The sequence below is a fragment of the Gobius niger genome (genome assembly GCF_951799975.1).
Source record: "Gobius niger genome assembly, chromosome: 2".
In the NCBI taxonomy this organism is placed as follows: domain Eukaryota; kingdom Metazoa; phylum Chordata; class Actinopteri; order Gobiiformes; family Gobiidae; genus Gobius; species Gobius niger.
The window spans coordinates 30948826-31080785 of NC_136853.1; the positions used below are offsets into that span (position 1 = coordinate 30948826).

Here is a 131960-nt window from a genome sequence, read left to right on the forward strand (position 1 = left end):
CTATACTACGTGTCAGGCTGCTTGATGCTGTTGGGAGAAAAAAAATAGGCCTATGTATCCCAGATGTTTCACACTTTCAAAATAGAGGCAAGTAAATATCCAAGCACATCATAGTTATCAAATATTACTGACCCTTTATTTATCCCTGTCCAGGTGAAAGCTACCCTACTCAACCTTTTACTCCCCCCTCTTCAGCAAGAATATTTTGGAGTAACAATAGAAATGTCAGAGTTTTATCACAATATGTGTAAAAAAAATTAAAAAAAACTTCTCAGAGGAAGACCCTTGCTGCCATGGTAACAACATAGAGTGACCTTCAGAGGCTGAGGACACATCCCCAGAGCCACCTCCTATTCCATTCAACGCCTTTTGTGAGTCATCAACAACATTCAGATTCACATGACCCCCTACCCACACACACACGTACGCACGCACAATGGGAAATGCGACAGAGCGCTAGGAATACCAATGAGTCAACTTAAGGCATCTGTACAGTCTGATTATTACTACTCTAGACTATTGATAAGATGAGGAAAATGACTAATGACTCAAAACGCAACCATCCACAATGTGTCCTTTATGTACATTATGGATATATTTAACACAGGATTTCTTTAAAAAAAAAAGAAAAAGAAAAAGTCTATCTTTCTTCCCCTAAATCATCTTTTTTGTGTCATAATAAACTTTACACAACTAGATACAGACACAGATAACCCTTAACACTTCCACCAGGGCTCATATACTGTAGGTACACTGGTCCTAACACTGCCCCCAACAGGTGGAGAATAGGAAGTGATTTACAGGGAAACCCACACATTCTGTCGATGCTTTTAGTCATGTTCCATTGCAAAGATTATTAGCAGCAATGTTTCCACATGCCATTAGGAGACAGCGGGTGGATAAATACAACAGCAGCAGTCAATACAAAGGCATTCTGCGCTCAGTGTGACATCAGTACTCTCATTCAGATGGCTCGTTGAGTTGGGTGTGATTGCTTTTTCGTGAAGATATCAGCATATATCTGTTTCTATGTTCAGTAGGAGAGGGGCGGGAGTGTCTTTGGGAAACAGATCATTCCCAGCAGAGACAAGCAAGCCACTCGTGTTCGTCACTGTGCCTCTTGTCTGCACAGGGGTTCCTCTCTGTCTGCATCTCTGTGCAGAAACGAGGGCGTAAAACATAACAAATTTGAGGAGACACCCGGGTGAAAGGAAAACTGTGCTCATGCGGATTTATGATAATGTACACAGGGAAAAGTGCAGTTAGCTCAGTGGGAGGCACAAGAGCAGAGTATATGCGCATCTGTGGAGTGTAAACAAAAGGCCACATGTTCTAATATTTCATTGGATTGCCTTTAGCTCAGAAAGCTATGTCAAAAGATCCAGTGTTGCATTAATTGTTCACCAAGATCAGGGGTGTCCAAAGTGCGGCCCGGGGACCAAATGCGGCCCTCAGACCAATTTATGGTGGCCCTCGGCCTCTTGCTGTATCGGTACACATCACCAGAGATGGATCTTTTTATTTGAAATGTAATAATTCTATACAATTCTAACCGAACAACTAACATTTTATTGTGAGACAGAGCTGGCATGAAGGTTTTAAGCTTAAATAGAGGTATGGGGCACAATTTAAACCTCTGCTAGTCGAAGCTTTTGCGGCACTAACTACCGATCTACGGTCCTTCACCCCGTGTACGCTTCAATATGCGGCCTCCCATGAAAAAAGTTTGGACACCCCTGACCAAGATCTTCTATTGATTATGAGAGAGTGTGACCACCGTGCAAAGCCTGATATTTAACCTCTTAACCCGAGCACATCTTCTCCAGTTCAACTGTACCCAAATCTAAAAGCTTCTTACAGCCTATATAGGCCAGTGCCTCATTTGAAAGCTAGGACCTACAAAACTGATCTAAGTGTATCTCTTTCCTCACTCTTTTGTCACTTTTTTTGCGTTTTCATGGCTTTTTTCTTGCGTTATATTTTAACTTTTTTATCCCTTTATTTGTCCCTTTATTTATAGAGTTCGGGAATGTGACGTCATATCGCTAAGCATTATGGGATTAGCAGCAATTGTAGACTAATGGAGATTTTAAAAGTAAAAATACTGGAGTTATTGTTCCCATTAAAACACTTGGACACCACAGTGAGTTAGATGTATTTACCAGCAGTAACTCAGCAGCTAATGGAGTTGTTCCGCCGCTATTTTCTCCACTTTTTATGCTGTTTTTAGCTAATGTTAGTCAATGGAAATGTATGCTAACAGCTCCAAAATGGCAGACCTCCATGGTAACTGTGGAATTTCCCGAACTCTATTGAATTCTTTGTTTTTGTTCTTATTTTGTTTTGCTTTACTTTTTGCTTGCGTTTTCATCGCTATTTTGACTCTTTTTTCAAAAAGCTTTATGTGGGTAATGCCAAACTGGAGAAAGTCTGAGATATGTTCTTACCTGAGCCTAGACGAGTTGATGCGTACCTGTCTGGTCTCCGTGCGTGCGCTCAGTCACGCAATGAGACCAAAGATGTTGTTAGCATTTAGCCGCTCCTCCTCTCCTCTGTGGGGCTAAATGGGGATGAAGTTAGAAGCGACCAAGCTCTTCCACGTTTCCCCTATGAGTAGTTACACGATCCGAATATAGTTACACAAAATTTTCTAAGCGGCTAAAAAGGGGTACTATATTGTTACGCGTAATAACCCCCTTAAGGAGCACTTCGATGTCTGCGCAGTAAAGTGGAGATATTACTGCGCGGATGTCGAAGTTTGGTCATTCAGAAGCTCATTCTTTGGGCACATAGACACGTGAGACCAACTGCAGCAACCCCAGATCACAACAGTTCGTTAAATCCAGGTTGTGACTTTATTTATTTCTTTTTGGGCAGTGTACTTCTAAGCTCTAATTGAGTCCTGTTTATTTTTTTTATATTGTGATGTAAAATTATTAACTGGTTTGGACTATTTGAACTTTAAGGTCACCAAAATTAAGGCTATACAATTTACTCTCATTTAGCAATTTGGGAAATGTCAAGCCTTTTAACGGTCATTAGCTGACCGCCCTCTGTCAGTAAAGTGTGGTAGTATTTTGGTGACATTTACGTGGCGTTTTAGCAAAAGCCAGAGCAGTATTTGGTTCAAGAGCTTAAGAAAAGTGCTCATGAAGTGCCTGGACTCTTGTTATTGCTGCTGTGGGCTGTATTCAGTGGTTGTCAGGGCCAAAGCAGAAAAAAATAGCATTCATTGATTAAGGCCAGGTTGTGGTATAATATGTAATCCTGAGCCGCAATACATCAATCACATATAATCAGAACATTTCAATACATTAAAAATAATATATGCAGTTCTGGTGTTCCTGCTTGGTAAATTCTGACCGTCTTGCTATAAGAGGCCAGTAAAACAACACCATTCCCTGTATTAGTTTCCATCTGCGGTTGTAGAGAGCCTGACATGTGCATTCCTGTTTGGATGAGTGCTTCCTTGCGCCGTAGACCCAGGAGGCTGAACAGATAGGACAAAAACCAAGAGTATGAAACCAACTGATAATGAAATATTGCCAGGCTTCCTCAAGAACAAGATAAGGCATGTTTCTTACCTCTGACCGCAGGATCAACCTCACAGAATTGTGCGCTCTCTCCTATACTCTATCTAAATGGACTTTCCTGAGAGTTTAGCCATGTCATAATGTCATTTCCTCAGGATTACTCAAGCATGCTGATGTCATAAGGTGGCGTTCCTTTGCGCTCCAGTCACCTTCACCGTACTCTTCTGATCATTGCAGTCCTCTGATTTCCTTCACTATAAAGCATGTTTTGAAAGTTTTAATCCAACATCAAGTTCTACCATTCCTAACAAAAGACGGGAACTTAAAGCAGTACCAAGTAGTTTGTTTACCCTAATAAATTCTTTTCGTAGTCTCTCTGGGGGTAATACTAGTGTTAATGGGATGATTGGGGGTCTTTCATCTCCCCCTGGTGTCTCTGGCCAGAAAACCACAATTGCAACATCACTGCCTACGGGTCGGAGGCCCCAATACACACTAATGGAATCACGACGATAAAGATAACAGGCTAACGGGCAAAGCTAACTGCGGGATAGCGCCATTTAAACAGTATTTACAGCCAAGTTTGAGTGAAAAAAAAAAATCTAAAATAATATATATTACTGGATGTACAATAGCCCTCTCTCCCTTTGTCTTTTCTGTCAATGTAGTATTTACTCTCACGGACGATTAATATGTAAAAAAACGCAACATGCTCTGACACCTGCAGTGGCGCTTATGGCTTCTAGGGGCATGAGTTACTAAGTACTGCTTTAAGTTACAACAAAAATGTTTTTAAGACACTAAACGGGTGTAAATTCATCAAGTAGGTTAATTCAATCTTTAAAGGTTGAAACAGCCTTACCAGACGAGAAACTACAATATTTTCAGGGGTGAAATATTCACTGAACTTGGATATCTGATGAGTGACCAAATAAAGCTGGAGATGAGGTTTCTCCCCTGCATGTCACTCTCTCTAACGACAAACCAACATTGTTACATGCAAATGTTAATCAAGATAATGAGAAACGCCTGCACTTCCTCTCTGTTGAAAGAGGCCATTATCAGAAAATTTAGTTGACATTTCTCCAGATATGGTCCACGTATAGAGCAGTCTCTCAGGGATGCCAATTGCTGAGAAGAATTAATGCATTTTGGTGGCGTAATGGAAGAGGATGGGGGGGCTTTATGTCCTAGAATGGTGGCCTCTAGTCTATGATTGGCATTTTGAATCATCATTACTGTGTGCGCGCATAGAGCTAAGCCTCAGTCATATCACATTACTGAGTCAGTAGCATGGTATCTTCACATCAAATTAGTCTTAATGAACACAGCGAGTCGGCAGAGGAGAGAGATAATCAAACTTTTATTAAATGACTTAATCTCCTGTACATGAATAATGTAATGGGGAAAGAGAAGGGGGATGTCTGTCAGCCAAAAGAAGAACCTTTACACCTTCAAAAGGTCAAATTTTACATGAAGTGTCCCTGCATCACATCCAAATCAGGGGTGCTATGAACAGTGCAGTATATCTCAAAGGAATAAAAAGAGAACATCTTTAAAGGCAAGATTCTTTCCCTTAAGTAAACATTTTAATTAGCAGTTCTTCAGTTCATTTGGTAATAAACCATAAAATAGGTAGCCCTCTTTTTCAAAGCATGTAAACTAACATCAGAGCAAATGCTTCCAACAATTTACATTCGCAATAAAACACATTTACACTGAAATGCAAAACATTTAGAAGCAACATATATACATTCAAAAAAAACGTTGTTTACTTTGCTAAAGGCTATGCCTCACTAAGTACTTCAAGTGTGCTTACAGATGTGCAGACTATGAATCAGAGTATTTTACAAATTGAACAAAACACTAGGATTTGTCACAGTCAAATAAAAATGTTTACGGAATCCCAAGACAAGGCACATTTGGTCATTTATCATTGTGCTGCACTATTAGAAACATGTAAATGTTATCCAATTTCAAAACTTGGTTGTGTGTCCATTATCTATTCAAGTCAATAAAATCTAGATGTTTCAGTGCGTGCAGTGAATGTTTTTGCTGATTTAAATATTCATAGTTTGTTCATTTTTAGCAGAAGGTTTACCATGATTATAGCAATTAAAATGGACTGTTCTTTTTACTCTGTGCAGTAAAAAATGTATATTGTATACTTCATTTTGAATTAAACCACTGAAAACTTAAATTATGTATTTATTCTATATTGGGTACAGTACATATATACATGTTTTTTTTTTAATAAAGGCCACATTAAAGTTAACAAACATACAAAAAGCGCACATTACTAATTAGTGATAGAAATCGCCAAGAAGCTGTGGGGGAGAACATTACTCAGCTCCTCTGAAAGCATTAAACTGAGTAAACAAGGTGAAAATCTATGCATTTAACCCTCTGAGTGGCTGACAGGAGCCAGTGGAGATGGTCTTTCAGGAATGTACATTAGGAGCGGTGCGTTTGTTTGTGCCTCTACCTGGTCAGCTGACCCACCACTTTGAGCAAAGTCTTGTTTTCTTGTTTGAGTTGGTCATTCTCATCTTCAATGTCGTCAAGATCCTACAAAAGAGCAGAAGATTTTATATAATTTGGAAAAGTGTTCTGAGAGCTTGAAAGCAGTGAGAATTGATTTTTTTGCAACCAGCTGTGATTTACAATAAGATTTCAAAACGTTCCCTTTTCATCAACAAGCTTTCTCTTCAATGTTTCTTAAATTTTGGAGCGTGGCAGAAAGTACTCCAGTTGCTAAGCACTATCCATTTGTTTCACTTCTAAATTAACTTACAGTCAGGCTTCAACCTTCTTGAGCAAAAATGCCAGACTGGATCAGGCCTTATCTCCCACTTTCCCATCAGGCCTTGCTGGAAATTCTCTGAGACATTTCTGATGTCTATCAACATGTTGACCGTCCTTACATAAAGGCTCCTCTTATGACTGGCTTCCTGTGTAGGCGATGTTATCAACAAAATGTCTCCTGCAATATTGCACTTCTTACATATCAGCACAGAGACCAGTGGCGGTAACAGAGAGAGAGAACATGGCTGAGAAAAGAGCTTGATTAAATCCATCAAAGCCAAGCCCCAACCCTTTATACACCCTCAAATGTACATTCAGGTAGTAGGAATCAACACTTGTTCAGACTATACATCTGGTTGGGCGGTCTGATGTAACCCACATAAAATCGTGCCTTTTTAGAATAAAATTAAATATGAAATTTCTAGTCTGCCATGGCCGCAACACGTGACCACACCCGCGCGCACCTTTTTCCCTCGCGAGATGTCCATAGCCAATCACGTCACAGTAGGGCTCCTATACAAGCTTCCTGTTGCTTCTCTCCCACCTTCTGCCGGAGAGAAGAAACAGGACGGCTGCAACAGGTTCGTAAGCTCACTCTACTTTGCTGTAGTTCTCCGTTGATTTAAACTAAACCTCCGTTGTACATTCCACGCTTGTAGAAGTCCGCTAACCGCCGCCGCAGACGCTGGGGTTCTCGCTGTGGGACAGATTATTGAGTGGAAATCGGTGAGTTGATGCATCAATGTATTGTTTTGATGTAGCGCATTGCCTTGTTTTGAAACTGTCATGTTTGATACTATGAATGTTTATGTGTGTGCGCAACACACTTTATAGTCGAGGGTGTTTTGAGACCCATGTTGTATGTTGTGTGTACACTTGAAGGAAAAGAGTCTAGCTAGTGTGCGTTTGCGATGTTTACGATGTTGTATTGATTTGGTCCTGTTTATCTGAACAGACCAGTTGCCCTGTCGAGTCCACTCGTGATGGCGAGCTGAGCCTAGAGCCCGGAGAAACAACAAAAAACCTCTTCTGCGGTCTGGTAGGAGCCGTTGTGGCGCAGTCCTCTCCCACCTTTTCCTTCTCCGCCTTTCGCGTCCACATGATGAACTGTTAACGCGTATGGACTAACTCACACCTGAAAAATAACCCCAATGGACACTAAGCCATTCTTAGTAATGGAGTAAGAATTCAAACTTATTTGTGGACGGAAGTGTCGGCTAGGCGAGAGCGACGCGTTTTGTTGTTTTGGGGGTTTTTGGACTGAACTATATTTTTGTTTTGTTTGTGATGCTGGTTTGTTTGTTTGTTGAAAACAACCATGCTAATTCCGTGAGGAAACCACATTGTGCTTCTATACCATGTCTCATCCATGTATTCCTGCAGGATTGTAAATACTGTACAGTTTGTAAATACCCTTTTCCACTTAATAAGGCAAAGTCACGTAAACGCAATAAGGCTCTGTGTATTGTTTCTGCACCTACACCTCCATGAGCGGATCTAGCTTCTGGTCCAGCCCACTCGAACTAATATATTTAATCATACATGCTACATAATCAATTTGATGTTTTGTAACAAACATCAAATTACTATTTGCAAAATACCTTGTAATTAATCATGTTGTAGTTTACCTTGTGATTAAATCAATCTATATACAAAAAAATATATACATATATTTTTTTTTTCATGCATTTTTTTTTCCATATATATATTTTTTTTAATTCAGCGGCTACTAGCAAATCTATTGTTTTTCTTCTTTGTTCAACAAGCAAGCCCAGACGAACATGCAGAGATGTTTCAAAAGTGCTTCTCTAATGGCTCGGCAAGAAGCAGGCAGAAAATACTGTCAGTTATACCCATTTTTAAGGAGTTCAGTAAAACCTTTTTATGAAATATTTAAAGGTGAGGTTTGATTATAGCACACAAAAAATAAACGTAGAACTAAATATTCCACAATTCCCTTAGAGATGAAAGAAAGAATTGCTGGAAATATCAGTACACAAAATGTGCCTCACTCTGTTCAGTAGGTCAATGTCTTCTTTCAATTCTGCAATGAGGTCGTCCTTTTCTTGGTGAGCTTTTAGCAGCCGAGCATTCTCCTGGTGTTCTCTGAACAACTCCTAAAAACAAACAAGAAATCCAATTGTTAGCTGTTTTACTTGACTCCTGTTTTACTTTACTCCCAAGATGTGCTGCTCCAAAATACTATAATATAAAGTAAACCATAATGATACAGAGCATGAGTCTGACGCCCTTGTCCGTTGTCTCCCGCTTTTTGGAATTTGTCATGTTAATTTGAGGGAACAAAACTAAAACAAAAAACTGCCTGCGTTTAGAGCAGCTCCTCTCTCTCCCTCCTGCCTGAGTGTGTATGCCAGTTTGCTCTTGTGCAGTTGGTTAGTCTGTCTGTTCAGTAGCCAATACACGGCCCTCTGATTGGTTACTTGAGACCCTCTTTCACATGACTGGCTGTGTAGGCGGGACTAGACACTACAAGTTGAAGTTTCACATGTTTGATGACAGCAATACAAAAAACAAAACAAAAAGAAACGAGATACGTCAGGAATGCTAACAATATTGGCATCCCGCTAAAGCAGCTGAGACATCATTATCTGTGGATCGACCGAACCGTAGCCAGGAGACATGGGACGTGGACATTTCTACAGAAATACTAATTGTACCAACATGTACCAAACTGTGTGTCGTGTTTTCTACCAGGTTAGAAACTGAATGAAGTGCTCTGAAACTCAGCACAGATCGTGACCTAAAACCAAAGCAACAGGTAAACAACACCTAATGATCCAACCACTGTCAGTAATACCTGCAAAGGTAAGACTATTAGTTACCTAATAGACTAATAGCTACCTCTGTCCTTTGTGCTGAAGTGATGTACTCGTAGTTTGTTGTATATAGTTTATAAATATATAATTTATTAGTATAAGATGTATATAACAGAGTGTGGTCTGTTGTTGCCGACATTGGCTTCAGACTTGGGTCAGTAGATGCTGTACAATGGTAATATCCTGTTATAGTTATGTTACTGTTGTGTGCTATATATGATATCATATAGATGGGACAAGTCCAGCTTCAATCAAGTTATTTATTTGTGGTTAATTAGTTGGCTTTGGCATTGTTCCATTTGGCTTGTACTACGCCAAATGCAACAATGCCAACCAAATGGCCACAAATAAATTACAAACTAAAACAGAAATCGAGAATTAACAAAGCTGTATGAGCAAAGGCATGTTCCCTGTAGAGTCTGACTAAAAGTATTGTACAGAGTCCTGTGTGTGTTCTCATAATGCATATTGTATAATGCTGCTTTAGTTTATTTCTTTATATGGTGTGACTCTGATAGCTTTTAATTGAATAATCATATTTAAAGTTTAATCATCATACACACTCTAAAAAACAGGAAATAACATTTTCAGGATTTCATGATACTTGCTTTTTGCTGGGAATAAGAATTAGAATGACTGACGTGGATTTAGTTTGTGATTAGAAGCACTCAATAGGATCCACACAACACCCAACATAAATGTTTCAAAAGTGATATCAGGGTATTATAGTGATATCATCAATTTTAAATATATAATTTTGATGGACAAATGTAAAAAATAATTAAATAAATTGAATAAATTAATACATTATGAACTCAAGTCTCTGGCCTGCATGTGACTGACTGCCCTCAACTTTACACAATGCGTTGTTTCCTTGTAGGCAGGGCCGTAACAATGAACGGGACAAACTGGCATTTGCTTAGAGGTCCTAATTTGAAGGGGGGCCCAGAAAATGAATTCTAAAAGCATAAATGACTTTTTTTTTTTTTTACGCCGTGAAATGGACCAGCTAAAAATAAAATGCACCAGAATTCAAGAAATCACATCTGAATTCTGAATTATAAAAAAAAAAAGAGGTGGGCTGGTACCGAAACCCCTCTGACAAGTCCATTTGCCTTCTTTGAAGTAGCGCTGGCTTTTTCTTATGGTATTTTCCTCAGCCACCCAAAGTATAAACTTGTTTTTAGCCAATAATTTTGTGCGAACTCGAGACACAATAGCCAAGAAAAAGGCCTCCGAGCTCAGGACCGACCAATGCTCTGGAGGTATGTTGGGCAGGTCTTAATCATAAATGTGAAATGACAAAAGGTCCATAGGACCTATGGCTTCTGCAATATCAAAGTGACTAGACCTGCCCCGATAGAGTTGGCAATGCTCTTCTCTCTGCATGAAGATCTAGAAATACATTTTTAGTCTATTAATTCAATGTTTGATTCTCTTGTTCTTCTTGCTAAACATGATGAGGCTCGGGCGCATGTTTCCATAGAAACCAATGAAGCAGGTAGCAAAAGGCTCTAAATATATGCAATAAATGTACTTGCAAATGAAGTCTATTCTTACTGAGGGTCAATCTAGCATACAAATACTTTCCAAAACCATTTTTTTTTTTTTTTACTTTCGTATGTATATAATAAACCTATAACCATTTTCAGCTCACAAACTACTTTAAAGACAGTGAAGTCAGGAGATCAACATTTACAATTGTTTTCTGAGCGATGTTAAAGTGGTGTAAAAACATGTCCGTAACGTTTGCGTCATGGCCATCATTTCCTATGGCAGAGCTGTATCTGATGTGGTATCTTGCAGGACTGAGTGTGTGAGCTATTGCGTGGGAGGGACATGTATCTGCAGTCTAAAGGTCATCTCCAGTGACAACAATGAGGCTTGACAAATTGTGCCAGGGCTTTACAGAAAATCTACGGTTAGGCAGTTGAGCCTTAAAGTGGAAATACATCTTAGCAAAAGGGCTAAGATGTTTTGGAGAGGCGTGAATATTTTGCTGACTAATAAGTTACACATATTTATGTGTATTTTTAAAGAGGGGGTATTATGCTTTTTTCAATCACATAGCACCAGTCTATAGCACACTACAATGATGACGAAACCTTCTGTTGGTCTGTAAATGCAGTAATTTAGAATAACTGCCTTGTATAAAAGTGCTCTCTCAAAATGGCTGTAGGTCCTATGGGATGGATAGAACAGTGGTAGAATGGGTCGTCTCATGATCGGAAGGTCTGGGATTTGAATCCCGCCTCCTGCAGGTGCACAATGTCGTTGTGTCCTTGGGCAAGACACTTCCCCCACCTTGCTTCAAGTGTTTGCATACATTGGTGTGTGAATGAGTGTGTGAATGGGTGACTGGTTCCTTGCTGTAAAGCACTTTGAGTGCCTAATGTATATGGAAAAGCTCTATATAGATTGAGACCATTTACCATTGGTTTCATATCTGAAGCACAAATGATGTTGGTACAAAATGTCAAACGCAGAGGACATGCAGGATTCGCTCATGTCCATTGAAATGAATGGGATTCTTCTGGGGTCAATAATGGACCTCGCGTGCACCTTTTTGCTCTCAAAGATAATACATTTTTGCAAATACAGCACACGCTAACTTTTAATCTCTACAGTGCCTAATTCATCAAATACTCCGATATATCCAGTTCAGGAATTTCAATGTTACAGGGCCATTTTTGGGTCATTCTTGCTCCAACGGAAGACTGCTGCAGTGGCTTTTAATAATGTACAGTACCTTCTCCAGCTCTTCCAGCCTCTTCTCCAGACTTGCTACAGCGGAGGCTCCATCTCTGGTGCGGCGGTTTCTTCTATTGCTGCCGTTTGCCTCGTCCTCAGCACCTGGACCTGCAAGGCTGAACAAAGACAGTAGTACTTATTAAACGCAAATTTCCTTTCATGTTCCATAAGACAAAGACTGCAGTATTCAAACTGCACTTTAAGGTCTTTAAACTGCTTTGAAAACAGTGTTTGAAGGTGTGAGTCACCGGCAGATTATTAAACATCAATGGACTGACAAAGGCATCATCAAAGGAACAGGTGGGATTACAGTTCTTTCTATTAGTCATGCATAATAACCAACCACCCTTTGCCTTTTTTCATTAATCAGGAAGAAATGTTAAGGGAAAGCTCCTTAAGAGTAAAAGGATTTTGATTAAGAAACAATTCATATTTTTTTATTTTCAAAATTGCACAGAGTCTGGCAGAGAAAATGTGTCTGGCACTGGTTTAAGCTGATGGAAAAGTAAGAAAGGGCTTTTGTGCAGCTTAAGCACAAAACCTCCTATTTCACTTCCTTGTGGCTTTGAGACAGATTTGGGAAGTGCTGCAAGGGAATGTTTATGCAGTTTATTTTTCAGTAATTACTCGCTACAGTTGGGCTGAACTGATTTTGCCTAAGAAATAGGCAGAAAACTAATTTATTTTACTACTTCTACATTTTATAACAGCCTCTTACTTATCACTTTCACCACCCTAGATTTTTTACTCTCTCATAGTAGTTTGGGCATATACTTTTGATCAAATACCCTCTTGATTTATCCAGGCTTGGGACAGTTAACTGGTTTGCTCAGTAACTAAAGATATGACATTTTGATCTTGGGATTTCACCACTTTATTTTCCCTCAGTGGTGCGGTCATCACTGTTGATCAAGAGGGAGTCCTTGAAACGCTCCCCTCGCTGAGATAAAGGATGTTTCATTTGTCTTCCTCACTCTGGCACTTTTTTATATTTATCTAGGTACACAAAGCCAGCTTGACAATGCATTCACAGTAAGTACATGGACACAGAAATGTTTATCACTTATCACAATAGACCCACAAAAAAAAAAACAGGGTCAATTAGCATGTTTTATACGTGAAACATTTTCCAGCCCATACTTGGACAAAGACAAAGACCGGTTCGCAGCAGGTAGTGAAGCAGACTCTAAACATCCATGGCCTCCATACTAAATATCACACCGAGGCCCATTAGCATCCAGCAGCGAGCCGTCTGAGGGAGAGAGGGGCCGAGCCAATCAAGAACCCATGGGAGTCTCAGCGGGCGGCCGGCAGAAAGCATACACAGGAGAGCCAAAGCTACCACAACAAAATCAGGTGTCATTGCTGAAGAAGTCAATTTAATACCAAAAGTAGCACCCCAGCATGCTATCTGGTTAGCACTCAGACGTATATTTACAGCACAACGAGACATTCGGCATGAGAATGTCTCTGTGCGGTTACAAATAAACACGGCTCTTTGACTGTTCTTCTCTCATTAGGCGGTGCACTAAATTACAATTACACGCTTTATGAATTACCCGTCAAACACAGTACCATATTTTCCGGACTATAAGTCACACTTTTTTTCATAATTTGGCTGGGGGTGCGACTTATATATCAAAACACATAATGAAGGTTCTTGAGTCATCTTAATTAAATGTTAGTTGAAGTGTCGAATGTTTCGCATCTCATCCAAAAGGCCCAGTGCGAAACGTCCGACACTTCAAATACCAAGTACAGAAGATGATTCAACAACCTTTATTGAAGATTGACAACACCTGTACAACTGAGAGCCTACACAGACATCAAAATACGTAATTTCACGTTTGTTATTTTCACACTGACAGCCGCTAGAGGGCGCTCTAGGCTTATGTACCAGTATCTGCTTCTGCTGTACCACTGAAGATTTAAATAACGCTAATCGTGTTTACTCTCACTGTAATGAAGAAAACAAAAAAACTATAATCGCGGGCTGAAAGCTAGATGGTCACAGCTAGAGGAACGAGTTTGCAAATTATTAGAATAAAATAACATGATGCAGGGAAGGCTTGTAAACAGGCAGTTACGCCTCCAGTCCCAGGTAGTTGCCAAGGCTGGTGCGACTTAACACTCTGGAGCGACTTATAGATACAGACGGCATCTCGTCATAGAAGGGGGCGTGGCTTCGCCGAGGGGGAAAATAGAATCTTCAGAGAAACACAATTTTCCATTCTTTTAGCCATTTTCTGGTGGAATATTATCACACATAAATAAAGTCAAGTGTAAATCGGGTCCATAAGGATATTTTGCCCCAGCAGATTGTTCAGTAGAAGTGAAAAAACGGCAGTTGTAGCTAGCGCTAGATAACATTAGCATTAGCCCGATGCTAACATGTAGCATCATGGTAGCATTCTCCGTTATTTATGTATTTATGGGCTGTTGAACCACTTTGCTCCTCTCCATGTCTTTGTATCTTTATTTAGTAGAAAACTATATTCATAATTCAGCATTTGTTAAAGTAATTTTTGAATAATTAGAGAAAGTTTAGATTTTTCTCTAAATTGTTTTCAAACATGACCATATATGGGCGATCCCAGAGATGCCGTCTGTATCTATAGTCCGGATAATACGGTATCCAGTGAACTGCTCATGATTCTGGTCTAAATTGCATCTTGTGTGGCTGGGTCCACCTGGCAGGCTGACCATGGCAAATCCACGGTGCACAGAGTGTGTCCAGGCCAGCTGATGAGACCAGCCGCAGTGACATGGACAGACTATTGGAGCGGGACACAACTCCAGGACTTAGTCACAAAGTAAAACATACCACACGCATGCTAAACGGTCTCAACATATAAAGCGCTTTTACACCTACATCAGGCACAAAATCACTGACGTTGCAGAAGTTGCTTTACATACCTTTTGTGGCAGCCAGTTTCAGGTCTTGGAGTCTCCTGAAAAAGAAAATGAAATCAGACAAACAATATCAAACTCAATACCTGCAGAGAATAAGTTATTGGTCAATGGGCTTGTGTGTTGTTTCACAAAATACAAAAAGTCCATCGACAGGACCACAACAATTTATCAAAACCAGCATTTATAGAAAGCCTCCAGCAGCTGAACTGATATATAGGCGATCTTTGTTCCATTTAATAGTTTAGCAAGACACCCACCGCCCCAAGTTAAATGAGGCAACCTTGTTTTTCTACACAATAAAGCTGCATGTTTTTTGTCTTCCCCATTACACTATAATCTGAGGGTTGGCTAGATCTTTTCTGCCTCGGGAGAAATACTTGAAAATAGGCTGTTTGTTTGGCAGTTCTATAGAAAGATGAATGCACTGCCTGCCTGTCTTTCCTAAGGTCTAAAAAGTCCGGGACTTGACTGAGAGCTGCGGCTTTGTACAATCTGTCAGAGGTGCAAGCTAGAGCGGATGAAGGGAAATGTCCTGGACACTCTTGGCATGAATCAGCCTCTCTCTCCCACAGACACATCATCCATTAGCCCTGGATGAAAACGCAGCGAACATCCTTTACCTGCGCAGCCACAGAGAGATACTGAGAAAGAAGAAGAATGAATATCTATATATATATTATCTATATTACATATTTTTATTAGACTGCTTTCTTAACACTCAAGGTCAAATTCGATCAGTGAAAGACATTAAAAACCACACACATAAAAACCTAGTCCTCACATCATTAATTGAATGCAAATGTTATGAGTGTTACAGATAGTGGAGCACACCCCTCCAACTACTGTTAGGTCCTATTTGAACTGTGACATGCATTTATTCTCATCTCTATCAAAGTCCAGGCACGGTGACAGAGCAGTTGGCGCCCAGATAGGACGGGGTCTTCTGAGTGGCATTTATTTGTTCTTCCTGTGTCTGCCTAGGTTTCCTCCAGGTTTCTCCAGTTTCCCCTACCACTAAAAATATGCACAATAGGCTCCCTTTAACCAAAATATCAAAAAGAAAAGGGACTCCAGCTACCTACTAAATAGCTTAGTTTTATGGTATTCAAATCCAAATAGGAGGAAGGTTTCAAGTATTACATAAAAATGAAATGTCTCTTTCAGGGGCTCCAATGTAACAAGCGCAAGGTCTGAAACACAATCAGAATCATTGCTTCATTTGCCTCACCAGGGACACACTTAGCTCACAATTGTCATACTGCGCATGATGTACATGATCATACTTGTCCTGTCAGTCAGTGTCCTAATTCCAGATCTATGAGAATATTCATATTTGTGGGTGACTTCTCAACTTGCTGCGCAGGCATCTACATAGAAAAACAAAACAAAAGCATTGCTTTTCCCCAGGATAATAATGAATGTTTTGCCAGAATGGTGTTCACTGTCTGGCTGATGAGGGTCAGCAGACAGGCTTGATGTTTTTTCCCCACTGGTAAGGAAGAATGGAATATGACTCATGACAATATGAATGAAGATGAGGGTCAAAGCAGTCAAATTTATGCAGTTAATTTGCATAGAGCGATGTGCATACTTAATATTAGTACATTTGTTTATTTTCATTTTACTTACACCACCAGCAATAGTAGTGTTAGGCATTAGGATAGAACAGGAGCAAATGCCTGTGCAGCAGTATTTAAAACATATTGAAAGACAGTAAGTTTAAAACATGGTGAGACAAACTTTTCAACAAAGTTTTGGAGTCTATGCTTTTCACAAAACCATCTCAACAGTCTACTAATAATTATAGCTAAATTATAAGGTTCCTTAGTTTACAGTATGTGTTATGTGTGTCTAAAAAGCAACAGAATCACTTCTACTTAATTCAGTAAATATATTGCTGAAGGTTGAGATACTTAGCAAATATTGACAACAATTCAAAAGATTAACAAATGTTAAGAAATCAAACCAAGATGTCAGTACATTATGTTAAGGTATGACGTGAAATGGCCCTAAAAGAAAAACAAGTGCTGATAACAAAGAAAGAGAGCGGGACATGTATATGACTTGGGTTGTTACAAACATCTTGTAAAAAGCACATATAGAAATGCAGTTACTGACATGCTGATGTAAAATCTTAATTGATGTTCTTTGCTTTCTGGTTTTAACAAATGTGCAAGATTCTATTTTCATGTTTGATCTTTTGTGCCCAGTAAAGCAGGGAGAATTCCATTTGCAGCTCCCTGAAGCCTAAAAATGAACTCATATCTTGCTTACAGAGATCAGCCCGGACTTCATTTGCTGCTTTGCTTTGCTGGAGCTTCCCGGTGTGCACCACCTGTCTGGGATATGAATCTACGAGACAAGGTCAAACCAATTCAGCTAGCACTACTTCAATACACAGATACACACGCCTGTTTATCATGCTTGAGCTGTGCTGACAGCTCTCAGCAGTGCAGTGGCACACATGAGCCACTTTCAACATTCCCAAATATCAGTAGGACAAGTGCCACCACTGGTAAATTCGAGAATTTGGTTTGTGACTTTTCAAACAACTGGAAAATAAAGATTCGACTTGTTTTGCTCTGACATTTATGGGGTATGTTATCTCTGAAGTACCCTTTGACTGCTCACGAAATTTCAGAATCTACAGAAAGGCCACATTTGCAGACAATAAGTGATCTAAGAAACTCCCGAAAGTGTTTCAGCAAAAATGCAATAAAGATCACATTTTTCCTGGAGCCATTCAATTATTCTGAGTGAGGGGTGCGCGTCACATGAACATGCATATTGGCATTTACAAGAAGCACAGATTTTTTTTCCCCCACTCACCAGCTCGCCGAGCAAAGCAAAAAATAAATAAATAAAGCAAAGTACAAGCTGTAACACACAATCACGCTTTTATTAACTGAAACTCTCTGTCCTGCTTTAACCACTGGACAATTGTGATAAAAGCAAAATGTTATATTCTTTATGAAATTACTGTTCATTTGCATTATAATTAGATCTGACATTCCGTCCCAAACCAAACCCAAAAATGTACTGGTAACTTTTCTGATGAGAGGTTCTTTGCGTGTCGACAGCTTTTGCAGCCCTGTTTACCTGTTTTAATGCTAGAGCCAATCAGTATTATGTAACAGACACAATAAGCACTCCAGAGAGGAACTGTCAGACTTCTAGCCCTTCACAGATGGTGCAAACATTTCAGCAATTGTTTTATATTACCGTATCATGTATAAACATAATGATGCATCGCAGCTGTAGTCATTTGAATCTTAAACTAACAAATGTGCAATAACTACCTTGGCAGCAGAGGTCATTGCTGGTTTCATACCAATAGTACAATAGCAAGTTCCAAGAAATGTTTTTGAGACTTCAGCTGTGGCCTGTTGTGGACCTGGAGCTACTTAAAAAGCAGATGATCCAAGGAATGTGCGAGACCGCTGGATCACAACGGCAGGTCTCCTCAGAGGAGCTGCATATCTGAGGGAGGCAAGACGTAACAAGGACCACATGGTAGCTCTGTTCTCAGGGTCTCCAACTGGCCATTGCTAATCCAGCAAATACAGTACAGGGGAAAGGCTCATTCTGGAATGCTCACACAAACTGTACATCAAATCAGTGGAGTCGGGCTTTCTTCAGATGACAATGCAAAATCAATATTGCCATTATATCTCGGTCAGCACAGCCAACACTCATAAGCTACAGCCTGTTGTTGTTTGGGACACGCTTGGACCCAGAGAAATATTTGAAGATGAATTTGGAGTAAGCTAGTCTAAAACCTTTGGCACTGGCACCTGAAGGGCCTGGCTGTCCACTGTAGATCATCACAGATCTGACATGGCAATAGATCGTCCTCCTGTGATGATTGTGCCCTGAAGAAAAGCTGTGTTTTTACAAATGCTGCACTGGGAAACCAGGGTTGATGAAATGAACAAATCCTTTTTCTGTTTACCTGGGAAAAGCATTTGTGGAAAAAGTTGAGAATACATTTTACTGTCTGTCTGTGTAGGCTCTCAGTAATAGAGGAGTTGTCCAAATTCAATGAAGGTTCTTGAGTAGTCTTCTGTACTCTGAAGTGTAGGACGTTTCGCCTCTAAATCCACAAGTCTTCATCAGCGACGCTAAAGTTTCAGCTCAGCCCACAGACTAGATAAAGACCACAGGGAGGAGTTTAGCGTGGCTCAGTCCCTCCCCTCTATTAATGGCTACTCTCACCTGTGGGCAAACACCTTTGTAGTTCTAAGTCTTTGTAGTTCTAAGTCTTTGTAGTTCTAAGTCTTTGTAGTTCTAACGACCCAACTCTAACCCGAGTTTGAGTCTGAACGACCCAACTCTCAGCTGATCACTGCTAATAACCTGCCTATTGATCAGTTTCAGCTTCATTAGCACGACAGAGCGCTCCAGGCCTGGGGCGCAGAAAGCTGCTATATCTGCGCCCCAGGCCTAGCCTGCGGGCAGGGCTGAAACTGAAGTGTTGCTGACAAAGCCTTTCAGATGAGAGGCAGTGTGAAATCCTCGTTGGATCGGCCTGCCTGATCACACGAGGCCATGATCGGCAGACCATAACCCCAAAATAAGTGGACCAACACCTGTTTTGTGATGACCATCATGGGGCACATTTTCCTCTGTGTGTGTGTGTACGTGTGGCTGGGTTTGGGGGGGTGGGGGGGGCAGAGGGGGTTTGTTTGTGGGCAAACTTCACACACAAGTCATTGCTCTGCATAAATAGCTACAGACTGCTCCAAGTCCCAAACAAGAAGTCACTGATGCATAACAGCCCATCCATCTGGAGGAAAATAAGTGCCTTCACCAAGAGCTGTCACTAAGCTGCACAGCACTTTGGGTTTTATCTTTTCTTTCTGTTTTTCAAAAGACCATTTTGTATGTCAATCGTATGATTTTTCTCGGAACAGTGGAAGCCTTTTCACATGCTCTGTATTGATTTTCTTTGTTCAGTCTCAGAGAAATTACAGACACAACCCACTGAATATCAGCTCCTGTGCTTGTCAGAAATATGACTCACATTATGAGCGTGTCATCGCTGATTTGGTTTCAATTTGATAATTCATTTATATGCCCATTCCGCCGAAACAGACAACTTTGAGGGAAGAAAACCGACACTGGCTCTGCCTCTGCACGAGCTCCATCTTATCAAATAAACATAATATTACCTGCCAAGATTAAAAGAACAATTTCATCAGCATCATATTTACTCGTTTAGGAACACAGCACATTTCACTAAACACATCTTGACATTTGCTACACTGTGAATTTTGATGAACCCAGCAGTTTTCACTGAGGCACTGAGCCACAGACAGAAAGCACCCTGTTGTCATGAATAGTACTGCCTTATTTCAGCTTCTTACCGACTGCCTTCTCAGACCATTGTCTAAAATACAATAGATATGTAATTGATCTTATGAAGCTTGTGATTGAGCAAAACCTTTGACCTTTGGGGGGTATATTCTTCTGGAGACATCATGTTCTCATGCAGCACAAGGTATTCTACTCCAACATGCACATACCACTTTGTTCTTGATAATCCAGAGTTGCTTTGTCTCCATCTGTTTGCGTCTCAAAAGTCACCATAATAATGCAATGACACAGAAGTACAGCCATGCTTCTGTCAGTCAGCCCCAGGTGAAACTGTGGTTGCACACAAAGGTTACCACCACCGGCTACGAAGTGAATGAAAGTCCATTTCCCTTTGGGTGAAAAACAAATAAGATTCCTTCCCCATTCTGGTGCGACAGATTCAACTAGGACTCTGTTACATTGACTCTTTTTGACATCACAAAAAATGTATCAAATGTGTTATTAAATAAAATAAAATATAGATAAACGTATTTAGTTACCATTATGTGTCCCGTGTTTGGGTCCGCTGTCATAGCTTCGTTTTGGCAGGTGTTGGCTTGTACCAGCTCCTCTTCCTCCTTCCTGTCCTTTTCTCCAACATCTTCATCATCCAGTTCATCAAGGCTCTAAGAATATCACAACGTAATGATTATTATCACCTGATTATTACAAAGAATAAAGAATAACTGCAGTAGACACACAGGGCTTATCTAGGCTGCTGTGAAAAAACACACCATTAGATGCATTAGACATAAATTACATAAAATAACAGACCACTTTAGTAGAGATTCCACAAATTCAGCAAAGATTTCAATTTTACAAATGTAAGTACAAACACAAAGGTCCAACGAGAGAAAAGACTAGAAAACAATCTGGAGCTTGTCCCCCAAAATGTATTGAACATGCAAAGACAAACCAAAACATGGAAGCAAATGTCCACTCTTTAATACAAACAGACTCAGTAACACAAAACTAGTTGTTGGTGAGGTGGACTGAACAATAGGTACCCGCTCAACAGCCTTCAGTGGTAAAAATAGCCATAGCGAGGAATGCGGTCATTTCCAAAGCCTTTCCGGTCAAACTGTTATCAGCTTGTCCTCGGGGAAGCAGCCAGGACTGTTTGCTCTCGATGTTTAACTTACTGCACAGTGATGTTGTTGTAACACTAAATGTTACGCTAAAGCACTTTCATTTTACCATTATGCCATTTAGAGCTACAGTATAATAGACGGAGTGAAAAATCAAAGCGCAGTTAACCTGGCATGTGGATGTGGCCTGACTCATTGGTCGGCTTGGTACAAATCTACAGCGTGAAATTAGCGACCTCAGAGTTGACTTTGGACAAAGAAACACACGCCATTTTCCTCACATATTCCAATTACTGTGGATTTGTCCCATTCCAAGGGAAGGGGGAATCTCTTCATAACCATAAAAGGCTTGTTTAGCTCAGTGAGTAATTTTAATGTGTGTCTGTGTGAATGTTTCAGTGTATTTTTCTGGCTAGCGTTATTGCACAGTTGATTAAAGTAAGAGGAGAAGGTGTGGAGGGACTTTCAAGTCAGGTCTGGAATGGACAAGCGGTTCTGATGGAATAATCTTTAGGACCAGGAGGGTGCAGGAACATGTCGCAATGCAAGTTGTACTGTATATCTTGCAGTGTCTTGTCAATCAAACTAAGCAAGGCATGGTTCTTTTTAATGACTATGAATAAAAAAAACTTCAAATGACAGCCAAGTTTGTCTGCTACATGAAGTCACATCACACAAATTCATGCTTCTTATTTAGTTTATGCAGCAAAGACTGCTGGGATCCAGTCTCTTTCTTGTTTACATGACGACCTCTGAGAGCGTTTACGTAAGAACAAGCTTTAATTTCATGATACATAAGATCAACGTAAACCAAGAGCAGTTTGTGTTTGATGTGGATGAAAACGTTAGAGACAAAATAAGAAATGTCACAATCTTTTAAGAGAAAAGTAAAACATTGTTTTGGTTTTCTTTTCTCTCAAAAGTGACCAGCTCTGCAGTGGGTGATCAAAGAATGGATTTGGGTGAGGACCTAACCTGTTTAAAGCAGTACTAAGTAAGTAACTCATGCCCCTAGAGGCCATAAGCAGCACTGCAGGTGTCGTAGCATGTTTTTTTTTTTACTCATTAATTGTTCGTGAGAGTAAATGCTACGTTGACAGAAAAGACAGAGGGAGAGAGGGATATTGTACATCCAATTACACAATGGAGATCATTCTTTTCACTCAAACTTGGCTGTAAACACTGTTTAAGTGGCGTTAGTCTGCAGTTAGCTTTGCCTGTTAGCCTGATAGCTTCTTTTTCATTATTCCATTATTACTGCTTTAAATCTAAAATTCTACAGACTTAAGTCAACATCTCCATGGAAACGAGCAAAAGCACATGTTTGTTTAAGCATTTATTAAGTATTTTTAAATGATGAAATATGAGCATTTATTTTATGACAGATATTTTCATTTTTTTTATTGGGTGAGATTCTACATGGTGTGGCTTCAAAGGGATATTTCAGGAATTTTGACATAGGGCCTCAATTTCCTAGTTATCCAGAGTGTTGCTGATTTCAAGGGATATTATTTTTGTAATTCATGCAGTTCTTATATTTGAAGAGTTTCATGGCACTAGGCTAATGCAGCTAGCGCATTTCTACGGTATCAGCGAGCCTGCATTTAAAACAGTCTGACGCATTCCACAGAGCACTTGAGGCAAATCTCTGATAACACCAGACTAACCACATAAATGTCTGTGTCAATAGAATAATTTTAACCATTTTGCATTTAAAATACCTTATAATTGAGCAGCATCAGCTTCGTGGTTGTATAAGCTACGCAGAGGCGGAGGGATCTGCGAGAAAATAGTCCCTCAAACTACACTTTTTCAGCGATGCAGCATATAACCTGACAGGATTTGAAATATTTTACTCCAGTAATTCTTGTCCAAACACTGTCATAGTCAGACAAACAATGTCAGTTATATTCCAAGAATTAAGCTATCGACACAGACATTTATATGGTTAGTCTGGCATTATAAGTGATTTGCCTCAGGTGCACTGTGGAGCGGGTCAGACTGCTTTTAATGCAGGCTCGCTGATACCTTAGAAATGCGCTAGCCTTGCACAAGCCTAGCGCCACGAAACTCTTCAAATATAAGAACTGCATGAATTACAAAAAAAATATCTCCAGAAATCAGCAACACTCTGGATAAGTAGGAAATGAGGCCCTATGTCAATAATCCTGAAATATCGCTTTAAGCCCGTCTGAAACCTGCAGCTCCAAGTGTTCGACTGAAGGAACTTCTGAAGATGCCTTCACTGAGGAATCAGCGGAAGTGGATAGGAGGAGGAAAGAGCCATGGTATGACAATACAACCTTTCTATGTTCGATTTTTTTTTCTATGAACAAACTGCTGTTCTTACTTATGTTATGCACTCATGCTTGAAAGATAAAAGAAAAGAAAAATGCAAAGCAAAATGAAAGACAAATAACCAAGCAATCATTATGCAAGTCTATATTTAGTTCAAAAGATGAAATTTACAACAAGTTAAATAACTAATGCCAATAAAGCATATTGGCATTTCCAACACCTGTAATATTGAGATATCAGGATCAGCCCGGCCTGTAATGAGGGATCTTTATCAGACTGTTGGGTGACACAGGGTCTTGAACTGACGGGAGACTAAATCAAGTATAGCCATCGTGTTAATATCACTCCGTTACCTGTTCCTGTCACACAGCCAGCGCCCTGTCCACTTACAGCCTTGATTGATCTTCAAACAAGCCAAGGGCACTGCGGCCGTAATGACTGCTGTGTATTAATCCGCACTGGTTGCAGTACTGTGACTTGTTGGATAATTATGGCAATCTATTAAAGCAGTGCTGTGTCGCTACGTCAATGGCCATCGTCTTTTAATCAACTCTGCGGGTCAGCTGAGGCGGCGGTTGTGAGGAGCGCAGTGTGGTGCAAGTGCAGAAAGACAGAGGTGACTGACTCAATACAACCAAGGTCAGTGAGCAGTCCATTATGCTGAAGGTGAAGACACATTCATTTATGTTTAAAAGCGGATATGTCTATATGCAAGTCACTACACTTCAGGAAAATGTTGATTTTATAATCTTTTCTACAGAAAACATAGCGTGCAACAATCAAAGCTTGTATTGGTCTCAGTGCATCAATCGAACATCAAAAAGGCACTTGCTTGTACATTTGGGCTCATTCATTCTCCTTTCAAGTGAAGCAATCAGTAGAGAAACAGACCTGAAAATAAGTTATGCTTTCTATGAGGGCTGTAATGAAGCAAATCTTGAGCACACAGCAGGAGCGCGCCTGTGTTTGCTGACCCACAGATAGCCTCATCAGCATTCGGACCAGACCTCGGGGCAGCACTCGCACTGGACGCAGATCCCTCACTAAAACGGGCTAAAACATCTGGGAAACCGCCTTTGGCTCACAACAGCTTCGTCAAACAAGTTGGCTGCTCTCTTCCCAGCCACCACGAAAACACTGTTAACCTGCAAGTAGAAATGGACACTCAAAGCCTGACATGTAAAAATATAAATATATGAATGTCTCTGTTGTATGTGGCCATCTTCACACATCGTCAATCACCATCCTAAAAAGCTAGAATTATTGAAGGGGATATCTAAACATTCAATCACTTTAGATCAGGCTTTCTCAAACATGCGGACCGCGAGGTGATTGATCCAGACCCCGGTGGCGCCTCTGTGCTGTTCATTTTATTGATTTATTTATTGTATAAAGACACAGCCGCTAATAATCAGCTCCTGAGGTCCAGTCGAGATGAATGGCTTGTATGAAAATCATTATAACTGTTGTATCTCTTCCACATTTTAGGAGTTTACAGACAACAGGCAGTGCCATGTCATTAGAACTCTTGAGTGTCCCATCGTGTCTGCTCTTCCTCTTGATATACTGTATATATTTTTAATACATTCCCCAATTTTAGGCATTTTTTGTTGTTAATGTTACAATACACTGAATAAATTATTATATTTATGAATGCATTTTACATTTTTACTATCTAATGTTAACAGTTTTAGGGCAATGACAGACTAAGGGCGTTTTCAGGTCGACTTTAAGGGACTTTCGGCCCGACAGCGGCACTATAGGGTCAGTGTGAATGTAACCACAGTACTTTAAGCCGGTCCAAACAGCCGCTCTGACTGTGGCTGAAACAGGTGGTCTCGAAGCGGCCTGAGCCGTCCTCTGCGTCGGAGCGGGTGTGGTATGAATGTGCCCGACCTCTGGAGAACTATTCTCGCTTTGATGCCTCTTTTTTGCATGAAGAAAGAATGACTACGCGCTGCCTGAGGACGTTTGGATTACTGCTCTGATGAGGCAAAATGGATCAACTTTAAATCCTCAATGTCCGCCTCTCTTTTCGGTCTTTCCCTTCCTGCTGCAGTGAAACTTTCCTCTCCGTGTGCTGATTATTTCTCCATGCTTCGCGTATATATCACCCTCACTGTATTTAACCGTGAGGGGGAGGAGTGACCCCCGCGTAACATCGGAGAAGTGTGCACATGTGTCGGCACATTGACAGATGATGCCCGTTGTCATGGGAATAAGTTCGTTGAACAACAGATCGTTGTTACGTGGCTGACGTTGTGATGTTTTGTGCGAGCGCGTGTGAACACAGACTTAACTAACTTTGGAGTAAATGCAGGTGGAGCTAAGGCGGTCTCGAGGCGACCTACAAGGTGCCCCAACATGTGTGAAAACAGCCGACATCTTTTGGACCTTTGGCATTTGTGAATGTTATTTTTCGGACCTTTTGATATAAAGTTTGAGAACCCCTGCTTTAGTTCAGCTAACATTTGGCTGTCACCTAGACCAGTGGTTCCCAACGTTTATTGTCTTTCGTACCCCTTGGGCCTTTCATTGGTCAACTGTGTAGCCCTACCTCAAGGGTGTTGCAGTTTTTTTTAGAAAGTAATTACTTAAAAGTGGTATTTGTAAGAAGAAGGACAATGCTGCAATAAACCTAAAATTCTCCCAAAGCAACACATTTTACTGAAAAATATAACTTTTCCTATAAAAATGATTTTACATTTTACATTTTTTCAATCTGATATACACTGCGTTCCAAATTATTATGCAAATGACATTTTTCTAAGATTTTCTAAATTGTCAACTCAAATGAGAGTCAGCATAATTTTTAAGTCTTTAACTGGTTGAGGATCATTTAAATGTGGTGGAAAAAATTTCCTAGTGATAACAGTATTTTATTAAAAAAAATAAATATAGTAAAAACCTCAAAATCCACTGTTCCAAGTTATTATGCAACTCATCGTTTCAATACATTTTAAAGCTCGTAATTAACTGAAAATGGTCATTTGTTGAATTTGCAGCACTAGGAGGTCATACTTACTGAAATCAAAAGCTATTTCAATCAAAAAAATATTAACAGGTCAAGTTATATTTTAACATAGGAGCCCTTGTGTGATAGCAGCTTCAAAATTCTTAAATCCATTAAACTTGTGAGTTTTTGGACAGTTTCTGCTTGGATTTCTTTGCAGGATGTCAGAATAGCCTCCCAGAGCTGCCGTTTGGATGAAAACTGCCTCCCACCCTCATAGAAGTTTTTTTTGATGAGGCTCCAAAGGTTCTCAATAGGGTTGAGGTCAGGGGAGGAGGGGGTCCACATCATGAGTTTCTCTCCTTTTATGCCCATAGCAGCCAGTGATGCAGAGGTATTCTTTACAGTATGACATGGTGCGTTGTCATGCATGAAGAGGATTTCGTTAGGGAAAGCACGGCTCTTCTTTTTGTAGCATAGAAGACAGTGGTCAGTCAGAAACTCCACATATTTTTCAAAGGTCATTTTCACACCTTCAGAGAGCCTAAAAGGGCCTAATGGGGCCGACCAGCCTTCTCCTCATGATTCTGGCCCAAAACATGACTCCTCTACCTCTTTACTGACGCCACAGCCTTGTTGGGACATTGTGGCCATTCACCAACCATTCACTACTCCATTGAGTTGACCATCCAGGGTCACACGGCCTCATCAGTGAACAAGACTGTTTGAAAATGAGTCCTCATGTGTTCCTGAGCCATTGCAGCCGTTTCTGTTCATCAGCATTCAATTAACCATTTAGGGGAGGCCCGGATAGAAGGTTTATGCACAACTGCAGCCTCTGGAGGGTCCTACACCTTGATGTTTGGGGGACTCCAGAGGCACCAGCAGCTTCAAATACCTGCATGCTGCTTTGTAGCATCTGTTCTCATAATCTGATGTGTTTGTCTGGCAGAAACCGTCCATATTATGCCTTTATCGGCACAAAACGGAGTGTGCTCTGAATCATCCACAAATCTCTTATCTGTATGATGATTACGCCTAATATTTCATGAAATATCGAAGGTTTTCATACCTAGACCAAGGCATTCAACTATTTCACACTTTTCATCAGCAGAAAGACCCTTTTTCTTTCCCATATTGCTTGAAAATGATGATCTGCATAATAAAGTGGAACACCCTTTTTCAGTAGTTTTTCCCTTAACTGGGCTTAACCTGACAACTAATTATCCCAGGTCTCTGAGATTAATGTCAGTGATTCATAGAGCCCCAAGACACGATACCATCCATGAGTTTCATTAATATTGCTTTTTTTTAACCTTTTTGACACAAAAATCCAATTTGCATAATAATTTGGAACGCAGTGTAGTTCCCCCTGCTAGGTCCTCAAGAACCCCCGTACCCCTGGTTGGGAAACACTGACCTAGACTACTTAAAAACTGATTAGACAATACAGTACAAATACTTTCATTTCTTTTCATTCTTATCTTTCTCATGGTCATAAAAATGGGCTTAAAAACATTTTCACAACCCCCTCAAACAGCCAACTTTCCTCACATACTGTGACAGACATTCATCCTGTTAGCCCAGGACATTGAGTAATAGCCGTTTTATTTCAAGAAAGATATATTTCTCCCGACCACGAGCTGATCCGCTGTCACTCCTGTCCGAGAAGACACGGCCCACTATCCTCAAACTATGGAGTGTTCATATTGTGCCTTTAAGGGCTGTGCGTCTCTGTAATTAAGTCTTGTTCTTGCAGAGCTGTAGACAGTCATGCCAGGCTGCTACTGCTGGCAAACAACAAAGTAGAAACCCCACTTTGTTCATGAATTGAGATCCAAATTGCAGTGAAGAAAGCCGGAGTGAAAACCGGGCTGAATAGTTTGGACATGAAAGGGCGCTGGGCCAACAGCTCACATCCTGCGAACCTCACTGTTACGCTTTGTCCTGTGTTTCATTCTCCCTTTTGTTGTTCGATTGGTCAACTTAAGTGTTCCAGAGGCTATTTTCATGTCAGTCCTGAAGTCTTTTGAGTGCATTGGTCAGCCTTGTTCACTTTTGTAAGCCGTGCTGATCCATTTTTGACAGATGAGGAAAAAAAAAAAAAAAAAAGGAAAGGAAAGAAACATGGACTGATGCAAAAATCCTAAAAATCTGAAATAAAATGGGCAGTTTATCATATTTAGAGTTAAGGCAGATTTTATTATAAACATATGTACATTTCTAGTCTGGGGGAACCTGTCACTGTGCAGTAACCCGGGACTAGGGCTGGGTACCGTTAAATATTTTTTGATACCGGTACTTTAATGATACTTGGTTTTCAATACCGATACCTGAACGATACTTTTTCGATACTTATACTAAATTATTTGTCATATAGAACCATACAACTGCTCATTTGTTGGAGGGGAAACAATCAAGAAACTTCCTTTAACTACAAAAGGGCGGAAGAAAACACTTTCCATGTTTTTTCTAATTTAATTGCCCCATTTATTATTTATTTTCCCCCCATTTTTCCCAAAATATTCCCGCATTTTTTCTCCCCCAATTAACCCCAAATTTATCCCAATTTTCCACTTGTTTGTCCCAATTTTTTCAACTTGTCCGTCACTTTTATGTCTTTTAAATTTTGATGAACAGCAGCATCAAAAATTAAATATGGAGATTTTATATTTCTTTTCGGTACCTGCTTTCGATACTTTCATTTTTTTCGATACCAGTTGTACCTAAACCTTTTCTTTCGATACCAGACTGGTATCGTTTAACGGCACCCGGCCCTACCTGGGACCCATCTCCAGACCACGAGCGAGCTTTGGTCATGATCAGGAGATGATTTAGATAAAGTAACAGGGGATTTAGCCAATACCCATGTTGTAGGCCAAATGAGAATGGGGTTCATTGACGTGTCACTGTTTTTGTCACTGTGCTCTCGCGGCAGTGGTCTTTTTAGATGTCCAACAACTCTGTGACGATTCAGGTTTCATTGACTTCTCAAAAGAGCCACGGACACATTGACGAGGAGGGGAGTCAGCTCTACATTAGTAACCAAGCAGGAGCATCCGCATTGCAAGTGCTTTCACGCATAATTGATGATCACTCTGTCCAAAATCTCCCAAAACACTGTGTGGCATAACTATGAGGAAAATGAGCCCGCAAAGTGGCACTAATCTGCTAAAGAGGCCGATTTCAAACAGAGAAATGAGTATTACATGCTGTTCCCATGATTAAAACATTTGTGTAAAGCCGCTTAAATGGTCAGTGCACAAAAAAGGTCAAGAGACTGTCAGAAAATGACACATGTAATCATGTAAAACAAAGTAGTGAAACAGCATGTGTTCGAATGACCACAAATGCACTCACTCATACACACATTAAGGTCCATTTTCAGGTGCAATTTGTTGAAAGGTCCTGCATTACTGCTGCCTAGTGATTAATGACTCGTTTTTCCTGTAACCAGTGAGAACTCTCGCTCCGCCCACCATGACTTTGCAAAACTCTTCACAGGGCCGAGTCCAGGTGGCGCGATTCAGTGTGAGCTGGACATTCAAGCAAGAGACTGCAGTGAGTGTTTGTGCCTTTTGTTTGGTGTGCGAGTTTTGTTGAACATAAGTAGAAACTGTGTAATGTTTGCCGTTTGCCTTATTATAACTATGCCATCACTGCTACTCTGTCCCGTCTGGGCCGTGAGTGGGCCGACGGATAGCCGCGGCGGTGCAGACTATCAGTGCATGGCTTTTCAATGTTATATGAGCATCTGGAGGATTGTTTATAGTTGTACCAATGATGATGTTCACTGGGTGTTTATTGTAAGGGATGCTCTGGAAAAGCACCACTCTTAACCTCTTAACCCCCCACCTTTCTCCAGTTTGGCATTACCCAAATCTAAAAGCTTCTTGAAAAAAGCGTCAAAATATCAACAAAAATGTGACTAAAGAGTGACAAAAACATGCCGGAAAAGCAACAATAACATAATAGAAAAGGGACAAAAGCCACAAATAATTGATTAAAAACAACAAAGCAGCATTACGAAGTTAGAAGCGACCAAGCTCTTCCATGTTTCCCCTATTTAAACACGGTTACGTGAGTAGTTACACGATCCAAGTATAGTTACACAAAATAGTATCACTTTATTTTACACTACCTTGATACATTGTACCTCGCTAAATTTAGTACAATGTAACGTGCTCTGTAACAATCTGTAATAACTTATACCTATGTAGTACATACACAATGGAAAAACTTTTATTCTGTTAGTACTTTGTAAGTATATAATGTAATAGGACACAAGGATCTTAGGGTTAGGGTTAGAGTTAGAATTATGTCTTTTTACATTATGTACCTACAAACTACAAATGCATATTATTCCATTGTGTATCTAACCCATAGGTACAACTTATTACACACTGTTACAAAGCCCATTACATTGTACTAAATTTAGCTAGGTACAATGTATTAAGGGTAGTGTAAAATAAAGTGCTACCCACAAAATGAAACATGTCGATTTTCCAAGCGGATAAAAAGCGCCACTATATTGCGAGGAGTAATAACACCTTAGGAGCACTTCAATGTCCGCGCAGTAACATGTTCACATGTCACTGCGCGGACATCGAAGTGCTCCTAAGGTGTTATTACGCCTCACAATATTCACCTTATTCCGGATGTTCTTGTGGGCGCCATCATGAATTGTGCCCGCCCCTTTTCTCCTATCTGTTAACATGGGGCTGGAGACGTCCAGATAAAATCAGTCACTACACGAAAACAAAGCCGTTTTCAAGCCGCGCAGAGAAACAGTGCAGTGTTGACTTGTTGCTGCAAATGAACATTGGACATTTTACACAAATCAATCTACTAAACATCAGATTTAAGCGGTGAACCTTTTTCCTCGTTCTCCGCTTAATGAACGGGCTTCGCGCTTGACCAGAAGTGTCAGGACAACGGAAGTGCTGAGTCAAAGCAAAAAGAGTCAAAAGTGGGCGGGGCGGAATAAGGTGAATAGTACCCCTTTTAAGCCAGGAGGACACCAGACAGGAAAGAACATATCTCAGTATGGAAAAACGGTGGCCTGTTCCTAAGAGCGAGAACAACGTTCCAGACAAGCAACAATAACGCAACAAAAAAGTGACAAAAAAACAACAAAAAGCCGAGATAACAAGACAAAATCGCGTCAACAATGTGACAAAACGTTGCAACCAGTTTTGTTTCAAATGAGGCATTACACTGTTGCTGCCCTGTGGAGAAGTTTTTAGATTTGAGTGAAGTCGAACTGGAGAAAAGGGCGGCACAGTGACATAACGGTGGGTTACTATGGCAACGTGGGGGAATGCCAGTCGCTATCATTTATTAGTCTGTAGACTTATCGAGTGTGTTTTCTATTATTTGTAGTTATATTTTAGATATTTCTGCCATCTGCTAGTCTAGTTATTCAATTTTTTATATATTTGGTATTTTCTGTACAGCTAATTTAAGTTTTTTATTCTGTGTGCTTCTGTAGAACCGCACCACGCACATCGTGTTCAATAAAACTCTTCAAACGTGCAGTAAAAATGCTGATTTGTTTTGAACCTTTCTGTGAGCTGTAGCAGTAGCAACCTGAGGGCACCTGGTGGCAGTGCTTAACCAAACCAAGTCCTGGCCCACACCTGCAGTGCACAGCCTGCTGCCAAAGGTCACGCTGTGTCCTGATAAAGCGTTCACTTCATTTGACAGAATTGTTGCCGTCATGTCAGTAACAATAACACATTGTGAGAAGCTCTGCACAAAGTTTCTTTGATGCGATTCTGAGCAAATCTTTGGAAAACACATTTTCATCAGCCTTGTTAAGACTATATCTACAAAGAGGAAGAGCCAAAACAAAGAGCCAAAAGGGGATGGTGTCTGTCCAAGTAAAGAGGCTGGTGGCATTCTGCATTAATTCAGACACATCCCACAAATGGAGGGTCTGGTGCCAGAGAATGAGGGTATTGTATTGTGCTCAGAGCCCAGACCCAGTCATTAGAAAAGAATAGCTTGTGAAGCCAAGATTTCCTCCTGAGATTGTTCACCCTGTCGTTTCAAAAGTCTGGCGGTTCGGCTGTAAACCCAAATCACAGCCTAATTAAGGAGATAATGCCGAGGAGAAGTAAAACAAATGCCTCTGGTGGCAGGCAGCGCACAACACACAGCCTCAGAACAGATCAGAATTAAATGACTACAACGTGACTCTCTCTGTAGTTCAGCCTTGGGATTTCACCACATCATAAATAGTTGGTTCAGCTGCAGCATAAGGACGGGACTTCAATTATCCGTGTTTTAAGATGCAACTTCTCTGACTAAGTGGCTAACACAAGGATTTAAACGTTCCATTTGCCCAAGAAGAAACAAGCACTTTTCTTACTTTAAGCACATCCTTCGGTAATTAACGTGGAGAGAGGCTCAAAGTCTTAAGTTCTGCAGTAGACCTTTAATTCTGTTTTGGCCTGATTCGCGTTACAAAACAAGTTCTCCAGAGTTGTTTTTCAATGATGTCTCCTGTAGAGAATCCAACACCAATAAAAGAGGACACCCGCCACACCCTAAAAGTAAGTCAATATTACACTCACAGACTGTCAAAGTAAAGCCAATCCATTCCTGTATCTGAATACACACATCATGTTTGTAACGAGCTCTGAACGTCTGAATGCAGATGTTAAAGGTCAAACAAGCGCACGATGGCCTTGAACCAGAAAAATCCGCCTTGTGCCAGAATAAGCCTGATGTAATGAGACGTCAATGACTTTAGCTTCACGAGAACGCATCCTAATTACAGAAAATGAACGAGTGTGCAGGTTTGAACTGGGGCAATCAGTGAAAGATGTGCACATATGAGGAGAGCGTCTTGATTTGCTTTCAGAGAGACACATTTGTGGTAAGGCTGCGTGATTATGGAAAAATATGTAAATGCTGTTTTTCTGTGAGTGATAAATCGCATATCTATGAGCAGCTGCAATGTATCAAGATTCACTTCTTCCTATACATTTGAAACAAGATCCGATGCATTAGTACTTAAAGTATTATGCAGAATCGACTTTTTCAAGCTTTACATCATGTTATTATGTCATTCCCTCATTAAAAACATGCCTGAAGTGTTGCCTTGGCAAATTCACGTATTTTTGAGTAATCTGTAAAAACTCTGATGGCAGCCATTTTAGGGATCGGTTTGCCTGAGTCCTGCTAGGAACGCCCCCACCTCCTGGAGACGCCTCTGAGCTTTCGTCACCAGCCGAGTAACCAACCACTGCTCCTCAGCAGAACCGCCTCCCCACTGATGCCACAGACAGTGTGTGGAGGGGGCGTGTCGGAAAAGGTCAGAGGTTCTTAAAGAGACAGAGGCCTATTTCATACAAGGCAGTTATTTTAATTTACTGCATTTACAAACCAACAGAAGGTTTCGTCATCATTGTAGTGCTATAGACTGGTGCTATGTGATTGAAAAAGCATAAAACCCCCTCTTTAAGATAAAGACTATGTGAAAAAAACTTATCTTCGGGGTGAGTGAGTTTCATACATGATAAATCCAAATAGAGAGATTATTTTCCGGTTTTTAGAACTTTATATTATTACATAACTTCCACCATGCATTTCACGTCAGAAGAAATACTATTGTTGGGATCTCTGGAGCACAATACGCATGAATGATACTCATGAGGCCACTACATACTGCAGAAATCTTTCTTGAAATTAGAATAAGTCAGAGACATGAAAGAGCCATAAGGTCAGCATAGGAGAGCTAATGAGTCCTGGTCTGTGCTGAAGAGCCAGCGGTGAGAGTTGGCAGCACTTCCAGTATCGCAGGAATTTAAATAAAGTGTGAATTGATCCCTATAGTGGCGGCGGGACACTCATCAGGTTTCCGTGGGTTTTCTTTGGCAGGTAACGCCACATTCTGCTCTTCCCGCCAACAAAGAGGAGAAGCAGACACTTAGGAAAATAAGCCTTCTCCTTGCTGCAGCTGCTGAACATGAAAATGACATCTGCTGGACGGATTGCAGCTGTGTGGTCACTGTCCACTAGGGACAAAGCGCAATGCGTTCACTGCTACTGCGCTGACTGAAATCCAAGGAGGAGACATCCAAAGCTACTGTGTTTGCACAGAAGGGACCACACGGTGTGAGATTAATATGACAAGACAGGCAGCTGCTCTGTGAACACTGTTCAATAAATGAGGAGATATTATCACAGGCCTCACAATAAACAGCCTTGGACAGCAGACTCATTTCTCTGCAGGTACAGTCTTATCTTTGGACACAGACACGTATCAAAACATAAGACTGAGCCCACAATGAAGTGACTTCCTGGGGTCTGGTTGGTGCTGGGATGGCTCTTCTGTTATAGGTTCAACCAATTTTACAAAAACATACAAGTCTCCATGATATTTTCTCTGCATCGCGGTCATGTTTGTGTTCACCGTTTGGGAACATAGTGAAACATAGATACCCGTCGACTGCAAATGTTGGAAATTTGGCCTGACTGAAGACCATTTCCTTCTTCAAATAAATGCACTACTTTACTGTTTTTTGGATTGATTTTTATCTGCTTTCTTGCATTTTTTTTACGCAACTGTGACACACTTTGAATTACCTTGCGTATGAATTGTGCTCTACAAAACTTGCCTTGTGTAAATAAAAAATAAAGTATATACTGAATAATGTATCTGGAGGTTTCCCCAACTGCTGCTAGGGGTCGCTTGAAACAGTCGAACCTCCTATTGTGTGTTATGTCATCTCCAGTAAAGCAGCCCCTTTCTGCATACAATTACATCCTTCCTGGTGTTAATGCGATCCATCCAGCCCTTATCTATTTGGGACAGGAGGATTTAAGGAGGGCCGTCTTTCTCATCCGTCAAGGGCAAGAACAACAAGGAGCAATCACACACACTCCTCAGAGCAAACTCCATGAAGCAATCAAAGTTTAATTTCCAACCATAAAACAGTGGTTAAATGGGTTTCCCTCTGGATGTAATGGAATTTGGATGGAGAAGCTAAAACAAGCGACTGGATTTACGAGACATGACTAGAAATTACTAATAATTCACAGCATATGGTCACAGTGGCGTGTGAGGCGTGTGAAAATCTTTACTGCGTGGGCGTTGAAGTGCTCCTGGTGTTAGTTCGCCTTGGTCGCTTCTAACTTCACCCCCGTTTGGCCCCATAAAGGAGAGGAGGAGAGGCTAACTGCTAACAACATCTTTGGTCTTTTAGCGTGACTGAGCGCACGCACAAAGACCAGACAGGTACACATCAACTCGTCTAAGCTCAGGTAATGGAAAAACGGTGGCCTGTTCCTTTAATATTTAAACAATAAATTATTGTGAAATGTCAGTTTGTAAATCATGTCTCCAGAGCATGATGTTGCCTCCTCATACTCTGTTTACTTTCCATTGTCAATCATTCTCCTCCATATGAAAATAATCAGAAGAATGACTGGAGGCCAGTGACATAAGCCTTTTGTCCTCTTTGTAAAAGGTAAATGGTCTCAACTTATATAGCGCTTTTTCTACCTTTATCAGGCCCAAAGCGCTTTACAGAAAAGGCCCTGTGACCCATTCACACTCTCATTCATGCGCCACTGTACGTAGACACTGGAGGCAAGTAGGGTGAAGTGTCTTGCCCAAGGACAAAACGACAGTGTGCGTTTGTGGGAGCTGGGATTCTAACCCGCAACCTTACGATCATGAGACGACCCGCGCTACAATTCATACACAAGGTAATTCAAAGTGCACATACCACCATCCCATAAAAATCTAAGTTACCTATGTAACTATAGTTCTACGAAATGTGTGCGCCGCCCTTAGGCTGCGCTATTGCATATCTCTCGGAAGCGCCAGCTTCCCGCCCTGAGAGGATCAAAGAACTGACCGCTCCAATCATACCTGGGGTCCCACTCACCCCTGACCCCTATAAAAGGGGGACTCTCCCTTCAATCGTCTCCTTTGAACTCAGCCATCGAAGAGAGGTCGTGCCTGCTGGGCCCGTAGCTAAGGGCGGCGCACACATTTCGTAGAACTATAGTTACATAGGTAACTTAGATTTCTACTTCAATTGTGTGCTTGCCCTTAGGCTGCGCTATTGCATAAAGCAACGCGCAGCCGTGGCCGACCAATGTACTCCCAGCAGGCATGGTCTCGCATGATTGGAGCAGGCCCATGGCAACTCTATGCATCCCAGGGAGCGGCTCAACGCTCCCTAGGTAGCAGGGGCTCACGGGCAGGGTAAGGGGCAGCCGATAGCCGTTAACAACGCCAGAGCGCCTCACCCCGGAAAAAGACAATCAGGGGACGCCTGCACGAGCCGCCTCTCCCAAGAGCGCTAGTGCAGACTCACCCCTGACAACAAGGGTGTCCGAAGCCGCCTCTCCCAAGAGCGCTGGCACCCGAGGAAAAGATATGGTCCAGTTCGGCCAGGCCGCCTCTCCCAAGAGCGCCTGGCACTGAACCAACCATGCAGGAAAAACAGGAGCTCAGAAGCGTCTCTACCAAGAGCGCAAGAGCACCAAGAAGGCCAAACCAATCCAGGTCATTCCCTCCCAAACCACCATAGGGTTGAGGGGGGGGAATTCATGACCGTCCATCACCCAAAACTGCGTGGGCAACTGAACCAGTAGCAACGTCCTGCAGATATGACTGCACAAACGTTGAAGAGGACGACCAAGAGGCTGCCATGCAGACCTCCTCAATCGAAGCGCCATGGAGCAGTGCCGTAGAAGCTGCAACCCCACGTGTGGAGTGTGCTCTGACCACTGCTGGCGGAGGGAGTCCTTGTGCCTTATATGCAGCGCGGATGGCAAGGCATATCCAGTGGGCCAATCTTTGGGAGGACAGTGGAGCACCCTTGTTCCTGACCCCAAAGCCCACAAACAATTGATCTGAGCGTCTGAAGCTGGCAGTCCGCTCAAGATAGTGGCGTACCGCTCTGATCGGGCAAAGGCGGTTTCGCCGCTCATCCTCCGCCGACGCGTGTGGAGGGGGGAAGAAGGGCCTAATTCTGATCACCCTGGACCTGAAGGCGGACGTAATGACCTTCGGTTGAAAAGCCGGGTTGGGCCAGAGTTCCATCAACCCATCACCCTCAGGGAGTGACATGCAGGAAGAGTGCACAGAGAGTGCACAGAGATCACCCATCCTCTTAGCCGACGTTAGCGCTAAGAGGATCGCAGTCTTGTAGGACAGACAGTCCATCCCTGCCTGGCGAATGGGTTCAAACGGGGGCCCTGAGAGGCCCTCCAGTACTGTCTGAAGGTCCCAGGTCGGAACCGACCGGCGCACGGGCGGTCTAAGCCTACGAACGCCCTGAAGAAACCGCTTCACCAAGGGGTGACTGCGAGCTGTGTGGACTCCGAACCCCACATGCCCGGTAACGATGGCTGCCGCAAAAACCCCTAGGGTTGCGGCGGCCCTGCCTCTCTCCAGCAGACCCTGGAGAAAACTCAGTACATCCTGTATAGAACAGGATGTAGGGTCCAGGTCCCTCTCTGAGCACCAATCAGAGAAAAGACGCCAACGGACCCTGTAAGCCCTGGTCGTAGACGGGGCCCGAGCACCCTGAATTGTGGCAACAACTGAAGAGGGGAGGCCAAGGTTTAGCAACTTCCCCCGTTCAGCCTCCAGACCATCAGTCTGCGCCCCAGTACCGGACGGGACAGGAGGGCCCCCCCTGCCTGAGTCAGAGCGTCCGGTCTGTCTGGGAGGGGCCACGGATCCCCTTGTGCCATTGATACCACGTCGGGGTACCACCTGGCACTCGGACTGTCTGGGGCTATGAGCAGGATGAATGTGCCCTCTGTCCTCACTCTGTGAAGAAGAGGCGCAATGAGGCGCAGGGGCGGAAACGCGTAAAGCAGGCCGGACGGCCATGGTCGATGGGCCATGGCATCCACGCCGAGAGGAGGCCCGTCTGTTGACCTGAGCGAGAACCAGAGTGGGCACTGTGCGTTCTCTGCATTGGCGAAAAGGTCGGCCACTGGTCTGCCGAACCGGAGCCACACCTCCGCCGCAACCTCCGGTGCCAGGCCCCATTCGTCCCGTAGGGCGCCCCCTCTGGACATCCTGTCCGCGCCGACATTGCGAGATCCGGGAATGTGGCGCGCTTTCAGAGAGGCCAGGCGGATGCTCGCCCAGTTGAGCACCTCCGCTGCCAGCCTGTGGAGAGCGGGGGACCTGGTCCCCCCCTGCCTGTTCAGGTAGGCCACCACTGTGGTGTTGTCCGACCGAACTAACACGTGGCGACCCTGCAGATGGGTGGCAAAGTGTAGGAGGACTTTCTGCACTGCCTCCATCTCTAGGAGGTTGATGTGTCTCGGAGACGGGGGCCAAACACCGCTCGCCGTGAGATGGCCCAGTACTCCGCCCCAGCCGGTCAGGGAGGCGTCTGTGAACACCTCCGTGTAATGGAGCACGTAGCCCATTTGGACCCCTCGATGGAGGCGCTCGGGGTCCAACCAGAATTCTACGTCGGACCTTGCGGCGGGGGACAACCGCACCCGCGTCAAGTCCCTCACACGGCGGGACTCGAGGCGTGAAAACCAGCGTTGAAGGCCTCTCATATGCAGCAGACCCAGTTGAACCACCGGGTGGGCTGATGCCATCATGCCGAGCAGGGAGCGGATTCGCCGTGGTACAATCCGCGGACCATCCAACACCCGTAGACCCAGATCCAGAATCACCGACTGCCTTTCCAGGGAGAGGGAGGCCCTCATGCCCTTGGAATCCAAGCGCAAACCCAGATAGACCAATTCCTGGGTCGGAGCCAGTCGACTTTTCTCCCGATTGACAACCAGCCCCAGCCGAGAAATGTGCCTCAGCACAGCGGCCGTGTGGGCTTCGGCCTCCTGTGGGGAGGAGGCCAGAATAAGCCAATCGTCGATGTAAGTCAGGATTCTGAGACCCTGACGGCGAAGCGGCTCCAACGCTACCTCCACACACTTCGAGAAGGTGCGTGGGGCGAGGGAGTAGCCAAATGGGAGGCGGCAATACTCGTAGCATTTGTCCCCGACTGCGAACCGGAGAAACTTCCTGTGCGCTGGGACAATGGGGATGTGGAAGTATGCGTCCATTAGGTCCACTGAAGTCATCCAGTCTCCGGGCCTGACGCATTGCAGCAGCTGCTGCACCGTGAGCATGCGGAAAGGCCTCTTCACAATGTAGTGATTGAGAACCCGTAGGTCCAGAATGGGCCGCACACCGCCGCTCTTTTTGGGAACGAGGAAATACGGGGAGTAAAACCCCATCCTCGCACTGAGCGGCTCCACCTCTGCTATGGCGCCGCGCTGTAGCAGAGAAACCACTTCTCTTGTGAGCGCCGCTGTCTCGGCTGCGCTGCGTAACCTTGTCTTGAGGATACCGCGAAAGCCTGGAGGTCTCCGAGAGAATTGTAGAGCGTATCCCCTTCTGAGCGCTCTGTCCAGCCAGGGCGCTCTGAGGAGCCCTGTGTCTTTCCAGACCTGGTAAAACTCTGTCAGGGGCCGTACCACGACACTGAGTGAGAGCGGGTAAACGGGCCCGCCCACAGGCTCCGCTCTCGGCGGTGAGCCGCAGCGTGGGGGGCCCTGCCCGAAAGGGCTGACGCTCCCGGGAGAGAGCGGACTCATCGGCCGAGAAAAGAACGCGCTCAGATCTACGCTTCTTAGCGGGGATTAGAGAGCGCGTGGGGAGTGTAAGGGAAGAGGGTCTACACATAGACTTACACCGCTGCCCCGAGGCTTTTAGAGAAGCATGCTGACGAGCTGCAACATCATGGGGAGCTAACGTGCCTGACATAATGTCACACCGCCTTTTTCCTCTCCCGCTCCTCAGCGGCAGAGAGCGGGAGCGCGGAGACGAGCACTGAGCAGAAGTATGAGAGCCAATCACAGGCCTTATTGTGCTCGAGCCCCCTCTTTCTTCCACGTTCGCTGTCTTACGTACAGTCGACCAATCACTGTCGAGGAACAGCGCATCACAGCTGTGTCTCGCTGTCAGAGCAGCAGTTTGCCCACATTCACTCATGTGAGACAGTGCGCTCGCGGTAGCGACAGCCGCGGTGACACGAGGGATAGCTCCAGCCGCAGCCCGAGTGCAAGAGTCAGAGCGCGTTTCACACGCGTCCTTGACAGGCAGCGGAGCTGAGCGGCAAGGAGCGTTCAGCGGGGCCCCCTGAGCCCTGCTGACGGTAACCCTATTCCCACTCCGAGTGGCAATAGGCAGACTTGTGGCGCCTTCAGCAAGGAAGGAACACGAAGTAGGCTCTTTTATGAAGTAACGGGCCGAACGGCCTTTATTCACATTCTTATATCCCCCTCTTCCTCCCCTGAAGCCCGGAGCAGGACGGCGGTCACGTCTCGGGCTGGGATCATCGCTGCGCCGACGATCCGGAACCTGGGGGCGTCGAGGAGCTGCACGTGAGGAGGACGCGGGGCCTCGACGAGGGGGAGATCTGCCGCTTCTTCCTCCTCGTTCGGAGCGCCGGCGTGAAACAGAGCCCTGGTCACGCTGAGGACGGAAATGATGGGCCAGTTGAGCGGAGGCTTTGGCGGCGGTCTCCAGGCGGTCCACCATAGCCTGGATGCCAGGACCGAAGAGGGAGGACTGGTCGAGCGGCAAGCTCAGGAGACTGCGTTTGTCCGCCTCCTTCAGCGTGGACAAGCCCAGCCAAAGATGGCGGCAGCCGACCTGCGCTGCGCACATGGTCCGGCCACCGTCGAGGGCAAGAGCCTGTGACATGCGGGCGAAGGCCGCCATGGTGGTCTCCGCCTCCTCGAACTCTTCGCGGGACAGCTGGTCACGACCGCGGATGAGCTTGTCCAGAGAGGCGGTGAGCAGGGCCATATTGTTAGCTAACGCCACGACCTGTGCAGCGTTAGCGTAACAGCGGTTAAGGATGGAAGCTGTGAACCTATCCCGCTCTGAGGGAAGGTCCACTCTACCGCCGGGCCAGAGAGAAGAGGACGGGAGAAGGGACATTCTAATCCCGTCCTCGATGGCGGGGACGCTCTTCGGCTGGCCCCATCCTTCCACCGTGGCGTACACACCGTACGCTAGTGCCGGAGTGCGGGCAGAGTACGGACTGCCCCAGTCACGCATAGCGTAGTGGAGGAGGGAATCCACGCGAGGGGCCACGACCACCGGTCGCTGCCTGCCGCGGGTGTTGCCAAACAGGTCCCGGAACAGATCCGACGCTGGAGCTGGGGGCTGCGGAGGCATCGTCAGCTCCATACGAGCCGCAGCTGAAGTGATGAGGCCCGGGAGACGATCCATGGGGTAACGCTCCCGCGGCTGCATCTCCTCTGAGAACAGAGAGAGTGCGTCCTCATCAAACAAGCGCTGCTGATCATCTTCATCGTCCGCAGCCCAGTCCCTTCTCGGGACAGGCGGAGGCGGCGGGCTCCGCTCCCGCGCCGGGGAGACCGGCGGCGGGCTCCGCTCCCGCACCGGGGAGGCTGGAGCCGGGAAATCCCCGCTCGAAGTATCCGATTCCTGATCGGATAACTCTTGGGAGGCAGGGGCCAAAAAGGCACGGCGACGCTCGCGCTCCTCCCGAGGGAGCGCGATGCAAGCGGCACAGGAACCGTCATCTGCAGAGTGGCGCCGGCCCAGGCAGAGGAAGCAGCTAGCGTGCTGATCCCCCGCGAGGAGCGGCGCCGTGCAGGACCCGCAAACCCGCTGCTTGACGCCGGAGGGCGACGGGGTTTCAAGCGAAGGAGTGCGGTGAGTCATTCTTCGTCAAGTCTTAAAGTTGAATCCAGTTCAGAGCAAAGCTGAGAGAAAAAGGAGACGATTGAAGGGAGAGTCCCCCTTTTATAGGGGTCAGGGGTGAGTGGGACCCCAGGTATGATTGGAGCGGTCAGTTCTTTGATCCTCTCAGGGCGGGAAGCTGGCGCTTCCGAGAGATATGCAATAGCGCAGCCTAAGGGCAAGCACACAATTGAAGTAGAACATCAATATGAAAGCTAATTCATTATTTTTTGTGTTTGTTCTGAGATGATTATCAAACAGCTGTAGCTCATAGTCTGTCCAGAGGGATCAAACCTTTGTCAAACCAATGCATTATTTCTTAGCAGCGATGAGTGATGAATATACACCTTTTTTTTTTCTCTTTTAAAATGCACTTGAAAATGCCTGCAGACATCAGATACAGGGTTGGATATCAAGCATTTTGCCCGACAACAAAATTGTGTTCATTTTAAATTAAGCTAAATTATGTTAAAATGTTCATCACTGACTTTTTACTATAAACTACCAATAATTCAAAACTAGCATTATTAGCATTTTCTTCCACTTGTCCGTTTCCGGGTCGTGGAGGCAGCTGTTGGAGCTGCCCAAGTCACATTGCACCAGCCCCTTATGGTGGTGGGTCCACGGAACGACCAACGGGCCTGTTGGTCTCTCATAAGGGGCTTCTGAACCGCTCTTTGTCTGACCCGGCACCTAGGACCTGTTTGCCCTGGGAGACCCTACCAGGGGCACGAAGCCAGACCACAGAGCTCCCAGGATCATTCGGGTGCTCAAACCCCTCCACCACGTTAAGGTGGCATATCAAGGAGGAGCTATTTATATAAATCGTATATAAATCTTTCAATGGTTTGTCTCTTTCTTCCAATTCTGCAAAATCACTGTCACTCGAGTACATTCTTACAAACCTTTATTTTTACTACCAAGTCATACCTTATTAACCACAATTGCACACTGCTGGATTCATTATAACTTATAATTAATCATAAGATATAGCCATTAGTGTATAGCTTAATAGTTAAAACAGTCTGTAATGTTTCATGTGCATCTAATCAACACACATGAACATTTGTGATGACCCCAAGCACCACCCGAAGAAGCTCAAGTACCACAATATGAGAAGCTCTGCAGGCACAGCTTTTAACAGCTTGTATGAAGCTCTAATATACTATTAATGGTGCAAATAAGAGTGGTGCGCAACTGGTCCCTTTTCCGCTCGACGTGTTGTGCAGTTGTTGAATCAGATTTATCTCATAGTTCCCTGCAGTGAGGATCAGTCCAGAAATATGTAATAATGTCGGCGGCCCTCTGAGAAGCTGCCTCCAGGTCTAAGGTGAGAAAGCGGAGCCCGAGCACCTCCCCAGAGCGGAGCTGTTTGTTATTCATGAGAACGCTGGCTCCACTCACGGGACTTGGGGGGGATATTATACCGGCGCTCTGGACAAATCAACTGCTTCTCTCCCGGCGCCTGAACAAAAATGGCTGCTGTCAATCCTCCAGTCTTCCAAGACCCCTGTGCCCTCGCTCGAGCTTATCGGGCTCAGCAGAAGAAAACGAGAGAGTGGCGAAGATCTGGTGGGCGTGTGAGAGGATGAGCTTGAGTGGGAAATTAGTCAGGATTTGATAATAGACAGCTTTGGAGGAACGCCAACCAGCACGGCTCGTGACGGTGAGGGAGGGGTATTTGAATAGAGGAGAGAGAAGGTATGAAGACAAAGAATGTGCATTCAGCCATGGCCAACAGCTGAGTCTGGACTCATGACAAACTGCCAAATAAGTCTGTGCATATCGCCTTATTTAATAACTTAATTTCTAAATCAAGCATTCCCATAGCGTAGCATTATTATTGAGGGTGTTCAATACCCCATTTAGGTGAACTGCTGGTCATCTAACATAAAGCTGTGGACTGTGACACCCTTTTAATTTCTGTGGATTAAAGCCTTTTATCGGTTCTTTGAAGCGTGGCGTGGGACTAGAATGACTATCCTAAGCTTTAAGTGATGAAAGTGAAGAGCTATGCATGAAAATGAGGAAGTAGACCGAAATATGTGAGATTAATAAATGACAACTCACTGAATTTAAAGTTATAAAAGTCAAGCGCAGAGTTTTTCCATCATTTTTATCTGCTTAATAGAAACGTTCAGCAAAATTATTTGTGTGTTGCTGAAGTGTGCTACACACTTGAGCAACACGTTATGTAAGTTGTCTTGAGGTCAAATGAATCACTTTCTGAATTCTTCTCAGAAAGTAGTGATTTATCAGAGATTCATGGTAGATATTGGTGCCAGGAGAGTGCAGTGTGTTGAATGCAGAAAACCCATTTAAATCCCTGCGAGGAGGAAGAGACGATCACAGAGCGCGCACCACAGACCTCCCATTAACCCACAGAGACGGCCGGACTACTGATGAACACTGCCATGCGTCACCACTAAACTACAGTTACACGAAACCAAAGGTTTTATGACCAAAACAGTCAAATAGGGATGTCAAGATTAACCAGTTTTACAATTACTGCGGTTATAAAAACTCACGGTATGCTAATCGCACTCCTCTCAGCTGAGCAGAGCATGGCAGAGCAACAAGCTGGACAATCCCAAGTGAAAATAAAATATTCCACATGGACCTGGCATTATTACAACCTACATTCCCTGAATCAAAGTATGTGCTGAATTAAACCAGGGCTAAATGTTTTAAGTAGAGGCCGACCGATAAATTGGCCGACTAATATATTGGGCTGACATTTGGGAATTTTTCGATATCAGCTATCGGCTGATTTAACGCTGATTTAACGTTGATAAACTCTGATATCTCCGGAACCGAAAGTGATAGAGACTTTTAGCTCATATTAAAGCTCAGTCAGTGCTTTAATATGAGCTCAACAGCAGCCTCTAAAACACACACAAACACTAAACCTCAGTGAATATGGACTCATTTTGATGCTCAGAACCTGGAGAATTTGCCGAGTTAGTTTTAACCTCCGCAATTGTACTTTTAATTGCAGCGCAAGATGCTGCAGTTAGAATCAGTGTGCTAAAGCTAGCGGCATAATGCTAATGCTAAGGACGATGTAATTTGCATGTGCACTACAGCTGATGTCAGGACCAGAGGCAGACAGAGATAACAGCTCATGCTACGCTCAGCGTCACTCAAGGCTGGTGCCTAAAAAAGTCTAATATTAATGAAGTATGTTGCTTATATTTGAGAGGAAAGGGTTCATGATTTGCATCTTGGATGAACTCCGACAAGTTGTAGCATTGCCTATTTAGCAAGCTAGTTTTCCTGAGACACTAACAACAACACGGTGAAGAAAACCACGATGTAAACACGGTTAATGCCAAATAATAAATAAAATAATATCTTTCTCATCTGGAATCAACAAGTTGAGACCCAAGAAACATCACGCCATTAAGCTTTGGAAAACAATGATAATAGAAAAAATCAATACAATAAAAAAAAGACTTTGTGGGTTGGGTTGAAGCTGCACAGAGAGGCCAATGCCATTTTCAGTCCCCGTTTTTCTGAGTAACACAATACACAGATATTCAGTATTGGAACCCATTGATGCATGTTTTGCATTCCAGCGGGAGCGAGACTGAACTATTGTGTACGCCGACCATTGTGTTTGTGCGCTGACCGACACACATCCAGACCATGACTCATGCTACTGTCTGAAATCTCCAGCAGAAACTAACAGCAGAAGCAGAGCCAACTATTGCACCAGACAAGCCACACAAAAATCACACACTACATGCCCTGAAGAGGAAAACTGGGTCCAAACATAAGGAACAAAAGGAACACAAAAGATAAATAGACTTGACTTGCCAAGGATATGCTTCTGTAAAGAGAAAACTTAGAAATGATACATTCACTGACACTGACACTTTCAGGGGTCAAACTGTGAAATGGATACATTTTCATTTCGTGCCATATTGTTGCCATGTCATGCCATTTTCTGTGAACATTTGGCAATGTGTCATGCAACAAATCACGGGGAGCAGTGTGACTTTGTCCTCGAGATAATGGTGGGCACAAAAGGGTTTGCAGTTGATTGTGTGACCTTTTCGGCTGACATGACGAAGATAAATCCAGCCATGTGGACTTTCGAGTCGTCGACATGGGTCCCGTCCATCTTGGCTTGGACAGCTCCCATGTTTGTCTATAGAACCAATGATAAAATGCAGAGGAGAGAAGAAGAACGGCAGAAGACGAAAAGGCACAGGGCCCACACACTATAGCTCATGTTTACTTATGAGCTTCAGCCTGAAATATTCAGCAGTAAGCAAATGAGTATGGATGCATGCAGGACTGATTCACAGGACATCACAAGGGATAAAAGAAAATAAACCTTCATCTTTAGTCAGAAAGCATAAATGTAGAAAATGCATGGAAAGTGAGAGGCACCTTACATGTGTGACACAACTAATGTCTCAGCCAGAGCAGCTTGTGATGAAAATCCAATCTGTCACACAGAACTGAGGAGTTTCATTGGCTATGAATGTTTTAGCAGGACGTCAGAGCCACTGGCAAAGGTTAATACCCGTGAAAGGCAGGAGGCTACGCTCAGAATTACCACTCTGCATATAGGCATGACCGAAATGTCACTTTGTTCAGCTTTCCCTTGTACCTTTGGACACACTTTTGTGGTCAAACAGGAGAACAAGCAACTCAATCAATAATGCATTAGGAGGTGCAGGGAATCCGCTCGAAACCTAAGGGAAGGATTATGAAATCAAAAAGCACAATTGCCACTGTGACCTCTTTGAGACTTAAATTATGAAGTAAACCAATTAGCATAACTATCAGTGGGGCTGTAAATGACCAGCACATGAAGGTCAGAATCAAAAACAAATCCAGTAAAGGCTGCTTTTAGTTCAGCTTCAGATCAGATAAGAAATCTAAAATCTAGTTAGTGAAGTCACAATGAGGCAGGAAAGTTCAGCATAGACTTCTCTACTAAAAGAACAAACAAAATCATCTGGTTCTATCCCAGTAACACAGTCAACATGCATTTATCGCAAACAGGTAAATGTCATATTGGGCATCAAAGTGCAGAGCCTCAGACCCGGAGCAGCCTCAAGGTCCTTCAGACACAAAGGCCTCAGGGTCATATTGACAATAAAATCAGACATGGCTATTTTATAATATCAAAGATTATGACCGTAACAACTTGTAGAAACTATTGTTGAGCCCGGACACCAGCTGGTCTGAGAGCAGGAAGTCAAGTTCATCATCATTATGCCGTCATGGTCCATAGTCCACAGAGAATCCGGTTAGTGCCGTGAATAACAAATTAAAATGTCTGTGCGGCGTATGGCTGAATGAAGGTCATGAGATTCTGCCCTGTAGCAAAATGTAAGCGGCTCAGCTACATGAGTGAAATATAACAAATTTATATCATGTGTCTTGATAGGAAACTAGCAGATCAACTTTGAAATGCTCATTGTCCCAATTGCTGTTTAGTGCAGATTTCACCTTGTGCTTAGACCAAAGGCACAAACAGCAGAAGAAGCTCAAAGCTGGCCCCGCTCAGCTTAAGTCCTGTGCTCAATAACAGGTCTCCTCTGCTGAAGCTGCTTCTGAGCTGCTTTGATAGAAGAAAAGCTTTAAGATCAAGGCTCTTTGCTTCGAACCACTGAAGGACACACATTTATTCGATTTCATAGGTTCAAGAGCATTCCTTAGCTTCCACACTGAGCTGAGCTTCAAGACTGTGCCCTTTTGATGTGTGACGTTCCCTGGTCTGTGCACAAGTTTTTCCCAACAGCCATAGGGGAAATTCTCCAAGCTTATTCAACATTGAGTTTAAGGAAAATGTTGTTGAAACTATTTCTGTAACAACCACAACAGCCAAGATTGCAGCATAAACCCTCCTATGTCTTGTTTTAATAAATCCAATCTATTTTGACTCTGCTTTGGGCCAAGCACATAGTGAAGTTCGGAGCTCTTGTTTTGCTTTTGTCTAAATTAGGCTCTATTCCAAGAAATGTGTGGACAATCCACCAAACACAACAGGAGAAAAGTATAAAAATATAATCCGATGTAGCATTATTGAGCTCAACAGTCCTACCCACGTCCTTCCAGTCACGTGCCAGGGTCCAGACGGAAAAATCCCATTCTTGATTGATTTTTAAAAAATATATATATAATATTAAGAGTTTAAAAGCACAACCCAGGCTAATCAGCTGCGTGCTAACGACAGACCATTACACGTATAGTATCCGAACTGAACTTTTCAGTTTATTATGTTTTAGACATATCTTCAATTTAACCCTGTGTGTTTTATGTCCATAAGTTAGCTGGTGTTAGCATAACATTTGCAAGTTGCTTAAACCTTCATAGTCCGTTTCTTAGCAGTTTCTTTTCTGTTTTATTAGCATTGGCAACTCTGAATGATTCAATGACCGCACACTTTTTCCTCTTTTTGCCTTGTGTCGGCACTTCCGTTGTACAGACACTTCCGGTAGGGCACAAAGCCCATTCATTTAACCGGAGAATGCTGGAAAATTTTCGCACGTTAACTCTGATGTTTAGTAGATTGATTTGTGTAAAATGTCCAATGTTCACTTTCACCAACATGTCAACACTGCACCGTTTCTCTGTAATGCTGAAAATCGGCTTCGTTTTCATGTCGTAACTGATTTTATCTGGACTTCTCCAGTCCCATGTTAACTGATAGGATAAACGGGGCGGGAACAATTCATGGCGGTGCCCACGGGACCTTCCGGAATAAGGTGAATAGAGCAAAAACACCTATCAATGGTTACATTATAAACCTTCATTAGAACCTTTTAAAATTCTCCAAGATTTCATATACAACACACAGATCACAAACTAAAATGGGGTTGACTATCATACATGAATATAAATGTAGAACACACTGAGATTTATGAAACAGTGCACCAATCACAAATAGAGAAAGGATGGATTGAGGGACTGAGGTCTCAGAGTAATTGAGCTTTAATGAATACAAACAGTGGGGCTCCCAAATGCCTAATCATGCAGAGTGGCCTGATTAGGGCTGACTCACAAATTCCCCACAGCCATCAGCAAACAGCCAGGAATGTCCGACAAATACTGCCACACATATCACACTTCAGATCTGCACTTATCCCTGAAACGCATCGCCCCCAGCAGTGCGCAGAGTGCTGTCGGACGAAGCCACAGCAACGCACAATTCTTCCCACGCCAAGCCACGCAACCAACACTGCTCCAAAATAGCAACTGTTATTTAAAAGCATTACATCGCATCTCCCCGTGCCATCATTAGTTCCTTCAACAGAGGTGCCTTCCAGTGGCATTCCTGTCACAACAGTAGTTTGTGTTCAATGATGCCTTTGAGGGAAAATGGAGAGATGTCCTATTTAACTTTCATGAGACCAAATACTCGGAGAAAGCAAAGCCAAAGGGTCAGATGAGGACACAGTTATTCAGCCTGACATTATTTTGTGTCAAAGTGGATTTGCTAACATTTACATGAGTTTGATACACACAGAAAACAACCTACTCTTTAGTCACGACAGACTGACAGCTACTTTGTACACACACACAGAAATGGAATACAGTATTTCTATGCAGCAGTGTCTCTCAAAATTGATGCTGAGACTAAGCCACTGATCAGCCAATTGATTTCTTGACAATTATTTGCACGCTTCCAACTCACAAACTTTCAGTAAAAGTTTATCAGTGATCCAATTGTTTTGCTGCTTCAGGAACGGTAAAATAGTAACTCAGCGGAGGGTCGGACAGAGAGAGAGGAGGCTGATGTCAAACTGGCATTAAACAGTTCTCCTGAGGATGCCTCTTGCAACAGCCGAGCCCAGTGTTTATATTGCAGCTCACACATTAGCCACACTTGACCAGATTTTAAGGGTGCAGCGCGCTCCCCTCTGCTCTCTTGAGAGGTCAGAGATGTTACAACGCACAGGCCCAGAGGCACCGTCAAGATGCGCTCCGTCCCCATTTGCTCTCGAGGCCAGGCAGGTTCTTCGGGATCATGCTCTTTTGTGCTGACGACAAGCAGAGGCGTGCGTTTTGCTCTAGACTAATAATCTAAAGTCCAAGCACTTCCTTAACGGTCGGTGAACTACATGAGAAGACTTTGAACATGGTGCAAATAAAGTAACACAGAGGAGAGCAGGGGATTTCACAGTCCAGGGAATTTGAAAGTTGTGACGCAAAAATGGATGATGAATTTGCACCCTGTTAACCCGCATGGGCTGTCGCTCAGCGGGGTAACATAAAAGTCATTACTCCCCAGCATAGACATATTAAGCTGCGATGTCCCGTGTGCCATCAGCGCAGTAGCAATAACAGATCCACCTGTGGCTGAAATATCACGGCCCAATCAGAAAGTAAACGTGCCAGATATTACACCGGCACAAACAGCTTTTTTATGACAATGTCCAGCAAAGACAGATCATGAAACGCTTGGCAAACGGCCGATGCTAACATGTATTAGCTGGGGTCTAGATAGCGTGCGGTATTTATTCATTTAGCTTGTTTATCGACTTTGAACGGCAAGAAACGGGTCCATTCGTTTCACGGGGAGGATATCCGGGGAATGTCTGGTAGCAGCGGTTGCTATGAGGTATGAGTGGACAATGACCGCTTTGGGGCCGGGTTTTGCAAAAGGTCAATACGTTTGTTAAGTGATGTCATCATCGCTCCACTTCTGGGTCCAACGGAGCTTTAGCCCAATCTACTCAATATAATGGAGCTTTAGCTGGTATTAACCGTCGATAGAGGCTTGTAGTCGCCTCTTTTTAAACGTCTGATCGCTCAGAAATCTCACATTTTCATTAGCAATGCTTTTCTGGCATTCATGATCAAATTATTTCCATACACAACAAAGGCTAATTTATACGCATTTAAAAATATCTTACCTGGAGAAATGGTGAGCTATATTGTTCGAATTAAGTGTAAATCAGTTGTCTGTTTCAGATAAAGTTGCGTTTTTTGCTGTGTTTATCAGTGGAACAGTTTGGACCCGGCAGTAGCTTATTATTGTGCCTGATGTCACACTGAAATAACAAGAGGTAAAAGGCCAAAAACTGTTTTACACAAGAATCGAACAATATAGCTCACCCTTTCTCCAGGTAAAATGAATGTGTTTATGTGGGAAAGTGCAGATTTTGACGTAAAATATCACTGATTAGCACTTAACTAGGGAAATCATTTAAATGTGTCGTTAAGCATCTCAAAAGCTGAACAGTAGTTTGGGACGGTAGTTTTATTTTTTGCTAGCATTAAAGGAACAGGCCACCATTTTTCCAAACTGAGATATGTTCTTACCTGAGCTTAGACGAGTTGATGCGTACCTGTCTGGTCTTTGTGCACGTGCTCAGTCATGCAAAACGACCAAAGATGTTGTTAGCATTTGGCCTCTCCCAACATATTCCTATAGCTCTAAACAGGGGTGAAGTTGGAAGCTACCACGGTCTTCCACAGGCACACACAAAGACCAGACAGGTAGGCATCAACTCGTGCTCAGGCAAGAACATACCTCGGAATGGAAAAACAGTGGCCTGTTCCGTTAATGCCGGGCACACACTACACTAAAAGAGTAGCAGTGTTTAACTAAAAAGCTCGCATTACGATTAAAGAACAGGTCAGCTGGTTTCCGTGGTCGGGTGCGGAATCCGGGAAGCTCGTCTTGACCCAAGATCCCCGGTCGTTTTCCCCATTTGAATGAGCGTTCACACACATTTCCTACCAGAGGACCACATGAATACTCAATTTTCTCAGCCGCTTGTTGTTAGGCTGCAAACCAGGAAGTGGCAGCACTAGTGTTAAACAGAAAATTTATCTCAAAGCATGTTCCATTCTCGTTTCTAAACACAAGGTTATGTGAGGTGCTGAGAACTCCATGTGCAAGAGGGGCCAACATCATTTCCTCCTTTTCTCTCCTTTTAGTTCCACTACACAAAACTGGGGTTGGTTTACTTTGAAACATGTTCAGTGACAAAAACCAAACAAACCAATTCCAATACGTCAAACAAAACAAAATGTTATTGAAGGAATACTGCGAAAAGAGACAATAGGAAATAAAATCTGTGTAAAATTGCTTTGTCCATGAAACAATCTCATGTAATTTAATGATGGGATTGTTTGGATAAGCTTTTACAGTAAGTGAAACCCCAAAATAATCAACATTCCAGCATTCTTCAATCGAGGACATCTGTGAACACAAAGCTAATCTGCATCAACAACAAAATACATCTCTACAATATCTGGGTGTAGAAGCAGGCACCTCTAAGCCCTGTGTTGTGTTGCATCCTATCACCACAGTGTGAGGTGCCCGAGTGCTCTGAACGACATGGCACCATGAACCTGTTGACCTGTTCACTGCTCTGTGGAGACTGGTGGGCTGCACACATGCCATCCACATAGACCCAGCTTCACAGCCCTCGAGCATGTTGTCATCATCATTAAGTGGGCTCATAAAAGGCAGTGACAACAGCGTGGGTCGCCTGGGGGCCTGGCCGTAAACAAAACCAGCTTGAATCACAACACATTAACGGACACGCTGCCAGACCTCCATCCAATCCGTTCGGAGGATGCAGCATTCCTTCCCATAAGTACAGGTCAGAAGTCGCCATCAGCAGGACTATGGGGCCAGGGGTGGTGTTCAGGGTGAGAGAAACGGGACACCGTGCCCAAATATCAGGGGGTGGTAGTGATGGATAGAGTACAGAGGACGGAGAAGGGGGCTTTTATTGGCCTATTACAGCCTCAAAAGGCAGAAGATTGGGTTCCCCCAGATGCACAGCAGCCATTATCCTGCGCAGTGAGAGCAGACTATAATCCCAGGCATCTCTATTCACACCTGTCCACTCATATTCACATCACAAAGGCAGCTGCCCTAGGAAGCAGCAGTATTTGCATGCTTCAAGTCTCTATGAAGTGAGGAGGAAAGAAAAAAAAGGCTTTTCCCCTCTTTTGTCTTTTACAGTGAGCACAGAGGTTTCTGTCACTAGACCGGCTTCTACACTGACTGGACACGGATTGTTTTTGTCAATGCTTTCCTGTTGGCAACGTCTTTCGAAGTTGCCACAGACGGCAAAACATCACCCTCCTTGTTATTAGCATTGATTCTAACATAACCATAACCAATGAACAAGTCTAAAGCTATTATTACTATCATACTACAAATATCATAAATGTTCCTAATTTTGCATGCTTTCCCATCAACAGTATTATTTTTTTTCTTGTAAGCAACACAAGTCGAAATGCTGCAGACAATACTAGGGAAGAAAATAAACACCCGAGAGCAGCTGTAATGCAATATTTAAAGGGATATTTCAGGATTTTTGACATAGGGCCTCATGTCTTAGTTATCCAGAGTGTTGTTGATTTCTGGGGAGATTTATATTTTTTTAATTCATGCAGTTCTTACCTTTGATGAGTTTAGTGGTGCTAGGTTAGCGCATGTCTATAGTAACTAGTAGCCTGCATTAAAAACCTCTTCAAAATCATGGGGTCGTTCTCCAAACGTTGCCATATCTGATTTGCAGAAAGCTCCTTTGTGAATTCCACGTGTAGTAATGCTGGCCGCAGGTAAACAAACTACTGTAGATCTGGCAAACTATCAGATCACTCCGCTGCTGCGTAGCTTACAACCAGGAAGCTGATGCTGCTCAAATAAAAGTTATTTTAAATGAATTATCTTTTAAATAATTCAAAAATTATTCAGTCAACACAGACATTTATATCTGTAGTCGAGTGTTATAAGTGATTTGCCTCAGGTGCACTGTGCTTAGGTCAGACTGTTTTTAATGAAGGCTACTAGTTACCATAGACATGCACTAGCCTAGCACCATTAAACCCTGCAGATATAAGGACTGCATGAATTAAAAAAAATCTCCAGAAATCAACAATACTCTGAACTAGGAAATGAGGCCCTATGTCAAAAATCCTGAAATATCCCTTTAATATAGTATGTTAATGTCTCGACTGTGAGATTACTAAAGCCTCATCTAATCCCAAATAGCCTGATTCTCCATCAGATAACAAGCTCCTGGTCACACAGGAGCAGGACACTGGCCGACCCATAGGCTGCTTAGACTGCATGTGATACTAGTCCGAAACAGGCCACCTACTTACAACCACAAAAGGTTCATAAAATACAGACCACAGCTTTCGCCGACTACGTAATCATAGAAGTAACGGTCATGGAAGCCTGGGTGGAAGCGTTTAATATCAGCTCCAACATGCAACATCACAGAAATTAGGCAAGAGCTTCAATACAGTAACAACCCTGAGCAACTTCCCAGACCCGTCTCTTCTTTCTCATATCAGACAAGGGCAGCTCTAGCTCGCACACGAATGAAAGGAATTCAAAAACTTTAGCAAAACACTGTCTTTTTTTGGATACATATTTGTTGGATCTGGAACAGTCATTAAGCAGATATCGTAGGAATGTGAAAACAAACATATCACAGACATGCTGTTCGGGAAAACAAATGTATCACAATTTCTCTGACAAGCTTTTGATAATTTCCCTTTCCTTCTCTCTTTCCTTCTCTCTTTCCTTCTCTCTTTCCTTCTTCCTTTCTTGCTCAGGAAAACAGACATAATAACTAAAGTTTCAAAATGCTGAGGTCAGAGACTGGTCTACTGCCTTTGGCAGTGTGTGTAGCCTTGATATACATTATTTATTTGTCTATTAGAACCACAAACATTTATGAACAAGCATGTACAAATTGTACATAAATTGTAAATGTGCCAGATTAAAGCAAAACTGCAGCAGTAGCTCCGAGGTCGCTAAAGCAAACGCATATACAGATGCACAATATAAAAACTATACAAACTACATAATAATTCAACTAAGTACGGGAGGATTTGTTTAATTTTTTAACAAATATACTGCATGTTACAGTCCTCCTTTTAAAGATCTGTGTCTTTTGTACGTGTTCAATATTTTTGTTGCAATAGTAGTAGAAAATCATGAAGAAAAATGCTTCACAAACAAACTAAAAGCCCCAAAATCTTTATCATTGTGTAAACTGCCTTTAAGCAGATACAGAACCTTTGTTTGTACCTGTTCAGGAAGCAGCAGCAATCGACTCGACTGGTTGCATTCCCTGGCCTCATTAAACCCACAGCTCAGAGTGTTATTAGGGCGGACTCACCTCATTGGATGGTATGCTGACAACACCGGTTGATCTCCTTTTCTCCCGCAACTTCCTCTTCTCAATCTGCCCTTTCCCCTTCCTGGCACTGGGACCCGAGCTCTTCTTCTCCCGGCCTCTGCTGCTGGGGGAGGGACTGTCCTTACCGTCCCCATCAACACAAGTCATCGAGCTGGATCCTGGACAGTTGCTTTGCACTTTATCGGTCTGCGTGAGGCCCTTCTTAGGGGTGCCCCCTGGACAGGCTGTCGGTGCAGATGTAGGTGATGTAGGGGCAGATGTAGGTGATGTAGGGGCAGATGTAGGTGATGTAGATGTAGGTGATGTAGGGGCAGATGTAGGTGATGTAGGGGCAGATGTAGGTGCAAGGGTGGGCGCTATGGGTGCTACTGGGGGAGCAGGGTGGCTGGTTTCCTGGCAGTTCCCAGACGTAGAGCTCCTGTCCGGGCTGCCATTGCTGTTGTTATTCATGGCGCTGTTTGTGTTAGTCGTCAAGGGAGTACCAGTGGCAGCGGCAATGTCCCCAAGCATTTTGGCTCTCATTTTCTCCCGTTTGGCCTTCCATTCCTCCAAGAAGTCAGTGGATGCGGTGGACTTGAACCCCCCCGTGGCCATTATCCCCCTTTATTGAGTGCTTTCTTGCACGCCGTGAAATTTAACTTGGCTAATGCTTTCGGTGATGTGAACTCCCTCCTCGTCTCTTGTCCTAATCGCGCCACATTCCTCAAGTGATTAGCCTGGCTGCTGTTGACAGGTACAAGGAAAACAGAGTCATTCTCACAGCTTACTCAACTTTCAATGTCCACGCTAACTTAGAATTACTTTACAAGTTATTGTTTAACGACGTGGTGCGCACAGCAGCGTAAAACTAGCCAAGAAGCGCGTTTCCAAAGTTTATTGCCACCAACTTAACCTCAAGTTAAGGTTTCTTCGGAAGTTTATCTTTCATATAAACTAGGTCTACAGCGCATGATAAAGTTGTTAAATACAGACAAACACGTGTGGGAAACGTTAAAAACCGTACCTGTTCGAAGCCGCTGTGTGATCTCGGATCGACCAGGTGTGCCCACGGGTCTCTCGCATGAATGGCGCTGCCGCCGCGCTGGAGCTGGAGCTGCTGCTGCTGCTGCTGCTGCTCACCCACCGGGCTGCTCCGGAAACTCCCGAAGAGTTCCGGGAATAGCCGTAAACCGAGTGCAGGGCTGAGGCAGCCAAGTACTCTAAACTTTGTTAACTGTTCATTATAAGTTAACGAGGTTTTGTTTTCTTTCTTTAAGAAAAACAGGCTTTATTTCTGATTGTCTTTATTAATACTTTACCGTTGAACTTATTTTTTATTTATCCAATAATAATATTTGTTACTAGTTTTATTATTTATGGAGTATCAAAAAGTCAACATCATTAAGCGTTTTAATAAAGAAATAACAAAAATAACCTGAAAAAGAAAAGGAAAGAAAGAAAAAGAGGAGGAGGTCAGAGGAGAGTGCAATCAACTAGCTACTACTATAAAACACATTTTCAAAATATCTAATATTTTTCATAAATCTGAAAGGGGTTGCCATATACCATAATTTTTTTCACTTGAATTTTGGACTACGGTTCTTATCTTTTAAAGCTGGGGGAACAACTTGGTGTCACTGGAGGTGAGGGTGCCTTCCAGGTACTGAACACTAATATATTGATGCTTGGTCATTACGTTTTTAAATGCTGGCCACAGTAGAATTAAAGGTGTTCTGCAGTGTGCTTTTAAAGGAACAGGCCACCGTTTTTCCATACTGAGATATGTTCTTGCCTGAGCTCAGACGAGTTGATGCGTACCTGTCTGGTCTTTGTCTGTGCGCTCAGTCACGCAAAACAACCAAAGATGTTGTTATCATTTGGCCTCTCCCAGCATATTCCTATAGCTTCAAACGGGGTTGAAGTTAGAAGCGACCAAGCTCTTCCACAGGCACAAAGACCAGACAGGTGTGTATCAACTCGTCTAAGCTCAGGTATGAACATATCTCAGTATGGAAAAACGATGGCCTGTTCCTTTAAGGTAGAAAATAACCTACTGCAGTGTGCATTACAAGGCTGTCAAATAGGACAAAATTGACAGCTAACACTACCTTTTACTTTAGACCCTTTTAATGCAGCAGACAGTTATTACCCTTTATTTGTTGTGGAGTAAAAGTAATATGTCTTCAGCTAAAGAACATGTAGGTTAATGGACAGGTTAACGGCATTTGTTATTAAATGTGCATGGTCATCTGGAGATAGTGGTCCATGTTCGGAAATACAGTATATTAACACGGTATGCAGTGGAGCCTCTTCTGCCCATAATCATTTACACATGGTGGAGGTTCTTGCTGCTGTAAACCTATTCCATGCACGGTAACAGCTCCATAACTTATCTTAGCTGAAAGCTGCTGCTAGATTTGTGTGCACCCACCTCATTCCCAAAGGCGCGGTGGATTTGTGTTAAGTTTATCATCCGCACGTCCGTGAATTTTAATTAAGGTGCAGAAATGTGAACTGTTGGTTTGTTTACTCCATATTCCAGCATCAAATCTAAGACTTTAAGGCTGACCCAGACTTTCACTTTCTCTCTATATGCCAATAATGCAGGGAAATTAGGCAGAGTTAGAGGCAAATGGTGCCTCTTCTAAAAATAAACCCTGATCTACAGCCCGGTCACATTGCTGCATATTTAGCATACTTGTGTGTATAGTTATTATAAAAGGGGGAGAGAAAGAGGATGTGTGGGCTGTTTCTGAGTAACAATATGAGTTGCTCCAATATGATTTGATACTCTATTATAGCTAGTAATATCAACATAGTAAAATCAGGTATTTAAAAGGGTAAAAACTGTATCGAAACAAAGTCTAATATCAGAGGAAAAAAGTTCAAAGCATGACTAAACTAACCCAGTGCAAAAGGGTTAGAGAGGAAATATAATAACGGGAGCCACAAGCCTGAAGCAATACCCATGACTAATAAACAGGCACAGATTCATAACTCAACAGTGCCAAAACTACGCCTTTTACTGTTAAAAGGTGTAGGTTGAAGTTTAAAGGCACACTGCGTCAACATTTTGGACTATATTTGCCATCAGTGCAAAACATGTTCCGAATGACCAGCTTGACACAGAAGATGCTATTTCTGCAGTGGGTCAATCAAAGACTGGATCAGGATGAGGACCGGACCTACATCTCAAATCTACTGACTTCAGTCAACATCTCAATGGAGACGAGCTGGAGACGTACCACTCCCGGTAAAGTTACAGTCATGTCTTAGGAGCTGCTCACAGCAAAAGCACTTGTTTGTTTGTGGGGTATTTTTCAATGATGGAAATATCTGTCATAAAATAAATGCTCATATTTCAACTTTATTTATTGGGTAAAATTTTACACAGTGTGGCTTTAACCTATTATACCTCACTTTTAGATTAATTCCCTTATGCTTTGACTGGTGTAGCTTTTGGGGCATCCTTTCATCTTAAAATCTAAATTTGGTGATCAAGATATTATATGGAAGGTCAAAATGTGACCAATATCAAAAACAATCCAAAACAGTCCCATGACCCATTTTGGGTCCTCGTCCACCACTTCAGTATTACTGATTTAGACTTCAGTGTATGTCGAAATACAGGCTACTGACATTCATTTCATCACACTTTACTAAGGACAAGATCGCGGATACAAGCTCGGAGTAGAGTCGCTGCTCCTTCACGTCGAAAGGAGCCCGCTGAGGTGGCTAGGGCATCTGTTCCGGACTCCCTGGGATGTGTTCCAGGCATGTCCTAGTGGGACAAGGCCTCGTGGAAGGCCCAGGACACGCTGGTGGGACTATGTCTCTGAGCCGGCCTCGTGTCGCCCCGGGGTCCCCCCAGAACAGTTGGAGGAGGAGTGTGTGGAAAGTCTGGGCATCTCTGCTGAGGCTGCTGCCCCCGCGACCCAGCCCCGGATAAAGCGGAAGAAAATGGATGGATGGCACTTTACTAATAATCTTTACCTTTTTTTTTTGTTTTTAACAAATACATGCCCCTAAAGCCTTACAGTTTATAGTTTATAGCTTGTTTTTATCTAAATGTTCATTAATTTCATCGTAATGTTCTAGCGACTACGAAAGCACTTGCACAGCCCACAAAATCACTCCGTGAAAACAGTCAATTGATTTCGTATTTTCTTTGAGATTCCTGGGCTCACGTGCAGAACTGCAGAAAAGCTGTGCCGATATAAAAGTTACCAACTGAGACAGCACCTTACCTTTGATAGATTTGTATGGCATGCCCTTACCCCCTTTAGTCGTGTCCCATCTGCAGGTTGCCAGCTGTCCACCATGGTTATGTCCTTGGTCAGCGTGCCAGCCACCCCTCATAAGCAAACACTCTCAAAGTCACACAATGTCAGAATGAACCAGTCAAACAAGCTGCGTTTTGTGATGGAATACTAGTGCAGTGAATGTGGTGTCATTACAGCGCAGTCAAGGCTCACAAACGCATGTAAAGTAGTTCACTTAAGTGCACCTCTGGTAAATAGTAGAAGGAATTCTGCCCAAAAAAATGTGTTCAATATTTTCTCCTTTAACCTTCAACTCAAAACATTTACAAAAAAAAAAAAACTCTAAGTAGTTTCTAACACAAAGAGACGTCACCTTCACCACCCCCATTTAAGTGGAAAAGTCACAAACGGAAGTGTTTTGCTGGGGAGAATCATCACTATACAGAATCAGACATCGCGATTCGACTGAGTATCTTCCTTAATATGCAATTCTCCACTTCTTTAAAGCTGCCTTTTTCCGTTCAAGTGTGTTTGTCTTTGTTTCACTGACAGACCCGAGCTGTCACTTCATCACAATGCCTCCATTTGTCATTGTTTGTCATGGGAGAGATCCCCGCTATACTGCCTCAGCTCCTGGAGGGTTTTGCTCATCCACTGTGTCTAAGTCTGGAGGTTTAAAATTGCTGCCGGGGAAAAGGATGGTATGTTTGAGGTTGCTTGCATTTTATGTCAGAGGAGAGCAGGAGGGAATCAAATGAGCTGACAAGTTGAGAGTATGCGTGTGTGGCAGCACCGGTGTAGGCTACTTGTCAAGGTCTTATTGCTTTCTTCTGGACGATTTCCAAGCTCAAAGACCACAGTGCGTCATCAAAAAGTACAGCTGCTGTCAAGAATCAGAGGCCAACCATCCAGGAATGAAGTTTTTATGAAGAAATTCTCTGGAGAGTTGTCTTTTCTGACCAACCAGACCTATTTGAGCTGTACATGAGTTACAAGGAAGAGCAGAGGAGAATGGTAGCCTACTATAAAACAACTTTAGTGACAGGACACACCGATCTCTCTTATCATTATAAACATCAACAGACTCAACATGGCCGCCTTCCACATCGTCCCACTAAGACCTTTTCTCGTATCGTCAACCCCCAAATTCTTAGTATCTTACAAAATGTAGAAATTCACCCAATGTCCAAAAATATGGCCTCTACAAAAGCCATTGTTAATATTAATACAATCATCAAATATGGACAAGCAATTTCTATCCTGTGAAGAGACAACAAGCCCCATCTGGAAATATGACTAGAACTTTAAGCTTTAGCTCTCACCAGAGGTTACATTTACTTAAGTACATGTACTTGAGGAAGTAATTGCACTTTTCCAAGTATATTTTTCATACAGTGCTTTTTACTTCTACTTGAGCAATACTAATATTATCTGTACTCTTACTTAAGTAAAATAAAAAGGTAACGAGTGCCCCTGAGAGTAAATCTTTTAGAGAAAAATAGAGAAAAATATATAGTTGATAACATTTATTTTATTTACGTTTTTTATGGTATTCCCATTGAAAATATTATAATTTTATTTCATGTTTTGTTTCTCATAATTTATGCCACCACTGAAAATCAGACTTTTATGCTGAATCAGAATCAGAATCGTTTTTATTGCCATGGTTTGAGAATAGGTCCACAAACTAGAATTTTTTCTCAGTGCTGACGTGCAACATAAAACATAAAATGTATAACACAGAATCTAGATTAAAAAAATAAGCTATAAAACTTTAAACTGTAAGGCTATGGGGGCATGCTCGTCAGTCCGCACAGTAGTCAAGTACTTTTATACTCTTACATGAGTAAATATTTAGGCTACTACATTTCACTTCAAATAGAGTAATAATTTTACTCTACAAAATAGTAAATATATAAATAAATACTAAAATTATTTAAAAGTAACATTACTTTTACTTGAGTAAATATTTTGGCAACTCTACCCACCTCTGGCTCTACCACAAGATTTTATGTATATATATATATATATATATATATATATATATATATAAAGATTTTTCAGAGGTTGAAGACCTACAGGTATTTAAAACAATACCATACAGTTGAAATATTGGTAAACCCCCTAAAAACACAGATCAGATACAGATCATCTCCATAATTCTATATTAGCTATATTCTATAAATAAAAATATTATATTAATTAATATATAGTGAAAACACATTAACAGGTCTTCAGACTTGGAGGGCAAAACAATCTGAAGGAACAGACTTTTTATGGTAATTTGTAAAATGTGGCGCCATCTGCTGGAGTGTCAGTACAGCAGAATAATTCAATTTGGCCAATGACCATATTTTAGCTACCTAAATATATATTTATATATCTATTTTTTTTGCCGGTCTGACAAATGGCATTTATTGAAATGGTCAAAATGTCATTTAACCCAAAGCTTGAAAATGGCAACTTGCTAAATATAAGAAACAATGTGGGCGACATGGGATCTTTACAATGTACAACTTTATTTTAATGAACTCTTCAGTGGTTGTAATCACAGCACAGCTTGCATGTTATAAGCCACACATCTATTTTACAGGATGAAAAACAAAACAAAAACAAATCAAGTTTAAACCAAAGTAGATGGTCATCCATCGCCAGTGACATTTCTCTTCTTTTACCAAAATATCCTTAAAAAGGCCACAGAAATGCATAAAATGTTTTAGATGTGTGGAATATTGGTGGCATCTACTTCATCCTGACATCAGGACTCCTCACATGGCATTGACAGTGCATGAAGACTTGTAAAATAGGCCGAGTTGGCAACATGGCTATATTACTACAGCTTTAAAAATGTAAGAATGAACCACATTCTTCCAACATACTGATTGAACACAGAAGAGAAAGTGAAATGTAGAAGAGCCCTCATCTCACAACTATGTGAACAGTTACTTAATCCAGACGTCATTAACATTGCCAGCCATCCCTTCACGAGAGGCTCTTCTGTTCGTCTCTAAATAAAAATAATTAAAACACACATCTGTCCTCTGAATTCGTATACTTTAATAGTAACAGACAGGAAGCTAAATGCATGCCATGTGCTGATCTCAAACAAATACATACAGGTATATACAGCATCACTCAGTACCTGCTAAAACAAGTGAAAAGAGTATAACTGACTACACAACAAACTTAAAACAAAAACAAGGGAGGAGAGGACAATGGCTGAAGAGCGAAAATCTACTTGTGGTGGACTCATCATTAAAGCATAAAAAGAAATGCATATTGCACATACAGTGAAAGCTTAAATTCCACCAGTTCCACCTCAAACTGCTAAAGCAAGAAAATAGTTTTCCCTCTCAGAGGAAGTCATCTACAGGACAGCAAGTTTTAGCATGAGTGCAATGGTTGGGACCAGAGGGGAGACGGGGCTTCCTGTGGTGGGCACAGGAGCTGACGAAAGGGCAGAGGTGGCACTTAGATAGGGAGACAAAAGGGGAAACTGCACAGCAAAACAAAGCTTACAAAGAGGGAACAAAAACATTAGAAATAAAAAAGATTGTGGCACAAATAAAATCAGGTGTCGAATAATATCTGTTCTTCAGTGAGAGCCGAGAGAAGAGGATGATGCAAGAGTTTTAAATTTTTATGTACAACTAAGGCTTATTGGTTAAATTGTTTTTAAGTTTCCCCGCCCACAATGCTTTGATGCTCATCACACGACCCTTTTCCTTTGTAAACTCTTCTTCTTACGGACAGTGGATAAATGTAGTCAGATTTGAGGCAATGGATGAAAGGAGGCTGCAGCGCGGAGCAAAGGGAGCTAAAGTGTAATGAGTGTAGTGAGAAGTTTATGAGGGGAAAAAAAAGGAGTCTTGTCTCTGATGTCTGTTGCAATTAATATCTAAATATGCAATTCCATTAGTCACTGCCAAGGGGACAAGGGGTGCAGACAACGGGGTGGGAGGGTCCTGCTCTACTTGGAAAGCTTGCTAATGACTCGAATGAGCGCTCCATTCTCGTCCTTTAGTCTCTGGTTGTCTGCTTTCAAGTCTGGGAGCATCTGCAAAGGAAAAAAAAAATGGGGATCAGGGCAGGGAGACAGACAAACGCAGCTTAGACACGTCTGAACAGACAGTGGTGTTTAACCAGTCAGGCCGGTTGTGCAACTGTTAATTACAGTCTATTTGAGCAACACCATGTTTTAATTGGCCTCCTTTGTAAAAATCACATCCTTATGCCATTGTCAGGGGGGAGCAGAAAGGGCAGACAAGGCCATATGCCAAAGTTCCTATGAAAGCCATGCACAGTCAAATTGGCTGCTAAAAAAGGAAAAAAAAACAAGAGGATCTTTGACATTATGAAAGATTATTTCCGAATTATTAGAGAGCAGATTGATCCCCCCAAATAAGAGTTTTATTTAATGTGGTACTAAAGTCTGTAGAACATTTTTATGGCTGATAGATTCAGTGAATCCTATGGTATTAGTGAAAAAATAAAAAATAAAACGTACTGCATTCACCAATCATACAATACATTTATGTGGCTTTAATTTTGATGGAAACAAACTCCCAGAGGTTTCCAGGCCCAGGAGTGGATGTCTACCAGAGATCTATAAACACTACAATGATTAAATGTAATTTTATTCTTTTCAGAAGCAAACGGCAAACCAAGCAACTTGAAATAACACGTTTGTGCATGCACTCAGCACAATTATGCTGATGTGAAATTAAGTAAATCAAGTTCTAAGAATAATGGGCCAGGAGTTCATGAAGCAACTACATGCAAAGAAGGCAGACAAAGTCAAACTGAAAACTTCTCAAAACTACAGACGACACTTTCTTTTACAGTCCCTTCCCTGCATCATGCGAGTCTCCAGGAGGAAACGCTTATATTTGAAAAGAGTATTCACTATTATATAGTTGTTGTGAGGAACTTCCCTCACAGATGGGAACAGTAAAAGGAAAGTGTCAAAAAAGACCCCATTTGGAAAGCCCTGAAGAGGTCAAGCAGTCAAAAAGGGAAAACCTGTGACACCTGCCTGTGTGTGTGCGGGGCAGTGCGAGTATGGGGCATGAGAAGAAGAATGGGGGTTGGGAGGGGGGAGGAGAGAAGACCAAGAGGAGATGGTGGTGGACAGACGTGGTTTAGAGGTCGACGGTGGGTAGCTGGCTGCAGGCGGACTGCGAGAGCTTGGCCACCACACGGGACAGTGCCCGGTTCTCAGCCTGCAGCCGCTCCTTGACCTGCCGCAGAGCCTGAACCTGCTTTACCTGGGGGAGGTTCTACATGGAGAGGGGAATAACCACAAGACAGGGTGATGGAACGACAACAGAGGGCAACAGAGTGGAAATAGGACATATGGATGACGTACAGGACAGGAGAGAACCCCAGATAAGAAAGGAAAATAGGGACCAGAGGAGGAAAAGGAACAGAAAAGAGTGTTAGAAAGTGGGGACAGACTCTGCCAAATAAAGAACAACACAGTGTGTTTTGGCTGAAGACGTGCACATAGAGATTCTGATATGACCAACACACAGATCACCAATTAAACCAAAACCATTTAAATTCAATTTAAATCATATCTTGTAAGTCTAAAGTAAAACCATATTTCTTTTTAAAGTATCAAATAACCAGCATTACGCCTTGATATGCACCATAACATTATGTTTGAATGTGGTAGTACCTTAAGTTCCTCCTCCATTTCAGAAATTTTCCTTTCTAGAGCTCTTCTTTCCTGTTTGTTGGAGGGGGAGAAAAAATGATTAAGCAAGTGCCATTTAAAAACAAAACGACAAGAAGAAAACAACACTGGTTCATGGGAGGTGAGTGTGTAGGGAGAGCACACAGTTGAACACACACACACGCAGTCATGTGAGGTGTGAGCAGGCAACAACCAGTTCAGACCTATGGATGATGTGATACAGAAGATATTAAGTTAGAATGGCAAAGTAATGATAATGAGTATAGTTGTAAATAGGATTAGCAAGAATTAGACTCGGAGTGAGTAATAAAATGGGAATGTCAATTTAAAAGAATGAGTGGTTAAAAATGATCTTTTTTTTGGTGTTAAAATTACGTCAAAGAAGAGTTAAGTAACTTGTTTACCTTAAAAAATCCCTCTGGGGGTAATACAAGTGTTGATGGGATGATTGGGGGGTCTTTCATCTCCCCCTGGTGTCTCTGGCCAGAAAACCACCCTTGCAACTTTCCCTGCCATCGGAGGCGCAACACACACTAATAGAATCATGAAGAAGAAGCTACCAGGCAAACGGGCAAAGCTAACAGCGGGCTCGCGCCACTTTAGCAGTATTTACACTCAAGTTTAAGTGAAAAAAAATAATCTTTAGCCTGTTAGCCTGTTCTTCGTGATTAGTGTGTATCGGGTCTCCGGGTCGGAGCAGGGAAAGCTGCAAGCGTGGTTTTCTGACACCAGGGGGAGATGAAAGACCCCCCAATCACACCATTAACACTTGCATTACCCCCAGAGGGACTACGAAAAGGATTTATTAAGTAGTACTGCTTTAATAATTAGTAATATAGACCATTATTCGTTATTATGCTAAATTAATATGAATTATAAAGGAGTTGAGGAAGCGCAAAATTGCATGCCCATACATTCAACAGCTGACACACACAAACAATGGTATCAAGTGAACATACACACAGGAACAAAGAGTCCACTGTATTTTGGTGAACACACTGCCTCAGAGGCTTAAACCAGTGAGAGAAGACGGAAGTGTCCAGGGCAGAAGGGACGGAGCGCAGCACCCTACGCCCAGCGACAAGGGCATGTGTGACATGGCAGCCAACAGCAAAGATAGTCTCATTAAAAAAAAAAACTCAAACTGAAGTCATACCCAGATGATATTGGGATCTGCTTGTTACCTTCAGACATAAACCCAGTGGGAGTGTTACACTAACTTACTGATATCAAAGTCTCACTTTTTCTCAACAGATTAAAACATACAGTATGTACAGTCTAAAACGTATTTCTCTCATATGAGTAACGTAGCTGACTCATGTGGTCATTTACCCTTTTCTCAATCTCCAGCTGTGAGCGGTCCGCGTATCGTTCCTGCCTCTGCAATAACAAGAAAAAGTTGTCAACAGGGACATTATCAAAGCTGACGCAACATATCCTGGGCCTTGTAGTGTTACCTGTGTGGCTTTCTCTAGTTGTAGCTTCAAATCTGTCAACTCCAAGTCTGTGTCTCGTAACTGGGCCTTTAACTTCTCGTTCTCAGCTAAGATCTGCTCATACAGCTGTGAAATACAACAACAAACGGTCTCAATCAACTCATCCCTTTCATATCAACATAATATTCGATTAGGTTTGGCATTTGCCTTTTTATAGTCAGTGGCGTCGTCTTTTTCCTGCCTCGAGTATGGTCTTCGACTCTCGTAGCGGCTATAAAGAGCATCATTGCGGTCTATAGATGACGTGCTACTCTCATTCCTGAAACCGTATATTTATATTCATGTTATTTACAAACTGCTCACATCAAAAAATGTGTTCAAAGGGGATAAACTTACCTTGACAGTCTTTCACTCTGCAAGAAAGAAAATGCATAACAGGTGAGAAAATAAAGTTTGTTTTCTTTAAGTGACCTTCTATGTCATAAAATACAGCTGAAATGTCAATAGCATCTGCAATGCAAAGGAATTGCTTTAGGCATCAGACGGTCTGACTCACTTCCTGTGCAGCCACGAAGCTCGTTCCACTAAACTATCACAGGTCAAGGTATTTTTACTTAGATAAAGGTATAGTGTATTCTCTTAACCCCCACCTGAACCGAGCACATTTTCTCCAGTTTGGCATTACCCAAATCTTAAAGCTCCTTGAAAATAAAGAGTCAAAATGGCAACAAAAAAGAGTGACAAAACCGTGCCAGAAAAGCGAAAATGATACAACAAAAAAGTGACTTATGAGCAACAAAAACTTGACGAAACCACAAAAAAAAAGCAACAAAAATGTGACAGAATGAGGCGATAACGCAACAAAAAAGTTGAGATCAGTTTTGTAGGTCTGGGCTTTCAAATGAGGCGTTACTCTGACCTTTAGGCTATAAACTCCAGTCGAGAAGCCTTTAGATTTTGGTAAAGCTGAATCGGAGAAAATGCCCTCGATCAAGGCGGGGGGATAAGAGGTTAAAGGCACTATACCTGATTTTCTAGTGGTAAAAAGAAAATAGCTTTGTCCTCCTTTAGTAGATTGTAACTCAGACATTTGTGGGAAAAACACTGCACATCTAAATTACAAAGCATTTGTCTCGCATTTTATGATAACAGACTAGCTTTGTAGCATTTTTCTGAAAGTGACACTGAAAAGTGACCCTACAAGGTGTGAAATGTGCCTTTAATCTTGTCCCTGTGAAGAATTTGGATGCTGAATATGTTGAAAATCAACTACTAACATCTTAATTTAGTGGCTTCCTCTTGAGAGATTTGTCAGCTTAAAAAGAACACACTTCCCATTTAAAAAACGTAAATAAGCAAAATCATCAACATTGATAGCGCAGCGGTTAGCGAACGAATTTCCCTACGGGGATTATCTCTTAACTTTCCCCTGAACCAATCCCATTTTCTCCAGTTCAGCTTTACCCAAAACTAAAAGCTTCTCAACTGGAGCTTGCAGCCGTTAGGCCAGGGTTACGCCTCATTTGAAAGACCTACGAAACCGATTCAAGATTATTTCTTTTGAACGTTGTATTATTGATGCTTTTTGGCGCTATTTCTAACAGATTTGTTGCATTTTTGTCACTTTTTCGTCACATTTTGTTGCGTGTTCTTCCTTGTTTACGTCTCTTTTTTGTTGCTTTTTTGACACTACTTTTCAAGAAGCTTTCAGATTTGGGTAAAGCCGAACTGGAGAAAATGTGCTTGGTTCAGGCTGGGGGTTAAGAGGTTAATAAAGTACACATTAAACTTAACCAAATATCTATGAGTTATGGGAAGCGCTTTGTGACCCTGCTCTGTGAAAGTCGCTATATAAATAAATTTTACTTTACTTACTTACTAGGATATAACATCTAAATCAAAAGGTGCAAGATGCAGAAGATAAGGAAAAAAGAACCAACCGGCTCAGTACATGAGAGGAGATGCGTGAAGCCAGACCAAAGATGACAAGCTTGATCTAACCGTACAACTCGAGGGCAGCCATTTTGAAGTCAGTTTAATATCTGGTGTGTGAGGTTACCCGTGAGTCGCCTTTGGTGCTGCCCTCCTCTGAATCGGACTGCTGCTCCGGGTCATTTTCATCACCCTGCAATTAAAGACACAAGGGTCACAACAGGTGGACGGTGGGGCTGTGATCATTTGCAACAAAGAAAAAAACTCTTACATCTTGGGTCCAGAAGGAGACGCCAGTGGATCGTCGCTTCTCCCGGGGCCGCCTGCGATCCCGTATAGAGCGTGGTTGAGATTTGTCCTCCCCGTCTTTTTCCTCCTCCCTTCTCTCGGTTTCTATTGAGAAATTAGAGAAAATAATTGAAGTTATGTTTGTGCAAAATCTTTGTGCAGTCTTTAGTAAAATCAGCTTCAGTGTTTTTTGTCATCAAGTTATTCTTAAAATAGCAAAGGATATTATACATTGTTTAAATTCCTATTGTGCCATCCATGTAGGTTTATTTTCGTTTAGCCTTTTTTACTTCATAATTTTACAATGGTTTTAATTTCTCTTATAAGACTGAGACAGTGTAAGTTAACCTCTTAACCCCCACCTGAACCGAGCTTAAAAACCAACAAAAAAGTGCCAAAAAAGCAATGGAAAATCAACAAAAAAGCGACAAAAAAGGGATAAAAGAGTCACAAAAAGGCATAAAAAACGTGGCGACCAAAAAAAATATTGCCGATCACTTTTGAAGTTTTTAGCTTTCAAATAAGGCATTACACAGTTGCTCTTTTAGAAGCTTTTAGATTTGGGTAAAGCTGAACTGGAGGAATGCGCTTGTTTAAGACGGAGGCTAAGAGTTTTCCTCCTCAAAGCGTCGGTCTTAGTAAAGCAGTAGTAGTATCAGTACGTGCTCGGATGAGTATCTCCTTGGATACTGGTTGTAGTTTTGATAATTGTTGATATACTCGAGAGCTCTTGCCTTTCTCTGTATCTCTGTAGGAGCGGCTGTAGGAGGAGGTGATGCCCGTCAGACTGTTGGGCCTGTTGAGGGCGCTGGAGCTGGAGGACAGGGCTGTGCTAGAGTAGGATGAGGTGGAGGTGGCTGTAGAAAGGCTGGAGGATGAAGTCGAGGATGGGGTCCGGTAACGCTGTTGGGAGCACAGAGAGACCGTTCAGAACAAAACCTTTGCCTCTACTACTACCAGAATAACCATGCTGTACCTCGTCGAAGCTCCGGTACTTGGACCTGTAGTCGTCCTCCTTGGTTTCCAACTCTTTCTTTTCCTCCTGCTTTTCTTTGTCTTGTTTCTCCTTTTCTTCCTTCTCCTCTTCCCGGGTCTTTGTCGAGGGACGACTCCTGCCTATTGTTTTTTCAGCTTCTTGTAGATCAGTCAAAGTCACACCCTAAAACGTGAAAGTGACAATTGCATACTTTATGTCTGTTCCTTAATATATTATTATGCAAAGAAACTTCAACAAAATATACTTCAATTCATTCAATCACAGCGAGCACTCAGGAAACTAAGACATAAGCACAACACACTCGGGCCAGGGTAGTATCTCTTCCTGGTGGGAAACGCCGGCAGGCCTTTTTGAGCAGCTCTTCTCAAACTAGCCGTCTGGTATTGTGCATATTCATAAAATGAGGTCTGATAAAATATATTCTTTAGATGAAATTGGGATTCAAAAATCAGGTGTGATGTGATAAAAGTTAAATTTAACCAGTGCTGCCCATACTGTCCCGCATGTTAAAAAAAATAAGCGTGTAAGTTGTAGAATATCCAAGCTTATGAACCGTGGTAAAAATATAAATATCGTTGCCTGTAAAATCAGACTCACCGCTTTAGAGTCTGGTGACCGCAGCATCAACTCATTTCCAAGGCTGAACATACGCAAGCAGAGTAAACCAATCAGCTATGGGTTACGGGTTTTGGACATTTACCGCGGATTAGATAGAAGCTCTTTCTCTCTCCCGTGTGCCGCCCGTAGGTTGTTATTGAGGCGACTTCTGAGGTGAATCTGATTGCACGGGCTCGTTTGAGTTTTCTACTGCCGCCAACGATGGCGTGGTACCTCCGAATAAAAAAATACAGAGGGGCATCATTCTGGTCTCGCCAGGCTTGGTATATTGGGCATATGACTGATATAACAAAATACGATCATCAGCAATCAAGTTTTTTCCAAATATTTGTGATAGTTCTGGATTCCATATTGGCAAATAATTAAAAATATGGCAAATGGACTCAACTTACATAGCGCTTTTCTACCTTAATCAGGCCCAAAGCGTTTTACATCACGGAACCAGTCACCCATTCACTCTATCACTCATAGAGAGAATCAGTAGAAAATATGTTATTCAGTGGCTGACCTGTGTGGACCTTCTGGACTGTCGGGCTTGTCTGGATCGAGCTTTTCTCTGGGATTCCGATTCCTCATCTCGCACTGGTGTTAGATACGACCTAAAAGGTAAGATGTTTGGTACATTCAAATCAAGCACAGGATAAGACAAACAAGGTTGATTTGTTCTTCCAAATGTTTTAAATGTCAAAGCTTCACTCAGAGCATTGCCAGCATGTTCTACTTTAACAACATGCTCAAAAGGCTCAATTATACACCAGAGCATCATCAAAGCCGCAACACAGCTTGTTATGTTTCCCCCGCACTGTTAGCAAAGTGCCCACAGTTTAGAAATCGAGCCATGTGCACAGCATTAAGGTGCGTGTGCCTCAATATGCCTGTGAAGCCTAACAGTTAAATGACTGAAACTCCGCAAAGTACTTTTAAAAACTATTTCAAACACTTTGCAATTGTAGTGGCCAGTTCAACACATATTTAGTGTTGAATGTGTTTCATGTGGAGCCTGGCCTTGAGGAAAAGTACAGCTTCTGTCCATCTTCCTTAAAAGGAAAACGGAGCAGTCCAGACTGAGTTCTTCTTTGGCAGGTGGCTTATATCAGCACTACAACTGGGAGACATGTACTCAACCCCACTCCAACACACAAATACTTTCTGAAGCTAGCTTTTCTATCTCCACAAGACACACTTTTGCTATTAAGAAAAAATCCTGAGGTCTTTTTCCCCGATTCTAAAGATAGAATATTCCATGTTTTGAGTTTATAATAGTCATATAAAGGTCCTCATATTTTACCACAGGCTGAGAGGGATTCAAAGTAATGAAATGTACCTTAAGCCTTGGTATGAATTCTGTGTCTGCTCTGCGTACCTTCGACGTTCCGGCCCAGTGCCGGTGCCAGTGGTGTTGAAGTTGGTGGATATGTTGCTTGTGGTAGTGGTCGATGTGACTGTTGTAGTAGAGCCAGTGTTTATGGTAGGAATGACTGCAACAGACTCCTTCTCTTTGTCTTTTTCCCTGTCGGCACTCTCCTCTGACCAGTACCTTTAACACAATGAAACATTCGATTGTAAAAATGTGATTGTAAAGATACGTATACAGTTAGGTCCATTTTTCAAACTATGTTGAAAACATTTTGTGTGCAGTGACTGACGTCTGACGCACTTAAGTTCCATTTTGTTTAGATTTGAGCTTGTGTTTCATAATAATTGAGCCCCTATGAAAGAGAGAGTTTAATCTTTACGGTGGACTATGATGAGTTGTTTTTTTAATCGGGTTTAATGCTTAACCGTGGAGATGGTTCCATCAGAAAAGAAGACCTAGCAGGAACCCGATAAACAATTGATCCTAAAGTGTCATGGAGGCCACTGTGATGGACAGTAAAGGCAGTAAAGAGTGTGCACTTTAAGGCCATATCCATTACATTGCTGTAGTTGGAATAACTTTTGACAATCAGACAAAAGAACACAATCACTGTCTTTTATGGATCTACAATTAATGTTAATCCCCATTTTTGTTTATTACCTGCTGGTGAGACTGGTGGAGCCAGTGCGGGCTGAGGAGGACCCCAGACTAGAGAGCAGGCCTCGGTGGCCTGTGGGTGAGGTAACAGATGAGGTGGTGGTGGTTGTGGTGGTGGACGATGAAGTGGTGGAGCCAAAGTCCTCCTGTCTCCTTCCGAAGGAGCCACTGTACCAGAACATGTTCAGTTGAGTCAACATGGTTGTACAATCTTGGTAAACAAAGTTTGTTGTTTTATTAATGGCACTTCCAACAATGCCCAAATGCATGATGGGCCACTATTGCGCTGTAGCGAGTAGGTTGCGTTCATGTTCTAGAATCGATGGCATGCACATTTTAAACCTTCAACAAGGCAAAGTGAGTCACTTATCAATGACATTGCAGACTCCATTGCTGCTGTTGCTGTGATGGAATGCCAACTGCCATACTGTTGCTATGTTATGACATCACAGGCATAACCTTTATCTGATAATAATCTCTTTCCAAAAAGGAAATCTACAAATGTTTATTATTGTTGATTATTTTTTGTGAAGGATTACTTCTCAAACGTGCCACGTTTATCTTTTGGCTGAGACTGGCCAACATCACACATGTTTTTGAATCTTGTGACCACTGTTGGACATACTGTATGTGCTGGTAGAGAAGAGGTTTAATTCTATGCCAGTTTTGGTTTCATCTGAAAGGCTCAGTAAATAAAGCCACATCAACCATAATCATGGTCACAATTACATTTTACATTTTGACGGTTATCATAGTTAGCATCAATAATAGTGACGTCATGTGAACGCAACCTATTGCATATGGTGTAGAGGTTGCAAAAATATACTTCTGCAACAGGTTTTACCTTTAAAATATGTGACTTATGTTATATTCAACCACTAATTTGCACTACATACTAAGAGCTGAAACAATTTAAGAATTATGTTGAGTTTTTATTAGTTCAAACTTGTTTGTCACATTGGATTTAACATGACAAACAGTATGAAGTCAAACACAAAAAAATGCTAAGCAGAAATGAGAGTCAGAGGAGACAGTGTTGAGATGCCCGGTGAGGCATGTACCTGCGGTAAATGCTGTAAGACTGGTAGTAAGAGGAGGGTGGCTGCCAGGGTTTAGTGCTACAGGTGTTAGGGTCCAAGCTGGAGGTGGACGAAGACTTGGCTGGCACGTCCCGCGTGCTGCCGCTCCGCCCTAGCGCTAGCGTATGAGACGTGCTGTGGTGTTGGCAGGTGGGTGGCAAAACACGTGGTTAGCGTGGTGGTGTGCACACACAAATACTTCAAACACACATGTGCACAAAAGTACTCAAATTGCTTAGAATAGTATAAGTGCAACAAACTAGACAAAGAATGGACAGAAACACATTTGCAGCATTGAAATGCTTTTTGTACAACTTACAGTTGACTTGAACTGTGACAGATAATATTACGTCTAATGCAAGATATGATTGTTGTCAATAAGACAAACATGCATGAGGCCTTTGTTTCTAGAAAATAAGAAACAGGATACTAAATGATTTTCATAAAGGTTATACCTTACACTCTGTCTAATTGTCTGCACTTAACTCATGCCCGGTGTACATAGCACATTTTTTTGTCTAATCGGATTTTTAGATGTCACATTGCAAACGTGGTGTTTGTAAAATCAAAGAGAATAGTAGCTATGACCAAAGTTTATCACAGCAACTTTCAGGCTCCAGACAGTGTGTGTTTAGCAGAGGCAGGTGCTGCATGCTAGCGCTGTTTATTTCCACGGAAAAGAACAAGGAAAGTAAAATGCGGAGTCGGACCCGTTCAATCCTGGCTTGTGTTGCTTGTGAATAGCGGCTCTCTGATGTATTTGTTGATGAGACACTGTCAGAGATCCTAGTTGCAGTGAGAGGATGGCTCACTCTGCAGCTCGTGTTCCAAAGTATCAGACACAGCCTGATGACGGTCACAGCTCTTCTTTGGTCGTACGACGGTTCTATCTTAAATCTTTGTTCCTGTCTCACTGTGTGACCTACAAATTTGAGCTAAGATTTTCCCCACGGCGAGGCTTCGTCCATTGCAGACGGCCAAAATTGTGCAGTGTACACCCGGCTTTAACCAAAGTATGATGGTGAAAAGAGGACGTTGCCCCTGTAGCTAACCTGCGCTGGTAGCTGGAGGTTCTGTTGGTGGAGGTGCTTCCTTCATTGTTCCTCAGGTCGTCATCCCAGCGTCTCCGAGTGTAGGAGCCGCTGCGTATTAGATTTGTACTAGAGTCCCTAGGGAACCACAAGCTACAATAGTACCCCAGACTTTCATCAAAATACACTAAAGGTGACATATTTAGATTTGGCATTTCCATTTCCCCATGTCCCATTAGACCTGTCCCAGTCCAAAACAGTATAATAATACAACACCCCATGCAGAGCAGTGTGAACATTTCCTTACAACACAGCAGTGAGCTGGAGCTGCTCAGGCTAAAGCATGTTGTTGCAGAAGCACAATGGCTTTACCTGTTTTCCTTCTCATCAATATCCGAAGTACTGGCCAGTCTCCTGGGAATAGTGGGAGCCACATATGCAAGCCGGGTTCCTTTATCTTTATCCTGGAAATGAAAATGATAATTTTCAGAATGGTCAGAAACAAACCGGTTTCACTGATGATTCAAATAAGAGATCAGACCTTCTCTTTCTCTTTATTGTCCAGAGACGACGACAGACGTGGACTTGAAGCTGAGCGCATCACCCCTGACGTATCCTTTTCTCTTTGAGCTTCCTTGGTGGCTGTGATCTCTGCTAGTGCCCCGTAGCTGCCAGTTTTCCTCAAACCCAGACGCCATGACGCAGGAGATTCATCTTTTCTCTCCTCCTCTACTTTAGCAGTGACCTTTGCGGTAGGCTGAACAACCTGACAAAATGCCGGGCAAAGTTAGAGTGTGCTTTTAAACTAAAGCATAATAAAAAAAAAAGTAAAAACGCAAGGTAAATACAGTGGGTGAGGATCACGAACACATTCAAATCAACAAAGCTTAATTCCCGGAACAACATTCAGTTTAACAAACATTGTAAAAACATGCTTTGTAAGGTATTAAGATAAAAAGACACTCCTAATAAGACCGTTACATGCAGTTCTCCGAAATGTTTGCTGAATTTTTAAAGGAAGGGATTCTTGAATGCGGTGGTAAAATAATGTGCAAAAATCCGCCAATAGAATTAGCAAATGATACTTGTTAAAAGAATCAGTGGAACATAAAACAAAGCAACATTTGGATAGTCTTGTGAAAACAACACTAGGGGAGGGGAGCTGAGAACCGGAGGTTCACCGTTATTAGCTAAATCAGACCACAGCGGGACAGTAGTGTTAGGTCTTAGTGCTCAGTGCATGAACAGAGACAGAACAAGGCCAGTGCACACCAAAGCCTCACCATAGGTTTTTTGGGACCAAGAGAAATGCCAGTTTTGCGCAAGCCTTGACGCCACAATGCAGGACAGCCGGGCTCCGCCACAGGCATGAGGGGAGTATTATATTCAAACTACATCGAATTAAGGCAAGAGCCCGGGATGAAAGAGAAATGCAGTAAGAGTGAGGGACAGGACACAGAAAGGCCATAATGAAAAAAAGAAGAAGATGAAAAGCAAAAGAAGCAGACATGTGTAAAAGTCTGAAACACAATACTTGCTTTGACAGCAAGTATCGCATTTTTAAGCAATATTTTGTGGTACTGAAGCTAAAGAGCAAATGACATTTGACCGGATTTTCTGAGAGTTGTTAGAGAGAGGACAATGTGATGTGGGTTAACTTAAGTTGAGAAGAGCCCCTTCACAAATCCAAACCCTTTTATCAATTGCATTAAGCGCAACATTTAAGTTGTCAGTATATCATTTAGATTTTGTGATGGTAACTCAGACAATAAATGTTTCATCCCATTCATAAATAGGATAAGATATATCTTATTAGTGATATGTTATGACGTTACATGGACAGCAGATGGCAGCAGACTCAAATGAGAACTCTGGTGCAGCGTCATTCCACACATGCACTCATTATGAAACATTTATCCATGTCATGATAAACAACAAAAAGCACCAGAATCAGTTTGACTAACCACTCATGCACTTGAAGTCTGCATTACGCCTTTCAAACAAAGGAACAGGAACATACTGAACAACATGCATTAGTATCGTTTCTTACAAACATGAGACTTAAAAGATTGTTCTTCAATCAGAACAACATTTCAGTGTGTGTGCGCTGGGGAACAACAAGCGGAATCGTTGGAGTGCTCAACTACATAGATGATGTATTATGTCACTGTATGCTACAGCACATACCTTTTTCACCGGTGAAGTTGGCGTCGTCACCTGGTTGGTTGGACTCGAAGGAGATGAGACAGTGACGCTGGAAGGGGCAGTTGTTGTGCTGTTGCTGACCACCACAGACGGTTTGCTCTTTTCTGAAGCATTAAAAAAATAAAAAATAAAAATAAAAATGTGGGAATTCACATATATTAAAAGGTGCATTACATAACTTTTTATGTGAAGAAAATAAAAACTCTTGATATTTGTGCATTTTAGTGAATCGGTGGCGTTATGAGTGCAGCGTGGCACCGTTGCTTTCCCTTACAGTATTCTCTATGACGCTCCAGAATAACATTGCTTTGGGGTTTCTGGACAGTTTCTGGTATGAAACCCGTAAAACAATTGATCCTGTAGCGTCATAAAGGCCACTGTGAGGGAAAGCAAAGGTGCCACGCTGCACTCATAACGCCACCGAGTCACTAAAAGGTAAAATACTGTATGTACAAATATTTTCTTTTTTTTTTCTTTTCCCCTTCACATAAAAAGTTGCATAGTGCATCTTGAATCAACTTCTTTATAATGGGTGCATGAAATCCCACTGTACCTGCTTCTGTTTCGGACTCAGAATCTTCCTCGTCCTCATCCTCACTGGAGCAGCTTGATTCGTCCTTCTTTCCTTCATCCTCTTCATCCACTTTCTCCGCTTCTAAGGTCTCAATGCGTGGGGCAGTCTTCTCTGGTTCAAGAAGCACCGTTTCTTTGCTGGAAAGAAAGCACACAAAGGTTATAAGGTTTGTGGTGCTTGTTCAACTCACACATGGGAGGTGATGGGTCAAAGCAACAGAGTCCATGGCTTAACTTAACTACAAAGTTGATAAAGTAAATGGAGATTTTTACTGATGTGACTTACCTCTTCAGGGGTTTCAGCAACTGGTTGTTGTCTCCTGTGGTGCTCGTTTCAATCAAAGGTGACTTATCTTTCTTCTCACTCATCAGCTGCATTCAAAAAGACATCCATAAGACAAAAAAATCAAACACATTCAAGCTAGTGGTGCAACAGAGCTTACCAGATTTTGTTTCTTTTGTAGTTCTTCTAGGTATCCCAGAACATCCTCATCTGCTACATCAAAAGCCGTTTGACCCTAAGCAAAAATATCAGCGTGATCAGTTTTAAAGTGACCAGAAGAGACAGGCAAGTGACTCACCATTTTATTAATGAGGTCCATGTCACACATATGTTCCACCAGTATCCGGCAGGCTTCCTCTTTGCCCCAGTGTGCTGCTGCATGTAGAGGAGTCCAGCCATCAAAGTCCTTAATATTTACATCATACCCTGCTTGAATTAAAAGTCTGCAAAAAAAGCAGTGGAAGGAGAAGCACATTGAGTCATAAATCATGTAATGCAGACGTGAACGTGGTCACATTAGCACGTTCTTACTTTAAAACCTCAGCATATCCTTTAGCAGCTGCAACATGGAGTGCTGTGCCTCCAGACTTTGTGTGTCGGACATCTTGGATCTGGCCACTGTTGAGCCACTGCCGAGCATCCCTCAGCATGACCCGCTCCTCCTCTTTTCGAGCCGCTTCGATGTCCACCCCTGGTCGAACAGAACACATGAGTGAAATTGGACTTTGATGACCAAATAAACAAAGATTCCCTGTGGAAAATATTATTTGTAATATAAACAATTGATATATTTGAAAATTGTTAAAGAAACTGGCCACCATTTTTCCATGCTGAGATGTGTTCTTATCCGAGCTTAGACGAGTTGATGCGTACCCGTTTGGTCTTTACGTGTGCGCTCAGTCACGCAAAAAGACCAAAGATGTTGTTAGCATTTAGCCTCTCCTCCTCTCCTCTATGGGGCCAAACGGGGGGGATGTTAGAAGCGACCAAGCTCTTCCATGTTTCCCTTATTTCCCCTTAGGAGCACTTCGACACCCACGCCGTAAAGACCTTACTGTTTAATTTTGTGTAACTATACTTGGATCGTGTAACTACTCACGTAACCGTATTTTAATAAGGAAGACGGAAGAGCTTGGTCGCTTCTAACATCCCCCCGTTTGGCCCCATAGAGGAGAGGAGGAGAGGCTAAACGCTAACAACATCTTTGGTCTTTTTGCGTGACTGAGCGCACACATAAAGACCAGACAATTACGCATCAACTTGTCTAAGCTCAGGTAAGAACATATCTGTGCAAAAACGGTGGCCTGTTCCTTTAAAGTTTCTTCAGTCTTTGTTCTTAATGTTTGAAGCACATTTATCAAAATTGGCAAAAGTCAAACGTGCAATGTTTGTGTAAGCTCTCAGTGGAACAGGAGCTTTCCATCAAAGTCCGTGCTTGATAGTTTACAAAGTGAAGATAACTGCTGGTAATGATCCAATGTCAGTATCAAACATTGGTTTCAAGAAAGAAGATGCAATATTCAAGTGAAGAAAGAGATCAGTGGGTCGAATTGGCAGAGGTTTTTACAAGCGAACAGCACATCCCCTACCTGAGAATTAAATAAGAGATAAAGACAATTCAAAAGGCTAAAAAAGGTACTGCTTTACCCTCCATCACATCAACAATGGGTGGCTTGTTTTCATTTTTTAGCGATATGCAACAGCAGACAGATGATCTTCATTTACTACAATCAATAACATTAAATGCTAAATGGGAGATGATCCCAGAGCTGTTGCTGCTGCTGATGAGAAACCATGGGCTCTGTCTAACACGTTTAACCGTTGACATGACAGAGTCTCAGAGAGGGAATATTAACACATACACCAGTTACACAACAGCCCGTTGCATAATGCTGCCTTCTACCTCTGACACAGAAGAGGCTTATGTGCATGTCTTCAGGATAGTCACATATACTCTCTTTAGCACTATTTATTTAGTCTGTGGCTGTGAAGTGAAGCTCAGACCCCAAGTACAATTGAGTACAGAATCATAAGGTCTAGGGCAGGGGCAGGTTGGTCAGGGCACGATTTTTATTCGATGTATAAAATGGGGGAAGAGACAAAATCTTTTGGGGCCAGAAGGTATGTGCAGGAGGGCTCATGAGACCAGGGTCAGCAACAGTTTTAGAGGTTGAGATACACAGTATGTACAACCAAAGACAAAACAACTGAGTATTCCCATTTGTTACGATTAGTTGTTCTTGAGTGTGACAAAAGGAAAAAAGGAGCTACTAGAACAAACTTCACTAAAGAGGTTGAAATTCTAGCTCACATGCAGGACTTTCCTTCTCTGTACACCATGAAGTGAAAAGTGGAGGCGTCCTGTAGCTTATGCCTTATGAGCTGTGCGGCAACTCTTGGGCGTTGAGCCAGTGAACACATATATGAAGTCCCACAGCAAAGGGGAGGGGCTTTAATCATTTCAAGAATGCCCAAGCCAAAAATAGACAAACTTAGCTTTTCAGGTTTGGATCAGTCACATGAGAGGTCACAACACAATCACTCTTCTCTGTTATGTAAGAGCAGGGATGCCAAAAGTGCGGCCCGAGGGCCAAATGTGGCACTGAGACAAATGTCTTGCTGAATCGGCAAACATCATCAAAGGTGGTCCTTTTTATTTCAAGTTTAATCATTCTACACAATTCTAACCTCAACAACTAACACTTTATTGTGAGACAGAGCTGGCATTAATACAGGGTGGGGCACGGTTCAAACTAGGGCTGCCCGATTAGAGACAAAATAATCTGGATTATTTTCTGCCTAATGTAGGTGGAAAAACGCTATATATAAATTGAGACCATTACCATTTACTTAGAAGCATCTCACCAACACAGCTCACTGTTGAGTTTTGGATTAATCTACAGAAGGAGCAGCCAGGGCAAAGAATACAAGAGGATTCAAAACTTCTGCATTAGTCTGCTGTGAACTTGTAGTTATGCTGCATGAAAAACGATCTGCTATAGAGCCTAAGCGTGTGATGTCACCACATAACAAAAGACAATTGAGTGGCTATGTCTGCAATGTTAATCTTCAAAGGTTTAATTTCTATTTAGATTTAAACAGAGATACAGTAGAATCTGCATGCCCTCAATAGGGACATTACGCGCTCCGATGACGGCATCCTTAATAATTGTTTTGTTTTGATTACGCTATTTTTATAATTGCGTAGTGTAGAAAAACAAAATCGTAATCAAATTTCGATTAATTGCACAGCCCTAGTTTACACCCCTGCATAAGATAACTAGCAGCAGGCCAGTGTACAGAGAGTGCTGCTTACATTAACACACATTCTCTGCCAATCATGATGCGGCATCCTCCTAAAATGTATTACACAAAAAACAAATTCCCACCTTGTCGGTTGATCTCGTTCTGAAGGAGCTGCTCCATTGCCTCCTCTTCAGCAATGTCCAGAGGCGTCTCTCCCTCACTGTTCACAACTCCAACATGGGCACCTTGGCCGATTAAATATCTAAAACAAAAAGGAAATTAGTTCATTAGACAGCGGACATTATCAGATTTAAAAGCAATCTCAGTGACTGAAAACATTCCCACATTAACAATGTTGCATTCTGTTTTCTTTCATTATTAATGATGTCAAAACAGCAAGAAGGCAAAATACAAACAACTTACTGAACTTCATCTATTGCCAAAGATCTTTCCAAGATTTCATTAAGAGTAATTTTATTGTTCATCATTTTATTGTAAAATTTTAATCAGTAAGCTACAGTGAAGAGCGTCTCCCCTCCCCCTCTCTGTGTCTCGTGTCTTGGTAAAAGCCATTCATTATTCATTATGTTTTGGCAAATCTTATTCATAACTCACTTTGCATTGTCTTTTTTTATGGTGAAATGGAGGCGCTGGGAGGGCGTGACACGAGTTGGGTTCATGTCTACAGATTTCCAAAGCAGGTGAGATCTATAAAGCACAGGCTGCGTGGAGAGGAGCGCACAGAGGGTTTTATAAATCCGGATTTTCTGTGCCGTGTGCCAAATGTATCTATTAGGCATGTGCTTCTGCTGAGCAAAAACTCTACGCAGTGTTTTATAAATGAGACCCAGGCTCCGTACAGGCACCACGGTGGTGTAGCTGTTAGTGCTTGAGCTTCACAGCAAGAAGGTCCTGGGTTCGGTCCCTTTCTGTGTGGAGAATGCATGTTCTCCCCGTGTCTGTGTAGGTTTCCTCCAAGTACTCTGGTTTCCCCTACCACTAAAAACATTGGTGAATCCTCCAAGTGATGCTTTAGCCTGGCTCCACATCTGGCGATGGGTCACTGAGCGCTGCACTGGGGTCTACCCCTGCTCCTTACGGGTTGCCACAGCGGCATCAAAGGTAAAACGCAGAGGGCAATAAAGTATATCTTACCTTGCCTTACCTGAGCGGCGGTCCATAACTGATTCATCAGACCGCTTTCAAGTACTACAATCAATATCTAATTTCCGGATTATAAGCCACTACTTTTTGAACACGCTTTGAACCTTGTGGCTCATACAACGACACAGTAAATGTTTTAGATTTTTATGCTACTGAATATTGTGTCATGTTATCAATAACAATGCACCTGAGTCCCAAAATACTGGGCTATTTCTAATGAAAGAAGTCCAATTTGAGAAAGACATTATAACAGGTCCAGATCCAAACAAAGCTGTGAACGTGGAGATGGTGGAGAGCTCATGCAGTTCCTTTCAGACGTACCCCACTCATCTGCAATTTAACTCGGACAGGTGGCAAACCCTATCGCTGTTTTCCTCGAGCTTTGTCCACGTTGTTTACTGACCACCGGCACGAGGGCAGCAGGATGCCCTCCCACGCCTGTGGCTTCTAGTGTAAAATAAATGCTTTTCATTCTCTCACCGCTGAAATATTATGGAAGGACAAAGCACAGCGTGTGTTAAATTAATCAAAAGCCAGCCACGCGCGATTGTGCAGACTTCCCGAGGAGGACGGCTCTAAACACGGCCACACTCCCGGGGAGCAGTAGCTGTGCAGGTAGCGCTTTGGTTTGACAGAACCCACGCGAGTTTAAAAGAATAATATAATCACACTTTTAAAGTTTAAAGTACTTAACACACTCTTATAAAAGTAAAAATGTACCTGTGGGCCACTGTACTCTTGAAAAATGTGACTGGGCACAAAGAAAAATCCTATATTGCCAGTGTGCTGATGGCGCTTCAAATGCACTTGTAACAGCGTGAACAGCTGTGGCTTATATTCAGGTACGCTCAGTAGTCCGAAAATAACGGTAATTATGAATAATAAGAATATATTTTCCAGTATGTTATGGAAAATGTAAAATCCATTAAATGAAGCGCAGAGGGCAGTCAACACTACACCTGTCAGTCACGCAGCCCCAGGAAGTGTAAACACAGGTGCGTCGTATGATTTGTAATGGTTTGACATGATGAAGAAGTTCCATCAAATCACTAATCACCTTTTGTTACAAGAACCTTCAATACTTACTCTGCGATATCCATGTATCCACAGGAGGCGGCCGCGTGGAGGGGGATCCAGCCCTCGTTATCAGGCTGGTTGATGTTGGCCCCATGCTCCACGAGGAAGGTCACCATGTCTACATTGTCATCTATACAGGCCTGTGAACAGAGAACACAGCACGGGGTTAGCTTAGGTCTGGATTTACAGGTCGTAGTGCCCTGTTACAGGAAGCTTGAAGAAAGCATTACAAGCCTTGACCGTTTGCTGCATGCTCCCAGAACTGCAGAGGAATGTTGGCAGCTATGGAGCTCCCAAAATGCTTGCACATAGTAGAGGTGCTTGAAATACCACATAGCATAGTACTAGCAATGGACAGTGGGATGCACTGGCAGTTGTGTCTTGCATAGTTTTGTGTTTGTGATTGTATATATTATGAGCTGCACGTCGCCAACGCTAAAGACAAGTAGTCTAAATGTCAGGTCGAAGTTTGTGTACTTACTATATTGCCATTTGAACATCATTATCCTCATTTTTATGACATGATATGATGGTTGCTACAGTTATATAATTCAGAAACTCCTCAACGCAGTCCCCTGCACAGTGTCTTTTGGCGCTGGTTGCTATGACAACATCAGCATTGAGTGGGGAAACAGCTTCACACGCGGCAGCCTCACGTTCAGGGCACACGACTCTCTGGCTAGAATTCTTTTCCAAATTTGGTCCGTGTGCGGCCCCTACATGGCCAGGGAACCAGAGCTCCACAGAGAGCTTATCTGCAGCGTGGTGTTTGTATACGAGCCTGTGTTTCTCCAGGTGCGGGCCCACGCTCAGCCAAAACGGGTTTATCTTCATGTTCAGATGGCAGACGGCAACACACAAATGAGCACTATCATGATGTAATAATCACTAAACACGTCTGAGTGCAGTGATGCACAAAAGCACATTTATCAGGAAAATGTGGTAATTTGTGTGCAACATGACTTCCTGTTTGAGCATAATAAACTATCCTTCTTCACAGTGTGAGCGGAGCCTCTGCTCGATCGAGAGTTTAGCCAGTACATTTATTATTATCTCATCTACATTGTCTTCTTTTCTAAAAATGGAAACAAGCCCCTTAAGGCAAACTCTGTGCTGACCTGCCTCAGTGTGTCACAGCCTTCATCAGCATCAGCCCCTGAAGCCCAACAAAAGAAATCCCATAATGGCTGCAGTTGACAGGTGCCCTTCCACATGAATATGAGCAGTGAAGTGACTACAAGAACCAGCAAATGTAAGTTCATGATTTTGACATAAAGCTGTTAGTCCCAGTGTTGGCTTGGATGTTCACTGAGAACGTAATTCTACTAGCAAGCACAACAACCAGATCAAAATCAGTAAATCACAGTAATGTTCATTCGTGCATTATACATCACTCATGAATTGATTTTAATGGAAAATGGAAATGTGTGTTCTGTAAATGCAGTTGCACTGTACAGTTTTAATGCAAAGCATGGCTGAATCATGTCTCAAATCGAATCTGCTCTGGGAAGCTAATGTAGCCGGAAAACATAAGTACTACTAGCCTAATCAATGGGTACAGGATGATCCATTAGCTCTGACACTACAGCTTAATGGACATTACTGTGTGTAGGCAGCCATAGGAGTTACATGAGCTGGTGGAAAATAATGTGTTGCACACAGTATTTTTCTTTTACTAATTATCAAACCTTCTATCACAATTTTCAAATCGCATTATACTGGCCAAAGAATTTATATATATATATATATATATATATATATATATATATATATATATATATATATATATATATATATATATAATTTTATTATTAAAGCTCATACATACTTCACAAGACGCAATAACTTCTTGTTCTTGCACCCTGAGCTGCAGAAGGTCTTGTGAAGTATGATGTATGAGCCTTTATTCATACATCACAAGAATGAGTCAGTTTCTGCTTAAACTAAAACCACCCAAACTATCACATGTCATATTTTTGCTGGCCATAACATGTAAACATTCACAGAACAGCAAGGAATAAGTGAGTGGTTAGTTTAAACACTGTTAACTCATTCTTGTGACTTTAATAAAGATCAGACATTTTATGTGCCTGTTATTGACTTCTTCTTTTTTTTTCCTTTTTTTTTTTGTGCCACTGTCAAAAAAAAAAAAGGAACTAAAAGGAAGAGAGGTCATATAGATTTCTTTGACAGTAACGCAGAGGAAGCTTCTGTCAGGTAGAAGCATTTCTTTGCCAACACTCTTTGCGCTATTTTCATTTATTTTTTGCCATAAAAAAATGTATCTATAAAATAGATATCTATAAAATTCCGACAAAATGTTATTTAATATTGATCTCTGTATCGCGAGTATCATGATGATATCGCTGCATAAACGGTGGCTCTGTTGTTTGTGACCCCAGCACTTATGAGCAAAAAATTGAAACAACATGTCTCTCTCTTGCCATCTCTACCCCCTTCAAACATCAAAGCTTGGTCTACAGCACCTTTCAGCTGGGCCTGGACTGACATACCAGTGAAGAAATTCCCAGATAAGTAACACTCTTAGCCTTGGGGGCTTGAGGCATCAGCGCTCTGGCCACTCCTCACGGCTGCGTCATGAGCTTAGAGCGCAGCCATTTCCACAAAAGGAATTCCTTGTTACCGCTGCATGGAAATATGAGCGCATTATGTGTGCGAGGAGTGCGGCAGCAAAGTGAGAAAAGCAGGGAATGAAACTTAACAAAAGATCAGTTCAAAAGAAAGCTCATCTATTAAATGAGATGTATTTCTTCTCTGATAATCCACAGTATCCAGACTTATTTCAGAGCAACATCTGAGGTTTGATTCCCAGTGTCGACTGATGAGTTTACTGGTTCTCCCATAAACTAACTTTCTGAATGGATTTACTGTGGCCCACTCATCTGGCTCTGGAAGTTCCTGGCTCCTATGGACTTTCCATTGAAACTTTTTTGCCCCTCTTTAAGTCATTATTGAACAGTGGCTTGTCATTCATACTTTTGTCTTACCATGGGAAACATCGTCCTAATTTTATCCTTTGACTATTTTTATCTTTGCCCTATTTTTGAATACAGGTAGCTGATTCATGAACTTAGACATACCTTTTATACAAACCTCAAAACTACAAAACAACAACGGCTTTCCTCGAGTTTCATTTAATGGACAAAAAAATGTCTAATTCCAATGACGATTATTGAGATTGACCAAAGTAAAGATTGAGATTTAAAATATTTTTTTATCAACTGTCCAGCTCTGTGCACTGTAAGGTTGATAACACTTCATTATAAAGTTTCCTCATCTTAAAGCAAACATTCCCAGCACATAAAGAGCACCTCATTCTAGAGCTGTGGTTTCCAATTTATTTCCTTCAAATATTATTGATGACCTGGCCATCTGAGCAGACAAAGCTCCAGAAATCTCGACAAGCTTGACAGGGTCGGGGAGAAGTTGCTCAAATACTGCTCTAAATCATATTTTGTACCTCACCATTTGATCCCTGTATTGTGCTGGTTTTCATGCTCGTACAAAACCAAATGTGTGTCAATGCCCAAGTGACTTCAAGTAGTGTGCTCAATAGTGTGTTTATGTCTGGAACAAAGAGTTGTCCCTCCTGTGCATTTGGCAGGGTTCAGAAGGCCAGAGGGGAAAGGCAGGGGGAGGAGGAGCTGCAGAGACCAGCTGGGTCCCTCTTCTTTCACGCACACACACACACACACACATACATACACACACACACACTGTAGCTGCTGCTGCTACTGAGCACGGCCATATATGGCCCTGGGATTCCCAAGGAGTGCAGAGAGGAGAAAAATACTGCACTCATTCTGTACATTTGACATGGCATTCTGCATTACAGCCAATACAAGGTATAAAATGTAATGTGTGGGGAGTGAGACCAAAGGCAGAAAGATGGTAGAATAAATCCCATAAAGACATCTGCAAAACACATAATCAAATCTGGAATCTCTCCACCTGAGAACTGAGCTAAATGTGGCACCAACGTGGATTCAACACAAACGACATGGCGTGTAAATGAACTAAGCACTGGCTGAGGCTTGAAAGAGTTCACCGGCGCTGAATGCCAAAGATGCTATTTCCCCGTGGCTGCAGCTGCAGGAGCCTTTGAGCTCCAGGTTGTATGTGCTCTGCACATGCTCACTTCACCTGGGCCCAGTCTGCTATCACCAACCCCTCACACACTCTGATCACATCAGTTGATCTGACTCTGGAACTGTAGCGCGAGGGCCGGCACACCGCCACGTGCACACCACCGTGCGTGCCGCTTGTTTTCGGGCAGTTTTAAATCAGCGCTTTACCCACCTGTCACTGCTTTTGCCCAAAGCTGCTCTCCTGGCCCCAGCAGAGGGGGGGAGAAATACGCAAAGATCATGAAAAAATCATGGACTTTTGGGACTGGGGAAGAACAAAGAAGGGATACGTCTATGACAGGGTAGCGATGAGCTGACCATGAGACAAAAGGCCGTGGTCTTGCAACTCCTCCAGCGCTGCAAGGACTGTTAATATGCATGTCTATCATTATATGCTACTCTTAGGACGACTTTTATTTTGTGCACATTAATACAGATTTGTCCCTTGAGGCTCAAAATCTCATTAGCAAGAGAGACCCGTTTCAAACATATAAGTTATAAACAGTACAAATAAAAATTCACAGCTTCACGAATACATCATGACATGGCTAGAAAATGTCTAGTTAAAACAACAGCAATTTCCTATAAACACATTGTCCAGACCTTTTAATAAAACTCTTAATTTTCTAAGTTGTTCCAGCTGGAGGGACCTGAGATGGCCTTTTTTCCCAGCTCTGTGTGCACTGCTGGGACACTGAAGGAGACAGGAGTCCTGGGAGCGGATGCGGAGATGGCTCACTCTGCGTGTGAAGCAACATGACAAGTATGAAGGCACTAGTTGGAGAATAGACTTGCAAATAAACAGATGCCATGTTAAACGTCTTGCATGGTGTAATGATGACGGCTGAGGGATACACGTTTGGCGAACAGTGAAGAGGCGGCGTAATACATGTCCCACACATAAACAAAACAAAGGATATTAAATCCACACCTTTGGACTATTTCGCAAAGCGCAGTTGAACGTGCCATCAGCACACTGCAAATAGAATGGAAGCCCACATTTATCGCATACGACAAACGCGGTTACCAAGTGTTTTTATTGACATTTACGCTTCAATGTGCCAATAAAACTGAAAGTGATAGAGACTTTCTATTTTTTGCATTGGAAAGAGCGCGCATTTTATAAAGACTTCTTCTCTGCTCTACACTTATTGCCTTTAAGTCTAAACTGAAGGGAGAACAGACCTGAGTGACGCACTGGGAAAGACGCACGGTTAGCTTATAGGCTAGAGCACTTTTGGACTGGGAATCGCGCCGTAGCAGTGGCTCCTCCTGAAGTCAATGATTGCAACGGTTTCACGCGTCCAAATAGACACACAAGCACGATTTGTCCGGTAAGGCATGTGTGTACAAAATCTGTAGATAAAAAACTAGAACTAGAATATTTCACTTATTTCACTTATCTAATGGGTGAAAAACAGCCAATCAGAAGTGTGTTTCCCCCCTGCCGTTGTGTCCTGTGCTGGCTATAATCTGCTGCTAACATGAGAGAGAACAGAGAGCCGGTGACAGATTCACGTCTGCATTGCGCATGAAGTAGATAAGATGGCACCAAAGCAAAACACTCACTCCTGTATTGGGCTAATCTGTGCATTTTTTTCCAGCATCATGTGGTAGAATCCATGCTAAACTCTTTCGTGGGGCTATCCGTCTTCATTTATCTCAGAATTACAAAAATCATCGGCCTCGGACCCACTCTGTTCATGTGTTGAACTGACTTGAGTGTGGTCCTCGTTGTACACATTCCCTCGTCCTTTTCACAAAAGTTAAAAAGCTCTTCCTTCACAAAGAGCACCTGCACAGTGCTGTTTCGCAGGAATACGCTTCATATTTTTCAGGATGTCCATCCACAAGCGGTGATGGACATGCAATAACTTAACTCGTCTACTCTTCCATCATGATTTACAGCCAATGTAATGTAATTCCGATATTAATACATTTCATTGGCAACTTGAGGCGGAACAGGTCAACTACATCTTTTGGGCTTGTCCACTGTTTTGGAAGGATAGCTCTATAAAATGTTTTAGTCCTGGCTTCAATCTCTGCACTGCAAGTCTGAAGGGCACCTAAACTGTTCATATTGATAAAATGATAAATAATTTGTCCTAGGGCTGGGCAATTATTCGAAATGTTATCAAAATCGCAATCTCTTCTTTGGTCAGTCTCAATAATCGTCATGGGACTTCATAATCGGCAGGTTTACGACCATTTCTTTGGCACGAGCAGGACCTAGTTTGGGAGTTTGGACGAGACAATGGAAGATTTTTGTGCGTTAAATGAGACCTGATGAAAGCATTTGTTTTTGTGAATAAAAGATGCATCTAATTTTATGAATAAGCAAGATGTATTTAATTTATTATGGAAAAAAAAAAGTTAAAATAAATCAGGATCGATCAATATGGGGAAAATAATCGTGACAATATGTCCTACTTCTCATACCGTCTTGAGCATATTGCAGCTGTACTGGACGGCAACAAATTAAACCTACATCAGGGGCGGGTGTTTCATTTTCACAAGGGGCCACATCAGAAACCTGAATTGAGTCAGAGCTGCGCCAACAATAACTCAAACTTATTCCGCTCAACTTTATCTTGTTGTACAGTGCGCTAAGTACTGTGTATTTTGAAAAGCTGATAATGGTATTTGGTAGAACTATCACTTTCTGTAAATATTTAGCCATATCACAGCAAGGCCTAAACCACATGTAAACCAGGCCAAAAACAGGTCTATGACAAAACTAAACAAGACCAAGGCAACAATGACACTTAGGTGAACTACTGTGCTTCAAGTCCAGACTTAAAGAGAAAAAAAGCAACAAAAAAAAACTCAGCGGGATCAGTCGTCAAACATGCTGCTTTTCACCTCTTTATCTAATGATTCTCGCTCGCCTGGTCAATCAAGCGTCCATTTGGCAAAACTCAACTTCTTTTGCATAATCCACAACAATAGGCCTGTCTTCCACCTGCCCTGTGCCCATCGCTGCTTCCATTACATTTCTAAAGTGGTAAATAAGCCATTAATACTTCTACTGTGGTCAATGTTTTGGTCCAGAGAGAAGCACATTTGAGAGAGGCAGCATGGGAGATGCATTCAGGGACCGTAAGAAGTGCAGGAAAGGCGAGTTGTTTTTCACAAATGCGCGGAAAATTGGGACAAATGTATAACAGTCGGGTTCTCCAGTGGGGAGGTAATAGTGTGCAACAGAGTACACAGATGTTTGCAAATAGTCGTGTGTACAGGAACATGCTGTGGGGATAACAGCGGAACCAGAGCACACTCTCGAGCGGAGCCTCCAAAAGGAAATAAGAAAAATAAACAGTCACTTCCTGTATCACAAAGTTTCACAGACTGATCCCTCAGACCATCAGTGAACTTTGACACAAAATGATTCTTGTAACTTTAGAAAGGTTCGAAGCAGAATTTCAATATGCAATGAGAAGAAATGGGAGACAAAAAAAATATTTCAGTACATTGTTTTATTGAAAACCACCATTAAAAACTGAAATAGTCTGTGGATTCAGTGCCATTTTCTGTGAGGTATAGACACTCACTGTCATGACGTCCTGGTGGCAAAGGCACACAAAAAAAAATCTTGTTTAGACCGTGGTCGGGATGTTAAGCTGCATAAGCTGGACCTCTCACAGCACGCCATCGCTACTGAGGCGGGACGCAGTAAAACAGTGATTTTTAATTTCTTAGATGATCCTGAGGGTTATGGAACAAAAAGGTCAAGTGGAAGACTGAAAAAAATGTCCCCAGTAATGAGCCGGAGCATCTGATTGGCTGTCCGTCAAGACACTAGATGATCCTCTACTCAAATGAAGGCCGTTACTGGCCGTTTTGATCCATAAATAAACCTCAGGACCTTTTAAAAGATTCAAAATGACTGTTTTACTGTGTCCCGCCTCAGTCTACGAGAGGCCCTGCTTATAGAGGTCAACAACCCGAACAGGGTTTAAACAAGTGTTTTTTTGAATATTGAAGTTCTACTTGGAACCTTGTTAAGATTCAACCATGCAAAATTTGAATTTTTGCCATTTTTCACATGGTTTTAAACTTTTGATCAGAACTGTAATATACACTTCCGCTCAAAGGTTTGGGGTCACTTAAAATGTTCTTATTTTTAAATATATAAAAAAAAACACTGCTTTTTCAATGAGGATAACATTAAATTATTTAAGACGGAAATGGGAGCTTTTTAATGGAATACCTACATAGGTGAGCAGAGGTGCATTTCTAGCACCTTTCGCTCCAGTGCTAATACATTCAAATTTGTTTATGTAGTGGCATTTCAGTAAAACATGAGCATTGTGGCACAAAAATGTGCTCATAGACTTCCATCCGTCAGAGGTCAGAGGTGCACGATTTTATCTATGTCAGCTGACCATGATGTGCGCTACACCATGTGTTTTTGTTTATATCTCAGTCTACATTTTACCATCACATTGTTGTTTGTAGTCCAATGCAGCAAGAAGCTGTATGCTGTACGACTTGTAACAGTCTAGCGCTCAAAAGGGTCAGATCATTAGTAATTCAACCCCCAATTTCCACCTATGTACCATGAGAACCAGTGACCCAATGCCATGTTCTACAATTGCAGGGAACAATTATAAATGACGAAACTATTGCAACATTTATAACATTTCTATGAGGCCTCATTCATTTCGGTCAAAGTCACCATTTTCATGCAGCTTTCCTCTCCACACCTCAGAAGCTCAATCTTCTGCTTAATTCAACACAGTTTAACTGCAGGCTGAACACACTAATGAGTCCGTCCAAAACAAGCAAGCTTTTCAGACTAAATCCTCCTAAACTGCAGGCGCTACAAAGGATTTTTGTCAATCAATAAACAGCCAAGGACTTTCTACATTTCTATTTGCGCTTCATAAGTCCCATTTTAGAGACATTTTCTGTTTGTTTTTTCAACATGTTGAACAGAATCTGCAAACATTCGGGTACATAATGAACGCACACCAGAACATTTCATTTAACAGTTCTCACTTCACGGAAAAAATATCGGGATATATATCGCATATCGATATTCAACCTAAATATATCGGGATGTGACTTTTGGTCTATATCGGCCAGCGTCTCGGTGTGTGTTGGCCATAACGCTGTCCTTTACAGCTCCTAGCGTGTCTTTTTTTAAATTGGAATATTGATGATAATGCATGTGCCGTCTATGCGAACAATGCACCAAAACTCAAATATTTTGGAACCACGTGCAGAGCTGGATACAGCATCTCAATGAAGACCCGAGCCCCGTCTCCAGAGACAACGTAGCCTTTGGCAGCCCTTGGTATTAGAGACGTTGGCTGTAGTTGAAGAGAGACACTGAGCCACAGGAAAGGAAATAACAAGCTGAAGTCATCCCAGAAGCATCTCGTACACCTCCACACTCGCTGACACGCTGAGCCCATTACACTGGGGACACCTGCTGAGATTCTGTTTTTTATTAAGCAGTGAATAAACAATCAAAAGGCAAAGAAATTACGTAAAGCATTTAAATGACAGTATCCAATTTTAATAACCAGCCACATAAATCACATGATATGGAGACACAATCCACCTTTAAGAGACGGTCAAGTGTGTTGCTGTATAGTTAGTTTGACTGTACGTGGCAGCCAGCTCCAAACTGAGGAATTACACTTTTGACCCCGGGTGAACCAGTTCTAACCTGCACTAAAGATTATTTCAAGCTCGGTCTTAAAGCAGTGAACCAGAGTCATCTCCCAGTGACATTCATCGGCACCAAATTCACACTTTTGCTTGCTTGAATTTGTACTTGAGAAACGGATGCCATATGAAACAAAATCGTCTCCCTTCCAATTGAACGTGCTTCAATACATCCTGAAGCAAATGTAATCCAATTTTGTATGATCAGTCTTCTAAATAGCACTGAGACAAATTTGATAATCGGTTTCTGCTAGTTTTGATCTCCACTCAAGCATGCCCGGAACTTCCATGACCTCAGTTTCTCTCTTTAAAGCCCATTTGGATGCCATGTCAGCCATTTCATTTCCATACACACCCACGTGAGATGGAACTAACAGAAATGCCACACTCCCCCCACCTCTCTCAATTCTATACAGGAAAGACAACAATTCTGCTATAAGGTCAGGCCTGACATTCGCCCCATCACTCTCCAAAGATTCCAAGACAGGTGCTGAATCAGAACTCGGTCTTTTCTTGTTTAGTGTTCTCTGCCCATTGCAAATCAGTACAGCTATCAGTCCACAGAGACATCAGGAAGTCTTTCATAATGCAACATATCATACTTTGGAACATAAAAAGCAAATCCAGTCTTTCCGGTCTTGGGATCCATCAGTATATATTTGCACAAATCCCTCCCACCTGCAACCCAAAGCCTGATTCATCAACCCAAAGTAGCTGAAGCCAACCTTAGCAAGACTCATCACTGACATGTGACTCCCGGGATTCTGCACGTAACTCCGCCCACATCTGCAGTTCCAAAATAACTGCTGATGAGGGTCGAGCCGGTCGGACCATTGTGGGAAGCGAGGGGGGGAAGCAGGGACACTGAAAACCATCATGCCATGCGGTCGTGCAGCCGACTTCTCCACACTCGCCTGATGCTGTGAGGATGTAATACTGAAAGCCTACACTTTAAAAGCCTCGGGGGAGCCGAAAAACATCACACTGAAAATTGGTCACAAGTTTGTACACCTTCTATATATTTTACGTCGTAGACTTTTGCTTATTTCGGAAACATAAGAGATTAAGAGTTTTGTCTTTCAAACAAGCTCCCTCTGAAGTAGCACTAAACATGCATGTCCTGAATAAATCAACCCCATGTCCTTCATACAGCGCCCCCTTGCTGTCACAGTTAAAACACTGGCCCGTTTAGAAGCATCATAAACATGATTAAAGACAACACATTTGAAAAAATAATATGAGCGGGGCACGTCGGCATCGGCCAATCAAAAAAGAAGTGAAAGGCAGGACAAAAACAAACAACGACACAATAAAGATTAAGTGTGCAGCCCTAGTCGACAAAATGCACAAACTTGTATTGCTAAGATGGGCTTGTGGCAGTTCTATACTTTACTTTGGGCTAATATTTCATATTAAAAACAGATATATCTGAGATTTACAGATTGAGTTTGAATTTTTTACTGTGAAATGCTTTAGATAAATTAAACATTGAGGAGAGATGTGAGGACAGGAGTCTTCCTTCCTACTCAAGTGAGAAGGAACGCTCCGCTGCATCAACAGCAGCTGAAGTCTGCGGCTCTGTGTCTTGGTGAGGTGCTGACTTTGCCTTCTAGGTCAGACTTTTAAAGGCTTCAAGTTGTTTCATCCACAAATACCATGGTTCCACATTGAAACAGCCTATGCGTGAGTCTGACAGCCAGTCCACTGACAGAAACTCTGGTGAAAGAGACACACGCAGAAGATCCAAAGTGGAAGTGTTACGTAAGGCGCAGCAGCATATGGACCCGCAGTGTCTTCCTCCGCTTCATTGTGGCCTTTTCTGGGCAAATAAGACGAGGAGCTACATGTAACATGCAACCGATCCTTCACTACACTGTACAGTGCTAAAGTTGAAGAAATGAAACGGGCTACTAGGAAGAACCTGGCAGCCGCATTTCACAATAAAGCACATGTGCTTATGTTTATAATGACAGGGAACCAGAGACAAGTGGCCCACGGAGATGTCGGACAAGTTTTTGTCAGCACCATACCACGCCCCCCTTTTAGACTAATGGCTGCTTTTTGGTAGACCAAGGATTTCTTTGAGCAGGGGCAGCCCTCATAGAAACACAGTGACGCAGATCAGGCAAAGTTTACCTTTTTTACAGCAGAGGCAGCGACAAAGAAACCTGCCACTGTGGAAATCAGCAGTGGATGAGTGAGGCGAGTGCTTCACTCACATTGAGTATTCACAATTTATTTAAGCAATTTATTAGTATAGGACAGTGCATAACCAACAGAACAACTGTATAATATATCAGAATTAGTCAGAAGGCTTGTTTTCATCTATACTCCTTTGCCAGATGTACTATAATAACAAATGTGTAACTAGAGGCTATTTGATAAAAATAAAACTTTAATAAAATATCGGCCTATATGCACTATAGGTTATCCACCATGTGCTCCTTTCATTTCAGAACTGGACCCCATAAAATCAAGCCCTAGTTTATACAGGTATCCCTAATATTTATGATGGGAAGTAGTAGATTTTACAGAATAAATGGATGTTAAACTAAACACTTCTTCTGAACAGAATCATGAGACAAGAATTTAGCAACAAACAAAACTTTAGTGAAAGTCCCAAAGGATGACTACGTGTTCAGAGCCACTCTCTGCGTCGTCAATATTAAGGCTCATATGTCTCGGTTAGAAATGCAAATAGGAGCTTATCAGCATTTCCTCAATTTTAACTTCATGTTTAAGAAACACCACAGGCAAACAAGGCAATATTCAGATGTTCACATTGTACATTGTGTATATAAAAAGCGCGCTCTGTCCATGAACTCGCTCTTACCTCCTCCCTCTCTCTCTCCTTCATACATTTTCCAAGTAAATGCGCTCTCTCTGAACACAATGTGAACATGCATCATGTGGGAACCATCACGGCAGTTTAGTTGCCATGAAGAAGTGCACAGAGAAAGCGAAAGCTGTCATGATGGCAAATTTGAAGTTTAATATATTCAGGCAGGAAATTATCATTTCCTGAATTATTGACTAGATACTGCTCAAAAAGTGCACATTCATATCTTAAAATACCACACAAGCTGCAATAAACATGCAATATAACGCAACCCAATTTGCTTCAAATAAAAATCCAAGTTTTACAAAGACAAAATTTGGAGAAAATGCTAATAAATGTACAAATGATAAATATTGTCAGTTTATTGTTCACCTCAACAATAAACTTGACTGGCCCTGTACAAGAAAGGCCAAAGTCGCCTCCACCTTCTGAGGAGACTGAGGTCCTTCGGGGTGAGCAGGCCTCTGCTCAGGACTTTTTATGACTCTGTGGTCGCCTCTGCTCTTCACTGCGCTGCCGTGTGCTCACTGTGCTGGGCCCCGGGCAGCACAGAGCGGGACAAGACCAGACTGAACAAGCTGGTCAGGAGGGCCAGCTCCATCCTGGGCTGCCCCCTGGACTCTGTGGAGGAGGTGAGGGACAGGAGGGTATTAGCCAAGCTCACCTCCATCATGGACAACACCTCCCACCCACTGCACCGGACTGTAGAGGAGCTGAGCAGCTCCTTCCGAGCCACTGCTGTCAGACTGTACAACGCGACTGAGAAGTAACTCATGTGCAATAACTCCTATGCAAAACCACATGCAATAACCTCTGTATAAGAACCACTTCATCAACCACCTGCACCATGACTGTAAACTTTGCACAACCAATGTTGACTTTGATATTTTCATTTTGCTCTAATTTTTATATACTGTATATAATTTTCCCTTTGAAAGTTTTTATATCCATTGTAAATAAGATATCTCGGTTACGAGTTCTGTCTATTTTGCATCCCCTGAGTGTTTCTCGAGAGCTGAAGAAAGAAATGAATTTCTCCATTATGAGATCAATAAAGACCTTGAAAATGTACAGGTTTATCTGTTATGCATTGAATGATAAGTCGATATACTAGTGAAAGCATGTGTGGTAGTAGTGGAGCTTTGGGGGTCGCACCAGTCACAGACAGAACACAGAGCTGCATTTGTAGTTTAATGACAGCTTGACGGATAAATTGCAAAACAATAAAAGTAACAGTGATACTTGTCTGTCACCAAATTGCACAGTAATTTGTTTTGCAGGAAACAAAGCTTTTTCCAATAATCTTCTCTTATGTTACTCTTCTCTGTTCTTCCTTATAATGATCAATGAGTCATGCTTGAATTATGCTGCGTTAATGTTTTTTATTGAATCACAAAACAGAGCAGTACATTCTTTTACATGTTCAAGATGAAAACGAGGAACCCCCAAGAATAGTATCAATTTGGACACTATGGTCAAGATGACACCGCCATCTATGTATTTATAAAATGACATAGAAAAACCTGGACTCTCTTTACCGCTTCGTCACTAATGGCCCTTTTTACACTCACGATTGCGACCTCTAACAGGTGGGCTGGCCTTCTCGCCACACTGGTTTCTTTTCACCTATAAAGCAGGCCTTGGCAAGACACCCACTACCTGACATCACTCCTCCATCTGACTCAGAACAGCTGCAGCTCCAGATTAAGTCAGCTCATTATGTTCACTCCCCATTACCTTTGGCCATACCTTTGCAGCAGCAGACGACTGGGACACACTACAGAACAGCATCAGACTTCTCTGATGACAACGTCTATGTTCAAACTCAAACTCCAGCAAATTATGATTGACATATCCAAGGCTCTAAAAGCCACCAAAGCCCCTGACAATTTAGTTTTTACATATTAATATTGTTTTGCACCATTTCATTACACATTTCTTTAAGTTTACATTAGGGTTGAAAATTCAAACAATATTTGGTGGTTTTGATAAAGTCAAAGAAATATTAGTCACAAATGCAAAATGAGGATGACACAAGGGTTAACTCAAGACCAATTTTAAAAAATAAACATCGTCTAGACAATGACAAATGGAGATCCCAATAAACAAATCAGTAATCATTAATTTGTGCAGAAACTGGAAAGTAACTTTTTATACTCCGGAAGTTTGGACAGGCGTCCGTCTAACGTCATTGTTAATGAGCCAGAACTGTAGAAATACAGTATTTGCGTGACAGGGGAATCACAGTCTAAAAGCATCTCAGTTTATCATATTGGGTCATGCTGTAAGGCCATAGTAGAGTCATGAGCCGATCCTGTCAGATCTCTGAAGCTAAGCAGGGAAGGGCCTGATTGGTACATGGATGAGATTCTTTGGGAACACCTTGAAGCCTGGGTGAATGTAGCATGTGTGAGTGAGTGAGTGGTTGGTGGTGGTCGGAGGGGCGGATGGTGCAGACAGGTAGCCTCGCTTCCGTCAGTCTACCCCAGGGCAGCTGTAGCTACAAAAGTAGCTTATCATCACCAATGTAAAGCGTCTTTGAGTGTCCAGAAAAGTGCTATATAAAACCAATGCATTATAACTATTATTATAACTATTGTTATAACTATTATTATAACTATTACTATAACTATAACTATTACTGTAACTATTACTATGACTATTACTATAACTATTATTATTATTATTACATCATAAATAATAGGCTAATCGCAACACATTCACTTAAGCTAAAGTGGCTAGTGTTAGCGCTGCTAGTGCTAATACTTATACTTACTTATACTCTACCCGAGGAGGGTCTGGTCATTAAACATCATTACTGTTAGTAAAGACTTACTTTTGAAGTGTTTCCATGTCGCCTTTAGAGCAGAGTCAGACTCTGGAAGAATCGAGTCAAACAGCTACAATCGGGAGCCTGAACTACATCTTTTTATATATGCATATTAAGTAGCCATGTGAGCTTCCGATTACAGCTGTTTGACTCGATTCTACCAAAGTTTTGACAAAATCTTCTACTCTAAAAGAGATATGGAAGCACTGCAAAGGTAACTCTTTCCTAACAACAATGATGTTTTAGCAGGTGCAGACCCTCCTCAGTGAATATATAAGCCATTGTGAACGTTAGCACTAGCCGCCGCTTTAGCATTAGCAAATGTGTTGCGATAAGCCTATTTATTCATTATGGACTCATGACTGTACTACAGCGATTGTATGGCCTTACAGCCTGCCCCAATATGATAAATTGAGATGCTTTTAGACGGTCACTCCATTGTCAAGCAAATATTTGTACAGTTCTGACTCATTCACCCCTGTCCCAACAATAGAAATAAAAAGATCCCAACACACTTTTGATTCGGGCTTGCTGCGCATGCGCAAAGTGAACGCGTATTTTGTAAATGAGGAATTATTTAGCTTGATTTTATATACCATGAAAAAAACTGCAGTAGATAAAATTGAGGTGAAAAAAGGCACAAAGTGACACATCACACAACAAGAAACTGTTCCATTACAAAACTCAAGATGATTTCCTTTTCAGAGGCTAAGCAAGAGCAGCGCCAGTGACTGTTTCTGTGTTCAGTCTGTTATGCAACTCCCACTGAGTCTGCACATGCAAATCCACCAACACAAGAGCAACAACCTTCTCCGAGTAGTTGTCATGGAGATTATGTTCGAGTCCCGGCTATAATATGGAGTAATGTCAGCAGTCTAGAGGCTTTTGTAACAGACAATTTTGACAAGAGCAGAGAGCAGTTACCTATTGCCAACCTACCAATTGCCTTTGTGCAACGCAGTGTGCATCAGTCAGCTGGGCCCTGTGTGATGAGAGGCCGGCTACTGAGAGAATGTCTGAGGGGAGGGTTTTAGTGACAGCTGAGGAATGTGTGCTCGGTCTCTCTTTGCCATGGTTTCCGACAAATGTCATGTGGAGAATGCATAGGCTACGACAACAGGATTTGGAATGTTACCCTCTGAGACAAGTTTAGCCATCGGGATCTCCACTTGTCTAGAGACTGTTTGACTTTGTATACCCACACTTTTGTCTGCTACTATCCAGGCTTATTTTGTGGTGATTCAGGAAATACAAAGCTTGTTTTAGCCATAGTTACCATCACTCATCAACTTGACAAAATAACAGGGGCTTTATAGCATTTTCTGGAAATAAAATGATGTTATTTTTAATGCAATAGTGGAACATAAGCAAATAGCAAATATACAAGCAAAAAGTGCACATTTGATGCACTTTTACTTTACTTTGGTAGATTTTAAGAAGAATACTTTTTACTTTTACTACATTTAAAAACCTGTATCTGTACTATTGCACTACATTATTTAACTGCATTAAGTAAAAGTAGTAATGTGCGTGTGAGCCTTTTGACACTTCCCTCGCAAAAGTCTCGCTAAAGATTCAGAGCTTCAAAGCCGTTTCCTTCAGTGTGAACACTGACCTCTAGTGAACAAACGTACTTATTGCACTTCTCATAAACACGACTGAAGCAGCAACACAATTAAACCGATGTGTCCAATATTGATATACTAATGTTAATGATATTGATATTTGAATGATCAGACCAATGGCCATTTTCTTTGTAATGCGGTTCTGTCCTCCTCCACCTGCTGCTCTGCTGGTTCTAGGCAGGACATCAGTGCGCTATCTTTTTTATTTCATTCAGCCAGAGCTAATTTAGCTGTTTGCTATAGACTGCGCTCCTTACGTTTCTCTTGGCCCTGCGCAAAAAACTTGCACCATATGAACACGGTTAAATGGGAAAACGGGGGTAATGTAGCACATTTTTGCCACTTACACGGACCAGAAACATCAGTGGTTTAGCGCCTCGCCACTCAAAGCTGTCAAACCAAGGCAACAGAGTGAAACACTCTCAGGCAATGAGACTCGCACTGAACCATGACTTGCAGAGTGAAGCACTTTTCAAGACAGCAGGACTTTAGTCACGTGACCAGCTGTCGTGAAACAAGGCCTTTCCCAGTACTTTGAAGCAATCTGCACAAGAACAATCAGTTATTTTTGCCCATCACTAAGAAAAAGCCTTTTGAATCATGGGCTGCATGCACCCATTTTAGCTGTGCGAGACGAGCAGTGGATGAATGCTGCGATAAAGCAATTCTGATCAGAAACATTACAATAATACAGTCAGCAGTCAGACTCATCTATGAAAAAGAAAGAGTGCAGTTCTTCACAAAAAAATAAAAGTTAATTTAATTTACTTCCAAAAGTTTTCAAATCATGTGTTGACTACTTTCAATTTTTAACTTTTCATATCAAAGTGGACACTTTTACTTAGTATACTTTTACAAAGAATTGTAATACATTTTTTAAGCAACTACTTATGTAAACAATTTGAGTACTTCTTCCAGCACTGTTTTAATGAGACACAAAAAGACAACAAACCTGTAGTCTAAATGTGAGATTACGGCAGGCCAGCACAACAAAGTCCAGACTCTGAGTCATACCCAAACATAGCATCATCTGCTTGAACCCAGTGAGGGGGGACTTATGCCAGTGGCATCAATAGGCGTTTTCCCACCGCAGGAACGTATTGCTGTTCTTGGTGCGTTTAAAGTACCAGCCCCCTTTTAATCGCTTTCCGACAGGGCAGAGCTGGGGTACTGGGCTGCTTTAGGAGGAACGTTTTCAGCTCCTACCCTGGGGGTAGTACTTGTGATGTGGTTACGTTACAAGATACGCACAAGGAAAGTAGCCTACATGAAAATTGCTGCATTTGGCAGTTATTTTTAATTTATTTAAACCACACAACCCAGCCTCTAATTTCAAGCCTGTTAGACTCACCCGCTTTAATCTTGGATGTGTGGAGCTCTTTGTATTGTTTGTATCATGAAATGAAGCAATATAACTCAAATTCTTGCTCCATTATGAATTTTCCATAATATATAGCGCAATCTAGATACTTTCGGATACATGCTACAAAGCTTGTTTTGGTAAAAGTAGCTGCAGGTTAGTGTGTACAGAGGTACGCATGGCACTGATATCATTGAGCCCCTGTCCTGACTCCTGCGGCTGCTGTGCAGTGCGAACACGAACAGAGGGGACGGGGAGGGTTCAGAGATGGTGAATAATGGTGCACAGGACACTTGTGAGATCCCAAGAGATGGCCAAAATGCACACATGTGACAAATATGACAACAATGCCAATGATCTGCCAAATGCCTTATAATGAATGCAAATACTACGCTGCGATCAACACTACACTGCAAATTGTAGTTCACATATTTCGATTTAACTAAATGTTTTTGTCATTTGCGTTAAGACTTTTGTGTGTAGCTGTGGATATTAGTGGTTAAACCTCACGGTTATCAATAAATTAAGATATGCAATCTTAAGCACACAGGTACCATGAGTACCAAAACCGATGTGCCATGAGCCTTACAAGATCAGACATGTTGAACATGAGTGTAGTGGCTATTTGTCCTTAAACTTAAATCAAAAAACAAAAGGTCCAATTTCTCAAATGGCCACTGAGGCTGCGTCGTGACTTTGGGTTTACGCAGGGTAAGAGGTACCAAAATCAAAATGTCCATGCGGAAAAATGCGTTTGAGGAGGTTTATTCACAACAGTAAGCAAGCTCACAGACATATTTCTGCTGCCTCTCTGTAGCTGGTAAAAAACCATATGCCCTCGCAGCCTGAGGTCCCTCCCACCTTGACCCACTTATGTAATCAACGAAAGCAACAGTGACCAATAAACAACGACGTAAATAATTATCTAAATTAGCGGAAATAACAAAGAAGAAATAATATGCATAAATGCAAAATAAGCAAATTAACTTTAGCAAGAAAGAAAATAAATTAGGCTATAACTTAACTTAAGCCTAAAATAAACAAAAGTACAAAATAGCTCCAACAACCCAGCCCCTAATTGTGACGGAACCTTTCCCACAATTAACTTTAGCATTACAACAAGAGCTATTTTCTAAATGTAGCCTAAGCTAGAGTCTTTGCATCTTCACTTTCTCCATGCCTGAAAGAAACAAATAGCTGGAAGACAGAGATAGGAGAGAGAATGAGCTACATAGTCATTTGTTGGCCTCCAAGAGGAGACAGAGCTTGGTTATCGGTCTGTCCAGAACACTGGTCTTCGTCTGGACCTTCACAGAGCGGACCAGTCCTCTTGAGTCAGCTGTGGTGCTCAGAACTCTTCCCATCATCCATGAGCCTCTTGGAGCTGCGGCATCAGCGATTAGGACAATATCTCCTGAGTAGAAGTTCCTTTTTTCCTTTGTCCATTTTTGCCTTTCTTGCATTACAAGCAAATACTCTGATGTACTGCACTTGCCTCCATCTCCTCTTGATGTACAGGTCAGATTTTTCAAACAGGCCTGGTGGCAGAATGGGTTTGCCTTTTAACAGGAGAATGTGGTTCGGAGTGAGTGCTTCCAAGTCATTGGGATCTTCTGAGACCTTCGTGATTGGCCGGTCATTGAGTATTGCCTCTACCTCACAAAAAAGTGTCTGCAGGCCTTCCTCGTCCAGCATTTGTTGTCCGACAACAGAGGTAAGTACATTGCGCACAGAGCGAATCAAACGCTCCCAAACTCCACCTTGGTGAGAGGCCGCTGGGGTGTTGAAACTCCACTTCACTCCTTCCTGCACAAAAATCCTTTCAATTTTAGAGTGGTTTAAAGCAGCTAGAGCCTGCCTCAGCTCCTTCTTTGCACCAACAAAATTTGTGCCGTTATCTGACCTTATACTTGTCACAGGTCCCCTTCTGCAGATAAATCTTCGCACAGCATTGATGCAGGAGTCGAGGGAGTGCGCCACCTCCAGGTGTATTGCGCGGCTGCTCAGACAGGTGAATATCACTCCATATCGCTTCAGCACAGTTCTCCCTTTCTTCAGTTCCAGTGGTCCGAAATAGTCCACTCCCACATCTGTAAACGGTGCTTTATCAGGCACAACTCTTTCCTCAGGTAAGTCTGACATTTTCTGTTCTCCAAGTTTTCCTCTGTACCTTCTGCACACTGTACATTGTGAGAGAATCTTCCTGGTCGCAGAATTGGCATTTATGATCCAATACTTCTGCCTCAATCTGTACAGCATGTGGTTGCGTCCAGCATGTCCAAGTTGGTGATGAATGTGACGTAATATAAGCTGGGAAACATGCAGATCCTTTGACAAAATCACAGGATGTTTTACCTCCAACGGCAGGGCAGATTTAGACAGGCGCCCACCAACTCTGAGGATGCCATCTTTAATGAAAGGATCGAGACGATACAGAGGGCTGTCTTTGGATACAGTCTTTGAATCACGTTTTAGTGAGGAAATTTCACTGCTGAATCTTTGATTTTGTACAAACTGAATTATTGCCCTTTCAGCTTCCTCCAAACGTTCTGGTGTCAAGCTGGATTTTCCAAGTGTGGCTTTGAATTTTTTAAGCTCATTTTGGACATTTTCATTCTGCTTGACCACATATTCCTTTCTCTTTCGGCTCAAAAGTAAAAGTTTTTCTTTCAGCTCCAACATCCAGGCCACCGATGTTTTAAGCTTTCTCCAGGATGAGAAATAGTGAATGAGTCGACAAATAGGATTGTCACTGTGTGTTGTAATAACATTCACTTTAAGTTCCTTTTTCACCTCTGGATCATCAGATTGGATGGATGAGGAGTCCAAGTCAAGTTTTGGCCATTCGGTGGAAGGCAAGTGCAAAAAGTCTGGTCCCTTTAGCCATTTCCCTTTTCCAAACTCCTGAGCTCTTAGTCCTCGAGATGCTTCATCTTCAGGATTGTCTTTGGTAATTCTCTCCCGGCTTTGGAGTCTTTGTAATGCAATGCAGTGATTACTTAGTAAAACAGGATCTTCAACTCTGAAAGGTAAGTCAATGCAATAATGTCCATTGTTAAGCACTGTTGTATCCTTTACAATTTTCATGAATTTAATGTCCTCTCTTGACATCTCAAGTTGTTCATCAAATGTTCTTTCATTAAAGTCATGATTGTACTGCTGCATCAACATATTTTCCAAGTGCTCCACAGATATGTGATTAGCAGTTACAACAGTGCATCCTGATTTGACACCAGCACCTCCAGAGTCTCCAGCACGAAGAGGCCCGTTTATGACCCAGCCAACTCTGGTCCTCACTGCATACGGTCCACCACCTTGACTGTTTATTAGTTCCCATGGCTCCAAAACTTTGGGAGAGTCAGTTCCAATGAGCAAGTCCACATCTGCATCCACTTCACGTAGCCTAATGCTGCTCAGATACGGCCATTTGGCAACATCATCTTGACATGGCACATTGACTTTAGACACAGGCATTGTTGTTTGTGTCAAAACAGATGGCAGCTCAATAAAGTCCTCATTGTCAAGACCAGACACCTCCAAACCGGTTATTACAGTGGTATTAATGGTTTTAGTTTGTCCCATTGTCCTCAATAGTACATTACAGTTTTTGCCTGATACTCCCAACCTTTCAGCCAGACTTGCAGTGCAGAAGGTACCAGAGCTTCCAGGGTCCAGGAAAGCATAAGTGTGTACAGCTTTGTTGCTTTTCTGACTTTTCACCTGCACAGCCACGATGGAGAAAACAGCAGTGTCCTCTTCACCAGCCCCAATATGACCACACGTCTGCTGCTGCTCTGGTACAGTGCTCACAGTTCCTTTAGAGGTTATCCTGGTAGAATCCTCTTTCTCCACATGCAGGACAGATGGGTGTTTCCTGTGACACACTTCACAATCCAAGCGACTCCTACAGTCTTTGCTTGTGTGTCCATACTTCAAGCACCCAAAACAAACACCTTTCTCCTTTAGAAAGTTAATTTTGTCCTGTTGCGTCTTCCTTTTAAACTGAAAGCACTTTTCCAGAGTGTGGTTGGTGAGATGGCAAAACAGACATTTGAGCTGGTTACTGTGAGCAGAGTTTTCCTTTTCTTTATGTTCATCATTTATTGCATTAATGCTGGTGGCAAAGGTATCACTTTTCCTCTTCTGCTTAACTTGAGTAAACACCTTTGTGTGGCTGGCTGAAGAAACATCATTAATATTTCCAAACAGCGGGTCTGACACAATTTTGACTTGTTTTTCAATAAAATTGACAAGATCAACAAACACAGCTCTGCTTCCTGTTTGCTCCAGTATGTCACATGCCACATTTCTCCACTTATCCCTCAGCTTGTATGGGAGTTTCATTAGGATTGTCCTGAGGTTAGCTGGCATGTCCAACTCCTTCATATACTTTATATGATGTACTATGTTGGAGCAACCTCTGAGGAACAAAGCAAATGACTGCAAAGCAGCTACATCCTCAGGTTTTATTGAGGGCCAGTTGACGATTTTGTCCATATAAGCAGAGGAGATTTTGTGTTCACTGCCAAAATGTTCCATCAAAAGTGTCTTTGCTCTTTGATAACCAGGTTCAGAGGGGAGATGCTGACAACTTCTTACAATGTCTCTTGGCGGACCCCTTGTGTATTGTTCTAGGAAGTACAAACAATCACTGAAATTTTGAGTTTTATCTTCAATACAATTTTCGAAGGCTCTGAGAAAAGATTTAAAATGGAGAGGGTCACCATCAAATACAGGTATGTTTCTCATAGGCAGAGCTGAGGCTGTGTTTTGTTGGACCAACAGGGCAGTAATTTCATTTTGACGCTGCATGATGTTCAAAATGTCTGGAGTGTTGGTTGATTGAATATTGTCATGAGCATTTTGCAAAAACAGTGATTGAGTACTTTGTCTTTGGGGAACATGAATGACATTTGGTATGGGTGGTTTTATTACATGTTTGGGTTTGACACTGGCAGAGACAGAATTTAATGAGCGCATGAGGGGAGGTTCAGAGCTCTTGATAGGCACAAAACGTTCAGCATTTGGATTTAGTCCATATGTTCCTTGAGTTTCTGACCTTTCCAAATAAGAATTCATGCCATCTGATGCTTTAGAGGCACATTTTGACACCTTTGAGCCACACTTTGAGTTTATTTCCAGAACCTCCAATCTTGCATTTTGCGCCTTTAATTCTGCCTCCAGAGCAAGTTGTTCCTTTTCTCTTCTTAAATGTTCCCGTTTCCTTCTTAATTCCTCTTGTTCAAGTTTTACTTGTTCCTCCTGTGCCTCCAACATGTGCTTCTGCGTTAGAGCAGCAATGCGCTCCTGTAATGCTGCCTTTTCTGCTTGCACTAATATTTTTGCAGACGCACTTGATGAAGCCTTTGACACTTTAGAGACAGTTTTTGAGCGCGCAACAGAACCTTTATTGGATACACTGTCCCCAGGCCCTATATCAGCTTGATTTTCAGGAGGCTTGATTGGAAGTTCATATGAATGGCCTGCATTTGACAACCAACCCTTGGCATCATCAACAAAGTTTGAAAAAACATTTTCCTTTTGTTCAAAATATTTATTTTGTTTTTCCTTTTCATCCTGAGGTAAGTCCAGTGACACAAACGACAAATGATGTTGTTTAGCTTCATCAACACATGTTATCATTTTATCCAAAAGAGACTTGACTGCATCAATATTGTCTGCAGAATGCATCAATTGATCCATTTGACTCATGTAGGACTTGGCTTGTTTGTATTTCTTAGATCTTTTTTCCTGACACGTTTGTATGAAAAACATCATTCCTTTAACGGTGTAACTTGTGCGCCTTTTAGTGGAAAGCGCCGTGTCACTAGTGACTTTGGATGCAACGTCAGACATTGTACGTTTTTATTGACGTTGTTGGCCAGAGTTATTTGCAAAGAGGCTGGGACACGTACCATGCAGAACTGTTGCTTGATGGTTGCGATGGTTGCTTTTGCACACGGAGTTGGTGCGCGCCGTTGTCGTTGAGTGGGGCCGTGAGTCAGCTGTTGAGGCTTTGGGCCTGTGCGAATCCAAATTGCGACAATATGGCTCATCCACGCGTACATGCAGCTCCAGTGCTCCAGTGGCGTCCCCGTTCCACGATGCGGCGTCCGGCGAAGTTTTACACAGACGGATGGGTCGGATTGTGATGTTTGTGTCCAGCCCGCGCCGCCTCCACCGCTCGGCCCAGCCTTTGTCCTGGTTCCAGCGTCCAGGTGCGTAATCCAGGCTTTCCAGGGGTAATCCAGCAAAATAGTCCAGTTTCCAGGTAAAGGCAGGTTTTTTACTTAATGTAGTGGCTATTTGTCCTTAAACTTAAATCAAAAAACAAAAGGTCCAATTTCTCAAATGGCCACTGAGGCTGCGTCGTGACTTTGGGTTTACGCAGGGTAAGAGGTACCAAAATCAAAATGTCCATGCGGAAAAATGCGTTTGAGGAGGTTTATTCACAACAGTAAGCAAGCTCACAGACATATTTCTGCTGCCTCTCTGTAGCTGGTAAAAAACCATATGCCCTCGCAGCCTGAGGTCCCTCCCACCTTGACCCACTTATGTAATCAACGAAAGCAACAGTGACCAATAAACAACGACGTAAATAATTATCTAAATTAGCGGAAATAACAAAGAAGAAATAATATGCATAAATGCAAAATAAGCAAATTAACTTTAGCAAGAAAGAAAATAAATTAGGCTATAACTTAACTTAAGCCTAAAATAAACAAAAGTACAAAATAGCTCCAACAATGAGTAAATAGGTGACCTCATAGGAGATCTTCACCATCTAGGTGGCCTCATAATAATAATAATAATAATAATAATAATAATAATAATAATATTTATTCTAGCAGTGATTACTATTATTGACTTTTTCTGGAAAAAGACAAAATTGCCATTGCCTGAGGCTGAACTCCAGTCACTGTAATCAATGCACTCAATTCAGCAGATGAATCGTGTTTTATGACAGATTGTGCACGAAATAAAATATCAGTGCTGTACAAGAGGTGTTGAAGGTATTCTCACACACTAAAACTACACAGTCAAGTATACAATATAGCTACTATCCCAACAAGTAGCCACGAATCATGTTATGTTGTTATATTACTTTCTGCACATTTGGACAGTCGCTTAACTTAACGTTATGTTACATCTTCGCTACAACGTTATACATTGATAATGAAGAAGAACTTTATTTGCTATTGGTCGCATAATCTGCAACACATGTTGGACAGTAAAGCAAAAGTTAAGAGCTGAAGTAGAATGACAGTAGTTTTAACTTATGGTCATGCTAGGGGCCGACAAAAAAAATGTCGTCGTTAGCGGCTACACAGCTAGAATGCTACTGTAGATATCTTGGACAAACTACAAACTCAACTATCACTATTGCCGACCAAAAGCATACAAAATCAGAAACTCATGCACTATACGTGTAAATATGTTAGCTGTCAAATATTTACAAGTCAACAATTGGGCTTTTTTTGCTCTAGAAAGCCTAGCTTAACACTTAGCTAACGTTAGCATGTTAGCGACATTAGCTCATATTTCACATAGCTAACATGAAGGACCTCCTATAACGCAATGCTATGTTGTCGTGGACAGCCCCTCGAGTTTTCCCCTAAAGCTGAAAATGCAAGACTTAACGTTACGTCGCCTACATAATGTAACTAAGTGAAAATGCCGCGAAAGCAATAACATTTGCAAGCAACCGAGTGACCATTTAGGATTGGCCACAAAAGCGAATTCAACTCGTTAGCCCGACTGAAGCCATGATTGTGGAAAACATTTTTGTCTCGAAAAGGAACTAAAGCTTAGGCCACATATACACCTTGTTAGTGGCATTGCCGGACACCGATTCCAAACGGGTTTTGATCAAAACAACACAGGGGACCTGAAAGGTTGATCTAGACATCTGGAATTTACAGCACTACAGGGGGAGATGGAACTGCAGCAGCAGCACTTTAACTGTACTCAGCACTGGCTATGGCACAAGCTAGTACTAAGACATAAAGTATCCAGGAAGGCAAACATTTTCGTTCATTGTTTTGGCTCAGTTTCGCCACAAATGACAGAAGGCTAATCACTTGATCCGCGATGAGAAAGAAAGAAGTTGCCCGTGTGAGTGTTTGCAGTATCGTATTGGACGGTTTTGCTCAGTAGGTAAACAACAGGATGAGAATGGCTTGGCTTCCATTTGACAGGTGTTTCAGGACAAGCAGACATTTGTGCCGAGTGGCCCCTTTCAAGTGTCTTGTACATTCCCTGAAGTTGAGCACATACCTGATGGAGGGCGGTAAGGCCATCTACATTGGCGTAGTTTATGTCAGCGCCCCGGTCCAGCAAACGGAGCACCTCCTCGGTATCGCCGCTTGAGCAGGCAGCCAGGAACACAGCGCCATCATCGAACTTCACCTTCGTCTTCTTTTTTTTTAGAACAGGAGGCTCCAAATCTGTCTCCGAGCCTAACCATCGTTTTAACTGCTCATTCCTCTTCTGCTTGGCGTCCGCCATCTTCATCCCCCTCCTGTCTCGGGGTTCTTATCTTTTTCCGAGAGAGGATATACTTTATAGTGCCACTATCCCACAGCGCACTGGGGCGTGGGAAGGGAGGGCAGGCGAGGAGGAGGTAACTGCGAGCGAAAGGCAGAGGGCGTCTGGATAGTTGTTTCCAAACCGCGCGAGAACTGCAAGCGACCCAGCAGCTGCAGCATAACGTCACCATCAGCAGATGAGTGGACAGCAGTGGGGGGGGGGTGGGGTCGGGGGGGAAGAAAGTGAGCAAAGTAACAAATCCAGTGGCTTCAGTAATGGGGTCCGGTACTGTAGAGGCCCCCCAAAGGTGGTCCACAAAACTCGTAAAATAAACGTTAATTTAATCAATTTAAAGGAACAGGCCGACGTTTTTAAATACTGAGATATGTTCTTACCTGAGCTTAGCCGAGTTGATACGTACCTGTCTGGTCTTTGTGCGTGCCCTCAGTCATGCAAAACGACTAAAGATGTTGTTAGCGTTTGGCCTCTCCCAATGTATTCCTATAGCTCCAAACGTTGTGAAGTTAGAAGCGACCAAGCTCTTCCACGGGCACATACAAAGACCAGACAGGTATGTCTCAACTCGTCTAAGCTCAGGTAAGAACATATCACAGTATGGAAAAACAGTGGCCTGTTCTTTTAACATATGAGGAAATGGCTGCCATGCACCAAATGAGACACGGGTAGTTCAGACTTACCAGTTATTCAATTATGCAAAGTAACCAGTCCACCTCTCTGTGTGGCTTCAACATCTAAAGAACACATAACTATTTATATTTGGTCACTGATATGATAGATTTGATTCCGGTCACAAGTACAGAAATACTTTACAAATAATTAATTATAATACAAATAACTCCAGATAAGATTAAATTGGAAATTTGTCCTCTGCATTTGATCTATTCTTCAATGCCACATGGGGCTATCTGTGCAGTGCAGCACATGAATGTCCATATCTAGATTTTTGTCTGGTCTCTTTGATGCTCCAGGATCAGGGAAGGTTTGTTTGGAAGGTTTTCACTGCTAACACCAGAAAACTGACAAATCAATTGGTCCTGGAGCCTCCTAGAGACCAGTGTGATAGAAGGTAAAGGCGCCGTGCTGACCACTCATACAGCCGCTCGATCACTACATGGTCAAATACATGCAAATATCACCTTTTTTTTCAACATTAAGAAAGTTCCATAATGCACCTTTAACACCTAAAACCATAGCGCCATAAAGCAGAATATTATGAAGAAGCTGGATGTCACCTACGAGTACATTGTGATCAAACTGTATATGTATCATACTGTATATCAGTTTTCAGGACGGGAGAAAAGACTGCTGGTGGTGGGAAGCTCCGATGGGAAAGTGGGACAGTCCACTGAGCCCTTCACTGGAGAGCTCCATAAAAGGTCTGAATAGATGATGTCGTGCACTTTCGTCTTCCCCCTGATGTTTTCCTCTGTTAGTGCAGTGGTGAGGCCCCGAAGTCTGCTTAGAGACAGGCTATGGATAAACCCATCATGCATATCTAAGAAAAACTGATGACTTCATTCTGCTGAATTAAGCCTTTTATATACCGTAATTGGTATTCAACAATGTAATAACTATCAATTGTAGCTTCTGAAACATACTACCTTTGAATGGAACTACGAAATAGCAGTTGTATAAAGAAACCAATGCAACAGGTAAATCATTATCTTTTGCACAAGCATCTCTTTGGATTAAAAAACAAAAAGGTTTCTACATAGATCTCAAAATCTTGATCAATAATTTCACAAAGAATTGGCGAAACATATTTAAAGAATATCCTAGGCACTGAAAAAAAAAAGGATCATTTAAACTTTTTTTGGAAGGTTGTTGGGCTAGACTATTGAACTTTTGTCTCACAATATTTTAGCCTTAGCACCATTTGTCAAAAGATTGCTCATCACACATTATAGGCATGTACCAATCTTGGCTTCTTTTTTTTTTTTTTAGAGCTGGTTGTGCACATGTGATTGATATTGATATATATTGGCTTGGAACATTTACATATAATATTTTACATAATCAGCAGAAGCAATTTCTCTCAAAGGCTTTTTGAATCTAAAAAAAAATATTGTCTTTGTTGGTTTTCAGAGAAATTATGGAGGCAGAGGCTGCGAGGTCACCCAGTGAGTTCTTTAAATCATGACAGTCTGTAGTGTCCAGTAAGTAATCACTTCTGTTCTACTTGTTCTTTTTGGCTACTAGGCAACAATAGCCCCAGATGAATCGGACAATAACGTTAAGATATTGTAATACTATTTTGTGAAACGTAAACTTTATCTCTTTATGTGTTTGGCTTTGGCTAATGCTAAACCGCTACAGATTGTACATAAATCACTATATGACTAATTGAAATGACCTATACAATCAAAAGAGCTGGGCTGAGAACTTTGCACACAACAGCATTTATTTTCTTTGTTTGGTAGAGACAGTTTATATTCATGCCGCACCAGATCGCACTCTCTCCTTCATTCTGGCCTATTGTACATGTTTCTTGTGGTAAGGGAAACCTTAGCACCAATGCAGGTACGCAGAGAACATACAAACTCCACACAGAAAGACCCCATCCGGGCCAGGGGATCAAACCAGGGACCTTCTTGCAATGAGAGCACTAACTGCTGCATCACTGTGCCACCAATTTGCCCAGTGGGTTTGTCTTTTGTAGTCACTCAAATCAGGCCCTTTAGGCTCAAGTGATTCGCAGTAGCTTCTGCTCTAGCCTACAGATCTAGATTAGGCCTATAATTAGCCATCTTCCAGAAGGAAACAAGGTCGCTCTGACAGCCTTGTCGTATTGGGTTGTTACTACTTCACTATTGTGGCATACACTGTGGTTACTCTTCAGACATACCTAAGATACCACAACCTGTGACATCTTTTACTTTTGTTAGCTAAAATCCGGCATCCATTGTTATTTGGCGCACAAGACAATCAAGTAAGTGATAGCTGCAGTTTCTCTGATGAAGTAAAAGTAGCTGGTCTGTTTCTGCTCTGTGTCTAAAGCCCATCTGTCGTCTGCATACAACTCACCTCACAAACAGTCCCAGTCACCCATAAGGACCATGATACACGCTGCCCTTTTGTCATTATACACCGTCGATTAGCTGACATCTTTATTGTGAAGGTTTTACTTGTCTATGTGTTCTGTTGCATCCTGTTTCATTGTTTTTATTGTTTTATTTAATTTATTGAATTCTAAATAAGACAAATAAGTAAGACACTTCAACCACCAACCGGAGTTGTTATGTTGGCACTTGACAGGTTTGGAACTTCTGAGCTTTGTTTTTCTTGTTAGATTTATGCTAACGATTGTAGCACCTCCGACAAACTCTGTGCTGTGATGGTGGAAGCAGTTATTGTGGATTGTAGCACATGTAATTGTACAGTAGTTTGTTTGTTTGTTTGTTATTAACATCCCCATTAGCCAATGAGAATGTCTAGTCTTCGTGGGGTCCATTTTGTTAAATCACATTTTCATACAATGACCTCAGATCACATTCTAAAATATATGGGTAGTATATATACATCTATAAATCAACATAAATACACCATTACAACATGATTTAATTTGTTGTAGTGTGTCAACAGAGTCTTTTTTTAAAAATGTTAATGTCTGCAATGTTAGAAATGTCGTTAGGAAGAAAGCTCCAGGATTTAATTCCTCTGAACATAACAACCTGCTGTCCAGTCTGAGTGTTACACGATGGAAGAGTAAAATTACCATTTACTGCGTGCCTCATGTCTTGTGTCAAACGTATGTATGGAACAACTGGATATAAGCACATCATATAAAACCTTAAGGAGTTTTAACACAAGAATCTCTTGAAAGCAGCAAAGAAAGGCAAAATATAGTGTCTTCTTCACCAATGTGGTGAAGAATAGACCACATTGGTGCATGCTTTGAATATTTGTATATTTTGAGCACTTTAGCGCAAGTTAAATAAAAGTTATCTTGGAACAATTGGAACATACATATTTTAAAAGCAAAAACTTAACGCGTTACTATTTTGAACTATTCTGTTTGTGTAAGCTTTCATTCATAGTGTGTGCAGTAAAGCATTAGTGCAGTAAAGCTTCACGGATGGGAGGGAAAACATCCAAAACCTACACAACCAAGTACAGTTGACAGCTTAAGAACCTTTGTCTGCTATTATTTTTATTCAGGGCAAACCTGTCAAGTGAAATTTTATAAAAACCTGTGTAAACATAGTAAGTTGTGTATGCCAGTCCTGTGTTTTCCATCTTCTTTTTTGGGTAAAACAAAATGCTACATAACCACTGCAGGCGGAAGCCAAGAACACCCGAACTGGCACGTTTTTCCAAGCAGGCTTTTCTTTAAATTCTGGATAAAAAAGACAATCTATATGTTACATAAGTGAGGTTAAGGAGTATTATCCAGAGGCCCCAACTTCAAGGCCAGATGGGAGTTGATGAAGCATGGGACAGCTGCAAGGACTATTGCTATGTGGCAAATGCGTGCTGAAATAGCCAAATTAATGGAAGGGGCTCGAGTTCAGACCAGGGTTCAATAGGCTCAATCAGGCTACATTTTAGTACAACCAGCTTTATTACTGTAATAGCAGACATCAATATTTACTGCTGCCATGGCACACAGATGAAAGGGGTTGGTATCTAACTGCATTTCCTTTAGTAGTGTTTTGCATTGTCATTTGGGCTATTGAATATTATAGTTTATCAATATGTAAGTTAGATTGACAATGCCTTGAGTAAACTAGACCAGTGATTATCAAACTTAAGTCTAAAATTTAACTTAAGTAAAGTGTTTTTTATTTTTTTTCTGATTATGGACACTACTTTGTTTAGTCCAGAGCTGGTGGTACTTGTATGGTCATAATTGGTATTTGGCGTGAAAGAGTTTGAGAACCACTAAACTAGACAACTAAGCATTACATTAACACTATTAATATCTGAAACAGTGTGAAAATGTAAAGTTGTGTTTATTACAAATGCCTCAATGTAATTTGAATCTATAGGCTTCAGCAAAACTTTGATGCATTTCGGTATGCAAGGTGGTAAAGCAAGAGCTATTTATGGTTCAGGCTTTATGGATATAAAAGGTAAGATCTGCTACCTAAAATGATACGTCTCTTGTCTTGGAGATTCATCGCCGCCTCTCGAGGTAGACATCTTTTGTACTTCACAAGCTCAAACATCTCTTTCCCCGTTACCAAGACAACCAAGCTTGTGTACACCTCACAAAACCTGTTAACCGCCTACTGGGTTTAACAGATCTTCTTTTTGCTGCACAGGGAAACTTAAATTACCTGCAACACGTTTTCAACCAGTGCAAGACCTATTATGGTCAAATAAGATGCGGCTGCCGGCCCGGGAACAGCATCTCCTCCCCTGTAAATCTGAGAGCGTTGTCTCCTGCTCAGAGTGCTGTGACAAGACAAGGTCGAGGGGTCATGCCTTCAGGTGATGTGTTTCCATAAGGCTGTGGAAAGGAAATGCACATATAAGGTCCGGTCTTTATTTATTACCAACTGTTTAACTGGATGACTACATGCTCTTGCACTTCTGCGAGCACTGCAGATCCTCCAGTGGTAGACAGACCTCTGACTACCATCATTGCCTTGGAGACAATATCTAATTAAATATATGCACGGTGTATATTTTTGTCAACAGGATAGGATAGTTTTACACAAGAAGACAGAGTAAAAAGTCAAAGCAGAAGATAGCTTAACTGTAAAGTGTCCTGTACTCTTGTTTGTGTTAGCGTCAAAAGACTTGGAAGAAGAAACCCAAAATAAACCAGGATGGGCCTGGGGGCAATAACACAATCAATTTGCAAATAATAATAATAATAATAATAATAATAATAATAATAATAATAATAATAATAATAATAATAATAATAATAATAATAATAATACTTTACATTTTTAATAAAAACCTCGAAGAGCTACAGCAAACTAAACAAAAATATAACCAGACAAGCAATTAGCAAAAACCCCAAAAAATATAAAGGAAAAAACAGCAGAAAAGCAGTACAGAACAGGCCTACTAAAACACTAAAAAGATTTTTTTTTTTAACCTTTTCCACCCTCGGCGACATCATGAGTAGGCTACCTCACCATTTTTTATCATTTTGATTTGCTGCCCTCTTGTGGCAATACAAAGTAAAATAAAAGATGTCGGTGTAAGTTTACTTTACCCCAAAATTAGCTAATTAATCTACTCAACATTGTTTGTCTGAGAAGCTGTACTTGGCTTTCACGAAATATTCTTTACGCATGGATGTGCCGTCTCAAACGATCGACGACGTGTGGTTCGTGTCGCACCGGACTGTCAATGCATAACACCAGGGGGCGCAATTTAGCGTAAAACTCATCAATGGACAGTCAATGGTACAAGTCTAATCGAACTCTGGTTACATGACAAAAGTGTTTTTGTCATTCACGACCATAGATTTTAACTAGACTGTTTTCTCGACCTAAGTAAAAAAAGAAAGAAAAGGAAAATAGGCCACATGATAGGCTATTCAAAAAATGGTGAATCTGTCAACTTGAAAGCAACACTTGAAAGCAACTCTCACAAGTGATCCCTTTCGTTTCATTATAATAAATAAATAAATAAATAAAAATATTTTGAGTACATGACATGTACATTTAATGATTCTGATTCTGATCATGGATCATGAACATGGGTGGCTCGTTGGTTGTTCGATGAAACTGTCGTAAATGTACCGGAAAGTGAGCATAAACTGTCGTGAATCTGCCCCTGATCTGCGGCGTGTGAAACCCTGTCGGTCTCTCCGTACGGCGGCCCTAGCTGAAGACGGTGTGTGCCTTCTCTGATCCATGAACAAATCATAAAATAAAAATAATTCCCAACATTTTGTGTTAACTACGGTCTCTTGTGTTTTCCAGAATCATGCCGGCTAAAGGTCCCCTGCAGTCTGTCCAGGTTTTTGGACGTAAAGTAAGTAAATCGACTATCCGTTTTACACATGTGGTGACGCTTATGCTATCTGGCCTGCTGTGTAGCACGCTAGCTAAAAGTATTTCTGCACTACCGTGTTCTTGGCTTGCATTTTATGACATGAGTCATTATATTTACGCGACAAAGGTGATAAATAGCCGGTAGGTTATTCGAGAAGGTAAATGTCCCATAAGTAGCTAGCCTAAATGTTCGCCGGTCTGTGTTAAGTCACACCGTTTACACCCATCATGGCTTCTGTTGACAAAGTTATTCAGTGAAATGCTGGTACTAATCCATAATGTACCTTGATTCTAGTTTAATCACGCGGCAATGTATGTGTCTTGTGCCTAACTTTTTGATCATACTGTTATAGAAAACCGCCACAGCAGTCGCCCATTGCAAGAGGGGAAATGGTCTGATCAAAGTAAATGGCAGACCCCTAGAGATGGTGGAACCTGCCACCCTTCAGTACAAGGTACGTCTTATGAAATTAACCTAGGCCTACATGAATTTATGAATCTTTATACTCACACTATAGGTCGACATTAAACTCTAGATCAAACCATCCTTTACAGAAATGTGTTAACGCTTTCTAAATTAAACGCTATAAGTGACTGTTCAATATTTGACAACACTTTTGTGCAATCCATATATGCTCATTATTGGATGTCATTTTGATAATTGAAGACTGACTCAAAGTATAACCTGCTGTCAACATAGTACCATGATGACTTAAATGTGTTGTCCACATACTATAGCATTTAAAGTATTTCACTCCATTAAGACAATGTTGAGTAATGTTGCGCATCGTTTATGATTTTTTACACAGCTCCTTGAACCTGTACTGTTGCTTGGCAAGGAGCGCTTTGCTGGTGTGGACATTAGAGTCAGAGTCAAGGGTGGTGGACATGTCGCACAGATCTATGGTTTGTAAAAAATCTTTGGCTTAAGACTTTTAATTTGTAAATTTATATTTTTTGTTAATGATGCATTTGTCAATTTGCAGCTATCCGTCAGTCAATCTCCAAAGCCCTGGTCGCATACTACCAGAAGTGTAAGTATTTACCAAAATAATTCTTTGTTTTATAGTAAATTATATCACAAGTGTAAATTGATTGCGAAGGGTCTTCAAATTTAATTGAAAATTATATGGTTTCCAACATCCAGTGTCAATTTGGGGCTGGATTCCCCACGTAACTACAGTCAACACTTTGACACCAGATGTTGATTTTGGGCGTCATAACATTTGGACTTTCTGCAGTGTATCAATGTGTAATTCTGTGTGGCTGAAACATTTATCAGATTGTCATTGATTTAATATTCATTATCTAGAATATTCATTAACTTCAACACAATGATCACATGTGTGTAAATTTAGTGTTTAGTCCCTGAGATTAACGTTTGTTGCTCTTAAATGTGATGCTCTTAAAATGGTCTTGGACAATGACACTGGACAATGTTTTTAATAAGTACCCAGTCTTAAAACCTGCTGTTTTAATTGTACCTCGAGACATCCTGTTGTCCAGAGGTGGGTGGTGTTTGTACTGCCAAGATGTGAACTATCACTATATTTTTGCAGATGTTGATGAGGCATCAAAGAAGGAGATCAAGGACATCCTGATCCAATACGACAGGACCTTGTTGGTTGCTGATCCTCGTCGCTGCGAGTCCAAGAAGTTTGGTGGACCTGGAGCTCGTGCCCGCTACCAGAAGTCCTACCGTTAAATGTACTAAACCTTTTCATAATAAATCTGGGAATCGGAACGTTTTGTCATCTTTTAATAATCCTTTGAGTCCCCTGTTTACATGTTTGAGCTGACTGGTCAGGCTTATAGTGGACGTTTGTGCAATACTCTTATAAGATTATCCTCCAAAATAATGTATGTACGGACATGTATGTTTGCAAGCCATACACGATGGTTGTAACAAAGGCTAAAGCTACCTTAACAATCGCATCTCTGGGAATGACAAGTTGGTTGTCATGGATCGTATTTCAAGCTTTACCCCACTAGATGGGGTTATAGGAGCACTTTTAGCTCCTATTACCCCGTGGCTCTTGAGAGAAGCGTCACTAGGCCTCCCATAATGTGCTAAGTGCTTGAAAGTTATGCAGTAATGACCCACAGATACTTTGTAAATTATCTACAACGGCATATTTTATTTTGTTTGGAGGTAAAGGAGCTAGACGCACTGATAATATAATCAACAGACACTGGTGTTACTGTGCATGCGCAGAACTAATCAAAGTACCTTTTGATTTGGGTCAGGCTTAAATTATGTTCTACAAAGTTAGACGCGAAACTAGCGCAGGGAACAGAAGTGCCGCTCGACAAAGCCGTGCATCTTGACGTGACACCGAGAGTTCAACAACAGCAACTGCAGAGAAAACATGGCCCGCGTTTCTAACAGGAATGCACGCACACCATCGTGAACCTGGGCCATCATCATACGCAGATCTCTATATGAATAAATGCGTCAATCCACTGAGGTGTGCGGTGTCAGTGGCGCACGGCAATACACACTGCGTGCAAACAAAGAATCAATACCTGAAAAACAGCATATAGACATAGACTCATTTTTTATATAGGCTACAGTAGCCTATACATTTGCGGTTTAAAGGGGCCAGCTTCCCTCTGGTTACACCCACCTGTCAGCGGCACACACAGGTGATTGGATATGAGTCTGTTATAAGAAACGTGCTCTTCACTCGGCTGTGGCTCACCTCGAGCTGAACAAATGGGCTTCTTTAAAATATGACAGAAACCATTTACGCTATCCATTGTCATTGATAGACATTATGATTGATGCTTTACAGAGCAAAGTCATAATTTAGAGAAAATACTTTATCACACAACCTTGAACAAATAGGAGTGTTTTCTCTGATGATGAATGATGTCACTGGAGTGGAAACACAGAAGGGGGTAAATGAGTTATATTCAAGATAAGTGAGTGAGCAGAGGGTTAGCAGTTAGAATCTATTTTATTGCCTACTGTTTTTGTGTGGTTATTACACGTGTAAATATGCTTAGTTTATGAGTCATTAAAAAAACTGTAATTTCAATATGTTTAATGGCTCCGAACATCAGCTGCACATGACTCTGGGCTCTTCATAAACCGTCAGTCCTCAATGTTGGAAGATGCAATGAGTACTTTAACCTGGATTAAAAGTAATACAATAAGTATTTATAATTTTGGTTAAAAGTTAGCTATTGTAGTTCTGATCAGAAGCACAACATTAACAAACTATGAAAACGCAAGCGCCTAATTTTCTCCCATATATTTTACAACAAGAGCACAGATTCTCCAATAATGCATGTAACTCTTTAAATAGTTTTCTAAATCTGTCAAATACTTTGAGAAAGGCTGTCGATGCAGAATGGCAGCCAAATCTCTTTTCAGTCAGACTCTGCATCTGTAATAGACCAAGCTTGCAGTCACCCCATGTGACTGAATGAATCACTGACTCTAGTAGGGGTTCAAGCACTTATATAATAAGTCGATATAAATCTGAGTCATTGTTTAGAATATTATAAACAGTTTTTCAATATGTTTTATGTCAAAAACTTTAGCCAATTTGAAATTTGAAGGTGGATGCTTTATACTTTTACTTACAGATCACAATTCTCCATACCCAAGTTGTTCTTGTTTTGTGAGTGGAATTCAGCCCAGTACTCTGTAATATCACATATACTGTATATATATTGTTTATTGTTTAAAGATTTATTTATTTTATGTCTAAAGACAAAACACTGGAGTAATAGCACCTGTCCTTCCTCTGTTAACACCTCAACAGTGCACGTCTAACACCAACACAGATGTGTTAACCCAGGATGCATTCTGTCATCACTTGCACTTCATTCCTTGTTCCTCCCCTTCCCACATTAAGTGCACATGACACTGCTACCATATGTTATATCACATAACCCCTGAACAGAGATAACAACAAAATGCAACCTGGAAATTGAAAAGAGAAATTGCACTGATGTACCTTTATCGATCGCTGCTTTCCTCCTTGTTTTGTGGCAGCCAAATGTAATGTCTTTGCCAAGCCTCATTGACCAGAATGAGTAAACAACAACTGAGGGAGCAGGACAACAGGAGACAGGAGCAAATGCTGCCTTTGAATGAAGAATAAATGCAGTTTAACCAAGTGACATAACATGCAGACTGTAAGGGAAAAGTATTGCAACAGTGCATGATACAATGTAAACACATACAGAGGGAACCATATGTTTACATACACTATATAAAAGACACATTGCATTTTTTTTCTCAATGTCTGGCATGAAACCAGAATTCACTTTTCCTTTAGGAGGTCAATTAGAATTCTCAAAATTATTTCTATTACATTTTGTACTTTCTACAATGTCAGAAGTTTACATACACTAAAATTACTATAGGCTACTATAGGTTCTTATAGGCATGCACAAGTCTGGTTTATCCTCAGGTGCAATTTCAAGACGCCTGAAGACGCCAGTCATCACACAGATCAGAAAAAAGGCGGGTTCTGTGTCCCAAAGATGAAGGCGCTGTGGTCTGAAATGTGAATATCAACCCAAGACATATGCAAAAGACCTGGTGAAGATGCTGAACCTGGTAAGAGTTTGTCATTATCCAGAGTGAAACAAGAGGTGACACTGAGAGGGTGCTCTGCCAGGAAGAAGCCAGTTTGTAGTTTGCAAATGCACACAAGGAAAAAGACTTACATTTTCGGAGACATATCCTGTGGTTTGATATAATGACCACGTTTGGAGTCACGTTTGGAGTAAAAAGGAAGAATCTTGCAAGCCTGAGAACACCATCCCAACTGTGAAATACGGGGGTGGCAGCATCATGCTGTGGGGTTGTTTTGCTGCGGGAGGAACTGGTGCACTGCACAAAATAGATGACATCATGAACAGTGTTTAGGTGACGTATTACAAAAGTAACAAGTTACAAAAATATAACACTTTTTTCAGTATCTACAGAATATAACATATTACTTACACAAAATACGGTAACAGTATTAGTCATTACAATTAAAGTAACTCGAGTTACTAGTGGATTTAAATGTATGAACGAAAAAATGTCAAACCTCCCCCAAATAAAATGCAGACTACACTTTTGAAACAGTAATATGTTGGCCTTTAAATTCAATTTGACTAGATTTTTGTTCATTGTCGGCCTACCCTTTTGGAAGAAAAATACGAAAATGTTACAAGGAATACTTTGTCATTTCTTGATGTTTATCATTGATGTGTTTCCTCAATAAACAGATTCATAAAAAGAAAAAAAAAAGAAACAGTAATATGTAATACAAACATTTTTTCTCTTCATCTTTTAAAACTGTAACTACTAATAATGACTATTTAGAAATTTTAAATCAATTTGCCCCACACTGATCATGACGTCCACACGTTTGACCCAAGTTATACAGTTTAAAGGCAATGGCAATGCTAAATATCAATGAAATGTATGTAAACCTTTGATTAAAAAAAAGTATTATAAAACCGTGTAAACAATTCTATCCCTCATTCTTCTGGCATTTAGCAAATAGAAATAGCTTTGAAAATTCTAATTGACCAAAAAAAGGAAAAGTTAATTCTGGTTTCATGTCAGACACCGAGAGGAGAAGGATGAGTCAAATGCTCAGAACAAAATTTCAACATTCTTCAAGGCCAACTCCCACTAATGAACAGCACCATGTTTTAGCCTCAAATAGTGATGACAGCAATTTTTTGTTTACTCCTGTAACGCACAGTGCTCCAGGCCTGCCTTCCACCCACAACCCCCTTTGTTACTGAGAAGAAGACGAATGTATGGCACGTGATGATGGATATATCTCAACTGTGTGGCCTGCGTATTCTTCATTCTGTGCTCTCTCCCCTCAGCTTATTTTAGTTTGAAAGGAGTTAGAATAGGAGAGCTCTGTCTAACCATTGGCTTAGTCACGCTCTCCCTGTGGAAATTGACTCAATGCCTTTAACCTCTGAAACGTCTAGAACTAAAGCAGCTCGAAAGAGTGCATATTTAAATATGCCTTCCTTTTTCTGTATACAGAGGCAATGCATGCAGATTGGTAGCAGCATCAGTACACGTTCCCTGGGTCATATACGGGCATCCCCAGAGAGCTTTCCTGTTACGGCTAAGCTAAATCTCAGGTCATAGGCTAGCCAACACATCCTTCAACCTTTGACCTTCAGCTCTGTCCCCTTTGCAACCTGGAGCAGTCCAGAGCTGATCGGCCTCTGGGTCAGTGTTCCAGCCCAAGATTTGTTTTAGTCAAAACACACTGGCCTGAGCAGGGTAGATTATTGGGGATGATGGTGAAATGGGAGATATTTCAGCCAGCTTTGAAGTATAGAAGTTATCTTTCATCTTTGCCGCATTTGTTTGTCTTTTTTGTTTTTATTATTGTCTCCTAAAAGCAATTAGTATTTTTTATTATAGACCTGTGACAGACTAATTACTTTACAGTTATTGGTAAATAAAATAATACCACTCCAAAATCTTTTGCAGTTTAGCAACTTTATTTAGACCAATGAGCATGCAGGTCTCACTCACTACTACCACTATAGGTGTTGGCAACCTATTCTCTGAATGAGCTCATTCCGAAAATTATTTATTAATTAAAAAAAGATAAAAACAGCAAAAAAATACATTTACTAAACTAAAGGCCCACAAAGATTAGAAATTTAATTTCCAAGGGAGCCCCAGAGGAGAGCCTATTGTTACATTTTTTAGTGGTAGGGGAAACCGGAGTACTCGGAGGAAACCTACGCAGACACGGGGAGAACATGCAAACTCCACACACTCCCTTCTGATCGAGGATCGAACCAGGGACCTATATTGGTGCACCTGCCTTTGTATTAATCTTATGGTGTATTATTTAGCACTTTTTACTTTAAGGGGTTAAGATCAAATAGCTGTGATATAATTACAATATCTTAGACAAAAAATATGGGCACATACGTAACACAAGAACAGGCACACAAGCTCTATAATGTCCCCATTAAATGTCTGACTTGAGATCTTCCACCAGCATCTGGAGTAGGACTGGAAACAGCATGCCTGTATAATCGTATTATTGTATATGACACAAGCATTGATTGAGGGTAAAGGAGAGGCTCGATGCCCGCAGGAGTCTGCATGTGATGATACAAGACTCAGTATTCATGTGGATACAAATCTTTGTGGTTAAGTAAATAAACATGCTTTACGCATGTCAGGTCAACCAAAGTCACAGAAACGTAATTTCCAAATAACTTATATACAACATCAGAATCAGAGATTTTTTGAATTGTACACCACGTATTTTTTTTTACATACACTTCATGCAGTCTATGCTTAACAATGTTTATTTTTTCAGTCGTACTAATCGCACATTAGTTGCACATTTGACATTTTCAGCACCTGTAGTTTAACTTTTTTCTTCCTCTCTTAGAAAGAAAATCTCATCCTAAAACTTCAGTAAAGGCCCTCTACAGGCCATCAACACCATGAAAGCAATGACATTTTTCTATCTATACTCTTAACTTTAAAAATGCTATGTTGGCAAATCTCCCAAGAACCTGTTGCTCTTCTCTTAGGCTTTTGACCTCTAGTCAGCAGTGTCACGAACGAGCTGAGGTGCACATGAGCTACTTGACTCAAAGCTGTCAGGAGGAGACAGGAAGACTGTTACTGAGCGGTACTGTGAAGAAGGCCTCTACACACTGTCTATGCGGAGATTGGAGGACATGGATAATTAAACGGGCTAAAAGCTGTTGAAAGGAGTGGACAGTGCCAGCACGAGGGGGACTTGACACACAGAGCATGTGTTTGGAGGGAGCAGAGGGCGAGTCAGACGAATGATGCAGGCCCCACCCATTTGCCAGTGAGCATATCCCAAAAGTGAAAAGGTGCAGTGACAGTTATAAGGAGGATTGTGCTATTAACTGCTATTCCAGACACTTAAAAAACTACTGCTTCTACAACTGTCTCAATGCAGCACATTCACAAGAATATATACACATTCCTTGTGAAAAAGATGAGAGCGTGACAATCGGGAAACAACGGCTGTTAGTTACAGAAAATGCATTAAGGCGTGAGCTGAGGCAGTGCAGCAGAGGAGGAAGTACTGGGATTACCCTGACCCTGCACTGGTCCCCCTTCTCCTCTCAGTAGTAAACTGTCAAGATTTACAGGGCCTCATGGGATTCCTCATCCTAGTCCTGTCAGTCCAGGTCGGCCCCTTATTTAAAATATACCTAAATCAGGCATGGCGGAGTCCAGAAGTGAAGAAGGTCAAAGTCATCAACAGTGGAAAAGGGTATAACTTTAGCACCTCAATAATGGGTATGACTGGCACAGTTACTGATACATAACTGTAAGGTCTTGGCAAATGTTTTGTTTCTTTGTATGTGGAGCATTGGAAGACTAAAAATGAAATGAATTCCTCTGTTTCTGGTCGTGCTACTAACAAGGGTATTTATGCTGTGGACTGCTGCAAAAAGATTGATTGTTCAAGTATAGGGCCAGTTTTCTGATTTCATTCTTTTGATGAGTCCATGCCACTTCACCAATCATGTCTATGTGAAAATGGAGGTGTGATTGGAGAGACCAGTGGCACAGATTAGTGGCCACATTTCTATTTGTTAGTCTACATGGCTTTGGCCACACGATCCCCCTCACAATCGTAAATAACAGCCCACATCGCTGCTACTGCTCCTTAGAGCTTGTACGTGGGGCAGCAGTGGCCCGTCTGTGATCACCACAGGCCTCGGAAGACTCCCTCTACAGAAACAGGAAGCAGTTCACAGTGCAGGTCGTGACCTCTCTCATTCAGCCTCATGAGTCAGGACGGGCCCACCCCAATGCAACACGGAACATTTCCGGTCCCATCAACCAGGTGTAGAAGGATGTTCAAGCAGCACTGTCCCGTTGCACATGTGAGTATATGTGTGTGTGTGTGTGTGTGTGCGTGCGTGTGTGTGCGCGCACGTGTGTGCACGTGTGTGTGTGTATGTGTGTGTCTGTGTGTGAGCGAGGTAGAGGTGTACATCTGTCCAACTGCTGTGTAACCGTATTATACACACGTAATGTACAACCTGAGGCTACTACAGCTGCATTCAATACAAAACATCCACAGGAGGGCCGACTACTGTATGGACTGACATTCAACAAATATATGGTTTCACAGTTCCCTCAGGTCTGCTGCTATAGTACTTTTGCACAACATGAGGCTGTAAAACAGAATTATTTCCTTGCATCTCTTTCATTGATGTCACTTTGAGTAAAGTGATCACTGTTACTGAAGTGATTGGTCATAATTATTGTTTTTGTTTTGGGTATTTACATACACAAAATGTTGATGTGATGCCACAGCATTGTAAATGCCCTGTTGAGATGGAAGAAATGTGATAATGGTTTACGTCTGTGTCTTCTCATGCAGCAAAGCGTAAGTCAATAGTGGTTAAACAACAGTTACCCATATCTAGTTTTGACTTCTTCTAACTATCATGGACCACATACTTGGCTTATATTAACAGCTTAAATATGTTTCCATGTATGTACCTGTAAGCTAAGTTTGTCATTAGCCTCCGTAATGTGAGCTGTTCCCCAAACATGACATGTCCTGATGTGTCTATGGATTTGTTTATAGACATTTATAACATATTGTAAAAAAAATATTCATCAACTAACTCTTCAACATGATCAACTCCTTTTGAGTGTGATTTGAATACTAGCATGCTTTTTCCATCTCTAATATAAAATGCTTGTTATATTTTTGCCAGTAAAAGGGATTTTCTGGCCTGTAGTCAGAGCTGATGTCATGGGAACAGTAAGCTGTTCGTTTTGGGCCACATCTGATATTTCACTTTAATGGAGCAGTGTTAATATTAGGAAGCTCAGTAAATATGTGTATCTGAGGAAGGTGAGAAGCTGTATTTGGCTGAACATGGCTTTTGTTTCCAGAGAATCCATGCAGATTTTTCCTTCTAAAGCAAATTCTTCTCCCTGATACTTATTCACGCAAATCTCCACAAGCTATACAATGTCTTCCCAACGACTAACTCCAGATATGTGCAACAGGAAAATACACTATTGATCCAACTTAAGAACATGACTTTGGCACTATTAAGCTATTTAACAATTAAACAGATCAATACCCAAGAGTTTCTTAGTGGGACACAGTCACCTGGTCTGTTGTTTTTTCACTTTTTCTACATCACCTTTTCCAGTTGTTGCCCTGCCCTGAAACGACAGCTCATGTAATGTGATCTTTTATCTCCATGATGCAAATTAGACTCTTTTTTGAACAAATTAGTGGCGTTTTCACCCCTGAGTTTATATATGTGTTGGGCAAAGACGCGGTTCGTCCCATCGCCAGCTGTTGTCTGTGCACTGGTGCATATCTATAAATCAATGGAGTTAAATCTGCTGAGGAGATAGTGAGACTCTGGGCACTCCATCCCCATTGGTTACACAGCATCCATCAAGAGCTCAATGAAGCTTCAGTGACAGCGTTTAACCTTAGTTCTTACCTTACCTAAATCCTTTACCTCTTCTACACAATTCAACAAATCAGCAAAGTGCAGAGCCTTTGAGAACAGCTAGGATCTCAATTGTATATGCTCATGTCTGTTTCACTATCTAAACTATTCTGGCCATCTTCAAGGGAGCAGCGTCTTGCAGAGAAGGAAAGGTGATCTGATTGACCTGTCATTTATCATGTAACTTTAACTCCAGCCATTCCTTTTGTGATATAAAGCCAGAAATATACGGTTCATATTTTTCTTTTTAACTCCCTCCACTATAAATGTGATCTTACCTACCAGGAACGGAAAACTCTGTTATACGTATGCAAAGAAACCAAAACAGAAAGATGAGCGTGACCTTTCCTCAGGTTGTGAACCCACAGTAACCCTGCTGTGTTTACCTAAATTACCCAGCTCCTCCCATTTTAGCCACATTGGGGCGTAAATTCCAGCCCTTTATCCTCTGAAAACCACTGACGACCATTTCCCAGTAATTAAGGAAGTATGGTGAACATATGGTGGCTGTGGTCATCTCACACACTCAATCTAGTTCACACTTAATCCAGGGGTCTCCAACAAATTCTTCCCCGTCAGACACTTTTCAAAATAAAAATGGTATTGATTGAATGTTTTTCGGATGTAACTATGGTAACAGTCTTGTTCAGTACAGTATTTGTAGTAGAGAACTTGTTTTGAGAGCTTATTCTGCCTCTGTAAATATAATGATGTTGATAAGGAATATCCATACATGACTGAGCTTCTCTTTTTCGTCTGTGAGAACTTGATCTGTTTTGGAAAAGAGGACAATAGACCACATGTGGAGTGGAAATCAAGCAAAACATGTTAACCAAACAGTCAATAATCACTCCCTTTCATCTACCATGGACTGGTTAAAAGTGAAGTAGGGACTGAGTGTTAGAGGATTACATTAAATCGCTATTTATCATACTGGGTCAAGCTGTACAGTCGTACTATCTCTGTCGTAGCCTTGACTGTGGTGCTCAGGCACTACTCTCAGCCGCTGAATGTTTGCTTGTGTATCAGTATGACGCTCGAGAGGGTATTTATCCCTTTTCTGTGGAAGCATAGACAGACTTGAATGGTAGGACTAGCGCAATGTTTCGAGTCCATGTCTCCGGGTCCCGTACCGATTGTAAATAAACCTCCTGTATAAGACATCCAGACTGCTGCCTATCTTTCATCTATCCTCTCAAACACCATTCTAATTCTCTGAAATCACTATCTCTGGCTCTCAAGGTTTGGATGCTATGGTGTATTTAGATTGCTCGCCTAGTAGGCACGGCGGCTTCACAGCAAGAAGGTCCCGGGGTTCCCACCTTGGACGGGGCCTTTCTGTGTGGAGTTTGCAATGTTCTCCCCATGTCTGCGTAGGAATGATGTGTGTGCGTGAATGAATGATGGTGGTCAGAGGGACATAGTATGTATATAGCTTCCAACCACTGAGTATAGAGTGAATGTAAAATTGTCTCATGTAAAGCACTTTGTGGCAAGGACTGTGAAAGGCTTTATACAAATAAAGCTCTTCTTCTTCTCCTTCTCCTTCTCTTTCTTCTTCTTCTTCTTCTTCTTCTTCTTCTTCTTCTTCTTCTTCTTCTTCTTCTTCTTCTTCTTCTTCTTCTTCTTCTTCTTCTTCTTCTTCTTCTTCCTTCTTCTACTAGCTTCCCACTGTAGTGAGTAAAGATGTGCATTCCTTTGTGAAGTACTGATGGTCCAGGTCAGGCAGGTCATTCCTGGTACTAGTGAGGCCAACACTCCGAACAAGCGGAGAGCCAAGGATGACTCCATTCTGTCCAATTGCACATCATCAAAACCTTCCCTTTTCCATTTGAGAAGCATGGAAAATGAGTCAAAACTCAAACATCGCCCCCCAAAAGCGCTTCTCACGAGCTAAGAATGTCCAAATTAGCGCAAGTCCCTTAAAGGGGGGGTATTATGCAAAAATGACTTTTTCAAGCTTTACATCATGTTATTAAGTCATTCCCTCATTAAAACCATGCCTGAAGTGTTGCCTGGGCACATTCACGTATTTTCGAGTAATCTGTAGAAACTCTGATGGCGGCCATTTTAGGGATAAAACGCCTGATTCCTTCAGGAAACGCCCTCGACCTCCAGGATACGCCTCCGACCTTTCGTCACCAGCCGAGTAACCAACCACTGCTCCTCAGCAGAATCCCCTCCCCGCAGTGTCTAGCCCTAAGATGTAAACAGAGTCATCATGGAGGCTTAGCTTCATGTGTTGTGAACCGGAGTTACAGCAGACTTTTACAAAGACACATCAGTGTTTCTGTTACCGAAACACCCAGGATTAAAACCGGTGACAAGAACACTTATTTCAGTGTCTGGTTCTGCGCTGGGCCTTGATGATGCACAGAGCCTCCGGAGAAAGCTAATGCTAAGCTAAACCTCGAGTCATCACGTGAAAACGAGAAATATGCACACATAAAGTCAATAAAACCACCACACACATAAAGAACCGTTTAACAATGATCACACACGGAGCCAGGCTTGTTGATTTGGAAGTTTATTGCTCACATTTCATCTACAATGGGTCATAGCCGTGTGGCTTTCTCCCGGAGCTAACACGCTAGCCGCGACAAGCTAACGGGAAAATTCACTGAATACAAGCAGCATATTATGCATTGAAAACGTCACTAAAACAGGCAACTGCTTGAAGCAGCCTTTATGGTGATCACACACGGAGCCTGGCTTGTTGATTTCGTAGTTTACTGCTCACATTTCATCTACAGTGAGTCGTGGCCGAGTGGTTTTCTCCCGGAGCTAAGGCACTATTAGCCGCGACAAGCTAACAACCTTCACCTTCACAACATTCATTGAAAACAGGCAGCATACTGTGCACAGATAACGTCAATAAAGCAGCAACTACTCGAAGCAGCCTTTACGATGATCACACAATGAGCCTGGCTTTACACATTTATGGTTTATTGCAGACTTTTCATCAACAATGAGCTGTAGTCGATTATAACAAGCTAACGGGTAACCTCGAAAAACCATTGTCCACCTGCGGAGATAATGTCCGTCTTTTGAATCGTATGGGCTCCTGCAGATCCTGGTGTCGTCCATGGGGGTATAGTTAGAGATCCATAGGGCAGGGCAGATGCAAAGAGAGAGCCTCCAAACAGCAGTTATTTTTCAGGCAAGAGCCCCTTCCAAGCGTCCGGTGTGGAAGGTTCGTCTCCAAATAATATCCGGTGTGGCCATTGTTCACAAAGTGATAAACAGTAGCTCCTTTCCAACAATAAAAATTAAAATGCACCGATCGTAGTTTCAATACTTGAGACAACGAGCGCAGTGTTGTTGTGATGCCACAGACAGCGTGTGGAGGGGGCGTGTCGGAAAGGGTCAGAGGTTCTTAAAGAGACAGAGGCCTATTTCAAGTCATCCGCTACCGCCATTTTGAAAGAGCAATTTTATACAAGGCAGTTATTCTAATTTACTGCATTGACAGACCAACAGAAGGTTTGGTCATCATTGTAGTGTGCTATAGACTGGTGCTATGTGGCTGAAAAAAGCATAATACCCCCTCTTTAAACATCAACGCTGCTCTCTTTAAACAAAGTGCTAAATTCTCCAATGGGACAAACACAGACAAAGCTGGCTTCATTTTCAGCTGGCAGTAGAACTAGACTGGTGGGAAACTGGAAAAAGTCAAAATGCAGTTTAAAGTTACGCTTTGTGTTTTGATAAATTGGTCGAGAGCCAAGCGCTGGTGTAGCTGTAATGGACTGGAGCCATGTCCCGGGATGAGCCGGGTATGGTGATTAGCTGAGGCTCACAGATGAACTCTGGCCAGCTCTGGTTTTCAGCCTCCCACTGGTGCTAACTGTGGGTGGCAAAAAGATAAAACACTGGGCAAGCAGGCTACTGTTTGTGTAGCCTGTTTGTGGTCTGCAGGGCCGATGTAACCTTTGTCTCAGCATTCAGGGGTCAGACCTTCCACACAAAGAAATGATGAAACATAAAATAGTCATGTAATCTCCACATACTTTATCTATCTATTGATCGGTTTCCCATAAAGTGGTAGTGATAAACTGATGTAACAGCGGCAGGAGCACGCATCTCAGCAGGAGGTCTCTGGTAAAATGTGGGGGGTCCCACTCCACCTGTCCCAGCCCCCAGACTGGCCAGCCACAGAGAGGTGGTCCACTGGTTCCTCCAGCTCTAAACACTG

The 131960-nt window shown here is 42.0% G+C and overlaps 3 protein-coding genes across 3 annotated transcripts; 1 reads left to right on the plus strand and 2 right to left on the minus strand.

Moving 5' to 3' along the window:
- Positions 1-4918: 4918 nt before the first annotated feature.
- On the minus strand, positions 4919-56549 carry pawr (PRKC, apoptosis, WT1, regulator). The gene is made up of 7 exons (XM_079582817.1): positions 56406-56549; positions 55382-56125; positions 20695-20820; positions 14843-14877; positions 11925-12042; positions 8351-8455; positions 4919-6101 (listed from the first exon to the last, which is right to left on the minus strand). The coding sequence occupies exons 2-7, from the start codon at positions 55994-55996 to the stop codon at positions 6015-6017; spliced, it is 1086 nt and encodes a 361-aa protein (XP_079438943.1). The 5' UTR covers positions 55997-56125; positions 56406-56549; the 3' UTR covers positions 4919-6014.
- Positions 56550-62145: 5596 nt separating this feature from the next.
- On the minus strand, positions 62146-110398 carry ppp1r12a (protein phosphatase 1, regulatory subunit 12A). The gene is made up of 26 exons (XM_079582480.1): positions 110040-110398; positions 83294-83424; positions 81187-81305; positions 78329-78488; positions 78096-78240; positions 77958-78032; positions 77801-77886; positions 77495-77652; positions 76924-77045; positions 75278-75502; positions 75109-75200; positions 74758-74874; positions 73688-73840; positions 72630-72794; positions 71976-72149; positions 71121-71211; positions 69974-70156; positions 69732-69900; positions 68981-69102; positions 68837-68902; positions 67174-67190; positions 66985-67084; positions 66799-66903; positions 66674-66721; positions 65324-65374; positions 62146-63700 (listed from the first exon to the last, which is right to left on the minus strand). Exons 1-26 carry the CDS (start codon positions 110274-110276, stop codon positions 63614-63616), a joined length of 3198 nt encoding a protein of 1065 aa, XP_079438606.1. The 5' UTR covers positions 110277-110398; the 3' UTR covers positions 62146-63613.
- Positions 110399-117028: 6630 nt separating this feature from the next.
- On the plus strand, positions 117029-119015 carry rps16 (ribosomal protein S16). Its single transcript, XM_079552071.1, has 6 exons — positions 117029-117110; positions 117200-117251; positions 117625-117726; positions 118081-118177; positions 118258-118305; positions 118831-119015. Exons 2-6 carry the CDS (start codon positions 117204-117206, stop codon positions 118974-118976), a joined length of 441 nt encoding a protein of 146 aa, XP_079408197.1. The 5' UTR covers positions 117029-117110; positions 117200-117203; the 3' UTR covers positions 118977-119015.
- Positions 119016-131960: the final 12945 nt, after the last annotated feature.

Excerpts from the sequence above, each read along its gene's own strand:
- pawr (XM_079582817.1), bottom strand. The coding sequence starts at position 55,996 with ATGGCCACGGGGGGGTTCAAGTCCACCGCATCCACTGACTTCTTGGAG. Across the intron at positions 14,878-20,694 it reads CAAACACGGGACACATAATG|GAGACTCCAAGACCTGAAAC; the intron begins GTAACTAAATAC and ends TTTCTTTTTCAG. Across the intron at positions 8,456-11,924 it reads GGCTGGAAGAGCTGGAGAAG|GAGTTGTTCAGAGAACACCA; the intron begins GTACTGTACATT and ends GTTTGTTTTTAG.
- ppp1r12a (XM_079582480.1), bottom strand. The coding sequence starts at position 110,276 with ATGAAGATGGCGGACGCCAAGCAGAAGAGGAATGAGCAGTTAAAACGA. Across the intron at positions 71,212-71,975 it reads ACTGGGCCGGAACGTCGAAG|GTCGTATCTAACACCAGTGC; the intron begins GTACGCAGAGCA and ends CTTACCTTTTAG. Across the intron at positions 70,157-71,120 it reads AGTCCAGAAGGTCCACACAG|GGTGTGACTTTGACTGATCT; the intron begins GTCAGCCACTGA and ends TTCACGTTTTAG.
- rps16 (XM_079552071.1), top strand. The coding sequence starts at position 117,204 with ATGCCGGCTAAAGGTCCCCTGCAGTCTGTCCAGGTTTTTGGACGTAAA. Across the intron at positions 117,727-118,080 it reads CTGCCACCCTTCAGTACAAG|CTCCTTGAACCTGTACTGTT; the intron begins GTACGTCTTATG and ends TTTTTTACACAG. Across the intron at positions 118,178-118,257 it reads ACATGTCGCACAGATCTATG|CTATCCGTCAGTCAATCTCC; the intron begins GTTTGTAAAAAA and ends GTCAATTTGCAG.